The sequence below is a fragment of the Denticeps clupeoides genome, chromosome 12 (assembly GCF_900700375.1).
Source record: "Denticeps clupeoides chromosome 12, fDenClu1.1, whole genome shotgun sequence".
Classification (NCBI taxonomy): Eukaryota; Metazoa; Chordata; class Actinopteri; order Clupeiformes; family Denticipitidae; genus Denticeps; species Denticeps clupeoides.
In genome coordinates, this window is record NC_041718.1 from 12,499,506 (window position 1) to 12,621,401 (window position 121,896).

The 121,896-nt window shown below is 42.3% G+C and overlaps 7 protein-coding genes and 1 long non-coding RNA gene across 16 annotated transcripts; 2 read left to right on the forward strand and 6 right to left on the reverse strand.

Moving 5' to 3' along the window:
- Positions 1–6,982: 6,982 nt before the first annotated feature.
- Positions 6,983–25,541, reverse strand: phf2 (PHD finger protein 2). Of its 2 annotated transcripts, none has more exons than XM_028997475.1 (22): positions 25,270–25,541; positions 20,972–21,057; positions 20,737–20,851; positions 20,352–20,512; positions 19,844–19,985; positions 19,337–19,523; positions 18,896–19,058; positions 18,636–18,723; positions 17,962–18,068; positions 16,371–16,462; positions 16,135–16,224; positions 15,118–15,477; positions 14,910–15,023; positions 14,171–14,286; positions 13,903–14,081; positions 13,601–13,668; positions 12,334–12,500; positions 9,714–9,967; positions 8,715–8,810; positions 8,271–8,380; positions 7,379–7,658; positions 6,983–7,234 (listed from the first exon to the last, which is right to left on the reverse strand). In XM_028997475.1, the coding sequence occupies exons 1-22, from the start codon at positions 25,368–25,370 to the stop codon at positions 7,146–7,148; spliced, it is 3,165 nt and encodes a 1,054-aa protein (XP_028853308.1). In that variant the 5' UTR covers positions 25,371–25,541; the 3' UTR covers positions 6,983–7,145. The 2 variants fall into 2 exon arrangements, with proteins under 2 accessions (XP_028853308.1, XP_028853307.1); XM_028997474.1 differs by having other exon boundaries at positions 9,714–9,988; positions 25,270–25,540.
- Positions 25,542–26,961: 1,420 nt separating this feature from the next.
- LOC114800305 (constitutive coactivator of PPAR-gamma-like protein 1 homolog) lies at positions 26,962–44,761 on the reverse strand. Its single transcript, XM_028997476.1, has 17 exons — positions 43,959–44,761; positions 42,002–42,248; positions 41,743–41,825; positions 40,572–40,700; positions 40,106–40,196; positions 38,295–38,392; positions 37,950–38,200; positions 36,939–37,023; positions 36,435–36,644; positions 33,642–33,813; positions 33,073–33,322; positions 32,369–32,483; positions 31,407–31,616; positions 30,225–30,417; positions 29,770–29,908; positions 29,453–29,546; positions 26,962–28,920 (listed from the first exon to the last, which is right to left on the reverse strand). The coding sequence occupies exons 1-17, from the start codon at positions 44,676–44,678 to the stop codon at positions 28,627–28,629; spliced, it is 3,381 nt and encodes a 1,126-aa protein (XP_028853309.1). The 5' UTR covers positions 44,679–44,761; the 3' UTR covers positions 26,962–28,626.
- A 1,782-nt stretch (positions 44,762–46,543) lies between these two features.
- Positions 46,544–56,798, reverse strand: cass4 (Cas scaffold protein family member 4). The gene is made up of 7 exons (XM_028998911.1): positions 56,727–56,798; positions 50,923–51,318; positions 49,950–50,027; positions 49,767–49,850; positions 48,133–49,410; positions 47,960–48,043; positions 46,544–47,331 (listed from the first exon to the last, which is right to left on the reverse strand). The coding sequence occupies exons 1-7, from the start codon at positions 56,730–56,732 to the stop codon at positions 46,960–46,962; spliced, it is 2,298 nt and encodes a 765-aa protein (XP_028854744.1). The 5' UTR covers positions 56,733–56,798; the 3' UTR covers positions 46,544–46,959.
- Positions 56,799–58,639: 1,841 nt separating this feature from the next.
- Positions 58,640–70,119, reverse strand: cstf1 (cleavage stimulation factor, 3' pre-RNA, subunit 1). 6 transcript variants are annotated; one of them, XM_028998061.1, is made up of 7 exons: positions 66,286–70,119; positions 63,399–63,502; positions 61,809–62,005; positions 61,446–61,723; positions 61,072–61,269; positions 60,551–60,941; positions 58,640–59,261 (listed from the first exon to the last, which is right to left on the reverse strand). In XM_028998061.1, the coding sequence occupies exons 3-7, from the start codon at positions 61,975–61,977 to the stop codon at positions 59,002–59,004; spliced, it is 1,296 nt and encodes a 431-aa protein (XP_028853894.1). In that variant the 5' UTR covers positions 61,978–62,005; positions 63,399–63,502; positions 66,286–70,119; the 3' UTR covers positions 58,640–59,001. The 6 variants fall into 6 exon arrangements, with proteins under 6 accessions (XP_028853894.1, XP_028853891.1, XP_028853890.1 ...); XM_028998058.1 differs by lacking the exon at positions 63,399–63,502; XM_028998057.1 differs by lacking the exons at positions 63,399–63,502; positions 66,286–70,119 and adding an exon at positions 63,179–63,359.
- znf831 (zinc finger protein 831) lies at positions 64,351–75,886 on the forward strand. 2 transcript variants are annotated; one of them, XM_028998055.1, is made up of 5 exons: positions 64,351–65,089; positions 65,485–65,660; positions 66,736–71,521; positions 73,508–73,680; positions 74,660–75,886. In XM_028998055.1, the coding sequence occupies exons 3-5, from the start codon at positions 66,781–66,783 to the stop codon at positions 75,299–75,301; spliced, it is 5,556 nt and encodes a 1,851-aa protein (XP_028853888.1). In that variant the 5' UTR covers positions 64,351–65,089; positions 65,485–65,660; positions 66,736–66,780; the 3' UTR covers positions 75,302–75,886. The 2 variants fall into 2 exon arrangements, with proteins under 2 accessions (XP_028853888.1, XP_028853889.1); XM_028998056.1 differs by having other exon boundaries at positions 64,351–65,660.
- A 15,703-nt stretch (positions 75,887–91,589) lies between these two features.
- On the forward strand, positions 91,590–99,610 carry LOC114800936 (endothelin-3). The gene is made up of 4 exons (XM_028998864.1): positions 91,590–91,875; positions 92,879–93,131; positions 97,961–98,098; positions 98,578–99,610. Exons 1-4 carry the CDS (start codon positions 91,824–91,826, stop codon positions 98,591–98,593), a joined length of 459 nt encoding a protein of 152 aa, XP_028854697.1. The 5' UTR covers positions 91,590–91,823; the 3' UTR covers positions 98,594–99,610.
- A 944-nt stretch (positions 99,611–100,554) lies between these two features.
- On the reverse strand, positions 100,555–107,190 carry LOC114800937 (uncharacterized). 2 transcript variants are annotated; one of them, XR_003751451.1, is made up of 4 exons: positions 107,146–107,190; positions 106,665–106,791; positions 103,422–103,545; positions 100,555–101,999 (listed from the first exon to the last, which is right to left on the reverse strand). It is a non-coding gene; the product is annotated as an uncharacterized LOC114800937 (long non-coding RNA). The 2 variants fall into 2 exon arrangements; XR_003751452.1 differs by having other exon boundaries at positions 106,665–106,788; positions 107,146–107,189.
- Positions 107,191–119,190: 12,000 nt separating this feature from the next.
- pdrg1 (p53 and DNA-damage regulated 1) lies at positions 119,191–121,510 on the reverse strand. Its single transcript, XM_028998929.1, has 5 exons — positions 121,427–121,510; positions 121,246–121,321; positions 120,098–120,172; positions 119,926–120,006; positions 119,191–119,833 (listed from the first exon to the last, which is right to left on the reverse strand). Exons 1-5 carry the CDS (start codon positions 121,508–121,510, stop codon positions 119,751–119,753), a joined length of 399 nt encoding a protein of 132 aa, XP_028854762.1. The 3' UTR covers positions 119,191–119,750.
- Between the last annotated feature and the right edge of the window lie 386 nt (positions 121,511–121,896).

Sequence of the window (121,896 nt, forward strand, 5' to 3'; positions counted from 1 at the left end):
CCTGAAGAGAGGAGCAAAAGTCATTGCAGCCGCCCACTGATTGGCCATTTTCTAAATGAAGCCATGTTCTATATCAGGAGTTTTGACGACATAACTACCCTGCTAATATTCAGAGGAAGTGCCCGAGGTCAGGGAGATCTCAGCCGCTTGACCCAGGGGTCATGAGGAACTGAACCCAGGGGTGGCACATGGCAATGAATGAGCCCTAATGATTTAGATGGGATCTATTACACAGCCAGGAGAAAAGCAATCGCTCGGGTTAATCTGAGCGCCGAGAAAAAGCAGAGCGGCCGGCCCTCAAAAATAAACCGACGTGTTTCAGAGCGCCGTCTGACCAATCAGAATTGACGTCCGAGTTCAGATCAAATAATGCACGCTGCGCCGATGAATAACTAGAAACACATGACAACAATGGCGCACTGTGTTTAGCATCCTGCCACTGATTCCACTTCTTTTGTGGAGTTTGGCGGGGCAAACTGAACAGGTCTGTCTGTCCGCTTTTTTTTTGGTTTTGTTTTGTTTGTTTATTTTGCCAGCGCTGAAGTGACTTTAGCACCTCATTAAAGTGCCATCATCCCCGTTCGCTGTGTAGAAAGCTGACAATGAGGGCTGTCACAGAAGCCATCTTTCCTCAGGTGGATTAAGATGCTTCTTGCTTCAGCTTGGCTGAAAATGGACCCTTTGTCTAGTCATCTAAGACACTTCCTGATGCATGACCTGGCATTGAATTTCCACAAAAAAAAAGTCCCCGGTAAACACACAGCTCTGGCACGGCAACAGATCCTTTCACCTAAAAAAAAAAGTAGTTATTAGGACATAATAAGGACCATTACAACAATTATAAGACTCAAAACTGCAATATAAGCTTTTTTTATTAGGTTACTATATTATTTTTATATGTCATTATTATTACTATTATATAATTACTACTATATGTCAGAACACTTTAAATGGCACACATGCAAAATAGCACGAGACGTGTAAGAAAATGTATGAAGCATTGCAACTGTGGCTACATTGGCCATTCAAAGGCAGGAACCATGGGACCACAGATTTCTCAGCGAAGTGACACAAGCAGATCATCATTTAAGCTGCCGAGTAAAAAGGTGGTTGCATTTGGGGACACTCTGACATTATCCTGAAGGTAGCACTGAAGTACTTCCTTATGCGCGCTGGAGTTGCTTACATAGAAAATGGCTGGTTTCGCCTCCGTCCTAACGGGCCAGATGTTTGCATTTGTGAGTTCAGAGTCTAAATTTGTTGCATCTGTTGCTTGGATTCTCTGTTTACAGAGATCTAAAAAAGAAAAGAGATTATAGGTGTTTATTCATGTCACAGGAATTTTATGTGTGAAACATTTCACAGTAATTGATGACAATTGGGGTTATCTAGAGTTTAGTAAGGATCTATGGGATTATAGCATTTTGGATCCATATACACCAGCGCGTGTATTTTAGAGGAACGCTAGAATCGCATGAAATGTGTATACACTTCCAGGGTTGTCGGATGTTTAGGCTATCGCAGGATAAAATGCTGGCTGAAGCCTAAACGTATAACACAAGTCTCGCATAAGGAAAACATGCAGGCTGATTTTCAAATCCTTGCATTATGATAGCATTTGAGTTAAATAGTTTATATACTCGTCCTTTGATTAGATTCATCTAGCCAACAGAAATAAAAAAAAAAAAAGTTTGTATTTTCTATGTGTATATGTTAGTTAATATAGTGTTACTTGAATGGTATTAAATTAACGTACGGATTTCTGTTTTCTGTGTGAAATACAACAACGTACTTTAATTTTAAAATCTATGCCCAGTTCATCCTTTTTTCTTGAAAATGCTGTTTAAAATAATCCATAGTTAGCCATAATGTATTTATCCTGGATTTCTCCATTTTAAAACCACTGGCTGCGGAATCCGGTGCTCCCTGCACATGAAGGCAATTGTCCTGCATCAAGGTGCCCATACATGGGCTCCATCGCTGTCACTGGGCCGTTTCCTTAATGAACAAAAATGAAAAATTGTGACATTTTCAGGTGGTCAAAGGTTAAAGAAACACGCCACCATGAAATCAGTGTCCTTCTGTTCACTTAAAAAATTATGAATAACTAGTTTTCCACCAATACCAGCAGAAAGGCCAAAACTCCCCGAGAGAGTAGCGAATCCATGCATATGGAAACTAATAATCACTAGAAACAGTTCTGCACATGGTGGCATCTTAAGGACATTATCACAAGAGGACACGAACCCTGAAGAGCCAAATACCTTGCAGGCCACAGCGAAGCCATGATGCTACAGTAACGCCCCGCATCACTGCAGGGCCACACAAAATCAAAGCCCCCACCGCCATTCCTCAGTAATTAAGGCATCCCTCGCCCGGCACGTTTCGCTCTACCACAGGGGAGCGGTTAATAAGAGCGCAGGGTGGCTTTTTTTTTCTTCTTTCCTTTTGCCGCCATTGTAAGAATCAGGTGGACCCCTCACATCTGTGAGCACTACCCGCGCGCGGGACGACCATGAGTTCACTTTGCGCGTGACGCTGTGCAGGCTGCGCTTTCGGGCCTCTGACATTCAAATTACGGTCCCACTTGCCCTTTCGCAGGGACCAATAATTCCTCCAGGACTGGAAAAGAGGGAAGGGGGGGGGGATAATACAACTAGAATGTAACTGAACATGTGGGATAGGCTGGAAATCGGAATTCACTCCCTGTAATGCTCTTAAGGAACTAAAAAGTTTTTGCAGTCTGCCTCACATTACTTACTAATCGAACCAACCGGGTTTTCTTTTTCGGTCTCGTTTTTAAAACGCTTTAAATATGGGAGACTCACCGTTGGACTGCTCACCATGCAAGGTGAACAGATGATATGGCAGTTGTTGACGAAGTTGCCAGATTTTCATAAAAAAAATGTAAATAATATTTGTAAATGAACATGCTTTGTAATATTTATAGATATAAAAAAAATCCTTGATGCACCGCCACCCCCAAAAAAAACTTTGTTCATCCACCAGTCTGCTTAACCCCTTCATTAACGGTAGGGTCGACTTCCTTTCAGCAACAGAAACGTAAAAAGCATCCCGTCCCCTACAATCTGGTGGTCGTCCCAAATGTCTGACCCCCCTCCCGTATCCCCTCCCCCAGTTAGGACCTCCTCATTAGTCTACCGGTAGTGAAGTATATGCTGTCCGTGTGTGGTGCCTCAGAACAGGCCGAATACACACAGCGTGTCTTGAGGGGACATTTGAACGCCTCACTTGTGTTAACAATTAAGAAACAACAACTGCTCTCATTGATGCTAACCAGAATAGAAAGAGGGGTCAGGGGGTTTTGCGACCGGGGGGACGCAAGTCTCGGGCCAAATGCAGACCTGCCCTTGATAAGAACAGCTTCTCGGGGCCTCACCACCCATAGGCACCCAAGTCGCCTCTCAACACGACCTGCTTCTCCCCTCCCAAATCTGTTATACTCCATCTTTTCCGGAAAAAACTGACCTTTTTTTTTTTGACGTTAACTAACTGCTAAAACAATGTTTGCTAAACACTGCTACGCCGAGACAAACAAACTGGTGGCAGAAGCAGCCCGGGCCTGATGTACAGGCTTCTTGTGCAATCCCTCTCAGGAGTGCACTTACTTCCAAACATCATTAATACCCTCCGGAGTACTTAGCGGGGGGGACGGCCACGGGCAAACGCCACCCCGCCACTCTCAGGCTGCGGCCGAGCCGCGGCAGATGTCGATGACAAAACAGCATTTCCACGGTGCTCTGGAACCGGGCCGCGCGCTCAAACAATAACAAATACGCCGCTCGGAGCTCGTTTCATCCTGGCATATTTGAATTGGAGCGTCACGCTTTACAGAGTTATGCCGGGATCAAAGGGGACGCCATTGGAGGGAAAAATAAAGAAGAAAGAAGGCCCCGTGTTCACCGCATTTTTGCCCGTGCCATGCATGCAACTTATTTTTGGAATCTCTTTTTCTCGAGATTTTCACCTCGGTTCATACAAACTGAAAGCACGTGTACTTGGGAGGAAGCAGTTTCAAACGGATGCGGCATCTTTCAATGACGTCTTGTTAACCCTGAAAGCGCTAAATGTGGAATTCAAGTTTTTCTCATCTATCCAGCGGAGGAGGCCAGACTTTAGTGGGCCACTTATCTCCATCTAGTGGCGCACCACGTCCCGCAGCCAGAAAGGAAAGGCTGGTGATGTCAGCGCCTCCAGTGCATTTGAGCGGAGCGCAGCACTGCTCGGTCAGACAGAGAGACTCAGCATTGCTGGAAAACGTTGGTTTAACATTTGGACAAGCATCCGCGCAGGCAGGCACGACGGAGCCAGACCAGCGGTGGTCCGGCAAATTTGTCTTCACGTCCGAGGGTCTTTGAATCGTACCACGGAGAGCCCTGCTGCTACGTTAATAGTATATTAATGGTGTTGACCTTGGCTTGGTTTTAATTAATGAGTTGGCTTTGCTCAGTGTTGATTCACCGACGTTTGGCCTGAGACTTTTTTTTTTCTCTTTTAACAAAAGCAGAACCTTCTGGCCGGTCCTTGTGGACACTGTGGTCATAAATGGTAGGATTGTATCTGAGGACGGAGTTTCTCCAGGGCACAAGAAATTAACTGTACAGTAGCGAGAGCACATTTAAAAGTAATTATCACATTCCAGGGACCTCAAGAAGTCTGGCACAGAAATGATAATAAATAAGTCAAATTAAAATGAAACTGTATTTAACATATTCTACTTTTGTGTCAATTAAATAAGAGGTGTTTCACTGAAAACCTTGTTTGTGTGTATATATATATATATATATATTTATTCACACACACACACACACACACACACACACACACACACACACACACACACACACACACACACACAATATATATAAAAATACCACAAGTATCATTCACTGCCCTGGCACAGTGGATGCATTTAATATGTTGAACATATAAAAATAAACCACAACAAAGCAACACACATTTTGTACAAATAAAAACCTGAAATAGTTCCATTGACAAAGTTTGATCTGAATGTGTTTCAGTTCAGAGAAGTGAATACAAGATTTACATTGGTAACTAAAACACTGCAATTGATTAGCACAGTAAACCTTGTTAAAAATGTACATAATTTTATGTAAATATAAAAATGGCATAATGGTACAATTATTTAAAATAGCTCCATGATACAATAATAATAATAATAATAATAATAATGAAACATTTTATCATGATGACCCTTTGCTGTCAACAAAATGAACTTTAGGGAAATAAAATGGCTTTACTCACACAAAAATGGATTTCTATTGCCTGAAACGCAATGAAGCCAATAGGTTTATTAATGCTAGGGGGGGCTCACAGACTGATAAAATATTTAAAAGAAAACTCTTCAGAATTGTACAAGTATAAAAGGCTACAAACATTAATAAATTACATCACTGACACAGAAAACACTTCACAAGGTGCTAGTAAAATAATTTTCGAATCCCATCAGGGGTACTAGAACTGAAACAAGAGGCTGGCTATTGAAACCCTTTTTTTCCTCCTTATTCATACTGATTTCTTTTTTCCTCTTGTAACTGAATCACAACACATTTAGCTTGTGTATGTAAGGCCATATGATATTAAATGTTATGTTTCTTTTGTTCTCCAGGCAACACCTTAGTCTAAAAAAAAAGTAATTGAAAAAAATAATGGTTAAAAAAACAAAGCAAACTATTGTCTAAAACATAATTCAAAAGTAAGGACTATTTCTATATCTTTATATATACTTTTTGTTTATAATTAGCAAAAACTAGAAAAATGTATAATGAAGTATTAAGGAAAAGGATACAAAAAGTAGTCTTTTAAAAAGCTATATACAAGCTACATTCTACATACTGTACTGTGAAGCAATATAAATACATATTTCATTCTAGGGAAACTGGTGCTGCCTGTGAAACAAAGAGATTGAGAATGAGAAAGTATCCCCATGTAGTGATAGATTGAAGTGGATGAGGCTTATCATCTAAGATAAAAGGTCCCATGGAATTCATGTTTTAATTCATTATCTCCCCGTTCTAACATTCTACTTCCCTAGCAATTTTCTGCAGAGAAATGGATAAACCGTACAGTTGGTGAAATTAGTCCTATCATTTCAAAACAAGAAATGTAAAATGTGAGTAAATGTAAAAAAAAAAAAAAACACTCGTAATGTGTTTTCCTATTGTAAAATGACATGTGCATTATTGTATAAATATTGTAACAAAATGGACAAAAAAATCCAGTTCCACAAAACAAAAAAAAAAAAAAAAAAAAAAAAAAAAAAAAACTCAAATGATCAACAGAGGCAATAGTTTTAAACAAAAGTAACAGACAAATGAATTTTTCATAATCATTTAAAAAAAACATTTAACACAATTCACAATATTACTTCATTTTTGTGCTTCACTGGTGTTTTGTAAGTGCCTTTTGGCTTAAGACTACCTATGACATGTACAAAATATATTAGGACAATAAATATGATCACTGATAGTGCTTAGCAAACAGAGGTAAAAGAAATATATAATAAAAAAAGGATAGTAGTGCCTTCGTCTGGGCTTCTTAAAGGGCAAATTCGGAGTGCTAACGTGTCCAGGGCAGTAAGTGTGTAAAACACTTCAATACTCAATAAAACATCGCAATTTTCTCATCTGTGAGACTCGGTCTGAATCAGAAGGTACGATGATAAGCCACATCCAAAGAGCAGGAATGAGTTCCTATTATTACACCCCCCCAACCCCTAATTGTCCTGCATGCGACTGGGTACATGCAAGGGATACTTTCTACATCTTGGAATGACTGCTATGTATTTTATTACACTTTAGCAACCCCTGATAAAATGACAGCTGTAGGAAAATGAGACAAATTCTTCTTAAAAATATTAATAGCAGGTATTCTGTACACTTTTAATATCTGAAAGTTATAAAGTATAAGTAGAGGCAAAAACCTATTTGAACTATGTTCCTTTTTTTTTTTTTTTTTTTTTTTTTAGAATTCGAAACTGTGTGACTTTGCTTCTGTCCCCTTGCTGTTTCTGTTTTCCTCTGCTGACTTTGACCAATGGCAGGGGTTGAGTTTGGCCAGTCCATGGGTCCGTATAATCAGGAAACAGTATTACACTCCCATGGCTACAGAAGGAGCTTCCCGTTCCGGTGGATCTTTAAGATCTTACCCAGTCTCTGTTTGGCTGTCGCCATGCCTTTCTTTAACCGTTTGGCTGAAAGTAAAAGGAAATAAAATATTATAAAGAAATAAAAAAATAAAGTCTGTACATTATGAACATGCATAATTAACATAAATACAGTTTTACTAGCCATATAGGAATATAGACATGCAATTAGCCCAGTGCTAACACACTCACCTTTAGCGTCAGCTGAGATCCCGCGCTCCCCCTTTGCTGTCGAGCTGTTGTTTTGAGATGACGTGGAAGGTCGTCTCTGGGTGAGGAAGACCCCTGGTGCCATGGGTTGGGAGCCCCCTGCCGTCTTGCCAGTCCCAGTGCTGTACTCGTGGTCTGCCAAGCTGCCCTCCTGTGAATCCGGAGGTTCCGGAGAACTGCTGTCCTGAGATATTTTTGGGGGCTCCTCCACCATCACAGCCTTCTTTTTGGGGCTCTTCTTTTTCTTCTTCTGCTGTTCCTCCTTTAAAGAAAAAAAAGAAAACCCAACTTCTACATTCATATTGTATTTGGATGGCGCAGACTTCACTTATGGATTTTTCATTGATAGTTTACAGATGTGGATTGCACAGAGATCGAAAATAGGCTGATTTAGACTGTAAGGAGAGGAAACACTTCAACAAATGACTACTAATTTGTTGAAGTACTACCTTCAATTCATCACATAGGTCACAGGATTCAAGAGAATCATGCACATAGAGCTCTGGAAAAAATTAAGAGACTCCAGTAACACTTTCTTTTTATATTGCTCAACTGTCTATTTAACATACAACATGTTCTTTATATGGCCAGTCATCAGAAAGCAAGGCAAGCCACTATTAAAAAATATATGTTGCTTTTTGTTGGATTAATTCCCTAGTTCTCAAACCTTTCCTTGTTTGGTAAGATTGGGTTGATCTAATCAGCAGCTCGTCATGCTAAAGGCTTTGAAATTCAGTCAACAGCGTACATGGAACGGCTGCCATAGAAACAGAAAGTGGTCTCTTGTCTCCCCCCCGGTGCCGTATGTCTAAGCTGTATAATGCGGTGTGGGTATAAATTAAAACACAGAGGCATCAGTTCAAAACCAGCTAACCTGATGGGACAATTTGGCCGCAGCGGCTGCCAATCCTGTTTCTATGGATGCCACTCGCGCTCCCTCGCGGGCCGGCCTTTCGTGTCGGGGAACAGTGGGTCCGACGCGTGCTGCAGGAAGAGAGAGAGAGCGAGAACAGACATGGTTGTGTATGTGGTTTGTATTGTCAAGGCTGTACAGCTGTGATGGAATCAGCTGTAAAATATGCGCCACAACCGCACGTAATCTTTGCGACGTTCATCTCAAGACTTGAAGCCATTTGAGTATTTATGTTGGGATGTCATCACAACAGTGTGTGGGTACACATGTTACCTTTCAAACGGCTGTATGAATGAATGACACGGCATTTACTCACAGCGCCAGGGTGTAATTTCAGACCTTCCACATCACTTTTCAATAACCACAAAAAAAAAAAAAAAAAACAGGCCGCCTCTCTCGCTGTACCTGTCGGACTATACGGAGTGTCATCGGAGCTTTTCCTCTTTTTCGACCGAGATTTGAAGATGGGATTATCTTCTTCCGACTCCAGGGATGGGTAGACTGAAACAAACAAAAAGTGCCATCAAACGCACATCTGCGTTCTCATTCCCCAACATCCGCAAACTTTAGGTTCAGGGGAGGGGCGGGGAGGACCGAGCCAGAGGTAATTTCAGAAATTAAGACCAAAATGAGCAATAATATTCCAATTCAAACGGCTATTCATTAAATCATTTCTTACATAACTGCAAACATCGGCCCAGAGTTTCCACTGCATTTGAATACCAGGATTTGCTTTGAAAGGGGGAAAAAAAAGCACGCTGTGGTCGGGATAAAAGTGTGTCGGGCAGCTGTAGGACAGCTGTTCAAGGCTTTCAACCATGCGCTCACACATACACACAGACACACACCTAGGTACTTTGAAATGAGCGCACATTTATTATTCACTGGAACATCGGTGGTAAAAATGCCTTGTTTACAAATGGCCGTGGCATAAAACTGTCCATGTGCGCTCTCTCGCATAGAGAACGTGCGTGCCAGTTATGACTAATTAGCGTTATCAGAAGGCAACAGCTTAAAACTCCACTCTAATGGAATATTAGCAGGCCGCTAATAGTGCTGCTGTTCTTGGAAGAACTTCACAAGGAGTGCATTGCTGAACAAAGTAGCTCAATTGGAACAGCTATTGGGGAAAAGTCCCTCGCCCAAGAATCATCAAAAAGCCTGTCGCTCGCCCCTAATGAGCACTTGTTGGAATCTGAAAGGGTAATCAGCGTGTTGATACAGCACACAGCCACGCTGGGACCCATCTGTTTTCAAGGACACCTGGGAACGCATTTTGCAGCTCCGGCACGCACATCCTGCAACGTCTTGAGAAACAATCATCGCGACGGTCCGCGCCGGTCCTCACTGCGACAGTTGCCAATTTAAGATGAAACATGAACGTAAGGGAAAACAAAAACTTACCATAATCGGAATCCTTAAAGCATGCCTCTAGGTGGTCCTGGTCGTCATCGAACATGTCCGAGCTGTCGACGCTGGCGCTCTTCTGTGTCTTCTTCGGAAGCCGCTTGTTCGGCCGCTTGGCGTTGCCGCCGGCGCCGGAGCCTGATTTTTTGGTGCCTGCCGTGTTGTGGCTGTTGCTCCAGGACTGTTGCAGACAGGAGTCTGAAGACTGCAGGTTAGCCATGGACAACATGCCCTGAATGGCTTCCTGTGTGCTGGGGGATGCAGGTGGCTGACTGTAAGTCCATCAATAAGAAATAACACAACACACGCACATTACTCCAAGTGTCAGTGACAATGAGGCGAAGTCGAGTTAAGGGAGAGAACCAGAGTGATGAGGACCAAGCAAGAGCAGCTAAAGGATGCCGAGATGAGCTGAGGGAAATGGTGAACAATCACTAGAAGCATGATTAACTAGAACCCTCAACAAATAGCACTACCCCTCTACAGTCAGACCACCGACTCTAACTGATGCTAGCACCGAAAAGCTACACGGCAAATATCACAACATAAGCAATAGGGGGTTAGACACTTGCCTATAAACCAGAAGACCAAAAAAAGTCACAGGTTCAGACCCCACTTATTTCCATTGTGCCCAGGGTAGGGCTGCAACAACGAATCGATAAAAATTGATTACTAAAAGCGTTTAATGATCAATTCGTTGTGTCATTTGATTATTTAAAAAAAAAAAAAAAAAGAAAGATACAAGGCCACAATTTGCCTACATCTTAACACGTGGTTTTACGCTAAACGCACATTTTTATTACAAAAAACGCCGCTTTGAACGCTGTTTCTAATGCCTGTCACCTGGTCTCCGCACGTGCTCAACACAGCCACGCGTTACGTGTGCTTTTTTTGCACATGCTAAAACAGACCAGGCGTGACGCCAAGTTGCCGCTGACCAAAGCACCGTCCCCGGGCTCCTGTCATGGCTGCCCACTGCTCACCAAGGGTGACGGGTTAAAAGCAGAGGACACATTTCGTTGTGTCACTGTGTGCTGTGCTGTGTTTCACAGTGACAATCTCATCCCTGCCACATCAACACCATCTGAGTGGCTGTTTTCTGCAGCAAAAGAGCGAGCCCGAGCCAGGAGCATGTGGACATGCTCACATTTTTGCATTGCAATGCAAAGTGTCTTGAATAAAGGGTTGTAAATGAATACTTTTATTATTTATTTATTTTTTAATCCAATTCTTCAATTAATAATAATAATAAAAATCGACAGATTAATCGATTATAAAAACAATTGTTAGTTGCAGCCCTAGTCCAGGGGGACTGTCCCTGTGACTACTGACTGTAAGTCACTATGGATAAGATGCCATAAAATGTAAAATGACATAAAAAAGCCCTAATGACTGATATCAGCGATATAAATAAGTTCTAATTATAATAATGATCGTCAATGTGAGTAAGAGATGGCTACTTAAGGTAACATACCATGTGTGGCTACTTAAGGTAACATACCATGTGTATTACAACTATTGTGTACTGTATCTTAGTGTCTAACTTCAAGCGTTCACTACCCTCAAACCACCAGCAAGAATCAGTATCCAGCAAGCTACTGCAGGAATTAAACAAGAACACACTTACCTGCTAAATGTTAAATTATTAACCATTAGCCATTAGGAACCATTTCAGATATTTTGGCTTACTTTATGGAAACCGGTCTTTTTCCAATTCCTAAAATGAATAATTGGGCCTTGTTCAACATATGGGACCACCAAACTAACCTGATACAAAGAAGAAGTGTGTTAACATCTGTCTCTGGGCAGAAAGCTATGGACGTAGCATGTCCAGATTACCACCTATTAAGTCATTAACCAGTGAGCTGGAACAATGAGAAAACTGCCTGCCTAATGTGGTTATAATTTACCAGAGTCATTTCCTCCCCTGCAATCCTGCAGACATATGTCCGTTCTTAAAACGCAGAAACAAAACAATTCGAGAAATTAACATATTTTCAGGAACGTTTTCCTCCGAGTTTTCCTTCGCCTTTACTTTTTGTTGCTAATTTGCAGCTTTCAGCACAATGGAAGTAGACCATCAAAAACTGACCAAAACAGCAAACAGCAAAATGAAGAGAAATGACCTTGAGCTCAAGTCTGCCTTTTGACAAATTAATAGTGGGGTGGGGGGGGAATCAAACAAACATGTGCTATATATGTAAACTGCAGACAGGACCTGCGTAAACCATTACCTTTTCCAGTGGTTCCTCCTCAATATATGGGAACACAAATACCAGCACATGGTAATATTTATAGCGCCCACGTAAAAAATAATAATTAAGGGATGAGAATGTGATGTTTAGGTTTCAAAGTAAACCAGCTAGGCAAATGCATTTTCGATTTATACTATGGCCACAGCAAAAAAAAAAACTTTTAACAAACTGGTCTCTTATCGCCTAAACCCTATATTTTCGCTTCGTTTAAATGCAATCATTTGCATCCATTTCCATCCCTTGTGCTGCCTTACCCAAAACTACTACTTTCATCTCCAACGTGACAGACGTGGACTGCTGCTAGGCCTGAATGCTGGAGGTGTGATGAAGACAACAGAGATGCTGAGGCAAGGTCGGTCTACCTGTTGGCACTGTAGTCAATTCCGCCGACTTGCTTGCTGGCCTGGAGCAGGTCGAGAATCCCGGCTGCGCTGCCGCCCTTCTTCTTCACCTTCGAGATTTGCCCTTTGGCGTCCGGCTTGGCCTCTGTGTCTATGTGAAGAGATTCTTCATCTGACGAGTCAGCGTTCTGTGTGTACGGGGAGCGACAATAAAATACTAGAAACTCAAGTGTAGAGTTTCAGGTACCAAGTAGCAACACGGGGTTAAGTATATTGGTCATGTATACAGGTAAAGTAGTACACTATTACTACAGTGACATTAATAAGAACATTTACAAAACGTATTACATTTATAGAGTTATATTGTGTGTCCATACACACACACACAGCCACAATAATTTACATTTTAGAACAAAGCTATAAATATAAATAACAAGGAAGGTTATTCGTATGAACAAGACCCACTCTTGACTTCTCTCAACCGCAATCCAGTTAGATAATGGGTCCTGAAAAGCCCCCACCTTGTTCTTTCACTCATGTTAACAATCACCTCATGAAGCGACTTACAATGATGCCACTAGTGTACAAAGTACAAAAGTTTACTCTTTTGTTAATAAATAATTGAATAACTACATAAATATCTTCTTTATTAGATTCTTTGGAAAAAACTCTCACACAGTCTCTGCACTCTGAAACGTTTGACTGAAAGTGTATATCTTCAAAATGCTAATGGTAAACATGCATTATTTGATGTGGGGAACCTGGGATAATATTATAACTAACTCGGCTGTAATGTTCCATGGAAATGTGGCGGCGACTGCTGGAGGTCACGGCGTGGCCTTCAGCAACCACGCGGGTATCTTGCTGTGGCTGCTTTTCTCACTCGCAGGCAACTCGCACACCAGCCATTTCCCTAATCAGACTGCGGTGATGCCTGGATCACCGCGGCAGCCTTCTGCCTTTAATTCTGCCAGTGTGTTATTTTAAGCCCGGACATTAAGGGAGAATTACTGAAGAGTCCAGGCCATCGGAACCAGGCTGAGAGTGAAACGCTCTCATGTGAGCTCTATTGGTACATCGGACTGGCTTTTAAATGCAACCATGAGGATATCATTAGCTCAACAAATAGTCACTCTGATTTCGATTCCGGGGTTTCTCATGCACTAAGATGTAAATATCAGGCTCTGATTTCCATAATGGGTTGTGGATGTCAGTAGTCTAATGCACCAGAAGTGCCGGGCTTACGATTAACGAGTGCAACGATGAATTTAAAGGACATTAAACTTACCTTCATAACCGAAGGTTGAAGCTTTGGCTTTTTGGAAGGCTGAATGGGCTCTTTGATGTTTGATAAAACTGGCAAACAAGAAAAGGCAGTGAATACGTTCCATTCGCAAAAGGCGGAACTTTGAAGACAAACTTGGCCTTGATCTGTTTAAGGCAGATCAGTGCTCATTTCCTGAGATCAATGTCCATGTTACAATTCATGTTCTCTGATGGGTTAGCTGCAAAAAAACTGTGGAACTAAAAAATAAAAAATGCCGTACACACACACTGAGCAAAAGTGTTCTGAAAGGGGTGAAAACTCACAGGATAAGTCTCTCTTCACTGCATTCTTTTTTCTCCTGATGGGGAACTCGTCGATCTTGAGCTCTCCTTCATCTGAGACGTACTCATACTCATCCCTCACGGGTTTAGCTTTGTCCTCCTTCAGGTTTTGCAATGATCCGAAAACTGTTGAGTTCGTCTGAGCCTTGAGGGTCTTTGAACTATACGGAGATAACGCAGCGATAAGTATTCAATAAATCGTTATAAAACCGTGCAGTGGTTTGAACAAAAAATATGTTAACTTCCGTACCCCAGCAATTTCTTGTTTGACATCGAAAATGCAAATTTGTACTCCTTGTTTCCTAGGGATGACCTTTCGAATTTGTGCTCTTCCTCCATTTTCAGTAAAGAGTCGGGCTTGCTGTTCTGTAAAATTAAACAGGAAGCAAATTCAACTTTCATATTCATAATACACTCCTCTCAGGAGCAAGGGTATGAGTATGTTTCAAGTGGCTTTTTCGTTCACAAAAAAAAAAAAAAAATCCAATCAAGGTTCCCCTCCATCTGCAAATATTTGAGGAGAAGCTAAAGAGCACTGGGATCAAGAACCTTGGAGTGGCTGCAAACATTCCTGAGCCCCTTGGCATTGAATTTTCGGCTAAACGAAGGCCCTGCAATTCCGTAGACTGAAACTGAGCCCTCACACATGCAGCGGCAATGACATGCATTTTTTATCCTACGAAAAGAAGGCACATGTAAATGCTTATCATCATTTAATGGCACTAGGTAAACCACGGGTGGGGCGACTCTGATGAGCCTCAGGCAGTTACTTCTGCTGATTGCTTTGATCTCTGATGTGTTAATCAGGTCCGAACATTCCGGAATTCCTCGGTGCCACTTTCTGTAACTGCTCTTGGATTGATTTTGAGACAAGGCCAACATAGCTTTAATCTAGTTTTGCATTAAATGCTCATTACGTGCTTGTTGCCCTCTGTTCACACCACCCCCGCCGCGTCTTTAAAACATGACAGTCACTTGCCAACTGTTACCTTATACTTCCACTTCGCCTCCGTCTTGTTCTTGTTGTGTTCTCGCATTTCAAACTTTTCAACATTATTCTTGTTTGCTTCTTTGTCAATAACGCTCATTACGCCCTTCACAGGCTAAGGAAAAAAAAAACCCCATTCGGTCAATAACATGACATTCATCAATCATGTATATTTTTGACTGGAAGCCCAGCAGGTCAGGCCCACCCACCTTGACTTTCTTCGGCTGCTCCATCTTGGTCAAAACGTCCTTTGCATGGGACTCAAGTGCTGCCAGACTGGAAGGTTTTGGTGGGATGACGCTTTCTTTGGACTTCTTTGCTTTTTTCTTCCCTCCCTCTTTTATTTTCGGTACTTTAGGGGGCTTGGGTGCCTTAGGCATTTTGGGTGGCTTGGGCGGTTTTGGGGGCTTGGGTGGCTTGGTGGCTTTCTTCCTGGCTGGTTTGTCCCTGGGGGGTGTGGACTCTTGGTCAGGGGACGATGGGTCCTCAAGATCTGGAGGTGCAGAGGGGGCTTCCTCAGCTGGGACCTTAGTGCTGCTGGGTTCCATTTTTATGGCTTTAGTTGCATTCTGAGAGAAATCAGAAAAGACACTTCTGATTAATTAGGAATAGATCTGATACAACATTTTCATATGAAACAATGACCATAACAAGCAATGTATATCAAAAGCTATTGTCCCCCATTTTACCCATAATTATACTACACAATACATCAAACAAAAAGAATAATGAAAATGTGGTATGTGTGAGAATCACTTAAGTTTGTGGTCGACCTATTTTAGCTGATTAAAGGCAGTTTCATTACCCAATAATAATTGGCCAATATAATTTAATAGTTTGCACTATATTTTGCACTAAATCATTATCATTAATTGATGAGAAATTTAACAGCTCTAGACATTCTAGTTGTGTTTATATTTGTAGATTTGTGCAATTTCATCAAAATTACCAATTTGAATATCATTTGATATAATTATGATATTGTATGGTATCTCAAACAAGTTGACATTACATCAGTCAACTCTGCTCTCTAAATATCAGACCTGCTCAATGACGAATCCATATCGTTCCACGGCCGATCTCAATTCATCTGCCAAACAAAACTGCCTATGGAACAATTCTGACAGTGTAGATTATAAGGTATAACTCTCGTGTCACTTTTGATTCATCATTTTCACTCTTTTTTTTTTTTTTCGCGCTCAATCGAGGTAGCTGCTTCTTCTCACCTCACAGATTCGAATCTCTTTGGCAAGGTCTTTAATGAGCTGCGTCGGTTTCATGTTTTCTGGAAGCTCATCCTCGTGTTCCAGAAGGGCCTGTAATTACAGCAAGCGGCTGTCAGTCAAACGTAATGAAGAGAAAACCAACATACAGAGATAGGCGCCACTTTCCATACTCCAAAATCAGACATAATCGTTTTCTTCCCCCACACTGTTTCCTGGCCATGATCTGATGACGTTACCTGTTTTTTAGTCCATGACCTGAAGGCTCCGTTGATTATTTTGGCACCATGTACCAAATATGGAGCTGGCTGCTTATTTGCCTTGTGTAAACCTTAAAAAAAAAAAAAAGAAATAACCTTAATGCAATAAGAAAAAGGTGAGGCAGAGGAAGCATATATCCGCTTCTGATAAATAATGAAATCCTGTCAACATGTCATATGATTATACCACTAAATATGCTTTGGATTGAGGGCCCCAAAAAGTCTTCTAAAAGGTCAGAAAGCTTTATGTAAAAATAATTTATTACACTGGACTGGATACTCAGCCACTTTGGGAAATGCATCCCACGCTGCATTTAAATGAATAACATGAACGCAACATTAAAAATATGGGCAGGGCTGGCACTGCCTGCACCCAAGTGCTGGACAACACACACACACACACACACACACAACTTTGAAGGATGGTCCAGCCATCTGAGCGTCGGATCACGCAGACATTTGGCTGCAACAAATCCGGCAAAATTAAGCAACCACAAAAAATGGTGGAAATATAAACACATAGTCCAAGGCCAGATGAGGCGAGGTTTAAACACAAGCTTGTAATGGAGCAAGTGATTCTGAACGGGCCTGGGCTTTTGAAGCTAATCATCTGTGAACTCGGCAAGGCACCGATCTAATGACTGAAATAATACTGGAACAACCAGGCCCTCATCTGCGTGGCAGACCACTGTCAGGAACACGCACGGAGACGGGTGGGAGACAGGAGGTGGAGGGAGATGGCTAGGAATCCGACTGTCCCGTGACACACTAGATCTACCCATAAACCCCGGGGTCGAGATTTCATGAGCTGCGTTAACATGCAAGTAGGTGCTAAAGGGGCCTAAGGGCAACGACGATGTGATATTCACACACGCGCTGACACTGAGTAAAGAGGGTGGGTGAGCAAATTGACAAGATATCAGCAGACAGCAGCTGTCAACAACCAGCAAATCCACAAGTAGGTTTGAACTCTTGAAACTCTTATAGCTCCCGCAATTTTTTTACAGGGCATTAAATCAATACATTGATGTTAGGTTGCTAAATTAAATTTAACGTTAAGTGTCTTGCTCTGGGATACAATGGCAGTGAGTGTGATTTGAACGAGTGTCTTACCCACTAGGCTACTACCACCATGTCATACATGTAAACGGGATACTGATCCTTCACCGGAACTCAGAAACCTCTTCATGTTACTTTTACTGTTTTACTGTCTAGTGCTGCAGTGCAGCTTTATATTCATCTCTATTATGTCTATATGTCATATATTACAGATCTGTATATGCATTTATACATATAAAAAAAGTGTATATATACACCACACACAGCCTATGCTCATTATTATATTTCCTCTTTTTTGAAAGCTTTCTCATCATTGCTTTAATATACAGTACAGGGGTACATATTTGAAAACATTGTTATACTTCTTGAATCTTGAACCACTATGCATGACTATGCTACAAAAGATAGTAAAGTTTGATAATGTATAATTGCTTACTTTAATTCAGATGGGAGGCATTGATATATAGTTTCTGCAGAGTTCTGGCTCAAACGAACGCATGTAAATTCTTACCTTTGAATCGCTCCAGTAGGTGCCGGCCCACGTACCAGCATGCCGTTTCAAAGTTTGGAAAGGGAGTGAGGCTGGCGACCTTCAATCGTTTTTCTATTTCATATGCCCTGAAAAACACACAGCGGCATTCCAAAAAAAAAAAAAAAAGTGACTTAATGAAACCGCACGGAAAAGCAGGGCCGATTTTCGCAGATGTGAGAAGTAGTGTGCGTCCGAGGGGCTGAGGTTCCCAAACGATGTGAAATGCGATATTTACTTAAGCTGTAACTACTTTCTCCTTCGCACAGTCTGCGTGGGTTCGAGCTGGAATGGCGGGGCTTTGACCTCTGGGCAGCACTCGAGAATGTAAACGCTGCCTACTGCCAAGCATGAATGCGGTTGCGTCTATTACACCAAGCTGGCTTTAAGTTAAACATGGGCCCAGATAAACATGTGAGATTAGCCAAAAGTAAAAGAAAACGTGATGCACTAATAGTACTGTCAGAGTGTCAATGCAAAAAAAATCTATCCCAAAGAATAAGCCAAGTCGTAATGAGCCACTATTATTCAAAATCTGTAAAAACACATTTTCAGCTATTATTTCAAACTTTTATAATGAGAAGTCATTGTCAGGAGAGCGAAATATGAGTCCAGTAGAAACAATGATGGTGTGCTGCAAAACCCATTATGCTAACCTCATCTGCATCTCCACACTCAAATTGTGGACAAAGTGGCCAGAGAAGGCCAAGCAGTCCACAGGAGTCAGTATTGCATTAATCCATCCTGGAAGAAAACGACAAAAGAAAAGAAGAGGAGTCAGTAGAACATACCACCAACCAGAAGCTACCCATAAACGATGTCATTTTCAGGCACCCGGCCACCTACTGAAGATCCTGAGTGGACACCTCAAGCATAACTTAGCAAAGCACTTCTAGATTCTATACAGGAACCTCACCTGATGGAATGAATAGAGTTTGGCCCTGCTTCAGCGTGCATTTGTAACACTTGTCCACCTGGTCTGCGAAGAACATCTCGGTGTGATTGGACGAGGATCTCCATCGCTCATACAGGGAAAGGTTAGCAGAGGTGGGCTTTATCAGGAAGAAGATCTTCTCCCCCTGAAAAGACCATGGCGGCAACCATTTAAATGCAAACCGCTTTCACCTCAAAGCAGATGAATCAGTGCTAAGGCTGTTCTCTTTTTTTTTTTTTTTTTTTGTACCTCAAGAGGAGAGAAACATTAAACAGCCTGAGACTTCTCTCACAAGCTAGCAGCATTAGCAAGCAATGCACCAATCAATACAAAAAACATTAGATGCTATTCATTTTTGATGCAGTTTTCACTTCATCTCCCATAACATTCCAACTTCATTTCCTGTTCACCAAAATAAATTACCTTTAGAACATGGTACCAGACAGAAGCACCTCCGCATTCGATATGGAAGTCTGTGTAGCTGTCCTTCACACAGATCAAACAGTACTTGGTCACCTTTGGCTTCCCAAGTAAAGCGTCATCGGGCCAGTAATTCTCCACCCATGACAGCCTTCGGACGATCTGCGGGCTCTCCACAATGCTGTCCATCCTTTAAGTTTAATAACAACACACAGCAATTCAGTAGATATTCTAACTCTAATCTACCTGTATATTGCAAAATATCACAATGCACCATTAAGAAAGAAAGAAATTCACTCAATTCCAGGAATAAAAACGCTATTTTAACATGATGCAACATTATAACTGCCAGTTAATTGCCACAAAAGATCATATGATACTGTTAAATATGTAAGAAAATTTAGAATGTCAGTTCCATATTGCCAATTGCATATTTTTATTCTAATGATTTTAGTACAATCTGGCTGTTTAGCATTCAATATAATGTGGGCTGTAAAATATATCACATACCTAGTGTCAGAAAATTCTAAGTTGATGACACTGAGGACTTTCTTTCGGTTTGTGCTGTAGTAGTAGTCAACAAACTCCTTCAGCTTCATTTTGCTGTCAGTCTGTTTAGTGACATCCACAACATCGACAGCAACATCTGGACCTACATGAAAAACCGCATGAAAGTGTTATTTTGCATAAACCACGCAGATCAAATCCATGCAGATATTCTCTCTCAATATAATAAAATGGATAAAAGAGAAAAGTTTACTATGTAAAATATTACTAATAGTTTTAATCAGCCTCTGGCGCCCCCTTGAGTACAAGACTAAAACCTATTAAGACTGACAAATACATGTCAATGTGAGTAACATTAACTCTTCTATTGGAGTAGGATCTGTCAGAACATTCAGAACCTGGTATGTCTTTAAATGTATTTTTATTAACCTATATTCTTATAGCCTCTTTCTAATCATGTCATTTCAACTCAGTAAAGGAGTACAACTATAGGGAAAAATGTTTTTCATACCAACATAATTTTCTACATCACTGACGTAGAATGTAGGGGCTGGCATGGATATCCCCAGGCCATCTTTCTTCAGCACCAAAATAGGTTCAGAGAAACAGTTTTCCTCCAGATAGTCCATCGTCAGCTGACTTCCAGTCAGCTTGACCACTACATCTTCAGAGCTACAATAAAGAGACATTAACTCCATAAAAAATTTGCAATAAGTCTGGAAAAGTAATTATATTTTATCCAGCTTGATGCTAAGGTTAGTGTTCACAGTCTCTCCATAACTGGTCTTAGAGCGCCATCTTCTGACAGCCTTATGAAGTGCACATTTGTAAATGTAAGGACTGCACTGCTACACTACGATGTTCTTCTTTATATTTTCAAAGGAATTTTACTTCACCTGGGGAACGTCCTACTGCGCAGCTCTTTTATGAAGACCTGACTGCCATTTTGAACTGGTTTGACATCTGTGCTCTGCCCTGTGTCATGCTTGTTCCAGCTCTTTTTCTTTTTCACTGAAACGGAATGGGGAAAAAAAACAATAAAATGCATTTAAATCTCAAAACAAGAAAGATTCACGAACCATTTTAAGTAACGATAAGCCTGTTTTTACTCATGTAGCGAGAAGAACTTACATGTAGATTTTCCATGGGTCTTCTCGCAGTTTGGACAGTGATAAATGTCGATGTCTGGAGCGTCATCCTCATCGACCCCAACACAGCTGACCGACAAAGTACAGTAATATTACCATTCAAAATGATAAAATAAGATAGAAATCAAAGTGTTTTAAAGTGCCACTAACGTACAAACAGCAAACAGGTGCACATTCATATCACGTTTATCACTCCAGTCAGATAACCTGTTTTTAGTTCTAGTGTATGTATATATGAGTATTCCCTGAGCACCCCTAATATCCCCATCAAATTCGAAAATAATTATATCATATTCACTTCATATTGTTATAACATACTAACAACGTACTAATCCTACCTGGCCGCACGTGAAAACAAGTATTTACAACACAGGAGGAGAGTATGTGAGCGGCCAGCATGTTGAGTTTTAGCATCTGGTGTTATTTAGCGTTATTCTCCCAGCATTCCTGGTTCCATTTTGTGGTGGTAAATGGAAGTCATTTGTTATAAATCCAACAGTCGTGGCCAAAGAGAATGACACAAAGTTTTGAGAAAGACAAATACTGGTTTTCACGAAATTTGCTGCTTCCGTTTTTAATGATGGCAATTTGCATATACTCCAGAATGTTATGAAGAGTGAATTACAAAATCCCTCTTTGCCATGAAAATCTAACTTAATCCCCCCCATTTCCACTGCATTTCAGCCCTGCTGAGATAATTTCAGTGATCTTCCCGTTAACACAAGTGGGGGTGTTGAGGAGCACAAGGCTGGAGATCGTTCTGTCCGGTTGGTTGAGTTAGAATAGGAGACTGGATGCTTTAAAAGGAGGGTGATGCTTGAAATCATCGTTCTTCCTCTGTTCACCAGGAATGCACCGGAATGGCAGCAGGCAGGTGTGAGTAGACCCGCACACACAGTGAGGCAAAGACTTTTGGAGGATGGCTTTCCGGATGTTCGGGGGCATCTGGAAAAATGACTGTCCGGAGACGAAATGGTGAGCGCTACCATCAGTCCTGTCTCGTGGCAACAGTAAAGCCTCCTGAGACCATTCATGTGTGGGGCTGCTTCTCCTCCAAGGGAGTGGGATCACTCACAATTTTACCCAAGAACACAGCCATGAATAAAGAAACATCCTCCGACAGCAACTTCTCCCAACCATCCGAGAACAGTTCGGTGAAGAACAAGGCCTTCTCCAGCATGATGGAGCATCGTGCCACAAGGCCAAAGTGAGAACTAAGTGGTTTGGTGAACAAAACATTGAAATTTTGGGTCCATGGCCAGGAAACTTCCCGGACCGAACTTGTGGTCAATCCTCAAGAGGCGGGTGGACAAACAAAAACCCACAAAAAAAACACCGATTGTGAAGGAATGGGTCGCCATCAGTCAGGACTTGGTCCAGAACTTGATTGACAGCACGCCAGGGCGAGTTGCAGAGGTCTTGGGGAAAGAAAGGGCCGACACTGCAAATATTGACTCTTCGAAGTAAAAGCCTTTGAAACGTATAAAATGCTTGTAATTGCACTAGTAACGTGAAGTGATCGTCACATGTGATACGCTGCAGCACAGCACACGGTGCACAGAGTGAAATTTGTCCTCTGCATTTAACCCACCACTGCCCACGACTGACAGAAAGATCTAAATACACTGAAGCAGCAAACTTTGTGGAAAAAAACAGTATCTGTGGTTCTCAGAACTTTTGGCCACGGCTGTGGAGAGCCAACGCAGCTGCATTCTACGCAGGACGTCTTCGTCCACAAGGTCCAACGGCGGATTCCTTCCACGAGGTGGCCCCCGGATCTCCGTCCCAGAGCGCACATTGAGCTGGGAGGCTCCGGCGTGGGTGATGTTACAGCCGTACACTACGCCACAGGGTGTCCCAGACGGGGTCAAATGAGGCTTTGGGTGGGGCTCTCCCAGTGAACGAACGCGTTCTCCGTCCCACTTACGCACGCTGTCGTGCTCGTACTCGGGGGGACAAGGGGACATTTGCACACTTTCTGTGCCTTTAATCCCTCAGAGCGTAATCTGCAACTGGGTTCGTCTGGAAACGGTCAGCGGCCGCACCAGACGGCGTTCGCGTGACATCACGGGCCGCGTAGCGCAACCAGCCGCCTCGCGTGGTAAACCGAGACCCTGTCCTCGAGTTACACGGCTGTTTACACCAGGGACTCCTTTTTTCGCCGGCTGCATTCCGCGCAGCATCTCGACGGGCCCCGGGCCTCTCGCGCCGCTGAGCGATTCGGCTCCGCCTCTTTGCAGCCTCGCGTCCGGCCGTCGCAACCGAAACGCGGACCAGACCGAGATGGGAACCGTGGCGCTACTGCCGACGTCATGACGACGCAACCAGCAAACCTGATTAGCATGTCAACAGGAGGCAACTTCCGAACACGGAGGCCTTGCTAGAAATCCGGGTCAATATTCCTGGGCTGACTTTGTAAATGATGCGATTGATTGATTGATTGATTGATTGATTGATTGATAAGGCTGCAGTCTATGGAGCAATTAGGCAGGCTGTGGAAAAGGCACAGAAAACATTAATGGAATAAGTGGACGTGGAAAGGGAGGGAGGGAGGGGGGTACCCTATACTGATCAATCGATCAACACCCCGGAGTGGTGTGACTAAGCAAAGTCTATCCCAAAGCTCCGGGCTGATCCCGGTTACGGTTTTTCTTCCCCACCCCGGTGCAGGGGGACACAAATCCGAGCCGCAGCTACAGGAAGCACGCAGAGGCGGAATAGTGCTGACGCGGCGTGCCGGAGGACAAGGTTACTCCCCCCCGCCACCGCCCACGGCATCGTCGTCGTCACTCATTAACACCCGAGAGGGCCGAGACGCACCGACACCGGAGTACCGACAGCCGTTCTGGCAGTGCCCGTCGGGACAGGGAAGGTGATGCTTTCACTGCACAAAAGGTGACAGCGGTGACAGGGTCGTCACCCCCCCCCCACGTCTAAAGGCTAATGGTGCGTTTGCGATCGTCTTAAGCACATTTCCGGTCACTATGACAGGCTCACAGGCCACAGGAAATAAAAGGCCCAGGACGGTGAAAAACCTCCCCAATCCTGCCCCCCCCCCCCCCCGTGCTCTTGACCTGCCGCACAAATTACAAAGTTGATTCGAATTAAGGAATGGCCGGAGTGAAACGTTTCAGGGAGGCTTCGGGATTCCCTGTGGCTGCAGGGCAGGAGACCTTGTCTCTGTTCAGGCGACACGGCTGCGACCTTCCAGCATCTTGCATCCTGTTGGCGGCCCTGACGACGCGCTCCACGGCGACAACGACTTGCGATTCGGAGGAAGCTAAATTAAAGCCTAGCACAGATGTCGCTTATTCACAAGCCAAAGCGCCGAGTCGATTCTTGTCAGAGTTGCAACACGACAGCGTCGCAAGTTTTAAATTGTGTCTTAAGTTATGGGGCTAAACGTAATTTCTACGCGCAACGGGGACGACGAAGGGGTTCACGCTAAACGCGCGTAAATATCGCGGTCCGTCTCACGCGTTATAGCGCCTCGGCGTGCGCGATAAGTTCATTAAAAGTAAAGTGGACGTGAGACGGGCGCCGGGGTCGAGACAAAAAAGCAGCTCCCACCCACCCACCCATTATCCCGCTGCGCTAACTCGTCCACGCAGCTGTCATTGCGTTCCGTGTTTTTTTTTTATTTTTTTAGCGGAGTTAAACCCGACGTGTACGCGAACCACCGCCGCACCCACGGGAGTCTTTATCGCCGGTCTGTTATAACATTGTCGTCATTATTCACCACCCTGGGACCCGGCTTCGACCTGCAGCGGTCTGGTGCCGTGCAGCTATTCTTCAGCCCGGAGCGCCATTCGACGACCGGGGGGAGATATCGCGATATCTCGCTGCCATCAAGTAAAAATAAAAGATTAAAAAGCTAAAAACGGAAGAAAGGGACGACGAAGGGTCGCGCGTATGCACCGAGAAGCGGGCGAGGGACGCGGCCAGTCCGCGGCTAGCGCGATCCCGGCGCGGAGAGATCACGCCCCGCCGACGGTCCGCGGACCTTCATGATTCTCGCGGACGCGAGAATTACACGAAGCCGAGAAACCGAGCGCGGCGGCCGCCTAATGTCTTCCCCCCCCCACCCGCGTTCTTTCCTTCCCTCGTTAACAAAAAAGCGTCCCCGCCGAAGCCAGCTAAATATAACTCCGCCTTCTCCTCCGAGCGGCCTCGCTCCTCCGGCGGGCGAAGGCGCAGACACGCACACGGCGGAAAAAAACAAGCGCCAAAATGGCGCGCAGGCGGCCGGGGAAGGGCGAGGAGAGGCGGCCGCGCGTTTACCTGCCGTGGAACCAGTCCTTGCAGGCGTCGCACTCGATCATAAACTGGGTCACGTCGTAAGGTAACCTGCAGACGCAATACACTGGCGCGGTCGTCGCCATGTTAGATCGGTCCACGACAGCGCCGGAGAGACGGGGCAGCGGGAGCCCTCCTGCAGCCAAAATTGCAATATGAAGATCTCGCCGGCCCCCCCCGCCACCGCTCCAGAACCAGGCTTGCGGCTCCTCTGGACATAAATTCAAAATCCACGAGTCCGGTCCGGGTCCGATGGTGCATTTGAAAAAAGAAAAAAATGAAAAAAAAAAAAAAGGCGGAAAAAATGAGAGTGGTAACAGGAGGAGGGAAAAAGAAAAAGGAAAAAAAAAAAAAAAAAAAACCCTCACAATCGGGCCGCCGACGGAGCGCCGAGCGTATATAGTTTCCTGAAGTGCATTATTACGTGCGTGGCCCCCGGTGACCGTACAGTACCGAGACTTCCACGGGTCTCGGCAGGAACGCGTATCCTCTCATTGCGGCGATCCGAGCGTCATTAGCGCTGCAGCTGTTTCGCGGGGGATCCCGGGACCGCGGGAAGAGGAGAGAGGGAGAGAGGGAGGGAGGGAGGGAGGAAGAGAGACGACGACTACGACGACGCCGCCGGGGATCTCCGCAGCCGGGACCGGCGTTACAGCAGTTTTTCTGTCGGCGTGACATCACAACAACGCGGCCAACAGCGCCAATAAAAACAGATTATTATTATTATTATTATTATTTTTTTATCAGATCAAGTGATTATAGTGACGTTTATTTTAATGTAAATTACTATAATGGCCATTTAACAGACACGTGTCTAATGATATTACAGTTTTTAGTAATAGAGGTTGTCATAAAAAAAATGATCAGATCCAGCGATATAGTAATAACAAAACATTTATTTTAAGGTAAATTACTATAATGGCCATTTAACAGACACGTGTCTAATGATATTACAGTTTTTAGTAATAGAGGTTGTCATAAAATTATCAGATAAAGTGATAAAGTAACAGCAACATTTATTTTAAGGTAAATTGCAATAATCGCTATTTAACAGACGTGTCTGTAATAATATTAGTTTTTACATTTACATTACATTTACAGCATTTATCAGACGCCCTTATCCAGAGCAACTTACAATCAGTAGTTACAGGGACAGTCTCCCTGGAGCAACTTAGGGTTAAGTGTCTTGCTCAGGGACACAATGGTAGTAAGTGGGATTTGAACCCGGGTCTTCTGGTTCATAGGCGAGTGAGTTACCCACTAGGCTACTACCACCCCCCTTTTTAGTAATAAAGGTTATAATTACATTTTATTTTACAAAAACCATACATAATTCACATGGTGTTAAGGGGGCAAATTTTAACAGGGGGGGGGGAAATAATAAATAAAAGCCCTTATTTTAAGCCCTTGTGCTATCATTTCCACCCAGTCCTGTTAACGTGATAATGGCCTTGATGGCCTTCCAGTAGATGGCAGGCTCAGTCTCACAATTTATTACCTATGCGTTGAGTAATAACAATAAATATGCAGAGAAGACACGATTATTTAAAGCAACCTGAATAAAATAGACAAGGAACTGGCTTCAGCAGTAATTACTGCAACCAGCGGCACTTGAGCAATAAATGCAGAACTGGTAAACTTCATCTAGTCAAGATGAACAAACCATGGCCCAAACACTGGATTTATACTAAAAGAATAAAGACTTTTATTAAGCATTGTAAGTTGCATTCAGTTTCCTTCAAATACGCCACACCACAATCCATCAACAATCACTCAAACCCAACAGTAGTTCATTCTTTGACAATCCATGAGTTAGGTAAGAACTCCGATCAACTTACATCAAGGTAACCTATTTAGTCTTGCGGGCGGGGAACTGGGGAGTACACCATATTTCTGATCACTAATGTGCAATGAAAAGCATCAGGAGGATTAGATGGAAAAAGTTAAGTAATGATTCTTGTTTAGAAGTACAATAAGTTTCTTGAAAACACTAAAGTAAACATCAAAAATGGCTATAGGTTTTGCTTATGCTAAACTCTGAATGGGAAGGTCAAGCGCCTGGCCGAACTTGTTTTCCAGCTACGAAAAAAGGGGGGTAAATTTAAGATAAAAGCTTTTTTTCAACAGTTTTTCTTCTTTTTTTTTTTCCCAGAGAGATGTGAATCGCTAACATGAATGCAGAAAACAGCAACAGAGAACAATAATGTATACAGTTATGAGTACACCAGGGTTAACAATATTCAACGTGGCTAGATAATGTTTTTGTAAAAAATTTTTTGATTAAATGCAACAGAGGTCAATAAAATCACAAAAAATTTAAGGATAGAGCAAATCAGTTACTGACTAAACAGTTAACACCGTTATAGGACTATTACTGATCATTTGCCTTTTTTTCATTTTCCAAATGGGCACAGTACTTGTAAAGATGGAAGAAAAAGGACAACATGCATAATAACTACACACCTTTTAAAATTGTGAACCATGCATAAAGTTCAGCGGAAACAGTTGTACTAGGTTCTACATTTGAGTCAAGAAACCACATTGATCACTGATGCATGGCTATTTCAGACACAAAATGTATCGGCATTGCTTTTTCTTTTCTTTATTTCTTTAAACGTCTCGTCGAAAAAATATCTGCATCATTTGTGATTTAATAACCGCTTCTTGATGTGTTACTTATTATATAGCTAAATTATGACATAATGAGATCAGAACTTAAGCTGCTGTATTTAATTCTACAATTACTTAAATTTCAAAAAAACATTCTGCACATTTTAATAACATGTTTAACCCACAATGATGACCCCATGTGAGAAATGTGGTTCTTGGTTTCTCTCTTTTCACTTGTGAGATCAATTCTTGTATAAATTGTGACCCAAAAAAAAAAAAAAAAAAACTATCACAAATGGCAAATATATGGTGCCAAGTACTGGAAGAGTATCTCAACATGTAGGTCCTAAGGACATCCCAATGAGAGTATTATTTTCTGGTTTTAGTATCACAAGAGGAAAAAAACAACAACAAAAAAAAAAACTTAAATGTAACCAGTTTGAGACGTGTAGTTATCCGTGACAAGGGATTGAACCATCTTACTCCTTTATACTGGTAGTAGTTTTCTATAGAACTGGTATACTTGTCATTTGCTTTGTTTTTGAGAGAAATAAAGTCATCACTACTGTTTTTAACTCCCTGGCTTGAAAAAGAGGGATTTTGAATTTCCTTACAGCCTCATATTTGCTTTCGGAGAGGAAAAAATGCACACCAACTGTAGGCTTTCCATCTTTCCAGATTTTCCTAACCCTGAACAACCAAACATCCTTCACCCTCTCTACAAAAATAGGTTTACTCTTCTTTTTTTAAGACAGCGGCGCCCAGAGCTTCGTCTCTGTTGTGCTCGCTGTCTGCATTTAGTGCATTTAAATGAGGATTAGTATTGCACATTTTAGAGTCATTACTAAAGGCACTTTCAGGTTGGTTGGGAGCCCTGCTATCATCTTTGCTCCCATTCAGCTGCTCTGCCTCTTTACCCTCTACACCGTTCTCGGCTGTGGAGCTCTCTGAGGACAGAGACTTGGTCTCCTCCGCCTTGGGCTTATTCCTCTCCTCATTCACCGTAGACGTGTACACCGGCTTGATCTGTTAGGAACACAGACAAAAAAAAGCTGTTCAGAGAAAAGGTGCTGAAGAAAAGCACGAAATGATTATGACAAAACAGTTCTGAAGACCAAAGATGCATTTTGGAGAGATGCTGGGAATTAATAATTAATCACCACTTCTCTTTCATTTTATTGATGCTTCAAATCTTTATATCCTACCATCTCCACAACATGTACTTGTGTTGGTTTTAATCTTTAATATACCCTCAATGGACAATTTGTGTTGCTCATAAGAAGGATGCCATAGTCTACAGTTAATATATAAAGTATATAGTAAATAATCACCACTCACTGGTGAACATCATGCATATGCAACCATCTACGTGTGGGTGCGGCTATATATGTGGCAATTAACAGTCTCCTGTTTCTGCAGTTTCTGACAGCTGATAACAGTGTTATTTGGTAAGGATACCTAATAAATAGCAAATTCGTGTGTATGTTAGTGAGGTGTCCATATTAAAAATACATATTACTGTACACAGTACCGTACCATAGGGATTGTTCTTACACACCTGGTACACCTGACTCTTGAATCCTCTACCGTAGAATTTGGCTCCTCGACCAAATGTCCTTATAACAGGAGTTGAGATCACACCTCTTGGTCGACTGTGGAGCAGCATGGTTAATTCTCACAACCAAAAACACAATATATCAGATCTGATCAGGTCAGACACCTTTTGAAATCTTATTTGTTTCCACTTAATAAAAAGCTGCACATAATAATAATGCTTAGTGCTCATAATCATAATATGCATTAAGAAACAAGCATAGAAAAACAGAAAACTGTAAAAAGAAGTCGATGCAAAAGAGACAAACACTGCTGACCTACCCTCTAGACGGTCCACCCACTGACACCACCTGGATGGGAAAGGCGCCTCGCCCACGGCCACGCCGAGTGCCAGCCCACTGGCCAACCACGGTGCCAGCAATCTCAAGTTTGCCACCCTGCGAGGAAATGGTCTGAAGCCCTGGCAGGGAGGTAAAGGAATCTTACAGCCACATCCGAATACCCAAAAGAACCCCCCTCCATCAGAACAGCACAGCCTGTGATCATAACACTACTACTTCAGACCAATCTGACAGCAGTGCGAGAATTCGGTCATTTAACCTGGTTAAAATGTGACATTTGAATGATTGACATTTCAAAAGCTTTAAGATGCACATTTTTGGTTTATAAGATGAAGAAGTTCTTGATATTCTAGTTATTGTAATGTGATTATACTATGCAGATATGGGCTGATAAAACTCTGAGAAGTTTGATAACGTCAGTACTCCAGCTCTTACCAGGCATTCCTCTGCCCCTGGATTGTGGTGGGGGCATGGGAGGTGGGGGGTAGAAGGTACCGTTGGGGGGATAGAAGGGCATGCCATGCGGTGCCGGCGGAGGGAACGGGAGGTGGTGTGGCGGTGGCCGAGAGAAATTCAGTCCCTCTAAAATACTCTGCCGCATTTTCTCCACCTTGGCTACCAGTTCGTTCTATGGGGAGAAACAAAGAAGTGACAACACCCAATATGCACAAAGTAGTATCTTCGGCCTGAAAAACATAAAATACTTCATTAGCACAAAGAGAAAAAGAAAAAATGTTAAACTAGTCATAACATTGACAGGCAAAGTGAATAATTATGGTAGCACCTTGCAGTGGGTGGTGTTTATAAGGCAGCAACAAGTGGACATTTTGGCCTTGAAGTTGAAAAAAAAACAGTGACAAGGACCAAATTGTGATGACTGGGTGGGCTGGGTTACAGCATCTCCAGAGTCTCCTCAAAATGTGTTTCCACACTGACCCCAAGTTCACCAGCAAAAACCCCTCTAGAGGACATGCGAGCATCAGAACGGAAAAATAGAAGAAGTTGTCCCCTTCTGGGCACAAGATGGCAAAATAATGCTCCATGGGAAGAAGACAAGGCAGCGGAGGAGGCATATTGCTTTGGGCATTGTTCTGCTGGGAAACTGAGGGTCCTGTTTTTGTGTGGAAACTGTATTCCCTGATGGCAGTGTCCTCTTTCAACAGAATAAGGCACCACGCAACAGAATAAAAAATTGCTTTAAAATGGTTTGATGTGTTGACTCCAAATTCTCCACTCCAACTGATCAGATAAGATGATCCTTTATTTATTTGTTAGTTTATTTTCAACTGTGGGATGTTCTGGGAAAGATGGGTTGGGACAGCTTTTGGAGGCAAAATAGGGACCTAGATATTACTTAGGTGTTTGGTCATAAGGTTGTGGGTGATCAATGTCCTAAAACAAATATTTTACACTATCTGGCACCTAGAGTATTTGCATTCTATCATTATAGTATTACTTTAGGCTACCAGTGGTTCAGTTCTTATCAATGCTGGATCCTCTGCCGTTTGTATGCATTTACAAATCAATCATACCTGGCATTGGCATTTTGGACCTAGATCCTTCATTCAATCAGCTGTGTGCAGTAATACATCATACCATAAAGTTATGGTGCTTTACCTGACCATCACAGAGGTCAATGAGGGGGGCTTTCTCCCTGTTGGCCTTGATGAGTTTGCTTTGGAGAAGCTTGCCATCAAAGTACATCCAGGGGCAGCAGTGCTCCCAGGGGATTGGCTGGCCACATGAGTCGTTGGCGAACAGTGCCATGTCTACCCCACTCATAAACAGGGCGGCCAACTGAACACCTCGCGGATCCAGGTTGTCAATCTGAGGACAGAAACATTAACAATGTGCTCAATTACCTTCGTCGGTCATGATGCGCAAACACCGACAAGACCCTTGGTGCCACAGAAACAGGGAGGGACAAAAACTAGGAGCAGCCCAGCCGCCACATCAGTCAACCAGGCTCAAAGCACAAAGCAAGCGTGAGGAAGCCCAACTATTCAATCTGTCCGCAGCAGCGAGCCACTCTTTCCAGCGACGCACAAAGCCAGCGAGAGCGGCCTATAGACAGCCACATTGCACAGCATTCACACCCTGACAGAGACAGCACAGCAAGGACAAACAGCGTGGACACAAAAGAGAAGCGCAGCTCTACGTGGATGGCTTACACAACATCGACAGAATACACTCGGAGCTAATAATTAACCAACTCGGCGATGCAAGTTACAGTAAACCATCCACACACATAAAAACCATCCACTCAGCGCTCTCATACAAGTCATAAAAAAAGATAGATCATCTTTTTTTTTTCCTTCCAGTCTGCCATGAACACATGCTTAGCTTATAAGCTTTGTGTAATGATATGAGGCGTGTCTGGTAAAATCAGTGATCTGGTAGTTTTACAGTAATCCACCCCAGAGGTAATTTGATCCTGTTGTTAATGAGGGTTTTAAATGATATTTGAACCCAATCCTCCTCCTCCCCTTGCTCCTTTACGGATTTCTCAACAAGTGCGCAGCTGACATCACCAGACTTTCACTGGACACCCCTCATATAACAAATGACTACACAATCACCTTCAGCTCCTGCAGCTGGTCTGGTTCATATAGCTTAGGAGAAAGTGCTTGGGCTAGGAAAGCGTCAAGTTCATTACGACGCAAAATTCTTACTCCTGGCCATTGTAACATAAACCTGAGGCAAAACACAGAAGGGAACAATATTACAAAACCAGGAACGGATTCTGAAACCCACCTGACTCTTAGGCTTAATTACAAATAAAAATTCAGACCAAATTAAATTAAAACAAAAATAAATGTTAATAGGGTTAATACTTTTTATCCAAAACCACAATTTAAATGGGCTTTAAATAAAGACTTGAATTGACCAATAATATGTTAATATGATACAGGCAGAGGAAGTAGGAGTTAATTTATTCAACCAAATATAGGCAGTGGTTTTGAACTTTTCAACTGGTGACCCACAAAACAGGCTCCTGCTCTCTTACGAGAAAATATTCATAGATATATGCAAATCTATCTTACCTTCTGATGTACATATTCAATACAATAAATCAGACTGGCACTGGAAATTTTACGCTGACTGGACTAAAGTGTATTCTTGTACTATGCTTTTAAAATGTTGTTTGCACATAATAGCACTTTCACGTTTCTGTTATTAAGTCCACTTTCAAAAATAAATAAATAAATAAATTTTGCTAATTCATTCTCAGATATTTGAAAAACTGTGTCATGTGGTGTCCCACAACAGGGTTCGCTCTCACCGGAGCACACAGCAGAGCACCATGAGGGGTGTGGGAACATTGGCAGGATTCAGCATGGCTGGGGTGTCGGAACGCATGCAGGCCAGGAAGGCCCTCATCCTCCGGTTCTTGTCCTCCACGGCCTTGCCCAGCCACAGCTTCTTCAGGTTGGGGCAAGTCCACTCCCGGAAGGGCAGTGCCTCCACCAGCTCTGGTGTGTGGGGAGACTTGCCCTTATAGGCTGCCCACTCTTTTACGATCACTGGCTGATCTGTGGATTGATAAGTGGCCAAAACACCAAGTTGTAATGCCTGGCAGGTCAGGTTGCTGCTTGTTAATGAGGTTAAGCTATAAAAAGCTGAGGCACAGTGATTTTAAGGTGTAATAACACTTCTCAGAAGTGGTACACTTATTGCAATGTTATTTTCACTACTACAGTGTCACACGTCTGTTCACCCCCCCCATAAAAGTGGCATGGTTAAACAAACCATCTAAATCCTACTGCAAAGCCCATCTGCAGTCTTACGTCTTTTAAAAGGTACCAACAAAATGATAGTGTGGCGATACACTGGTGTTTGCATGTCACTCACACTCCGGGAGGCGGTTTCTCCTCATGGCAAGTCTCTCTGCCTTTTTCTTGGCCTCGGCCAGGCTGAACAGAACCCCGTAAACATACTGGCGGATGGGCCGGAACAGCTGCGCCGCGGAAGGCAAGTCTTTGTTAGCTTCGTCTTCGATGGTGACTGACAGCTTAATTTCGCCCTGCATAGAGAGACACCACCAACAAATACACAATTAGAAGGGCAGGGAGGGAAGCAGCACAGGGCACCTAAAAGATTCTTTTTTTTTTTTCCCAGTGTTCTTATGAAATATGAGCAGAGAAACCGGTTTGACTGCTCTGTAGTGTTCATAACAGAGACTCCAACATGGTAAATGTATACGGAGAAGAAGCAAAGATGCCGACAAAGCAGCTACAATCTTCTTCTAGCTTCACAGCCCGCAGTCATATTTTTAGCTGAATCATTTAGGATGTGCATCAGACTGAGCACCGGCTGGTGAAGGCAAGATTCATTTGCATAAAATTGTGATTTTGTCCCTGCTTTGTTTGTCCATTCACTTTGCTTGGAAATGTGCTGCAAAATTCTTACATAATATGACTGAGTAACTTTGATTGGTAAAGACAGCTGACAAGTTTTTGCACACAATGTAATGAGTCCTCTGCATTTAACCATCACCCTTGGTGAGCAGTGGGCAGCCATGATGGGGCTTTGCTCAGTGGCACCTTGGTGGCCCGGGATTCGAATCGGCAACCTTCTGATTATGGGGCTGCTTCCTTACTTGCTAGGCATTGCCAATGTCGTTAGCACTGCCCCAGTGCACTGTTGTACAAGACTACCCATTATCTTTAATAGCAAATCAAGAAATGACAATTAACCATAGTAACCGGCCACAGCCCTGCTGTAAACACAGGCAGAGGAAATGTATTTAGTACTGGATTTAAGGCGTGGTCATGAGGAAGCTAAGCTAACCAGTCAGGATTTCAGAAAACAACATGTCCTTTCGACTTCTGCCGTTAGGGGTCGCCACAGCAGACCACGATTTGGCAAAGGTTTTATGCTGGACGCCCTTCCAGATGCAACCCTTGGTTAAATCGAGTCCCATTCAGGCTAACTGGTGAACTGTGAAGACCAAAATCGACAAAAATGTGCAAATTCAAATTCCCAGCTTAATTTCAGGTCAAAGACCATCAGTGACCCAACTCAGCAGGATGTCTCACTGTGAAAGTGCTGTCGTACCTCTGCAAACCAACAACTACACTAGAAATCAATAACAATCACACTGGTTTAATGTAACTGCATATGGCACTGATCTGTGTAGCCATTTTGAAGGGATTTATACGGAGAAGACTAAAAGAAGTCCCAGTACGTTACAAAGTAAGCTGTGCTGCACAACTACTTACTGTACTGTGACCGTTGTCAGAGAGAGCATGTCAGTGTCAGTAGGAGTTTTATACAGCTACTCCGAATGACCCACCCATCCGGAGAGGTATTAGCCTAGTGGGTCACAGGCTCAAACTCAACGTACTACCATCGCAAGTTGCTCTGGATATAAGAGCATCTGCTAAAAAGCCTTGAATGAATGAACACCACCCACGCTTGCTCTCACTGGCTATTCACGCGGCTCATCGTTAACAGTGTACATGCATGCCAGAGAGCAGTTCATTTATTGCTTTCCATTTCACTCAGCAAAAAAAAAAAAAAAAAAACTGCTAACCACACCACAGTAACAATGAGGGCTTTGGAAGAAGAACGTGTACAGTGCATCTGAGAAACTTTGAGAGAGCTTGAATGCAGTAAAGAAGATGGTCTTGCACATTTACCAACAGTGTGTGACATTTTCAAAATGGTTAAAACAAGCCTTTAAAAAAAAAAGTCCCGTCTTACTTTTTTTTTTTGCTTTTATATGGGTCTTAGTGGTCCCATCATTCCAAAATTTCACCTTAGTGCAGAGTTATAGCCATTTTTAGCCAGGCACACAATGAGATTTCCTCAGTACTCGCCATTTCAGTGTGTCTGTAGCATTAAATGCAAATGAGGAGAAGAGACGTGACGAGGAGGAGAGCGGCCTGTAGATGTTGAGGCAATTCACGGAAATGACAAACACCATTCACAAACCACAATGTTTGGCGCTGACAGAAAATAGTGTTCCTCTGGCTGGAAAAAGCGTGAGAAACGGCAGGTAACTTTTCCCCTTATGATGACATAATAGCAGAAATTCCAGATCCAGCCGTCTGAGCTGCCACCCTCTGAACGGCGAAACAGAATGACCAAATCGCTTTACAGCCATCACCATTTCTAGCCATTGCAGGACCATAGTCAGATTAGGGGAACTCGTATTAATGTTAAATTAGGGCTGTGCGATATGGCATCAAATTCATATTGCGATATAAATATGCTTCTGAAAAGTTCAATTCAGAAACAGGACTTTTTTTTTTCTTATGTAAAAAGTTACAGATAGAACATTGGCAGCCTTAAAAAGGCAGTATCTTGTGGGCTTTTGATAGTAACAATCACATTCTGTAAAAGCAAAATACCTTCTAATTACTGAATTATTGCTGTCGCCAAAATGAGATTTATCTTTTGCTTGCTAATACCGCCCACCCCTACTACAGCTGACGATTATGTATGCAATTGTAAAGTCTGCCATCATTACAACCATGCAGCTGTCCCTAAAATAGAAGGATAAAAATAGGAGCTAGTGGTGTGACTACACTTTTTATTCAGCCAGAACAGGCTATGAAATAAACAAAACGCTTCCAAAAGCACGAGGTGCAAAACAGACTCTAAGGTCTTTGGATTTCTGTGCAAGGAAACTCTCCTAACCTTGGTCAAGACGTGGTAAATGTAAGGGTACATAAGGCCCTTCTTGTGCCGGTGCTCAGCCACCCGCAGCACCTCGGGGGCCACCAGAGGCAGGGGCGGCGTGGTAATGTCCATGTGGTTCCTGGTTGGCATCGAGAGGAGGGATGGAATCTGTGCGTTCATACCATGAGGACTGCCCACCTCCAGCACCGGACTCTCCGAGGGATCAGACTGGGTACACGGAATACAGGGGGGAAAAAAATTATTACACCATTAACCAAACCTGCAGCCCTGTCTACAATCTTGCAAGATGACAAACAGGCTCTTATCCCTGGAAGAAAATAAAACATAAAAATATATATTAAAAAAAAAATACTGAGCATATCAACTTCTAGCACTTATCAGCGTAGTGCCAGGCTCTTAACTATAACTGTTTATCTTAGGTGGTGGTGGGCAAGTGATGAAAGCATGCAGCGTATGTGTCCGCTTGCTTGAGAACATGTGCTAATTAAAACCACAACTTACTTTAATTTGGTTCCCCAGGTCTCCCTCTGGTATGTTGTCCATCTGATTACCTTGCTTTTCCCATCCCTTATGGTCACTTATATGACTGTGGAGACACATGAACCATTAGCGGTTTTATCGATAAACTAATGAGCTGCAGCCACACAGTTTACGTGGTTTCTTTGTTGTGCCGCGCATTATATTAAAATATGACAGACACTTGATGTCTCTCACTTCTGTTACTTTGACTATATGCAAGAGATGAGAGACTGTAGACGAGTCACAAGGCCTTACAACAAGCTAAGCAATTATTTCAGACTGCACAGCAATTTTTAAATCACATCTCCACAATGATTTCCAAGCAAGGCGATTTATGGGGTGGACTATGGGAGCTGTTTAGGCTCAAGAAATATCTTATTTAAAATTGCTGTTCAATTTCTCCACAAATTATGTGTGTGTATATTTATTTATTCACTTTTTTCTGTGCTTGGTGATGCTCAGACATTTACATTACAGGCCAACAGTTTGGACCCACCTTCTCATTCAACGTGTTTTCTTTATTTTCATGACTAGACTCTCACTGACGGCATCCAAACTATGAATGAACACATGTGGAGTTATATACTGGCCTCCACAGTCACTGGACCTGAACCCAATCGAGATGGTTTGGGGTGTGCTGGACCGCAGAGTGAAGGCAAAGGGGCCAACAAGTGCTAAACACCTCTGGGAACTCCTTCAAGACTGTTGGAAAAGCATTTCAGGTGACGACCTCTTGAAGCTCATCGAGAGAATACCAAGAGTGTGTAAAGCAGTAATCAGAGCAAAGGGCGGCTATTCTGAAGAAACTAAAATATAAAACATGTTTTCAGTTATTTCACCTTTTTTCTTTAAGTACATAACTCCACATGTGTTCATTCATAGTTTTGATGCCTTCAGTGAGAATCTACCAATGCAAATGGTCACGAAAATAAAGAAAACACATAGAATGAGGTGTGTCCAAAATTTTGGTCTGTACTGTAGGTCTGCACTCACTTGGCAGTGGTGCCCGTAGACTCTTCATTCTCCGAGGAGGAGGACGTTGAGGACGTGTTAAAGAACGCTGGGTCCGCATGGTTGGGACTGCTGCCGTGGGCAGGGTTGATGGGCGATGATCTCTCATAAAGTGGCGTGTGCTTTCCTTCGTGAGGAATGTTGCCGAAGCTGTTCTGATCTGGGAGCCCTTTCCCCACCGAGTCCAGCGCCACACCAGGCTCGGCCAGCTGAGGCGAGTAGACATGCTGGACCTGAGATAAGAAAGGAAATGAAGACAAAGGTTTGACACTGTCTGGCGCATGAAAACATGGGCTTCACAGGTCCAGGCCAATTCCAGGAACTCACCCCAGTTTTCTCTGGAAGGGGAGCCTGTGGAATGTTGAGCATTTGTGGAGGTGCGTACTGTGGCACAACTGCAGGCACTCCAAATTGATTTGGTCTGACTGTAATAAAACAGGGAAACAGAGTTAACAGCCATCGGGTTTCCTAAGAACGAGGTGACATTTCTTGATGACAACTGGCTATATTTGCCCATTTAGCTTATCCTAGACACTACTGATTATGTGTGCAGTGTAAACTAATCCTTGTTTCTCATTTGCAACACAGCAGGCTTAACCCGACTGTCTCTTGCTTCACACGTACAATGTGAAGCAAGAGACAGTAAAGTTTTACACCTTTTCAGAATCATAATGATGTTTCAATATTGAAAGATATTATTTTTCTATATAATATTCAGAATTCCAGCATCTGATTAGGAAAATGATGTAGTTTAACCAGATCAAACCACCACCCTCACACTAGTGGGAAAATATGTAGGTTGGGAAAGAAGTCATGTTGCCAAGACATCAAAAGCTTAAAATCACAGCAACATTAGAAACAAATACTAATAGGGCTGTGCGATATCGTATAAAATTAAAATTGCTATATACATTTAACCATAGACGGCAGACTATATTGCGGTTTAAAATTTGGTAAGTAAATTTAAATGGAACTGTTTTTGAAAGGGTAACGTGTCCAATGCAAAGGTACTGCAGCAGGAAGTTGTATAATAAAATTTTTACAGCTACATCAACCTATAGCATAAATGTATACCAGATAAAACAATATCTGGCAATTCTACTGAAAGTTTACTGTGAAAGTTTAAGTGAAATAGCCGCTATTTATATAATGCGAGTGATTACAGAAAATCCTAAAATGTTATGTATTCACTGGTAGAGTTTACATTAAAATAATACCAGAAAATATTTCAAGAACACTATACTTGTTCATATTTTTTTCTTTTTTAAACTTCAATTTAGGACTTTTTAAATGATCCACGAAAAACCCTGTCGTGCGCTCTGTGCTCTCGCCCAAAACTAATGGCTCGTGCTTCAAGTAGACGTGGTTTCACGCAGATGTTGAGAGGGGTGGATATTTATGCAGTAGGTTGGTACAATCAAAATCTCTCCCGTTGCCCAAATTTACAAAGCATACTGATATACTGCTTTCACCGCGCAGCCCTAGCTACTAGTACACAGGCTATTTATTTACAATGTTGTTGTAAATTTGCCTTTAATAACAAGAGATGCACTCATAGAAGTGACTGGGAACCAAAGTGAGAACTGACAGCACTACTGGGAAACCGCTGCACTACAACACCTTGAAGGAGGACCCCTCCAGTGAACCTGCAATGAAACTTTTCAAGCTTTGGCACAGGAAAGATCTTCCAAACTGGCAACAACTATGCAAGGGGCCTTTCTAAAGGAGCCTATTTGTATGCACAGGGCATTACGGCCATTCCAGGCTGCATACAAGGACTGGGCACATGGGAAAATTTCTCACATTGCTGTGAGCTGGTCAGCTCTACAGAGAGGAAAGAGAACCAAACTTGCCTCCAAGCCCTGGCCTTAAAATACAACACATAAAACTGGAAAATGAAAGGGAAAAAATAACATTACACAGAAAAAATGAGTTTCAACAAAAACACAAAAATGAATGAAAAGCCAGACACCCTGCAGTTTTAAGTAAATACAAAAAAAAAAACAAAAAAAAAGCATAAATAAACCTACTAAATTTTCTCAGACAAATAATGACAGTATATCACCTATACAGATGTGACCATGGAGGTAGAGAACTATGCACGCAGCGTATTACAGATTACAGAAAACATTTCTTACCTAAATAAGGACAGAAGTGAGGAGGCTTGCTGGCTGCAGAGTAGTACTCCACAGCCATCTTGAAACGGAGGACTTTGTCATCGGTTCTGGACTAGAACACAATGCAGCCATATAAAACAGTTTACATTTACATTTACAGCATTTATCAGGCGCCCTTATCCAGAGCGACTTACAATCAGTAGTTACAGGGACAGTCCCCCTGGAGCAACTTAGGGTTAAGTGTCTTGCTCAGGGACACAATGGTAGTAAGTGGGATTCGAACCCGGGTCTTCTGGTTCATAGGCGAGTGTGTTACCCACTAGACTACTACCACTACCACAAACAGTTAGCTGGGATGATTGAGGTCTGACCACTTCACATGCCGAGTTCATTTTAATGACAAGGCAACTTTTCAACAACGTTATCCACAAATTTCTAAATTCTGCAATGAAACAAAACAAGCGGGCGGTCAGCTGCAGCAGATAACCTGTGAATGCCTGAAGATGTCTTTAGAGATGGCTTCCAGGTCATTGACATCTTTGAGGTTGCGGACGTAGTCCGCCACAGCCCTTATTACAACGTCACATGGGGGGAGCACGAGCTGGTGAGCACGCACCTGTTGTGGAAAGAGCACCCAGTCACACGTCCAAGAGGTCCACTTACAAAAAAAAAAAAAAAACAGATGCAGATTTTCTTTATGGCTGAAACATCAGACCAATAGGGACCCAAAAAAAAAAGTCTATAAAGCAATATTTTGGGATCCAGTACTGATATGTACAGTATGAAAAATAAACAAGCCACAATTTACCAAGACATCAGTATATTTTCTATATTGTTCTCAACTGTCCTTTAATATAAAAATTGTGACAGAATTTACAGCATTGTTCTGTCATCCTTTGCAAAAAATAATCTAGTCTAATAGACCAATAAAAACCTTGACAGGGCGGTTGAAATGATGAAACTTTTGCTCACAGAGTTACATTATTTTCAAAGAGGCTGTGCAGCTACGGAGGCACTGAAACCCTGGAGCAACATGCTCACGTCTTGAGACATGATGAGAACAAAGTCAATTGTCAGGGTCACAGTCATGAATCCTCTTACTGCAATCTAACTTTCAAATAGTGCCAGATTCAATTCTGTTTCCAGAATCAGAACTATTTTCGCCTGTTTTTGAAAAAGCACATGCACAATAGTTAAGTTATTCTTGCATAGTGCCAGACTATGTTTTATTCTGGTTGTCTAGGAAACTAGAGGTTTTTGCTTCTTACAGTGAGATTTATGTGTCCCTTGAAATTCCAACAAGAATGTAAATGGGATTAAATACTCTTGAGACGAAACCAGAAATCTGTGCATGCACTTCACCTATCCACGAAAATGACCTGAAAAACTGCAGTGGGCGGCCATGACAGGTGCCCGGGGAGTAGTGTGTGGGGACGGTGCTTTGCTCAGTGGCACCTTGGTGGATTGGGATTCGAACCTGCAACCTTCTGATTACGAGGGCTGTTTCATTAACAGCTAGGCCACCCTGTCCCGGCTCGTTCAAAGATTACAAAGATTTTTTTTTAACCAGACTTTCGAGATACCAGAAAAACTGGCTTCAGAACTCACACACAATTGACTTGTTCCTTACTGACCACCAAAATCACTACAAACCGTACCTTCAAAGAAGCTAAAGGGTGCTCTGGACCAAGTAAACTCCAGTGGAAGGCAGCCAAGTCTTCATCAGGCAGTACGTGATTACCTTCAGGAGCAAAGAAAGGAAGATGGTTTGTACCTTAACGTTTAGAAAGGCACGTTTCATTGCAAACGTTTAAACATGTTTAATAAGAGCAATATAAACTGTCCCTGCAATACATCATCTGGCTCTACCTCTAGCCAAGCAAAAACATTCCAAACTTAATTCAAACTTGAGCTCACCTAAAAGTGAAGCAAAAATGACAAAACGATTTGGATTGAGGTCCAGCTGCTTGGCAACTTCGTGCATCAGATACTGGCTGGTGGTGAGGCTTTTGCCATTGCGGCTGAGCTTTAGGGCATGGGCACTGAAATAGTAGGGGATGCTGCAGAGGGCATAGTCAGAGTCGTAGGCGACCAAGCCATGGAACCCATTCTCTCTGTATAAGGCTATCACTTCCTGATGGTGGTCTTCAATGCTCTGCACAACCTGAAAGGTATTGCAAGCACAGGAAAAAGCAAGTTAACGCAAAGCATTGTGAAACTACAGTACAGGCCAAGAGTTGACACCTTCTCATTCGATGTGTTTTCATGACCATTTACATTGGTAGATTCTCTCTGAAGGCATCTAAACTATGAATGAACACATGTGGAGTTATGAACTTAACAAAAAAAGGTGAAATAACTGAAAACATGTTTTATATTCTAGTTTCTTCTAAATAGCCGCCCTTTACGCTGATTACTGCTCTGCACACTCATGGCATTCTCTCGAAGAGCTTCAAGAGGTCGTCACCTGAAATGGTTTTCCAACAGTCTTGAAGGAGTTCCCAGAGGTTTTTAGCACTTGTCCATCTGGATTGGGTTCAGGTCCGGTGACTGTGGAGGCCAGGTCTCCACTTTTTGTTAAGTACATAACTCCACATGAGTTCATTCATAGTTTTGATGCCTTCAGTGAGAATCTACCAACGTAAATGGTCATGAAAATAAAGAAAACACATTGAATGAGAAGGTGTGTCCAAACTTTTGGCTTGTACTGTACATCTGAACTCCTTCAACCAAGGATCAAACTATAGAACAATCAGAAGACCCCGTTTGCACATAAAATGAATGTTGAGTGACTTAAAAAAAAAAAAGATATTGGTCGTGAAGGTTACATCAGCAGTGTTCACCGCACGTAGCAATAACGCTGCAAAATGGTACATCGTGTGCCCAGACTTCGGTCACATAAGCCTTTGCCCACACCAGATCGCCCATTTCAGAAACAAGCCCTCAGAACATGGTCAGGGCCTGCTTGTTCAACTGTGGCTGTCGGCACAGGGGTGACGCGACAGTTCCCGCAGAGAGCCAATTGCAGTCCAGCGCTGGTCTCCACGCGACACACACCCAGCAGCCTATTGCAATGGGATAAAGGAGGGACTTCCAGTGCACGACTGTTTTTTGCATGCTATGTGGAATTGTATATTCCTCGCCCTAACGTCTATGCACTTTCTGGAAAGGAACTGCACACACGTGCATGTGACAGTGTAGGCAGTGCAGAATTTTGTCGTTTGTGCTGCAGTTGCTTGCTTGGACACATAATCTATGAGGGATTAAAAAGTGAGGTGGGGGTGTGTGTGTGCCATCATCATCATCATCATCATCCGCTGCTAGGACCTCGGTTTAATTTGCAGATGCAAAGCAAAGGGGCCGGACCAGAATTTTACACGGGCAACCAGAACATTTTTAACCGCATTTAACGACGATTTCCTGGCGATGCATTCAAACGAGAACCAACAACTACCTGTTGGCCGAACTTGGTAAAACGTCAATGCACTCCCCACCTCCCACCTGACCGTATACCCACGCCCGCGGCCGAGGATGCGGCCCGCAACAGGCGCTGGTGCGAATGTGCACATCGGGGCACGAATGGCAGCCCGATCGCAACGCAACGACGGAATTGGCGAGCCTGATAACACGACAACTGACCTTGGCGCTCGGTGCCGTTTCTGCAAAACACTAACGTGCGAATGAATGAATGACTGCGGGTGCAGTGAACGCATCTAGACCCTCACGGACCCTCACTCCACTTGGCCGGAGGTTGGCCGGTTGCCTGAGGAAGGCGGACGGGTCGACAGCGGCCGGCCGAGAGCGGCTAACCGGGTGTAGCCGCTCGGTGCTAAGCTAACCGCCCCACGCCGGGAGAGCCGGTGGCCGCACTTACCCCGATGCGGAACCTGAGGAGGGCCAGGCGGATGCAGTGGGCCATGCACACCGGGGGAAGGAACCAGACCTTTGGCGGCGGCGTGCCCTTGTTCTGGACGTGGCTGACGATCTGCTGCGCCGTCTGCCTCTCGTTCACCTGCCGCTTGACCCATTCGTGCAGGCGGCCCTTCTCCAGGGCGCCATTGAAGCAGACCAGGAGCTCGATGTTCCCGTTAAAGCAGGCCTTGGCGAGGGCGGCTAGGTACCGGAGCATGTGGTTCCACTGGCCCCCGCTCACCCAGTCGGTGTAGAAGCCGCCGTACAGCCGGTGGAGGCAGTTCTCGGCGTCCACCAGGAGCCGGAGCGGACCCTGAGGCGGTCTCTGTCTGCCGCCGCCAACCAGGCTTCCCCGGGCTAGCTTCTGGAGCTCCACCGGCACCACGGCGTTCGGACAATGCTTCTCAATGTATTCCTGAAAACCTTGCACGCCCATGATATCTTGAAAGGAATATTTTCCGGGTTCGTAAGAAAATGAAAAGCGTAAAGTACCTGGATGAATGTGTAGAGTTGAAAACAGCCTCCCCCAAACACAGAAAAAAAAGACATATACTGATGAGGTTGTTTTTTTTTTTTTTTTTTGAAATTGATAAATCCAGGATGAATCAAACCGGGTTGCTACAGATGCGTGTGTTGTTGTTGTTGTTGTTGCTTTTTTTTGGTGAGTTCTTTTTTGGTTCATGGCAGCGAGCCGCCATGTGCAGGTTCACGGAGCCATGTCTCCGGTCTGGACGTGTCTGGTGCGCGGAGGGAGAGGAGCCCGGTGACGCAGGGCACGTACCGCGCGCAGGGGAGGAGGAGCCAGGTGACGCAGGGCACGTACCGCGCGCAGGGGAGGAGGAGGAGGAGCCAGGTGACGCAGGGCACGTACCGCGCGCGGAGGAGGAGGAGGAGCCCGGTGACGCAGGGCACGTACCGCGCGCAGGGGAGGAGGAGGAGCCACGCTCCAACAGTGGGCGCAGTTGTATGACAATACATAGGAGGCACTGTTGCATTCGGAGCCGCGGCCTAATTAACGTTGCGTTGCCAACTATTAACGTGGCCGTTTTCCCCGGTGAGGTGCTGAGAATCCGCCTGTTTTGGTGCAGTGGAGGACGAGCAATGAAATTCAAGATTTATTGTCAGTACAACAGTATACACATGTTTCACACAGAACCCCCATCTATAAAAAATATATGTATGAGTATGTATATACACTAAACTAAACTATACTAACTAAAACTAAAGCTTAAAAACTGTAAATGTTTCTCAAGATATAGAAACGAAAGGAGTGAAACAGTTTCGACAGTCATGAAAATATGTAAATGACAAAAACTGTGTATTTTCTAATGGGGTGTAGGATATACAGATGCCGTAACTATGTCATTCGGAATTATATAATTGTAATGTAATGTAATCTATTGTGTTTTAGGGGCATTGGTGGCCTAGAGGTTAAGGAAGTGGCTCTGTGATCGGAAGGTTCAAATCCTGAGCCGCCAAGGTGCCACAGAGCAAAGCACCGTCCCCACACTTCTCCCCGTGCCATGGTTGCCAACTGCTTACCAAGGGTGATGGCTTAAAAGCAGAGGACATATTTCATTGTGTGTCACCGTGTGCTGTGCTGCAGTGTTTCACATTAACAATCACTTCACTTTAAAATCTTTCACTTCACTTACTGTAACTGGCAGACATGGCAAGAGCTTCTTCCCACAAGCAGTCAGAGCTCTCAATGCACTGGCATCACCAAAAAACTGATACACTTCAACAACAATACACTTCCAGCCTGATACACCTGATTTTTGTACATATCAACTCATTTTGCACATCGCTGCTCTTTTTGCACATGTTTGTCTTGTCTTGTGTGTCCTATTTGAAACATCCAACATATCCACTCACAAGCACTCCTACATGATGTTCTACAGTTATATCCTTTTTGACCTGTTCATTGTACAGAAAAGTTCTACTTATCACCTGTACAGTATTTAAGCTTTAATTTTAGTTAGTATAGTTTTGTGTGTGTGTGTGTGTATATATATATATATATATATATACCCTCCATAGTGCAATATATATATATATTGCACTATGGAGGGTCTGTGTGAAACATTTTTTCAATACACGGTATGCTTTTGTACTGACAATAAACCAATCTTGAATCTTGAATCTCACTATAATTATGGAAAAGTTTGCGTCATTGCCAGTAGAGGTCAGTAAAGCTCCGTTAAATCTGATTCAGTGCTGGACAAGAATCATTGCCATGCATTGTTGAACATTAGGCAATATTTTCATTAGAGACATTTCTCTTTTATTTCACATTTATAATAAGTTGCAAACAGTTAAATAAACACCACATCCAACTTCTGGTTTTAATGTAGTTTTTAATAAATTCACTGAGTTGTAAAAACTGAATGTGTGTGCATTACCAACACATAACTGCTTTTAATAGAACATGTTTGTGCATTACATTAAGATTGAAATAGTTACAAATTAATTTGAATTAACATGTGAGTATAAAAAGCTATAAACGTACAGAAAATACAAAACATTGCTAAATTGCAGCCAGCTGTATAAAAATAATGACATATATTTATCCTCATAATACATAAATTGCTTTAGGTTATAAAAGTGAAATTTGGCTCAAAGAACAAAAGTGCAATAAATTAATGGGATGTTCCACACACAACTTTACATTTACCAGCCAATTTTTGCTTTTTTAAGAGCATACACTTCACTCTTTAAGATTCTTAGGATACTCCAGTAAATTAAACTAGGTTGCTTGAGCAATATCGAAAGTCTAAAAATATTGATACTGAATTTAGCATAACATGAAAGAACATCATTGTTCACATCTTTAGACCACAGCAATGAAAAAGAAAAAAGAGGAAAGGAAGGAAGGAAAGGAAACGGATGTGGCTGATATTAAAAATGCCAGTCTATGGTACTCTTATGCTTAAATGCTGTGCAACACTGCACACAACCTCCCCTCAGCGGTCCAGGGATATCCGAAAGTGCTGTGCATGCTGGGCCAAGTCTTTGGCAAAAGTCTGAGCCTCCTCGAGTGCTAGCTTGTCAGGGAAGTGCAGCGCAGCCTTCTTGGTTGCCACCGCTAGATGTTTTAGCAGCGCACACAGGAGGTTGCTTTTCTGCAGCAGGTCACTGTTCTCCCCGCTGCCTTGGGCCTCACTGTACAGGGAGTTCACCAGCCTCTGGCCCACCATGATCACCAGTTTGCTGTGGGCTATGAACCTCTCTGGGGGCTGGCCATCCAGCAGGCTGTTCACAAAGACACTGATGGCCTTCTGCAGGGCGCCAAAATACAGGCGGCAGTGCTCCGTCAGGGGGGATTTGACAGAGTCCTAGGAGGTCACATGTAATGGCAGAAAGTAAAGATATGTAGTGAAGAAGACGAACAGGAAGAAAGAGAAGAAACTAAACAACCTATTTCAAATTATAAGGTACAACAGAGGCCACAACATTTTACTACGTGGTCTGAAGATAAGGGACACTTGGGTGGTTCGCTGAAGGCAATTAATTACATTTTATATTTAGTGGTATGTGTGCCGTACCGTGGGCAAATTTTCCTCTTTTCCCACTATGTGCATCTGTGGTGGTTATGCGACTCTCACTCTAGATTTGACTAGAGCTTTTGGAGTGGTTATGACTTTCCATAGCCGCTTAGTCCTACTGCTGCCAGAGCTGCCAGAGCCCATGCCAGCCCACCGCAGGGTGCACACAAACCATTCACTCACACACTAACACCGATGGACATCTCAGAGTCGCATATTCACCCAATGTACATGCCTTTGCACGGTGGGTGGAAACCAAAGAACCTGTCGGTAACTCATGACTACATGGGGGTTTTAGCTCACAAAACTGGAGGCTGCAGTAACTGCTGCGCCACCACCTGGCCAATCATTTTCACAACATATTCACACAACTAGCTAATTAAACGAATTGTTGACAAATTGTGGCATTTTTTTTTACCTGCTGCTTGTCCGTGTCTCCTTTCTTCCTTGATTTCACATTGCCCTGAACATTTTTTTGTTGCTCTTCAAATTCTTTCTTTGTCTAGAAAGAGGAATGCAGACAAAATTACTTTGTTTTTGTATTTGTGTTAGACAAGGAACACATTTTCTCAGGCTATTTATGTACCGTACCTGGAGCTGGACATAGTCATTGTCCTCCCCACCCACTTCTGCCGCCTGCTCAGGGCTGGCAGGGTCCTTTTTCAAGTCCAAGTGACTTGAGTCCTGGACCGCTGTCTCCCTTTGAGCAGATCGGAACAGAAGTTTCCCATTGGCAATTAGGATGGATACCAAACGTCTAATGTCTTCCGGAACGGTGCGAGCCACCATGACAAACCTCTCCAGCTGGTCTGGAGTCTGTGGGTGCCCAGGATCCTGTGTCAGGGCAGAGAGTGACCAACCACTTTCCCCTAGTGCTGCTACTGCCTGCTTCAGGACCAGCCCTGAGTTCTCCACATTGGAAAGCTGCTTCTGCAGCCTGGACTGAAGGTTGGTGTCCGTTAGTCGACAGGCATTGCCTCTCACATCCAAAGCAAAGTCCAGGAAGCGAGCCAGTGAGCCTGCTATACCCTCAGTGGCAACACGGATTGCTGGCAAATGCTGCCTCAGGTGGTCCATGTACCTCCACTGGCTGCTGACAAACACCATGAGTTGAGACACAGCCCTGCAAACCTCCTCCTGGAGCTCCATCAGCTGCTGACTGGCCTCCTCCTGGCTGAGGACCACCTCCCTGTGTGGCTCAGCCGAGTCAGAGCTCTGGGCCAGAGAATCACAGGAACTGTTGGAGGAGCTGGAGATTGTGGAAGATGTGCTGCTCCTCTGACTGTCCACCGTGGGGGAGCGGGAGGTCCTGCCTGTGATGTTGTCAGTGTCCTCCTGGTTCTCCTCTGTAGAAACCTGCCTTGGGCATATTTGGGAGAAATCCCCCATATTTGCCCAAGGCAGGTTTCTACGTGGGTGATCATATGTGGGTGCCCTGTCACCCCTGCAGTCCAGAAGCATATGGTCTCTGAGCGAGTTGTTGTGCGAGAGTCTGTGAGGATCTGCTGCCTCAGGAGCCTTGTGTCCAAGTGGTGTAGCATATATGCAGGACCTGGATGCTATTATCTCCTGGTCTCTAACATCTATGGCTGGCGTTTGCAAAAGCCTTCTTGGGCAGTCATAGACTGGCGATGAGGAGTCTGGGCTTTCTGAAGACTTTGTTCGAGGTGGGAGGGTCTCGTAGATGTGTTTGTCCAGACTTGTGTGGAAAGAGGCACGCTCATTAGGTGGTGCCACAGGGACATCGTAGATCCACTCAGACTTGGAAAGTTTGGGCAGGGTAAAGTAACCAGATCCTGCTCTTTGTGGAGGGTTGCCACTGGAAGGTACAGGGATGTCATAGCTGGGATCTTGGCATGTAGAATAGATCTGAGGATAAAAGGGTCAAATTTTGTACTTGTGAGTACAGTAACATTTGGCTATGTTAACCGCAAATATCTTTCACATATCCAATACAGTTATGAGAAGGAACTCTTGCATGTCTTCAACATGTTTGTCAAAAGATGTTTTTGTTCTACCCATCTACTGACTTACCTCAAGGGCTTCAATGGTGTAGAAAGGCACACATTTGATCTTAACGTGTTATAAATGGACATGTTAACCTGCAGCAACCTACTACAGCGCTTTTCCCCATACAGAAAAGCAACTACAGGAAATGAACTGACTTGAAATAAGAAATAATGAAAAATAAACAAGAATAAGAAAATTAAGTGTACTGTACTCACTTTGTTCTGTGATGATGTGGCCATGACATCAGAACTACCCAGCCACAGTGAGGTTTTCCCCATCCGGGGCCGATGCGGCTGTTTCTGCCATGACACCATTTCATAACTTCAGCTACAAAACTATATGTTTTGTAAAATGCTTTTATTTGTTCCATAAAATATGCAGAACATGAAGATACTTACAATAAATGCTGACTTGCTCCTCAGCAGGCTGGGAACGTCATACACATCTGAACATGAACTAGAGCCAGGAAGTTTATCCTGGATACAAAAACAAGCATGAGACTTAATTTCTGCACACAGATATTCACATCCATAAATGCTCATAAATGCACTGTGGAACTACTTCTAGGCAGGAATTTCTGAGATTATTGTTAATATTCACAGCTACTGTGTATTTCAATGCAGTGGGGGGTATTATTGTAGCTCATTGTTGCTCAGTTAATAATGTGAATAATAAAAAAAATATTCACGTTAGGAATAAAACTCACACTTCTGTAAACTAGTTAAATAGGCCTAAACTACAATAATTAACGGCACTTGGAGTACCAAATATTTTCTGAGTTGGTACTCCTGGTGCGAAGCTGAGACCCAAGTTCAGCGAGGCCAAGAATGTTTTTTAGCCAATTAACCCAGACCTCTAATTGGAAACATGCTAAACACTTGCTGCTGGATGGCTACTGTAGAGCTAAGCAGAATTCCCTGGAGTGAAGAGGAAATGGCCAGCATGTGGGTAGGTTGGCATTGCTTTCTTGCACACAGGCACTCACATAGAAGACACTTCTCACTCCTTTTTCTTTAGGGTCCTCTGCAGTGCTTACTGCTGTTAGCAGTTAACAGTGTCTGAAGTCTGTCTCTGGCCTTCTTTTACGGGCTTGTAAAAAACCAGCACGGCATGCCTGTCCCTGCAGAGAGAGGGCCCCCAGCCCCCATCTGTTAGTGCTTTAACAGCGGGGGCTTCCAAGCAACGCACTTTCTGCCTTCCTGCCCACATCACTGCAGAATTAATGCCACCAAATTTATATGTATCTCTATTATTGTACTACGATGTACACTGAGCTATATTTGTTCAGATATATGTTTGGTGGATTTAGATCACTAGAAAAAGTGCCACATGCCTGAACTCAACTGAAGTGAGAGCCAATGGGCTGCTTACCCTGGAGGGAGAGCTGCTCCTTTCTAATTTATCCTGTCTCGGCTGCAGAGCAGCAGGACTCTGGGAGACTGGAAGAGGGTTGGTAGGCACCTTGTATATCCGTGCCATGTGTTCATAGAGTTGATCTGAGGGCGGTCTGGACACATTGGGGACCTGGTAGACATTTTGTTGATCAGTGGACCTGTCAGCTTCTTTTGAACATACGGCTTTGGATGGGGAGAGGACACACAAGCGGTTGGCAGGAGCAACACCCTCACGCCCATGAAGTGAGCACTTCCACCAGCCAATGCTGCCAGCCACATTCTGATGCAGCACGGTGATGATATCACCCTTGCGGAAGGCAAGCTCGTCGGGACTCTCCGCCGTGTTGTCATAGAGAGCCTTGGCCAAGATTTTCTATAGAAAGAAAATGAGAAAAAACAACATTTAGCCAAAATGAGAACATAATGAACATAATGAATATGCAAAATAACAAGGGATTTTATTGTGTCAGTCCAGATCAGTTTCTGGACAGACGTAACAGCTTGACAAACCCTGTCTTTGTCGAGTGAATATAATAGGTCCAGGCGTAACTAAGCACTGCTTTGCTGCCTAGCTGAAAGGATGCCAGTGACCTTGTGGTCTAGAATCCCATGCATCCTGGTCAATGTTAGGGTCTTAACTCGTTTTAAACCAATGTCACATCTTGATTGATGTCTTAAACTTAAAAGAAAATTCTTAATAGCACCTCAGTATTTTTGTCAGTAGAACAAACACCTGTAAGTCAAATTTCACCTAAAGGCTAGTGCTGGTTTGACTACAGGCCATGGGCCAGACAGAGTGTGTGGCTCTAACCTCTTAAATGGGTGCAAGCTCAACCCGTAAGTGCATTTCTTCTTACATTCTTTATGATTTGGGTGAGAAGAGCCTACTTTATAAGGACTCCTGGTATAACAACATAATGGAATTGTTATTGCAATGCACTGCAGGTGCACAAATTAATAGTTTCTGCAATTAATTTTTCTGCAGTCTCTTGCATCTAAGCATCATAATCAGTATCACCATCAAATAAAATTCTTTTTTGGGCACTACATCATTTTATCTCTTCAGAACCCATTATGATGCACTGCCATGACCTAATATCACACTACCACACATTACTTATCTTGCAATGCAGAGTTGATCAAACTAGCATGACCACAGGACTAAACGAGATTATTACCTCGCCCCCTTCAGACACACAAGCGCACACTTTGACTATGATAAAGCACGTGTCTCTCTTTAAACCCCCATTCCATGTGTTCCGAAATTCCTTGATGGCAACAGCCACCCACACTCCTCACACACTCACTCTCCTGACCTCTTCGGAACATGCCTCAGCTCAGAGGCAGTGTGCTGATCCCTTTAAATAGTCCATGTGTTCACTGGGGGTCTATGCCAAAACATTTTACTAAACTTTAGTATTGAAGTTAAATGTAAAGACTGAGAGCAGATGTTTAATTTAATGTTAAAACTTGTAGAAAGTCTGTGCTCCTAACACAGATGATGAAATGAATAGTAAGCTCAGTGACACAGAATGAATCACTCTTAATTTTGGATCCACCCCAGCCTGTTTTTTTTTTTCAGATCTGCCAGAGTGGGAGGACTTGTAAAACACACAAGAAATGACCAGATATCTATGATTCTGAAGCCACAGGCCGCCGCTTGAAACGTTTCCTGCCTAGAGTCGCCTTCCCCAGCTGATAAGCTTGGCTTACTGGCGCTGCCTTAAAAGGCTCTGCCCTCTCCTTATGGGTGAATCCTCCATCACAAAGGGTCCATTCAAACCCCAAGGCTGACACACTTTGCACCTGTCACAGGCCAGGCTCTGTAAGTCCTTGGTAGCACAGGCTGTGCGGGGTCACCCCTGCCCTCCATTTACATCAATGCTCGTGGTCGTTTGACTGCCATATAAAAAAAAAATTGACTGAAAATGATCAGCTGCCATCCACATCTGTACCACACCGGTTAATACACCCCATGCTGCACAAATAAATGCATGAATCCATGTTGTCAGATTCCTATGGTTCAGACGGATTGATCCGAACTGTGATGGCTTCCCTGTTGTTTTGATCTGTGTTTATGTTGTGGGCCTGCAACTACCGCCAGACATTCTCGTACAGTAGAAAAAGGTCGGACTCAGCTGTGAAGCTTTGGGATTCCTGCAGCCCGCCTGCTCGTGCTGCTAAGAGCCGGACAGCTGGTTCCAGCCTTTAGCCGCAGCTGTCACCTTAACTCACCGCGCTGGGACTGAAAACCTCTTATGCTCATATTCAGCCACAGCACCAGCAACCTGGACTATAGTCTGCAAAAACATACGCATCTGCATGCCATATCAAAGGTCACGTTCTACCTCAAAATGCGTGTGACTCAAGTCTTTGCTTAAATGTTCCTGTTGCTCACCCTTTATGAGTGGTTTCATTTTTAGTCAGTGCCTAATGAACAAGCTGGTGGGCCCTGGGGCTAAAGATGGTTGCAGGCAACATCCTCATTAAAACACAGACACTGGAAATGCAGAAAAACTGCATACACCCATGAAAAAAATCTGATGTCTTTTCATCACCTTCCAACCAGCTCTGATTTAAGTGTAAAATGCATGGCTGTTGGACAGAGATAACTGGTGGACTGACCAAAGTTGTTTAAACGTCTCAGAGGGTTTGAAAATGTTTTTTTTTTTTTCATATCTCTTTTATGACCTCCCCCACTGCGTTATGTCTATAGATCATCAAAAATCAAATGATTATGTTATATTGGGTAGTAAAAGTTATAGATGGATGTAAATCGTTTGACACAATATGACACAAATGTCATGGATGTATATTAACCAGGACTTCATTCTGTCTGCAGCCCCCCCCCAGGAACCACTGAAGGCTTCAGAGAGGTAAAGGGGTAGTGTGGGAATGTTCTTTTCCCGGCACACTGTGACCTTTCGCTTGTTGAGTGCCAGGGTTTTGCCCCAGGGTCAGGTCAGCACCTCAACATAGATCTAGCAACAACGTCAACAGATGAATCTGGACTGCTACAATGGCGAGCAAAGCCAGTAATTACTCTTATTATTCTTAATTTGAATGCAGACAAACTATGTACGTATGTATGTGTGGTCTCTGTTTAAAATAGAACTACTGCTTATAAACAGGAAGGAAATATCATACTTTCATGGGGAAGACTTGCAGTAAATATTCAGGCGACAACCCTGTTCCTAGCTTCTCGGAGTACCACAACAGGAAGTTGGCCTGTAAAATTGATATGTAAGACTTTCCCACTGTCAAAGACGGACTGGTGTGTGCGTGGATACACCAGCTATTTCCTTCGGGATTAATAAAGTTTTCTGATTCTGATTCTGGTATTCAAATATCAGAAGAATTCAAATAATATGTGTACGATCAGTCAGATGGTTAAATATCATATTAAGACATGACTGTGCTTATTAATTGTGATTCAGTGTTATCTGATTCAGTGTTTATCTCCTGTAAAGAAAGGGATTCACGATTGCAAACAATGTCAAGAAAAGATTTAGGTTAGTCAACAAAACATTGGCCCCAGAATGGCTGTGACAGTGCCCCCCTCTCCTGCCCTGGTATTTCCTGTCTCAGCACTCAGCTCTGTGACAGACATTACATGCAACTCTTGAATTCTCTTGTGGAACTGCCTTGGGCCTGTTTAGTGTAACGAAGCAATTGCCATCAGCAACCGGCGTCATCAAGTTAATATTTTTATCCATTCTGGAAAAACCTTTAGTACAAGTTTGCACCATTAGGTCATTACCATACAAGTGCTTGTTTTTATTCGACACCAACTTCTTCACGCCTCACATCTTTTCCCTTTTGACCAAGTATCATTATGTCTTCAACACACCCAACTTACTTCTTCTTTTTTTCACCATTACAACACTACTTGTCATTTTGCAAAAGCATGTGTGGTGTTATAAGTCCTGTATTATAAAAACAGGCAATATATATACAGATTAATTTGTTGAAAAAAGTTCCTTTTTGTCATAGACTCTTGCCTATGAACCAGAAGACCACAAAGTCACAGGTTCAAACCCCACTTACTACCAATGTGTCCCTGAGCAAGACATTTAGTGTCTCCAGGGGGCTGTCCCTGTCACAACTGATTGTAAGTCACACTGGATAAGGACGTCTGCTGAAGGTAAATGTTGTGGCATCTTGGCATGGCCACAGCTAACCACTAGAAGATAATTGGATTTTAAAAAGTGACATTTGTTTGTCTGGTTTACCTCGTCTGCACTGAAAGGAAAGAAATGTTGGCAAAAACTAATTAAAAATAATCAAAGCAACAATGATGATTAAATTGCCATTCTGACAGATTACTAAAGAAAAACTCCTGGAAAGTCACGATTCACAGGAAAGGAACATTCAGGAAAGGAAAGTTCCCCTGAACTTGAACCACTTCTCCGTAGAGCAGTGACTTTAGAAATTTCTTTGTTTCCCAATCACTTGGCCAAAGGACCAACACAATATACAGACAAATATTAGAAGGGCTTTGTTCCAAATCACAATGATTAGAACCCTCCACACTCCTTGTTAGAGCAAACACACAATCTTAATTAAGGTAATATTACAGAGACACCTTTCTGGTGGAGGTTCCGACAGAAAAATACATTTCAAGGCTCTGTATGTATGACCAATGCTCAAAGTGTTAAACAATCTACTGTGACTTAGCCTGTTGAGTTAGAGTATGTATCCCTGGAAAGGGATGTAGTAATGTACAGGACTGTGCAGTACACCAGTATGCGATACATTTCTTAGACAAAAGGGTCATATTTGCAAGCCAGTAAATGTATCACAAATGATTCAAATCTGAATATATAAAAGAAGAACCGTACCATGTTTTTGTGTTAATGCTTTTTTTTTTACTGTGTTATTCATTGGGACTCATTGGATAGATAAACGAAGTAGATGTGATTAAGTAAGATGTGAGTTTTTTTCTCAGATACTGTAGACTTGAGTCAAATTGGAGTGGAGTTTGACTGGGTCTGAGAAACATTGAAGACAGACCACCGACTCAGAAACAGAACACAAATGCTGGCTGGCAGACTTATGCATACATGTATACCGATGGACTTGTTGACAAATGACTGCAGAGAAAACATGAACGGTAATTAATACTCATAAACCCATATAATTGAAGTTGAATGTAAACTAAGAAAATCATCATACTCGGTTTAAACTCTTGCCTGGTTAATAGGTGGTAGTAGCCTAGTGGGTAAGACACTTGCCTGTGAACCAGAAGACCCGGGTTCAAATCCCACCTACCACCATTGTGTCCCTGAGCACTTAACCTTAATTTGCTCCAGGGAGACTGTCCCTGTAAATACTGATTGTAAGTCGCTCTGGATAAATGCTGTAAATGTTTAGGGTTAAAAGGTCTGTGTACAATCAAATGATGAAAACACAATTTACTTATATAGTTGAGTAAAGCAAACTTAAACACCTTTATAACTGCATTTACTCTTTAAATGATGTAATTAAGATAGGCTCAACTGCATTATCAGCATTTCACACATAACAAACACCCAGATTACACCCTACATTGTCCGTGATGGAAAAAGGTCAAAGCACTAAGTCTTCTTTCAAGTGGAAAATTGTTTCAGTTAAAGGTTAAATTCACCAGCGCCTCTCCATGATATAATTACTAACACTGTCAAATTTAATTTAATAGAATTCAGAAGGTAAACCCGGCACCCCATGCGTATTTCCTTTCGTTCTGTGTAACAGGCTGTGAATATATTTGTAAAAAATATATTAATTTCTTTTATGAATTACCTCCATTTTTCTGTTTTGAGGCTCCCTGGTATCCGTTGCCCCTTCAGTACTCCATTCAGACACCGAGTTGCTTCTCTCATTGCCCGGACTGTCGCCGAAACCCTGGCTGCTTCTCAATGAGGGGCGGGGTGCGACAGCCGACCTTCCTGTTGACCAATCAGAGACGGCCAATATCGGAGGAGCCCGCCCACAACACCGGGCCCCGCCTCCTTGTGCCACATTGCCCTCGTAGTCAAGATTAAGGCTCTTCGCCCTGTATCAGAAACGCAATGCCCAGCTCTTTCTTTTTTTAATTCCACATCTTTAAACGTCGACGTTCCCCTTTCTTTTTATTCTTCGCCAGTTTCAATTCCGCCCCGCCGGGTTTGCCCCCCGCGAAAGCTGCGCATTATCACGGTTGTCACGACAACAGGAACCGGGTTGAAGTAGGGGACACGGAACCCCGTGGACGGGCTCAGCCGGGGTTACACACCCGAAAACGACTCCGCGAAAGCCACTGATCCCTTTTTGCATCCATTGCAAAAGGTCTAAATGCAATTAGGGTGTCATTGCGTTTAAAGCCCTTTTGGAATTATTTTTTAGAGCCTTGAAATGTATTAAACTGTTTTGAACAAACTCTTCAGCAATTATTCCCGCGAAATGATTTGCCGTGCTTGTTAAACACATTTTAGAACGTTCTAAAGACATTTCGCAGTGGTTTTGCAAAGCCTGTTGCAAGAATTTGTTTATTTCATGACATCATTGTTTAAAAAAATCCTCCTTCGTTCACAATTATTTCAGGGCAAGTTCTGTGAGAAAATACTTATTTTTGGAACGAGCTACATGCTGTTGCGCATGCGCGGCTGCAGTCCGCTTTCATTTCGTTTTTGGTTAAGATGGGGTTTTCCCGAAGAGCTTTATTTTTTTTTTTTAATGAAAAGATTTATATACTAAAAATGTATCTTCCAATTATATGTTTCACAAATACGTTGACTTTGTTGCACTCTAGTGGCTAGCTTAATAAGTAAAAAAAAAGTAATAATAAAAACATATTTCCCTTTTGAAAACTTGTCTTTAACACAAACAGGGTTTGAATCTTACTGTGCACTGCCACATACTAAGAACATTTATTTCCACAAGCAGGATATGCGGAGTTCCCCCTAAGGTGCTATTTCACCAGTTCCTTATTAACAGCCCACATCCAACTTAGTTGTAAAGCTTGACCACAGTTAAGATGCCATACTTCAAGCAGCTCATTAACCTCGACGTGACCGTTCCTTCAGGCCTGTCCTTCTTGACGACGATCCAAATGACTGACTTCAGTCACTAATTACCTCCCATATTCCAGTCACGAGTCAACCAGTGCTGAAGATCAAGAGGAATCCCGAGGGCTGATCCCAAAGAATGGCTGATGTTCTGAAACCAAAACAGCTGTATGACTTCTAGTTTTTTTTACCGCAAAGGATTTATGTCATGACTGGATCAATCGACAACCAGAAGATTTATTAAATTGCAAAATAAAACATCGAAAACTAGTCTCTTTAATGCATAAATCCAACATGAAATAATCTGCCTGTGGTCAGGGTCACAGACATGCACACAGAAACGATGCATGGGAAGAAGTGCGTACACACAGCAGCCCAACCACAAACCACATCTATTTTATAATGGAAGGGTGGTAGTAGCCTAGTGGGTAACACACTCGCCTATGAACCAGAAGACCCAGGTTCAAATCCCACTTACTTCCATTGTGTTCCTCAGCAAGACACTTAACCCTGAGTGTCTCCAGGGGGGGACTGTCCCTGTAACTACTGATTGTAAATCGCTGTAAATGTTATAACAGAAGCTGCAGAAATGATGGTGATCACAGCAGCATTAGACAGTGGACAATTCCCTCCCCTCGATTATAAATAAAGTCAGTATTCAGAACCTCATTCGTTTGAATTTTTTTTAATAAGAGCATTTCCATCAGACATCAAGGAAAACATAAAAAAGAAAGGGGAACATTTGTTATGCAAATTACATTGGTAATCTGTAAGTTAATGAGCAGTTTTCTGCTCGTCAGTCTAACACAGTTACAATCCCCCCATACAATCTCTGTAAAATGAAATAAAAATAAAAAAAAACATGAAAATGACAAGAAGTCAACCGACTGGCACTTTTTTGTGGGCACAAGCTACCAGTTCTGAACCAACCTCAAAAACTAACCACACCTGAGCCCTTAGCAGAAATCAGCCCACACAATTAGCAGGAACGTCAAAAAAACACCAAAACAATAAAGGCCACGTTCGTGCCCTCAGTCAGTGGTCGTGCGGCGGTACCAGAAGCGCGCGCGGAAGTCATCGCTGCACGTCATAAAGCCGGGGTTGGTGGGTGAGTGCACGATGCAGCGGACAATGTTGTTGTGTCCGAGCGAAAGCAGGTTCTTCCTCTCGGCCGTGCGCGAGTCCCAACAGCACAGGCTGATGGTGCGCTCGTCCGGCAGCAGCACGTAGTCCTCCGTGTGGTTGAACACGCCCTGGGTGCGGTGCATCTGACGACCACTTAGGCCGGCTCCTGTGGAAGTGGAACGTGTACGCAATTAACCTGCTTGGCGCTGAGACAACCCTGCGGGGAACATGAAATGTAATGCAGCGGCAGCAGTGGATTTTAACCCGTTGCCGTCTGGCATGTGCTTCAGGGTCGATTAAATGCAGAACATGCTCACTCAAAATCCCCCCCCAGAGTCATAACATTGAACCTCAACATGGACATCGCCCTCCCTCTTATGATCACTGTTTCACAATTACAACCAAGTGCAATGTTAGATTTGAACAGAAATATTTTACAGGTCCCATATCATGAAAATTTCACTTTGTGAGTTTGATCTTGCAGTGGCTAGAAATGGTGATATGTATAAAGAGCGGTTTGGTCAAATTGCTTCACCGTTCACAGAGCAGTTCAGATGGTCGTATCTGGAATTTTCCCCCTTGTGTATACGTCCCGTTTCTCATGCTTTTTCCGCCCAGAGAATTTCCCACCCAGCAAACATTGCCGCCAAACATTGTGGCTGGTGAATGGTGTTGATGACTTCATTTCTGCGAATGCCCCCTCAACTTCTACAGGCCGCTCTCCTACTGATTAGCATTCAAAGCTGATCACACACTTAAACAGTGCGTCCTGTGGAAATCTCATTGTGTTACTGGCTCAAAGTGGCAGTAATTCTGCACCACAGCTGAATTTTGGAAAGAGACTTCAGATACAGTGTTAGGAGACCACTAAGAACGACATAAAAGCAAAAAAAATTCTGGTCAGGGAACCTTAGTTTATGATTTCTAACGTGCATTTTGAATGCACTGCTAACAATTTCTCTATTCAAATCATTGCTACATATCATCTGATACACATTGGGATGCAATTGTTTGCAGGTACACTATACCTGCAAACCCCAGCAATGGGGTCCTGACCCCCTGAGGTAGACTATCAGTATAGGGTTCCTTAGCACTCCCAATATGGCCCCTTCAAAGTCTCTTTATCGAAAACATTCAGCCTGTCTCCACCTCACATGTCGATTGCAGCGAGTGGTCTGAAACACAGTAGTTGCCAGCTGGATGATACACACCCATGGTGGTGACGCCACCAGTATATCCAATGTCTACAGGAAATGCTTTGAGTCTGAGATAAGCGCAATATAAGTTGGAGCAATTAATAATTCCAAATTCAATATAAAAAATGTCTTCACGTTGCCTATTTCAGTCAGGGGGTTGCACATTTCAGCACATTTCTAGTGCTAATACAATAAATAACAATTGTGGCTGTGAATTGGACAGACATGGCCCACCTACCTATAGGAACTAAAGCCTTACCAGTATACTTGACCAGCGTCCGGCCAGTGGAGATTTCCCACAGCTTGGCAACAGAGTCCTTCCCACTTGACAGAATGTACTTAGAGTTCTTAGAAAAGATGGCAGAGCACACCTCAGCTCCATCGTGGGCTTTTTCAAAGGTCATGACACAGCGGTTGGAGACGCCATCCCAGAGCTTGATGCTGCCGTCTTTACTGCAGGTGACATAGCTGTTAGCAGTGGGATTGTAGCTGACCCCACAGATGGTGTCTGTATGCTGATCTAGAGGATTGCAGGACACAAAACACTGGAAAGTGTTGACATCGTAAAGTCGTAGTGTGGGATGCTGTGTTCCAACTAGGAGAAAGTCGCCAGAAGGATGGAAGGATATGGAGCGTAGCATTTCGGCTTCCTGTGAAGACAGAGCAGCTGATTATTTCATTTCCATTTTTACATGCTTATTTTGACAAGTTTGTATATATACGGACTCCGTAGGCCCAATTTTAATATCAGTGTAATAGCAACATAAAAAATTATTCTACCTGAATATGTTTGAAGGCTCTCTTAGCTGAGGGTTTAGAATAGTCAAATAATTTGAGCGTGTAGTCACGTGAACCAGAGGCCAGTATCTGTTCAGTAGGGTGAAAAGCCAGACAGGTGACCTCATCTACATGATCATAGAGTGTCCTGATGACTGGATGGTTCTCCATGTTCTGCTGTGCAGTCTCATTCATCATTACCTGGAAACGAACAGACAAAGGAAACTGATTAAACTCAAGGTAAGAAGGTAATAGGCAAAGCGGTTGAAGCAGGTATCTGAAATAAACTCAAAACCCAAAAAGTGAAGAACTAGTGCTGTCGTCCAAAATTTGGGATTAGAGATGTATATGCGATTTTTCAGTGTCCTTATGCTCACCTCAATTGGCATGGCACTTTTAGCAAGCATGCGCTCCGTGTCCAGGATTTTAATGGAAGCGTCTGCAGAGCCGGTGGCAATGAGCTGCCCATCCCGGCTGTACGTGGCCACTCGGCAAGGCCCTTTATGAGACGTCACATAGCAGGTCTCATACTCCGAGGCCTCTGGGGACATGGTCTGTACGTCGGCATCAAACTCCAGATCAATGCCCACACCTGGGGCCACGGTGTCAGACCGACCTATGGCGTACTGCACTGCGCTGTCATCATTTTCCATTCCTGTCAGAACAATAAGCCATTTAATGATTTCACCAACCACAGTTGGTACTTTCGCATAAATATACCATTGAAGAGGTGCACTAACCTATTTTTGCAAGTTGCATGAGCTGCTCTGAAGGGGAAACCACGGTCTGTGGCTTAACCTCATTAATAAGGCTGTTGGCGATGTTAGTGTAGCCATCATACAGCAGCTGGCTGATAATCAGCCTGTACAGATGCTGTCGGTCTCTCAGCGTGGGTTTGGGCCGATACATATTCCCTGGTGACGCTACAGTAAAGGTACTGCAGTAAAAAAAAAAAATTAGAACGTTTATCCCTTCATTATAAAACAACGCATGTTCTCGTGTGCACATGTGCAGACCTCTGCTGGTACTTTGACAGTACAATATACCATTTTCTCAATTCAAGAATTCAGATGCAAGATAATGACTACCAGTTTCCATCACGCAAACTTAAAATCACTCAAGTCCTAAAACGGTCTCATGCTAACAGTAACTCAAAACAAACTTAGCAAACAGGCTAACTGGCGGCAATGAATGGGTAGGAAAGGGGGCGTACATTAAGCGACTTTGATTACCACTAAGTTACCAAATCGAATACAGAACTTAGTCGGAAGTCTGCAATAAACCAAAAACAATCGTGCCCTATATCGCTAACACAGATTAATCAAGTTACCTCGCTCCGTAACAAAAGTGCAAGAACCTCACGCGCTGTACGTGCGCTGCGTCCTACGTCACCACGCCTCTTTCTGACTCCTGCGCAGACTCCGTGAGAGAGCTGTTGTTGCCAGTTCCGCTGCGTCCCTACGATTTTTTTTATTGATCTCTTTAGAAACATTTTATATATTAAGCACCTGTTATACCATTCCAATGGAACATACCAACCATACTAGGCCAGTAAGATGGTCATGTACAGAAACTGTATCGGGCTGGTTTTGTAGCAGATATGGCAACGTGACTGGGTTACAATGATATCCTTATCAGAAGCGCCACCAGAGGACGCAAACGCACTTACAGAACGTTCATTACTCATTATTTACATTTTAATCAATGGAAAGTTCAACTAGAAAGCACAGCGCATCCTTATTAACACATCTGGTTGTGGTATTAAAACTTGGACTGTCTCTCTGACCAAGATACAGTCTGTTTTATGCTAAAAAAAGGACACTAATTGGTCCAAAATTCATGGGTGTAAAATGTTTTTAGTAAGCACAAAGCCAACCCCAGAAACATGCCAAAAGCTGTGCTGTGCTAAACCATGCAACTGACAAGCACATGCAGGATATATTGTCAGATTGTTTTATAGTTAACACAGCGTGACTTAAAGGATGGCAGCATCAAGGCCATATACTGTGCAGAACATGAAGAAGTGAAGTGATAAATAAGTGAAGAGATGAAGAGGAACATGACTCACAGACACATATGTGAAGGTCATATATAGCAAGGTCATACTGACTGATATCTGTATTGGTCCATGGATATTGAATCCATTTTTCCCGTAGCTATGCTTTCTTCATGTGAAGAAATTCACATGCAAAAATACAGCATATTTAAATGAACAGTTTATTGCATTGTCAAATGCAATGTCTAATGTGTAACTGGATACATACGGGTATCAAAGTACTGTTGCTAAAAAGATTGGGTCAATAGTAAAAAAAAAAAAAAAAAAAACTTGCGTTTCTTGTGCACTCGCTCTGCAGCCAACATCACAACACCCACCCACACGAACGCTGCATGAGTTTCAGCTTCCTGCACGTGACTTCCCACACAAGTTCTACCCCTGCAAACATAAAAACAGTCAGCCTGAATACCCAAATGGGCTGAGAAACCGTTTGCTAGATTGCATTTTAATCACGTCAACATTGTAATAGTGATTGGCGCTGACTTTGTAGCTGCTGGTGTCCAGTGCTAAAAATGATTAGCAAACTCTCAGAAAAGACTGAGTGCATGTTGTTACCATGCCAACGCAAGCCTCGTTCTCCTCAGTGGACTGTTCTGTAGTTGCCTTGGAGACCAAGAGTCAGAAGAACATTCCAGTGAAATTTCATAGCTGAAGTTACTTTTAATGCAATATCTGGCTTTTATTTATTTATAGTGTTAAGCAGTACAAACATCCCGAAACCTCCTGCAAAGACAGAAACCAAAATATGGAAAGACTGAAAGGTTTGTCACAGTTAAGATGAACAGTGTCCAGTGTGGAGGCAACAGAGAAGATTATTTATCCAAAACCACCCCAATTCATTACCATATGAGTAAGTGGGGTTTTGAAAGAGATAAATGATAAAAATTTAAATAAAAAACTGAATTTCACTCTCTTCAAGACACCCTAATATTCAGGAATGGCAACATGGAAGACATGGTGAAGTCAACTGGGGATTGTAAGTAGACATGTAATCATCTCCAGAACCTTTGTGGGTGTAGAACATTTTGAATATGGATGTGATGAGAATGTGAAGGCTTGAGCTGGTGCAATATCAGAGGGTCTTTCCAGTCAGATGGCTCCGATGGGCACTTCATTAGTCTTCCTCAATGCCCCGGTGGCAGAGGCCACTCTGAGTCACAGGCCTGGCACAAAGCAAAAAGGGCTTCCAGGCCGAGGTCGCCCCTAAACAAACCATGCGTTTGTTCTCAACGAAGTGCTGAGTTTCTGTGCTAGCGAGGTGTTCAGAGGCCATTAGAGCATGATATGTAAAGTTGCAGTACCCTTGTCGCTGTTTTCCCTCTGCATTCGACTGCCTCAAGGCAAATGTAGTTTTTATTAACTTAACACTGGATGACCTTTTAGAATACTTTTTTGCATAAATGTTTTTTTTTAACAGACTGCATGCAATTTATATTCTGTTCATATCTACTTCAGCAATCGTTTTGCATTCTCCCCTATTTAAAATATTGACCGTACTGAATGTATCTGTTCTATTCGAAGTTGAGGATGCCAACACAAGCAACCTATCATTAGCCATACATTCATTAGCAACAAAAAGAATAATCTCAGCTGATCTGTAGTAGGTCAGGATGCACTTTTGCAATGTGTTTAGATAAAAAAAGCAAAACAAAAAAATCTGAAGGTGAGTGACTACAGACAGGGGTTACAAACTAACTAACTAACTAACTAACTAACTAAACAACTTGTGGATGAGGTCATCTGCACAGCAACTTCTTCATTTCTTCGAGTGAGAAAATCATGCTTCCCTTACCCCCTCGAACACTGCACACCCACGTGCTCTGTTGCACCCCTCTCTGATGCCTGTGTGGATGTGTGTACATGTGTGAGAGAGACAGTGTATGGACCAGGAAAGGAGTCAGGTACTTTTTCGCACCGAACAGGCACTGGGAGATCAGCCGCCGTGTGAGCAATTTTCTGTTAAAGGTTTGTGCACTTCCTTTTCAGAAGAGAAATGTTTATGACACTCTTGGTTCTGCTATTTCCCTCTCTCTCTCTCTCTCTCTCTCTCTCTCTCTCTCACTCACTCATGTTCTCCACTCCCCCGTTCTCCCTCACCCATCTGTTGTCTATCTTTGACCATCAGTCTTTTACACTTTTCTCTGTGATGAGCATCAAATGATATTTCTGTGCCTGTCTATGTTAGTCACTTCTGTGGTGTGAGCTTTTGTTAGGAAGTGCTGTTGCACGCCTCCCTGCTTGTCTCTTTAACTCGCTGCTTCTTTTACTATTTTACCTCACCCTCTCTCTCTCGCTCTCTCTCTCTCGCACTCTCTTTTGCATGTATGACGTGACATGGCTTTTATTTCCTCCATCACCAGTAACGGTAGCCTTGCAAAGACTGACAGAAAAGGGAAATAGAGACATGCAGAAGGCCCGTGTGGCAAGAGAAATTGTCATGTGGTCTTTCTGAATCTCTGTGCCCGGATTCACTGCTTCTGGGAATGGACAGGAGCACCTCAGAGATGGTGCAACCAACGGCAAGTTACGTACAGGGGTAAGTGAGACTGGCTTTTGTGAAGTGGAGTGTGTTGTCTTGTTCGCTACGTAATGAACGATTAGACGAGGTTTAAAACAAAAACTAAGTAAGTAAAAGGCAACAAACCCATTCTGAATTTTGAAAACTGAAAAGGAGTGCACAGACATTATGACCAGTGGTGTCTGTTGCATATGACAAATTGTGACAAAATTCTGATATTCAAATATGGCGCGTTCTGTAATGAAAATGACATTTAAAGTCAGGCATCTGAGATTTAAAATAAACTTGATACATTGATGGTACATAGATGGTCGCATTTTCATATTGTCATAATTTTCTTTACATGATAACAAAACTGAAAGTAGCTAAATCTTTTCTAAACGTTGGCTTCTACACAACTTACCTTTCTTAGAACGTCTGAACAGGAAGTGTCTGGATTCTGCTCAGGTCTAAACAACTCGTTTGCTTATGATTTGATGAAATTCTTCATTCAAGCACACAAAAACCTGAGCTGAAAATCTATGCAGTCATCTAGACATTCAGGGGCTTTGCATGCATGCTAAACTACAGAGCTCCAGCTGTAAACGCTAATACACAGACAGCCATTCTACTACAAGTGGTGTGTGATGTAGGTTACAAAGACCTGCTCATTCCATTAGATGTGGGAGAGAGGAAAAAAAAAATCGGTGAGGGTCCTCATGCACTCTTCTGCTCGTGGGTGAGTCATGCTCCGACTGCACTCTGCCATCTCTTGTCTTTATTGTCGGTGCCGTATGCAAATGCTCAGGCTTTTTTTTTTTTTTATGTAAGCACAGCTACACTATCAGATTCTACCATTTGTCTGCACGAATCATTTTATTTTTTCTATTTTCGGTTGGTTGCACTTGGACTTGATTTGCCGGAAGCCAACAGCACCCCTACAAGACAAAAATCTACAATAGTCATATATCTCTGGTGCTCTATTCGCAGCCGCTGGCAATCTCATTTCCCCAGAAAACAAGTTGCTTTCCTGTTGGAATCCTATTTAAACAGAGGGAGGGATCCTTTGATCCTAGCTAGCCAAGGCCTAATGAAAACTGTGTTTCTTTTGCAGGTAATTAGCAGCTAGGTCTCCCAGCATCACAAGAGCACTGTTACCATGGAGACTGGCAAGCAAGGCTGCGAGAGAATGCCTGAGCCAGAGCGCTTAGTCTCAGCGCCGAGAGCGGACGGGATGCGCGTTCCGGCCCCGCTGACAGCTGTCTACGTCCATGCTATGCCGTCTCAGCCCCTGACGCAGCTACCAGCCAGCGGCCAGGAAGCGGCTGCCATCGCCCTCCCCATCCCAACCCTCTGTGCCAGACAAAGCATGCCTCTCCTGACCTTCCACATTGCCGGTGGGGTGCCTCTGCAGATGCAAGGCCAGAAGCCCGGAGCTGCTAAGCCCAAGTCTGCGGGGAAGCACGTGTGTTCCGAGTGCGGCCGTGACTGCCTGAAACCCAGCGTGCTGGAGAAGCACAGGCGTTGCCACACCGGGGAAAGGCCTTACCCGTGCATCACCTGCGGCATCTCCTTCAAGACCCAGAGCAACCTCTACAAGCACAGGCGCACGCAGGCGCATGCCCGCCTCTCAAGCGAGTCGGACCGAGGCAGCCTCAGCAGCAATGACAGCCTGCAGAGCCCAAAGGACACCTGCTGCTCTAGCTCATCCCTGGAGGGGCAGAGCCAGGATTTCGGGAGCTTGGACTTACAGGACAATGTTCCTTTGCACAAAAGTGGAACTGCTGCGTCCTTGATCGGTCATGTCCAAGAGAAACTCGGCCTGGACACTGAGTGGGCTTCACAACAGGATGCTCTGGGGGAGCATGTTCAAGAACAAAAAGATGTAAGCCCTTCAGTGCAGAAAGAGCAGACTTCAGACAAAGCAGACAGTCACACCCCAAATGCTGATGGACATCTGAAAAAACTGAGTAGTGATCATATGGCTTCGAATCGTCACATTCCTCTCCATAGACAGGAGGCCAAGCTGTGGGACTCGATGTCGTCATCGAGAGGGAAGTCTCAAAGCCATGACAGCACAGACTCTGGATTTAGCGACAATGGAGAGCACCACTGGCTGCCCAGCCCTACCAGCGGCACGCATGAGCAGAGTATTGAGTCCTTGCCTGGGAGCAGGATGGAATTTTCGGAGCAGAGGGTGACCTCCAACACAGAGTCAGATTTGGTGGGTTCCAAAACCAAGGTATCTGTTCAGGAGCAGAGGAAACTGGAAGAACGGATTTCAAGCATCATCTCCAAAAATGATGCTCTGATGGCTGACAAACATCTTGAGAATGTCAGGCCAAGGAAAATGGTGCTGTCGAAACAAGGGAGCATCGACCTTCCCATGCCCTACACTTACAAGGACTCCTTTCATTTTGAAATGAAGTCTTCCAGCAGGCATACAATGAGCTGGCACAGCCCGGACAGAAAAGGAAGGCCAGCTTTCTACAGCTCAGTGCCCACACAGCACTCTGACAGTCAGGACCATGCACCGTTGACCAGGAGCAGCTCCATGCCCTTCAACCTCGGCGGCCTTCGCGGTGAAAGAGCCCCCCCCCATCACGCCGACAGCCTCATGCTGGGCCGCAGGAGCAGCGCGGGCCACCTGCACTCGCTGAAGTACGGGACCACCTCGGTGGACCAGCAGGCTCCCAGCCACCGCTCACTCGTCAGGCAGGGGGCAGTGGACTGTGTGCCCGGCTCGGATGGCTCGCCGGCGGAGAGAGGCAGCTCGACTGGCCTCAACTCCGACTACGACTCCAGCGACACAACCGGCAAGAAGTGTCGGCGGAGGAAAGCCCCCAAATTCGCATATGAGAAATGGTACATGTATGGTGACGGGGCCTTCAAGAAGCTCTACAGCGAGGAGAAAGACGAGCATTACACGCTGAAAAGCAGAAGATCCTTCAGCAGCTTGGAGCAGCCGGAGAGCCTGGAGAGCGAGGCCAGGCAGCGGCGAGAACCCGTGCTGCTGGTTTCCACGGTGGATGTGGTACCACCTCAGAGTAAACCGCTCCCGGCCTGCAGCTCATCCTGCCTGGCAGCGTGTCCGCCCCCCGCTAATATGGTCCAGACTGCCGAAAAGCCCGGCTCTGTGATTTCTCCTAACGGCATCCTGCAGAGCTCTGCTGTGAAATCTGCAATCGGACCCCTGCAGCACGTCAGCTGTGGAGTAATTCAGAGCTTCGATATTAGCTCTGAGACTGGGACCGCGAAGGAGCGCCCCGGGGACAAAAACCCAGACTTTGCTCCACAGCACAGACTCAGTCCACTCCCTTCTGAGAGGAAAAAGCAACGAACCGAGGAGGACACGACTGCTCTGGCGAAGAGTGCAGATATCGAGATGAAGGGACACGGCGTTCCGTGTTACGAAACAAGACTGACAGGTGGTGGGATGAGTAATGGCGTGAATCAATCCCTGGCATCGGTCAGCAGTGATATAATCCACAAGGCCGACTACGCTGCAGCGCAAAGAGAGAGCAACAGGCTCGCGAAGCCCTGCCAGGGCAGCCCGATGCACCACCACCACCCGACTCCGAGGCAGGCTCTAGAGAAGAGGCACAGCTCTCCTCTCTGCGCGGCGAGCGCTAGCAGCCCACCCGGTTGTCAGATATCGGCCTCCGTCCCGGCCAAAAGCAGCTTTCTCCCGAAGTACCAGCTGAAGCTTCCGCACGCCACCGCCGGAGGCTCAGAGCCATGCCTGCCGTCGACCTTCAAGCAGGCGGAAACGATACGGCGGCAGAGCAACTTCCCCTCCACGCAAATCTTCACAACCTGCGCACGTCCTGGCCAGAACGACTACATCACATCGTATACCACCTTAACACGCTGCCAGCCGGCCACGCCCAGCGCGACGCTGCTTTTGAGTCAGCGCTCTGCGGCCGACCATCTGCGAGTCACAACCCAGAATGCACCTCTTCCCCTGCTTAGTGCTTCATCAGAGAAGGGACCATTTGGGAAGCAGGCCTCGGCCATGGAGAAAACGCCACTGGCATTATCCTCCTCGGCCATCACGCCGTCTCCTGAGATGCGACCTGCTGCTGGTCTTGCAACAGCCGTAGGCAGTCAGATTTACACCCCCCCGGCAATTCATATCCCCGCACCACACATTTCAGCGCTGGCTAACAACCAATCGGCTACAAGTGCAACAAGTGCAACCTCGGGTGTAACCTTGTCCAGCTCGAGGACCGGCTCGCATCAGCAGAACAGCACAGCAACCAAAACCATGGCATCGCACGGCATCGTTACGTTTACATCAACTTCAGTGAGGAGCAAGCCAGGCACGTCCACGGCATCTTCTCAGCAGTCTTCCTTCTTCTCATGCAGGGCCTCCTCCCCGGGCAGCGTTGGCGCGGACGCCCCCTCAACCCGTCCGCGGCGGCAGCAGGAGGGCGACATTCTGCAGTTCAGCGGCTTCCCGGAGACGCCGGCTCAGAACACTTATTACGTGCGAACTGCAGACCTGCAAATCGTCATGCAGATTATTTCTGACGAGCAGCTGGCACTAATGGAGCCGCAGATCGAAGGGGCGGATTACCACGCGGAGGCACGCGCCCGCGGCGACGGTGCAATGAACAGAGGGCAAGCTCCCAGCTCACGGGGCACTTGCTCCGATGCCGGCGTGTCAATGGGATTCTCCAACCCATCTGCGGCAGCTGCCCAGGTCACAGAGTCATCTCATCCAAAAAATGACCAGGCTCCCCTCATGCTCTGCTCAGATTCTTCTGAGCACCGTACAAACGGACACGTATCTACACAGAGCGGGAGCACCTCAGCGTTGGAAATAAAACAAAAGTTGGATTTTAAACAGAGTGGAGACGCACACCATGTGCAAATGGTTGAAGACGGAGCAGATGGACCAGCAGATGGAGCTGCAGCACACAACGGCATTCAGCAGCCATCTGCACGTCCCACTACACCCTCTGTCTGTGAGTCAGTGCAGGGAATAGCGGGTGAAGTGCTTAAATCTGGTGTAACTTGCTTCAGAGATCTACCCCCAAGCATGTCTGATAAGGTGGAGCCCCAAATGGAGTCAGCAAAATGTCTACTGAGCAGGGCCAGGACTTCAGGTCCATGCCAGTCTGTACGCCTCCCTCCAGGCCCTATTGGTTCTAACAGTTCCATGGCCGAGCAGAAACTTGCCGGAGAGGTGAGGATTAGTGCTGACACGTCACTAACAACTTCTAATCAAAAGCAAACCCAGTCAACCACAGGCGAAGTGAAATTTGAACAAATCGTGTCCGTTTCCTCAGAAAAGTCATGCCCCAATCAAAGCTTCAAACACACGCCAGAAACATCACAGCAGAAAGCAGGATACACTGGACCAGCCCAAGTCTCAATCAGTAGCATGTTCAGAGAATGCAGATCACATCTCAATCCATCAGCTTCAAAAGGTCTCCTCTCACAGACCTCCTCTGTAGTCTCAACATCCAGCCATAAGGAGCTTGTTCCATCAGAGCTAGCAGGCCAACAAAAACTCGGTCACGTTGCATGTGTCTCACCAGCCAACGAACAAGAAGTCACCCCAGGAAATGTACTAGTTCCCATCTCCAGCCAAAACAAACCTCTGCATGAAAGAAGTACATGTAACACTGACCAGCAGACTCATAAATGCAAAATTCCAGCACGTGGAGCTTCAACATCTGGTGCATTTCATCAGCCCCAGCAGGTTGACGGCACCCGAGGATTTGTGGCATCTACCAGCCATGGACGATCAGAAGAGCAGACATGCTGCGCTTCACAGCGCAGGATCATCGCATGCAACGCGGCCATTGAAGCAATACAGGAGTGTATGCAGGAACACTCCCAGAATCTTGGAGAGCCCAACAAGGTCAAGGTCAACAAAGCATTCATTACAGGTACTTTTTTGTATCCTCTACTGAAAGAAGTCCACGACTAATCTCTTTTTCTTAAAAAAAAAAATCCAGGCAGTGAGTGTGTGTGTGTGTGTGTGTGTGCATATATGTGTTGTCTTCTTTCAGCTTTTGCCTTTAGGGGTCACCACAGCAAAGACAAAAGTTTTACGCAAATGCGCTTCCTGACACAATCCTCCCCATTTACCCAGGCTTGGGACCAGTGGCTGGGTTGAGACACACACACACACACACACACACACACACACACACACTCACTTATATATATATATATATATATATATACAATTTTCATGCATGTATATAAATATATATATATATATTTAAATTTCATGCATGTGAAAGCAGTCTCCACAAGAGGGCGGCAAGTAACTGTTTTTTTTTTTTTTTCATCTCTAACTGTTTTCAATTCAAGGCATTTCAACTACCACGCTTTTTTCTGACACTTGGTCTTGGTTTTCTCAAATCATGTGCCTCTTGTTAGTAGTTTGCAGATTAGGACAGGTGCCTCGGTTTAAAATGCATGTGAACATGTATGCCAGATTTATTTATAACTGTTTTTAAACATTATTATTATTCTCTACAAACCTCTGTGACAACTTTCCAGCTGGTGAATATGAAAACACATTATTCCAGCGTTTTTTTTTTTAATGTCAGCTTGGTGATATCCTGGCCTCCAATGTGGTTGCAGCTTTGGATGTTTTTTATCACTTGAGGTCACACAATCACATAAGGAGGTCATAGGAGAGCATTTGATCCTAGCAAGACAGAGTGGCATCAGTAGTGCCCTGTGACACTCTTAGGAGATTTTATTTCAGTGGGTCACAGGTCAGATGAATTAGTCACACTAACAAATATGGGGAAGGTCAAATGTCAGTCGGCGGGTTCTTAACTCAAACGCTACTCGTTTCCTGATCTAACACTGTTTTGATAGTAATTAAAGTAATTAAAGAGAAGAGACATCAGGAAATCAGAGCCTGTGAGGAATTCCCAGCAAGGGTTAGGTAGACCACAGGTCGCTGACTGTTCAGGTCGCCGACTATTCAGGCATTCATATAGCTTAGTTCTGAACAGATTGTTAATGAAAGACTTAATTCACACCAACGTCTCTCTCCACCGGTCTTAACAAGCTGGACTGTGGCAGCTTGATTGATCAAATGTTTTCAGGGACTGGACAGAGGGTTCTTTGGAGGCCACAGGAAGATGGCCCCCCTGGGAGAGCTCAGGGAGCAAACCCTAAGGTTAGCAGGATTTTACGCCTGTCTCTGTTCCAGACGGCTGACATGCGGTCTGAAATATAAACGCAGCCTCCTTCTTAGAGCAGCCCTGCACAGAGGCGCGTGCAAGAGTTCAGCCAAAGCAAACACACCAAGCGTATACCTCCAATTGTTTTTCATCAGGACAATTATTTCTGTATCTCAACAGCCCCGTAATATATATCTTGCACCATATGCTGCCGTGTGCACATTGAAAGACTCTCCAAATGATTATTTTTTTATCGTTTGGCTGACACTTGGTTTTCAATGAGCCATACATTCTGAAAGACCAAATACCTGAAATTCACTCATCAGTTATCGACTGTCACATGATTATAAGAATGTTTTTTGTAACTCTAACTGCATTGGAGAGCAATGTGTTTATGCAGTTGAATGTGTTTCCACCTGCATCCATAGGCTATTTATTAACTCGGTGCTTAATCCAGACTGGCTGCGTGATTCATTCACTCTGAAATCCATGGGAGAGGAAGTACTACAAACATTAATAACGTCACAACCCCATTCCCTGGCTCTAGTCAGGTGAAGTGATTTCCATTCATAGTTCTACATCTAGTGGAATTTGGTTTGGAATTTAATCCCCCAAGGAGCCTTTGGGGGCAAGCTGGGACGCGGTTTGGGTGGCAGGACAGAGAACCGTATGAACCCCAGCTCTGAAAAGCAACTGGTATTCATCATTTTGTTGTTCTTCCCTAAGGGCCTGGGGAGGGTGGCTCCCACCAAAGCCCCCTGCTCCAGAAGGAGAATGGGACAGAAAAGCCTGGGCAGATCCCCAAGGAACCAGAGAGCATGGGGTCGGGGGAGAGAAACAACAAACAACCAGAAAGGAGGGACCCCAGACAGGAACCCAGCAGAGACAACAAAAGAACGGTGAGTTTAAGAACAGATGAGATAATAGGGCGAGTGGAACCTGAGACAGGTGTCATTCAGAACCCATCTGTTAAATAAATAGAGTGGGTCAGCGCCCCCCGGTTTATACATGATGCACATATCAACCTGCACTTATTAGACTGGTAGTCTGAACTTTTTTAGTACCAACCTGATTTCAACATTGCTTTTGTTCATTAAAAGTCTTTCATAGTAAAAGTTTTGAAATTTGAAATGCTGCAACCATTATTTTAGCTTTCCCATAAGACCTGTGTACTGGTTGTAAGGCTATCTATATTGATTTGTACTCAAAACATTGCATATATATAACTGTATAGTTGCATTTATAATGTATATAATAGTATTCTTTCATTTACTAAATAATGGAAATCATTAAGGTCTGCCTTATTGGAACAGAACGATCAAAACACAGTTCCAGTAACATTGTTTTACCATTATTTTACTTATACTGAAATATAACAATAACCTTAAACATTGTAATATTATTTAAATGCTTAAAGTAATAATACAGACTACTTACTAAAGCAACAGAGCCAGTCCCATTGTCTCTTAGTTAAATTTTACATGAGTCATGAAGGGTCGTGTTTAAATATTTAATTAATATATTATTAATAGTTTTTTTTAATAATATATTTTAAATTAATATTCTGTCTACTTTGAAAATAAATATGACTAAAAATATACCATTAAAGGTATAATTTAGAATTGTCTGTTAAAGACCATCCCCACAGTATAACAAAGAGCAGCTCATTCACACACTGCACACTGCATTTTACATTATTTTAAAATTCCTTGCTTCCATAAAGTTTTATAAACTTTTACTGCAGTTTTCTAAAATGTAGAATGTGGGATATATAATAATCAATGGGTAGCTATAGCTGATACATCAGCAATAATCTGGAAAAATGAGTGGCATTCAATTTCTAAGTGTTAACATAATTGTGCATGTCTCTTTTGACAGGGGCATGTGAGCTGTTCTGATGTTATCTGGACCCATGAGCAGCAGCCCCCTTCACTTCTTATCATGGAGGCCTCTACCATTCCCCTTACCAGACAGCCTGACACGAGTGGGTCCAACAACACGCAGCTCCCTACCTGTAATGAAATCAATGTCCCAAACCCTTCACAGCTGCCAGCAGCTAGCAGCCCTCACCACCATTTACCTCATTTCAATCAGAACCAGATACTAGAACCAGCGGAACATGCGAAATGTTGCAAAAAGTCTTCAGAAGGTTTTTCCGTGGAGTCTGGAGATATTCTTCACTCATCACATGGTCACATGTCATTCTCAGACACTACGTCTCATGGAGTCCAAGGAGACACACACCCAGCCAGCTGCACTGGAGAAGGCAGTGTGGCCCGTTCCGCTAACATGAGGAGATCTTTATCTGAAGGACCCATTTCCAGACACGATCGGGTTTCTCTGGAGGTGAAAACGAGTGCCTCTGTAGACCTGCCAAGCTCACAGGCAACCACATCATTAGCAAGCCCAACACAGGCTTGCGTAAAGGCCCACACCAGCCCCACGGGCCAGAGCTGCATAGACGATACTGAGAACTCTTACAGCAGTGATGAGGAGGGAAGGCTAGTTATTGAGATTTAAAAACAGAACGTTAACACACACACGGGTGAAAATGCCTCAGTGCTTAAAGAGGAGTGCCACCTCACTGTCAGCCCTAATCTTCTGCCTCTCACGCATAGGCTAATAAACACCCACGTTCCCAGCTGTACACTGATTCACGTTCCTGCCGGCACCTCCAGGACTTTCTGCCACGGCCAGGATCCCGGCACCTGCTGAAGGCCGTCTCGACCCTCTCGTGTTTACGGTGATTCACTCTTACTAAGCCGTGCAATTGCTGCGCACAGGAAGTCGCCGCACGAGATGGTGTGCTCCCAGTAACTCAGGTGCAGAAAGGGTGGGGCGAGAGGTAATTTTGGTCTGACAACCACGTTGCCTTCAGGCAATATTACTTGGGAACTTTACTTCCCAGGCTGAATCTGGCTGTTTGCTACTACTTGCTTTTCAATGCCCTACTGGCTGTAAAGAACAAATAAAAGGGTGAACATTTTGCTGAATTTTGTTTAATGGTTTTGACTTTGCTTACAAGACCTGTCATGACTGTTGACATTTATGAAATATATTTGACTAAATTAAAGACGTTTGTCAGCTGTTCTCAATTAGAACCTACAGTGTGTGGTTTTTTTCAGCTGTTAAAACACAGAAGTAACCAGATCAGTGCCTAACCTGAAAAAGGTCGCTCATAATAACATTCATGTTCTTCCAGAATGTGAGTGTACTCGCAGCAGGCATTTCTACATCTTGGTTCAATTTATCTGAAAAATTAAACCAACATCTGCAACCAAGGGGACAAAGCCGTAGCTCTCACAGCACAGGACAGTCAAGCCTCTCAGCAGAAATGTAATGCAGAATGCATTACCTAAAACTCACCTCACATGTGTAAAACTATGTGAATAGTACTAAAGCACATCATGCATTTCGTAATTATTTGCAGAATTCTTAATGAACTTACAGTGTTACAACTGTGCAATAACGCATAATCAGCTTTCATGTCCTGCATGCATGGTTTGAGTTATGGAGGCCCTTTGCTCCCTGAAAATGACACAAGCCTTTGAAAACCTAGGAAATAATATCTACTTAAGTTACAAATTATTACAGTATAAAATAAATGTAAATATATCCATGTTGCATGTTTATTTGCTCATTAAATACAAACATCTGTCTTCACTAATTAACACAGGTCTATGAAATTAATTAAGAGAAATTATGTTTTTATTCATTTTGTATGGCCTATCTAGTGATCATGAGAGTGTTAAAATGGAAATAGTTTAGCCTGCTTCTGCCATTATGAAATATTAATGATGTTATTAGCAGCCTGTATTAGTATTATAAAGCTGTGATATTTCTGGGCTGCTTTAGGAGCCTATTTCATTTTATTGTATTTGCCTACTGTGACTTCTATAGATCAACGTATATTGCATATTATGTTGAGTCTATTTTTATAATTTGTTTTATAATATGTCTTATAAAATAGCACTGACATTCGAGCCATAGTAAAATTTACATTTTGAAATAGTTCTCAACATCAATTTCCCAATTTCAGAGTTGGCGGCCATGCTGGTAACAGACATTCTTCACAGAGAACAGGGAAAAGTAAGGCGATGAAAAACATTTCTCCAAAGCTGGTCTCAGACCACATCCTCATGATTAGAATATAAAAAAACGTTTCAGTGTTGTTTTAGTGCATTCCCCATGCATGGAGAATTACACATTAATATTCATCACCTGAATTCATCCAGTGATTATTTTTCTTTATTTCAGAAGTATTTTGTTTGAAGGTGAAAGGGACTTGATTTGACAGCCAACTGAATCAGAAAAAAATGATTCAGAAAAATGATTCAGAAAAATGATTACATGGACTGTAATTTAAAGCTTTTCTTGGACTCAAGTCAGCTTATTTGCAGGAAGTGGTGATTGCCTCAACACTATTGGTTAAAAGGTGATTATGTCACGTCTCGTGGCTCAGGGGGAAGAAGGTGTAGAAGCAATGCATTGTCATGAACAAAAGGGATTTATTAAGGGACCAAAACAACAGGCACAAGGGCAGAAAAGAACAGAAGAGGAAACAAACCCAAGGGTGTGTGGCTTTTTCCAGAACCTGCAAACACTAAACATATGGTAAGCATCAGTGCAGCAGCCATATTCTGTGGTTGCTCTATCTATTTGAACAGGTCCTAATTGCCCCTGATTGAAGTAGTCTTAGATGGGAGCAATTTGGACCTATTCTTTAGGCACAGATCACCTCATGACTGAACATCATATACTCAGTTATTGTAATTTCTGTCCATACAAAGTTGATGCACCCCCCACTGGAAGAGCTGGAGGCTCCTGTGAGGATGCAGGAATGTCATCTTCCTCCCATACCAGCGCCTCGATGCCTCACCCAGTTTCTGAACTATCTGATGTTCTCACAGTGAGCCCTAAACAGGAGCTGGAGTGTCTTGGATGGAGTGTCCAGGACCGCCTCTGTTCCAGAAGGAGGAAGAGGCATGGCTGGAGTGTCCTGGGATGCCTCTATTCTGGAAGCAGGAAAGGACGCTGCCTGAGTGCCCAGGCCATCCTTTGACTTTCCTTGGAGTGTCTTGGTGACATTGGGCCCCCCATTCACACGTGTGCTGGTCCTAATTGCGCTCAGTTTCTGCTTGTTAGGTAGGGGTGATTGGGACCCTTTAAATGTTAATCTGTCCCAAACTGTTATCTGTTGCTCTGTTATATTGGTTATTGAATATATTAATATGCTTATCAAACACCTCTGCAAATTCCAAGTATCATTTGGGTGCATTTCTAGTGCAAGGTTTGTAGCAGAACTGCACTGAATAGCTCACTATACATTTACACTCCCATGAAGCCACCTATGTGTAGCAATAACATACAGCATCCAGACGTGCTCAAGAGATTCATTTTTTAAACACTTAGACCCCCCTGGCAAAACATGCTCATTCCTATCTTGTCCTACCTGAGCAATGATTGGAATGAAAACATGCAGTTACATGTGTGTGATCTGAGTGACTCTAAACAATGAATAGGTGGCAGAGAATTTATGGCTGAAAACACCATGAAAATTACAGGGGACATATTAACCTATAACCTCTTCATATCAAATGCATGCATTGCAATAGAAAATTACATTTCCTTGTTTGATTAATCTTAATATCATATGTTGATGGTTGGGATCCAAACTAAGTATGCAATCCAGGGGTGTGGTATGATGCTGTTAGTTAAATGGTGGATAAATATTCAATTCTCCAAGGGCAACCAGAGTGTGATGCTCAGGTGCATTTGAGAGGTCTGATTGGAAATTGTGTTGGCTTGGATAAATACCCATAATGCTAAATGGTGTACATGTAAACTGCTGCTAATATGCTGTTATATGTTAAATGTAATAATATGATAAATGTAATATTTAAATGTGAAACAGACAGAAGTTAAAGGCAATGCTAATGTACTGCTTCCTTTAGCATAAAGATAAATGCATGTGAATTGAATTAAAAAGGCCTGTTTCCTTAACATAGTTAAAAAAAAAACAAAGAAAACAGCATTGTCTATTTTTTAAACTAAATCCTAACAGTCCTGAAAATTTCTGCCACCACCATGCTTCACTGTAAGGATGGTATTGGCATGCTGATAAGCTGAGCATGGTTTCCTCCAAAAGTGACACCTGGCATTCAGGTGCCTTTTGATAAACTGGAGGTGGGCTGCCATATATCTTGTACTAAGGAGTGGCTTTCCTCTTGCCACTCTACCATACAGGCCTGATTGGGGGATGGCTGTCCTTCTAGAAGGTTCTCCTCAGTCCAAAGAGGACCCCTGTAGCTCTGACAGAATGACCATTGACCATTCTTGGTCACCTCACTTTTTTTTATTAAAAAATTCGCCAAACCTATTAAACGTTTTTCATGCTGTCATTATAGGGTGGTGTGTTTAGAATTCTGACCCTAATTGAATCATTAACGGCATTTACGCCCTTATCCAGAGTGACTTACAATCAGTAATCGATTTGGGAATAAGGCTGTTTCAGAATGTAATGCACTGTAAATACTTTCCAGATGTACTGTAGAGAAAATGAAGATGGAACATTAAATAATATAAAAATGAAAAAATACGTGTTATTTAGTATAACTTGTTATACTATTATATACTAAAAATATAATTATAACAGTTGTAAAAAATAAACTGTATACAATTCCAATAGTCAATAAATTAACTGTATCTACATTGCTGTGTATCATGCCCTTTCTGCAGTACATGCGTATTTTCTGAGCTGAGGTAAGGGTTCATGTATTTTTTCATGAATTAAAATGTATTCATTCAGTGGCCATCAATTTTGGTTCTGTAACTAAGTAGAGGGAGAAAACGTCATATAGTTAAAAAAATATAACTAAAAAATGTATGAATAATCAACAACAACATTTATTTGTTATATAGCCCATAATCACATACAGTATGTCTCAATAGACTTTGACAGGCCCTAGAGTTGACACAGAAGGAAAAACTTCACACAAAAAATGAGTGATACAGAGAGGGACCCCCTTCCAGGATAGAGTGAGCCTGCAATTGGTGTCAGTGCAGGGTTGGTCATGATTTGTCCAAGAGAAGAAAAAAGTCCAAAAAGTGTTTCTTTACAATAATCAGTCCCTCCGGGAAATCGCGATGTTGCAATCTCAACAATAAGTGCAAATTCACCCGATCATTGCAAATTATTTGCACATCTGCGTTTTTTGACGTATCACAGTACTTCCTACATTTTGTGCCACACAAATGTAATCAGTTTTACTTCCATGTTACCGAACATGCAGACAAGTGCGACTAGAAAAGCTGCTCATTTATCCTCAAAAATGATCTCTATAACGGGTGGTCATAAGAGTGTACTGACGCTGCTGTGTCGGTGTGGAAAGGGACACAACAGGAATGCTCTTCAACTCAGCCTTTACTGGCAGATTTCATGGTGCAGAACATGAACGGTCTAGCTCCAACATCTGAATTGAAATTTCAGTCAGGACCAACGACTCACCACAAAAAAACACACTCTATACTAGACGGCACACCAATTGGCTGACACCAACACACTTCCATTTCTATGTGAAGTGAAAGTGAAGTGATTGTCATTGTGAAACACTGCAGCACAGCACACGGTGACACAACGAAATGTGTCCTCTGCTTTTAACCATCACCCTTGGTGAGCAGTGTGCAGCCATGACAGTGTGTGGGGATGGTGCTTTGCTCAGTGGCACCTTGGTGGATCGGGATTTGAACTGGCAACCTTCTGATTACGGGGCCGCTTCCTTAACCGCTAGGCCACCACTGTCCCAAGTTTAGGTAGTTTTGATTTTTGTGTGATTTTACTTGAGATTCTCCACATGAAAATGATATGCATGATATGTATGAATTGGTACTTTTTTAGTGGGTGTCAATATTGTGCACACTGTGCTGCCTCCAAGGTCAGGGGCCTTAGCTTTGATTAAGTTTTAATTAATTCTCAAAGTAATTTTTCACATGTTTTTCATATAACTTAATGCCAAATAAATACAACAAATATCTTTTTCATCTGTTCACAGTGTTGCCCAATCCCAAAAGCATAATTTTAGGAGATTAAATGCCTGGTACAATTAGGTTTGGCCAGTGATTTGAGCCGAATGTTGTGGGTGCCAGAACAGGGAATTCAGACTCCATGTGTTCCTTTTTAAAATATCAGTAAGTATAAATATTAGCTTATACAGTTATTCTGGGCAGCCGCTCAAATGCAACACCAGTCAAGTGTTTGAACTACTAGAACCCTTTCTCTGACATTACCTCAACATTGAAAGTGCTTGGAGAACAGATGTATTTTCTTTTGTTATTTGATGCAAAACATTTGTAGTTATTCTCGGTAATCTGTGCAGTGCATACTGGACATTATTAATAAATGAACACAAGAGATGATACCACAAATCATATATAACAAAAAAATACAAAAAAACACTCTATTTAAAAGAATTCTATGACAGATCATTATTGCTAAAAACATGTGTAAAGACGGTATTATTAAATTGTGGTGTTTTGATTAATGTAAAACGTTTCTCATCACTTGTGTGTTGAGAGCCTGACCCTAAATCTACTGCTTAGAATGACTCTGCCTCTGATACCACTGTTTAACCTGACCTTGTCCCAAACCCTACCGCTTAGCATTACCCTGGTCCTGAAGGTTACACCTGCTTCTACATGGGACAGCCTAGATTTTTAACATGTTCAGAAATGTAAAAATGGTTAAGTTCATGTTTATTTATTAAAAGAGTTATAATGGAGTATGCTCTTTGCATAATTAGTTTCGATTCAATCAACCAAGTGTATGTCACGTTTTTTTCCTTAAAGATACTCAATATGTGTTCTGTCATTCATATACTTCATATACATACTTCTGTAAATAAACAATATTGGACATTTTAAGTGCACTACTCTACTCAGGCTGCTGTCACTATGTCCCTTCCTGTAGATCCCTAACATCTACAGATATCTGAAATACCTAACAGCAAGCAGGACAAAACTGTAGAGGTACTTCAGCCACTAGAAATGAGAACAATGTGGCTTCCTTGGTCGTGGTCTGCAATGTTGTCTGCTGTTGTCGCTACTGCATTACAGAGCATTAGAATCTTGTCCTGCTTACTTTGATGTGTCCATTAGTATGCAATTTGAGTCATTATTATACTACTGTTTTGGCAAAACTAAATATGAAATAAATGTAGACTTTATAGCTATTTAATTTTAGCTGTCACACAAGATCAAAAAGAGGACTTTAAAAATGTACCAATCAGACATTATCCTGGCAGAAGCCATACATTTTTTTATATTTTATCTGAGGCACCTGTCTATTGGACAGAACTGTAAGAATTTGTTTTTGAGTTATGGGAGGTGTTTTGCCAGGATGATGTCTGATTAGAACACTTTTAAAGTCCTCTTTTTAAGTTTGTATCTTTTTTTTTTTGATAATTTCTCTTAGTTGGGCTCTATATCCTTTAAGTTCAAAATATCACCACTTGTTTCTACACAGCATTTCTGTGAGGGCAACTGAATGTCACGGTGGTTAAAGCGCGAGTGCACATGTTTTCTATTTAGCTATCGCCTGTGGTAATCGACAAACAGAGACAAAGAATTATCTCTCTCAGCATCCACGACTGCTGTTGAGGTGATATTGCTTCTGTGGAAGTAGAAGAAGAAGAAAAAAACAGCCAAACCAAGATTCCTGCCTGCGCCAAAGTGGAAGACCTCCAGGAGGGAGAGGGCTGCATTCCTGGGAGAAATCAGGAAAAACACAATCCACCAAAGTATGGAATCTGAACCGCACTGACCTTTGTCATCGTCAGGCCATCCAAGCCTGTCAGATCTGGGATTACACTTTGTAGGGAGTTGGGGTGCTGTGTTGTGAATAAGCACAGCCCCGGTCACTTTTGCCATGAATCATGACACAATGTGTGGCCTTAAATCACTAATTAATCACCGCGGCCTCTGTGATGTCATATGGGTTCTTGTAAGGGTTTCACCTTGTGGAGAAAATGTAGAGAAAAGTGCCATAGATTATGCAGCTCTGGATGTGGGAGCAAGGTATTTTCTTTCCTATTTCTTCTTCCAGTTGCACGCAAGAACCCTCTGAAAAGTGAACACAATAAAAGAGACTTTTATGGGTTGAAATTGTTCAATAAATTTGAAAATTTTGAATATTCTAGCTCAGTCTATATGGGCTTGACTTGAGCCTTTGTGGGGCTGTTGGGGCTGTTGCTGGGCTTTCTGAGCCCCAGGGAAGCAGGCAATGGCTTTGTGAGGCCATGCACTGACCAGGTGGGAATTGTCTCGTCACCATTGTCGCAAGTCTGATGGGACATCAGCCAGAAGCTACATTCCATGCTGTCATCTGACAGATAGTGACACGTCCCTCCTCCAGACATGTCTATCTGGACTGGATCAGAGATATCTGTTATTTGAGTGAGAGCTCCGGGCGAGTGCAGGGGAGGCAGGTAGCATCATTCACCTGTCAGCGATAGCTGCAGTTTCACCTTTTAGCTTGAAAATAAATAGCTGGGAAGGTGATACATCAGAGAGGGCCTTGGTGGCTGATATGTGCTTCACTTGCACCTTCCTGCAATACACATGTTTGTTTCAAGATCCGAACATCTGAACATGTGCAAAAACACATTTACGGTTTGCTTTTTTCAGTGCATCCATACACTGTAAAAAGGGAACATTGGCTAAACTGTAAAAAAATTGAAGTAATCTATCACACCTAATATGCATTAGCATTGCTGTAATGTAAAGAAACGGCTTACAGCAGGTTTGATTGGTTTATTTACATTTGACACTTGGTCCGAGCTGTGGTGTCTGTCTGAATAGTCTGCCCGAGGGGGTAGTGCAAGCTAAAACCCTGGTTTTCCTCTAATATACAGGATTTTGGCAATTATTTTGAAATATTATTAGTTCAATCTCTTCCACACAAGCTTGATATCTGACATTCTTGTTTTCTTGAACCCTTTTGTTCAATAATTTTGCTGCCTCAGCAATTACAAATCTCTGTACATTCCTAGCAAACATTGGGCAAATGAACAGGCGTAGACTATGTTGGCAACCCCATGCAGGTCAGTAAGACCATGAGTGAAGGGTTGACCGGCTGTGGTGTCAAGGGCACAGTACTGGAGTCAAGGGCACAGAACATTCCGTTTTTGCTGTGGGCGGACAAGGGGATGCTGCCTTTGTTAATGACAGCAGCCCAGGGCTGAAAAAGACAAAAAAAAAATAGGTAAAGAATAGAGCTGCAGCTGTCACTTCACAACCCACTCGCCTGAACCACACAGACAGAAATCATAACTTTGAACAGCTTACTCACCTCATACCTGCGAGGCAGAAACCTCAACACCTCAACGACAAAACCTCCAGCATCTTATTCACCCCAGAGCTCTGAGTGACTAATGGCTCTTCAAGGGTAGATTGTAATGATGTTGTATTATGATAGACTAAGTAGGCGCAGCTTGTCAAGTTTTGAGGTTATTTGGCTTGACAGGTGTGAAAGCATGTGACCAAGTTTGGGTATTCTGCTGACTGTGGGCATGTATATCCTGTCTCGTTTTGAGCGTGGGTTTTGCACGATGCTGGGAAAGCCATTTCCAGCAATTCCCAGCAGTTGCTATACACAGTGTAGCGCACTGGCGACGTCAGAATACGGAATCGGAATTCCAGTATATTAATGTATGTTTGCACTGCGTGTTTGGTTTGGATGCATGTTTTCAAGGTGCCTATAACAGAGATCGTTTTTAAGGGAATAATCAGTGCTGTCAGATTGGGTGGTTTTGGATTAGATTTTTTTGAAAATCATCTCGTCAAGAACAGCTATTAAGAAACCAAGTCCTCATGTAGTATGTATACACTTCTAAGTATATGTTTTTTTCTGTACAACATGACATGGCCCTAAGATATGACATTAGTGAACGTGCCCCAAACCGCAATCCCTATTATGGCACTTTGAAAACAGAGCTTTCAGAAACAAAAGTGTAGTAATTTAATAAGACCTCATTAAAGTGTTTGCTTCTCAGGTACAGAACCAGAGGCTGTCAACAAGAGTGTAATACAAATTGTAATAGAGGAGGCTGAGAAAGGCAAGGGAAGGTAGAAAAAAAACAGATTTAACTCTAAGTAGCACTTTATTAGAGCTACTGGCGTCAGTGGGGCAGCCTATTTTTTACAGGGCTTCATTCACCCGTGCCAGCACAGTAAACGCGCACGTCATCTGAAAATGGTTTAAACTCTTACTGTAGCGCTACGCTTGGTGGCAAGATAACATAATCTCATTTCAGAGACGGGCTCCCCAGCAGGGCTTGTTCAGTGTGTTCCGACTTGGCTTGTTCAGTGTGTTCAGACACTTCAAAGTTCCCAGATCAGGTTTCACCATTCTGGCAGATGTGAGAACAAGTGATGCACTGAGAAAAATCCTGCCGTTAATGAACTTTTTTTCATTTGAACTATTTGGGTGGAACGTCTCTTCCACAGATCAGAGACATATAATCCCGAAATGGCAGATTATGCTGCGGTTGCAGCAGAAAGAAGACTTTTGTGCACCTCTGTTTCCCCCTTTCATGTGATCCATCTGCTGGTTCAGTGAGCTCATAAGGGAAAACCTGCTCAAGAACTCAGCCTGCATTAGACCTAAATCCACCAGTAAATCAATAGAGCACAAAAATGCAAAAATGTCAATTACATCTGAGTAATATTTTCTGCACATTGCTGTTTCACACCAGAAGATTGCTGTCTTCTCATCTAATCTACACCACTTCACCTCATTTGTTCACGTTTGGCCTTTATCTCAATACTCAATACACAATACACATTATGCTTTATTCAAGGAAAGAAAGACAATGTAGAACAGATGAAAAACACATTTTGTGCTGCATGGCTCATTCCTTAACAAAAGGACTGACACCATAAACAAATTAATAATAATAATAATCATTATTTATAAAGGGAAACAAATGCCTTCTCATTTGTCAGCATTTTCACATAGATTCACAATTTTATAAACTTATAAAAATTGTATTTTACCTCTGGATGAATGCCAAAGAAACGCAAATGAACATAAAGTTTGTGCCACATGCTTGCGGGCACGTGCAAGTTGTGTGTGTGTATATACGTATCTAGGTATAAATGGACATTCTCCTATAGGGAAGCTGTTCAATGCTGTGTAGCTGATTTTAGGTTTAATATCTTGTTTTACAAGACCCCATGCATAAATATCTTGTTTTATTGTCTGGTTGAGCAGACATGGCCACAGAATAGCCAACTTCTAATTTTGAGGTTTTTTCCTTTCTTTCGTTTATTGCAAGAAGCTTTGGCACTGGCGGGTCTACAAGGGTGATCTTTTTTTAACAACTACAAATAATAGTTCTGCACACTTAAGCATACTGAGTGCTCTTGTTTCAGAGCTTAATAGAGACCAGGCAACACTGGACGTCTCTGGGGCTGCTTTTTATTTGCCTTCCCAGCCATAATTTTTTTTAGCAGTCAAACAAATGTCTCAGAGCTCAGTGACACTTTACACATTATGGCCAAATTTAATATTATTTCCTTTTTGTCATAACTTTCTTCCAAAATTTGTCAACTTTCATTCAATTGGGGTCAAATCAGGCTGTTTGTCCAGCCTAGTAAAAATGGAAAAAAGGATGGATTTTGAAAACAACATAAATCATTTGAAGTTATTTTTGTCAAAGGCCCTGAAAGCATAAATGTAAATCAAGGAAACAACAACAAAAAATAATAACACAATAACATAATTGAGATTATGAAGTAAGCCAAAAAAACATTTTAGGTTTTCAAAACAGTTGAGATGACAACATTTCACATTCTTGTCTTATTTTATTCACTTCTAGTTAGACAAGGGCATGGTTTTCCAATAGTACTGAAAGTGTTCATATGTTGGTTGTAGGGGCAGTGGTGGCCTAGAGGGGCAGTGGTGGCCTAGCGGTTAAGGAAGCGGCCCTGTAATCAGAAGGTTGCCGGTTCGATTCCTGATCCGCCAAGGTGCCACTGAGCAAAGCACCGTCCCCCCACACTGCTCCCCCGGTGCCTGTCATGACTGCCCAATGCTCACCAAGGGTGATGGTGTGTATCACAAGTGACAATCACTTCACTTTGTTAGCTGCTTTATATTCCCTCATGTCGAAAATCATCTTAAAAAACTGCTAACAGTTTGCAATGCATTCATGAATTTTTGAAGAACAAATAAAACATTTTCATTGGTTGTTCAAAATAGTCTCTATAACCTCCAATAGAGTAGTGTCTCAATTGTTGACTGGTTGCATGTAAACCAGGGCTGGGGCAATGTATCGCTGTCATTTATTGTCTTACTTCCCTGGCGAGCAGGGAAGAAAAGGAAGCAAAATTAAGTTATTCCATAATTTTTACTTTTGACTCGATGTTGGACTTTGTTGGGTCCCACCATAGAAGACAGAGGAAGAGGACAAGGTTGGGGTCGGCGTCCCATATAAAGAGCCTGACTGCCATCTTGGACGCTGCCTGCTCATTGTTGGCTCTTGCTCTCATTTCTGCTAATTTTTTTACAATCTTTGAACGACAACGAATTATGACTGGCTGACCTTTGACCAGTCCTTTGGATCCTCCCAGTTTGATCCTACATGAAAGTTGCGAACTCTGGATATGCACTTGACATTTCTAATGTGTGACATTACCTAATACCTGTAATACCTCTGACATTATTTTGCACTTACTTGAATTTTTGAGTTTAAGAGCAATAAACATGTTTTGCAATGTTAAGAAAACACAAGATAAACAGAAACAAACATGAAGGCATGTGGCATAAAGGCCAGGAACATAAACACTAAGGAGCAGCATCAAAGTCCACATAAATGTGGCAGCACCTTCTTCACCCGCTGGGAGAAGGAGTCTCAAAATAACTGTATATATTAAAAATGACTTCCATTAAATAAGTCTAATTTTTATAAACGTGATGAATTTTTTTCTCTAAAAATATACTGTGCTGAAGACATTTCGCCAGCATCTACAGAACCCCTACATAACGATTCACATTGAGTCCACTGTGTTCCATCTCTATTTGTTCTAAAGCGGGCTGCAACATAGAAACTGAGTCTGGCTTCACAACCATTCTGTAGAAAAAAAATCATGTTCACTTACAGTGCATCCAGAAAGCATTTGTTATTGTACAAGCATATTCGAAAATCGATTATTTTTTTGCTGTACGCAACAGCCTTTAATGACAATATGAAGAAAAGTTTACTTGAGGTTTCTGAAATGTATTAAAAATATAAAAATATTGTGGTCTGCCGACAGTCTGGGGAATGAAGCATAGAAAACAGAACATCGAGCAAATGGGATTTATTAATAACAAAAACAAAGGAAAACGGCACGAGGGCCAAAAAAAAGGAAGCCACTCCTTTGATATCTTGGCTGTGTGCTTAGGGTTGTTGTCCTGCCCAGTCTTAGTTCAAGAGCATTCTGGTGGTTTTTAAGCTAGTATTTTAGCTTTAGCTTTAGCTTTAGTTTTAGTTAGTATAGTTTAGTTTAGTGTCTATATACATATATTTTTTTTCTTTTATGATTGCACTAATGTTTCACTGTGTGAAACATTATTTCAATACATTGTATACTGTTGTATACTGTTGTGTATGCTGTTGTACTGACAATAAACCAAGCCTGAATTTTGAAGCTCTGGAGCAGGTTTTCATGCAGGATGTCTCTATACATTGCTGCAGTCATCGTTCCCTCTATCCTGATTAGTCTCCCAGTTCCTGCAGCTGAAAACATGCCCACAGCATGATGCTGCCACCACCATGCTTCACTGTAGGGATGGTATTGGTCACCTCCCTGACTAAGGCCCTTCTGCCCTGATCGCTCAGTTTAGGTGGCTGGCCTGCTATAGGAAGAGTCCTATTGGTTTTGAACTTCTTCCACTTACGAATGATGGAGGCCTTCAAAGCAGGACATTTTTTTATGTGACCTTCCCCAGATTTGATACTTTCTCAGAGGCCTACAGACAATTCCTTTAACTTCATGCTCAGTTTGTGTTCTGGCATGAACTGTCTACTGTGGGACCTTATATAGAAGGTGCGTTCCTTTCCTAATCATGTCCAATCAACTGTTTTTTAACACAGGTGGACTCCAATTCAGCTGCAGAAACATCTAAAGGACAAACAGGAGACACCTGAGCTCAACTTTGAGCTTCATGGCAAAGGCTTTGAATACTATACATGTACTTGTGCTTTTTTCATTTTTATTTTTTAACAAATTGGCCAAAACCATGGGTAAAGATTGTTATTGTGAGATGTTGTGCATTGAATTCTGAGGGGGAAAAAATTTGCTCAATTTTGGCTGTAACATAACAAAATGTGGAAAAAGTGAGTGTGAATACTTTCCAGATGCACTGTTTTATAAAGACCTGACAACAAGTGGACCGGCATTTTATTAAAAACAAATGTGGTAAAGGAACAAAAGGGACACCTATAGTACACAGCACACAGCTCTGATAGGACTGACGGTACATTTGATACAGGCGACATATAGGGTGGCAGTGGCACAGTGGGTAAGCCACTCACATATGAATTAGATGTAACAGGTTCAAACCCCAATTACTACTGTTGTGTCTCTCAGCAAGACAGTGAACCCTGAGTGTCTCCAGGTGGACTGTCCCTGTAACTACTGATTGTAAAAGGTGTCTGATAAAAATGGCATAAATGTAAACATATATGAAAGAAAGACCTAAGAAGACCAGTTGTTGTTGTAATGTTACAAAACTGAAATATTAGTGGGTGATGAAAGAAAAATGAGGACAAAAGTACACCCTGCAGCATTTTGGACATTGTGAGCTGTGTGCTGAGAGGTTAGACTCTGAATTCCAGAGGGATATCATGGTTAACCATACTAAATAAAAGCAATCTCCCCCCTTCCTGCACTGGAATGGCAATGCTGCCATTCATCACATTTACGTTTGGCAGGCTCTGCGCTCAGCAGACAAATGGAAGTGACTGGCCTGCGAGTCAAAACCTTGTGTCAGGCAGCCAAGCCTGAAATTGGTTCATAATATGGGATGCGCCATGGATAGACACACTCGTTGCAGACTTCCTCGTGACCCCTGGGATCCTTCAGTGCCCATAAATATTTTTGATGTTTGTGCACAAAGTCGGGCCGCATTCCTGCATGACTTTACCCACAGATCTTATCAATGCGCCTTTTTTCACTGACACATGTCCATGTGGGGCCCAGGTGGGTGTCTGTTTGGTGAGCATGCCGAAGCTACTAGCCGGCTTTCGCTGCAGTTTTATTGTGAAGAATATCTGATGAAATTGCAACGGGTGTGCTTTTAAACTCACTTGTCTATTTGTCCTGTCTAATCTTGATAGAGAAATAAATTATGCCAAGCATATTTTTTTTGTTGTTGCTGGTATTCACGTTTTGCTGGTATTCACAAGGAAATAATTAACTTCCATATGACTTCATAAAAAAAAAGCTCTTAAAATAAAAGCTTTTAATATGTTTTTCTTGCACTGTCCAAGTAACCGGGTTATGGTTTCTGAAAATAGAAGTGGCTGTATAATTTTAAGTGAGTTTTTGAGCACCACAAACAAAGTGCCATTTACCAAACTCACACTGAAACTATCTGGTTACATATACAAATGTATTTTACAATTTGGTCTCGGTATTTTTTTCATGATTTATTGGGATACTTTTAAATGGGCAAAAACCTCTTATGCCATTCAAGCACGAGCCACAGCAAAGAGCAGCAGGATTTGAGTCAAAAATCACTGAGATTTTTGGTTGGATAGAGTTGGTTTACAAAAATATATAAATATATTTACCTTTGACTAATTGATTTATTGGTTTATTAATGTGAGAGGTATTTAACTCATAGCGCTGTCTCAAGCAAGACTGTTCTGAATCAAGCTCGCAGGGATTTCTGGATGACCCCTTATCTTAACCGGGTCAATCCCGCTAATCCACAGGTAAAGAAAACCATCAAAGCAGCCATTTTTATGCTGTGTGGGTTACCATACATTACTGTGGTGTGACAGACTGTGAGAAAATGGAATATCATATACTGTAAGTGTCTGTGTGTGAGTGGGAAAGACAGAAACGGAGAGAGACATGAGCACACGAAAATCTTCTGTCCCATAGCATACCATCATGAACAATTCATCTGGTGAGGTGACTAAAAAATTTCTGTGGTTGACACTACATTCTCTCAGACTGACAAACTCACAACCCCCCCCCCCCCCCCCCCCCCCCCTCCCCCAGGACAGATTCCTCTTTCCATTATTGTCTTGCATGATCATTAGGCTGTAATGTCCTTCTCAGCGTTTTTTTTTTTTTTTTTTTTACATTTACATTTACATTTATGGCATTTGGCAGACGCCCTTATCCAGAGCGACTTACAACGTGCTTTCAAGTTACCATCGATGAAGAGATCAATTCCGGTTCACTAGGACCCCAACTATGAATACATCTATTTAATTCACTCTGTTGTAGATTCTGTACACAAAGTTCGACAACAAGAATATTACAATTTAATCTAAATATTCTTTAAAGAGGAAGGTCTTGAGCTGTCGTTTTTGTCCATTGCATAGGGGCTTGCGTGTTCCTCTCAGCTCATCATTCAACTCGAAATAAGCACTGAAAGTGGAGCGTCAGTTCTGTGATTAAACCAGGAATAATTCAAACGGACCTTGGATGTCGAAGATGAGCGTCTCCCTGGACGCATCACCAGTTCTCCATCAGTCCAGCGGGTGGTGCTTTTTTTGGGGGGGGTATAATAAGGTCTGGAGAGTGAGGCAGTGCCAGAGCTGGGACGTCCCAAGCGCGCAGGCACGTCTCCACCGAGCTTCTGTCCCCACCTTCCGACAGAGGATGTCTGAATTTAAACAGGACGCCGCACAGAATCCGTCGCCATGGATGCTCGCGATTTGACTCCTTCTCAACTTTGACACTGCAGTTCGTTTGGGGTTGATATTCAACCCCCATTTTTTTGGACCGTTTCCGTACTTACGCACTTTTCGGACAACTTCGTGGGATGGATTTGGGCGTTTTGCTTCTTGTTGGAGTAGCGGCGGCGTTTGCGGACGGTGAGTTGCGGCTTCTGACGGGCTTTTTAGAAGGGGGTCCCCCTTTTTATAAGGGGGTCCCGTTTCAGTCGGCAGCGTCCTGCAGGAGCTCCACCTGAGCACGCAGCATCACTGCGATTTAACGCGCTTCAACTGCCACTTTCATTCGTTTTCGTTTCATTTTTTTTTATTATGGTCTGTAGTTTGAAAGAGCTTTTAAAACCGTCGTCATTTATGCGACAACTAGAAGCTGCAAACAATGAAAAACGACAATAACAATACACAACAACAATAACAAAAGCCAATAACAATAATAATCGTATCCGTTATTATAATATTTTTATTGTTGTGGTTGTGGTAATAATCATCTTTATCGTAGCGGTTTAGTAAATGGAAGTAATTTATTTTATCATTCCTTTTTATCATTGTTTTTATTTTTATTATTATTAGATCATTAGATCTTTATCATTAGGTCATTCCCTTGATACAGTGGTATATTGCATGTATTATTATTATTATTTTTATATTAGAATTTTTATTAAGGTCTAAAGCCATTTGAAGTAACAGACAGGACGGATTTTGAACACCATGCAGCGCCCTCCTGTGGCTTTATTTTCCTGTTCCTATAGAAAGGAATGCAGATCACGTTGGAATTGGACATTTTATTATAAATGAGTGCTCATGGGTGCTGGGTGTTCTCCCTGTTTAATTGGATGCAGATAATAAATCGTGTGCTTTTCAACACTTGCTGTCCCCTGAAGGGAGGATCCGTCTTGTGTTGTTTAGGGAAGCTGCTCCTACCACGTGCCCTGTAAGAAGGGAACACTGGCTAATCTAAATAAACCAGGTTGCTGCAAGTTTGATCGGTTTAATTACAGTTTGCCAATGCCAAAATGTTAGGTGTTAGGTGACAGATCGATTGTTTTAAGGTTAGCCGGTGTCCACTTTGTTTCGGTGTGATGCCCCCTTGATGTCAGTGGTGCTGCATATGACTTTCAGTGTCTTGTGTTGTAAATGCTCGCAGGCTTTTCTGCTGTAAGGAAGGATGTGAGTCGGGGGGAGAAGGCCGAAGCTCTGCAGATGTCCACAGCCTCCAGGAGCTCGGAGGTGACGCCGGGAACCTTATCCATGTCCGGCAAAGTCGAAGGCTCGGCGTGCCTCTTTTGTGAGCTGTCGAAGCCGCGGAGGCGAGCCAAGCGGTGTACGTGTTACACGTACAAAGACAAGGAATGTGTGTACTATTGCCACCTGGATATCATCTGGATCAACACGCCAGAGTAAGTGCCTGGGAGTGTCAGTCGGATAGTTTTACACTGTGATTGGGAGCGAGAGACCAGAGGTGTCCGAACTCAAAAATTTATTGCCGCATGATAGAGATTCATCATACATCTCTGTGGAGTTTGCTACGACACCATTTTTCATAATGTCTGGGAGTTAATAGGATGTAAGAAGCATTTCTATACATCAGTGTAGATCCCTCCTGAATGTTTGCAGCCGTAGGCAGAGTGGTTCTCGAAATTTACCTGGTATGAAAATCTAGGGGAACCCCAATAACTAAACCAACAAATAAACACCGAAAACATATCTATTATAAAAATGTAATATTATATAGGATTGGAACCAAAACAATGCATTATAATGGGTTTAAGCATTACTGCCCTTCCTGAATTTTAAAACATGATTGCAAAGCAGGAAGTCCTTCTTACTCGTAGCAATAAGACTGTACAACTGAAGGTGATCTTCTCAGGATCAGTATTAATGTCTGTTTTTCTGTGGGACTGTGCAATTATACCCTCCTGTATACTACTGAATGTTGGTTTTTCATCCATCACAACACGCTGCTACCTCTCGCTTTGCCTCAACACCTTTTAATGTCACTTTACACGTCATAGTTAATTATAATTATTTTTTTCCTGCAATATTACTATTGTTCTGTTCTTATTTTCTCTTGTTGCTTTGTGCATGCTTTTAAGACAAAATTATTTCAATCTAGATAAATAAAATTTATTCCTTACTCAGTCCCCTTCAGTCAAAGATGAAAAAAACTGATCCTAGATCACTAATCCTAATAAATCACGTCCCCAGGACACCTCATGCATGTTTTCCCCCGAGCATCTTTAGAGACAGACTGTTTGAATTGGATTTCTTAGTCTGCTAGGAAGTCAAGGGCCAACCATAATGTATGGTTATCCAATTAAATAAAAAAGTTGTATACTTATCCAATTAAATAAAAACCCTGTGCCCAATGTGACAGGATGTGGAATAGTTGTTTATAGATAGATACCAGAACCTTTGCAAATACAATCACTAAATGAAACAGAAAATAAATCAAATGTATGCACTGTTTTTCAAGTCTGATACAGATATTTAGCCAAACAGCAGTTCCCACAAAAAAATGTGTTTCGTTCTGTATCGTTGGACAGGTTTGGAACAGTCAGGATGTACATTTAAGGTACTTTTTTTTTTAGCCTTAAGACATGCATATTTGGACATACTGTTTGGCACTTTGTGCCCTGAGGTCCAATAAATAACCCTGGAAATGGACTGCTGTTTGAGTGTATGGTCCAGCCCTGCCTTGTATTCAATTCAGGTCCAGATCCAGATCTGTTAGGTCGACTCGTGCTGTTATTGGCCCAGAAGTGCATCTGGACTTTTATGGAGCTGGGCCTGATGCTACATTCGACATGGAACACATCAGCCATTGCGCTATCTGACATTTATGTTCAGTTTCTCTATTTGAACTCGTCTGGTCTGTGCACATTTTGCACCTTTTTCTGCTTAAATTATAAAATATGTCAGTTTCACACAGAGGGTCGTTTCCAAGGCCATGTTTCCCAATGGAACACAGATGCACACATATTCGGTGTATTCCGTAAGGCCAGGGCACAACATAACATGTGCGAAAGGCATGGCAAGCCCGTGGAAATTACACGCTTGAGAGTAACACGCCAATTTCACAGTCTGTTGTGAGACACAATGTTTTCAAAAAGCCTGAAAATCTCCCATATGCTAGCATTACTGGAACGATTTATGACAGGCTACAAGAAGGACATTTCTCTTCAAAATAACACAGAGGGAAAACTGGATAATAAAAACAAACAGTATTTGGTAGATAATGATTCCTTGTATTTAGGGATCAGTTACTGTGAAGGAATCACTAGACTACTGCTGATGTTTAAGACACAAGATTTGAAAACTTTAAAAGAAGGCCCATTATCCCAGAAAATAATTTTTTTAAAAAAATGTATCCATAATTAACGCTTAAATTGTCAATTTTTTGTAAATGCATTCTTCTTGTTTTGTAATAATAAAGGGCTGCTCACCAAAACACATCAATTTACACATTAACCTTCATAAAAAGGTCTCTGTGAAAACATTCACTTAAGCCAGAAATGATTGGAGTTGTTTCTGGCCCTGGATCAGCGTTCGCAATCCAGACGCTTGCTGGCCAGACCAGCTTATTAACTACGGAGCTGAGGCAGGTAGTCGGACCGACTTCATCTCCAGCTTGAAATCTCCTCTCCTGATAAAAATCACCAGTGACATGCAGGAGTTGACCAGCATTTTACAGAATCACGTTCATAAACATATGAAAGTTGGAGCACATGCACATGTCCAAAGTCAAAATTATTATTTACTGTTAACCATACCTAGATAAGATCAATAGACCAACCAATGCACATACATAACCAGACCGAACAACATTAAAAAAATGTTGTGGAGACATGCAGCTGAACTTATTCTTTCTGGCACCGAGGCTACATACCCTGTTGCTGTTTGGGTGATTTTTGGACATTTTCCTCGAGGACGTCCGCAGCACTAGTAATACTGGCTAAACGGAATGGGCAGAGATCAAAGAGATGCTTTCCTGACAGGCCACTTGCATAAGTAACTCTTTGCAGATGAAGAGCAGGGAAGAGGAACGCTTGACCCAAGCTTCTACGTTTACTCTGTTTCACAGCTTCTGCAGTCGAGGTTATTTGGAAGTCACGACTCTGTCAGTAGGTTTCTGCAGGGCATTTTGACGCTTTAGGTTGACTCTCATCCTCAGGGAAACAACAATTAGTGGTTTTATAGGCAATCTATTGCTTTTAAATCAGCTGGTTGCATAATAGGCGTTTTTCTTTTGAAACCATATGCCAGCTCTGGAATCCTGCTGTAAAAAGGCTTCAGGCAGACCAGCTGCTCCACACGCTCCATGAGCGTCCCTTGCCTGTTACTGTCTTTCTTCGATCTCGGGAAGACTTGACAGGTGTAGGCTGTTTTCCTTTTTCATTTCATTCATTAATTTACAGCATTTATCAGACGCCCTTATCCAGAGCGACTTACAACCAGTAGTTACAGGGACAGTCTTCCTGGAGCAACATAGGGTTAAGTGTCTTGCTCAGGGACACAATGGTAGTAAGGGGGATTCGAACCCAGGTCTTCTGGTTCATAGGCGAGTGTGTTACCCACTAGGCTACTACCACCCTTTTTATATATGTAAAAGCACATAATCTCACTGGTACAATGTTGAATAGAATGTGAATTGTGAGAAGTGAAGGAAGTGGGATTCCTTGTTTAAACCCAGACGCTGATGCTCATTTTTTCATCGGGGGGTTTTCTTCATTTTTTTGGTCACCTCAACCACAAGTGCAGAGAGATCTTGACAAGACTACAAACACTCATTTCACACAGAAAAGTAGTCATGACTCCACAGCGGCAGATTTCGGTCTTAATTTCTTATCAGATCACGGTTTCTTAGTGGTTTTAGCATCAGTATCATCCTGTTTTGATTTTAGTTCTCTTATTTTTTCATAAACAGCACTGTAAATGCAATTTTTACAAAAGCTAATTACAGTAAAAAAATTTTTTATCAGATTAAAAAAAGTAATATTTTTTAACCTAATGTAAGTTTGTCCAGTGTACTTTACTGCAGGAATATAAAAATTACCCTAGACTGAAGTTGCTTTTCCAGTTTTGGTAAAAGCGCAAGGAAGAAATACTGTAAGAAAAACTTTGAAATGTGAATTTAATCTGTGTCTGTGTTCCACTTCTCCTCATAATGGATACTTTCACAGACTATTGTTACACATTTTGTATTTTATTTAAGCCTGATTTAATTGAGTTATAACTGTACTGCATGGATGCTATATATTGCGTTAGGGTGCAGGTCTCCAGAAGTCAGTCATTTAATCATATTTTGACAAATTGCATTTTTTAGTTTAATGGCGCATGAGCATGTTTTTCACTTCACAACCGAAGAAGATTTGTGTTGTTGTTACTGTATTACCTCTTGAAATTGTCAAACTGTCTCCATGTGGTTTGGGTCTGAGGCAAAGATTTAAGGGGGGAATAGAAAGGGTGGATAGAAAAGGAAGCAAAAAAAACAGATGAGGACACTTATCATGCGCACACCTGAATTCTGCTGCATTGTTTGAATTGGCTATGTGGTGCTAGAGTTTTCTGTAGTGTCACCTACTATTCTTTATATCCATGGCCATTGCACAGACAGGGTAAGGAAGGACGCCAGCCGTGACTTTACTCGTGGGAATCTGCATTAGATCTCCAGCAGGTACCTGCGAATGCAATTTCAACATTGGTCATAATAGAAACCATCCAGAACTTCCTTGGTTAAACTGTTGGGGGGGAAGGGACCCTCTTTCTCAGTACAGAAAGAACAAAATGGCAGTTTCTTGTTCTTCTTGTGTGTGGGACACTGAGAAGTTGCTTGCCGTCACTCCTCACTTTATGTGTCCCCGTGGTGCACTGATTAACCGCCCTGAGCTTACATTTCCTAGGATTGTTCCTTTATTTATTAATTTTTTTGCTTGAGGCATTTAAATGCATCTTGCACATGTTGGTAATTGCATGTGAATTCTGCTTTAGAATTGCACGGCATGTGCATCCAGCACATATTTAACCACTAATATTTCCTCTGGCATTTTTCAGATTTATGCAATTTCCCCTCAAGTTGTTTTACATGGTTCCAACCCACTGAATATTACATTGAATGTCACTGCACTCTGATCAGTTCATGTCTCACTTTCTCATATTAAATCAAGCCACAGCCTTATTTATGGCGATCTTTCATCAGCGTTTCTTTCCAACGTCTCTGCATTGTTAGGCGGACTGTTCCGTATGGCATGTCCAGCTACAGAGGTTCCCAGCGGGTGCGGCGTGCCGCCACAGGCTCCTCTGGTTCACGGCGCTGCGTGTGTGCACTGCAGCATGACCCGGACTGCAGCATATTCTGCAAGGAGCGGTAAGAGTCTGTTTAATGAATACAAAACTTGCAAAACTCATTACTGGATCTAGTGTCGAACATAACAGGTTTTCTTCTGCACATTTTAACTCATGTAGCAACATTACTTCATCTAGTAAACAGTCATACCCAGTGGAGGTATTTTTCCTGGGTTTGACACCCCATAAAATGAGGATTTCTTTTGGGTTAATGTTCATTTGGAAAATTCTGCACTACAGAATAGACTCAACTGCCAATTTGCCAATCTGGACAATTAGTCGGTGTGCAAATCTGGGTATTTGGATAAAATCAATCTATCATCATATCTAACCATGTCAAAAAGCTTCAGATTGCCAAAAATTATGATCCAACATTGTGTTATTCATTTTTTTTAATTGTTTTTTTATTTGAAACCACTTCATGAGCAGCAAAAAAAATGACTGATAATTGTTTGGGTTCGTTCATTTGAATTTGAGGTAATTACTTTCCTCTATTGCCAGGGAATCATCTCCATGACATTGGGAAGATCAGAAGCGAAGCAAAATGCCACAAACAACCACAGGAATGTCTTCACACCAATTAATATGTCTTTTCTGACATACAATAAACTGACTCCCATACAGAGTCAGATTAACCTTGCCAACATGGCTTATAGAGTCTTGATTTTTCAAGAGGCACATGCAAGAAGAACAAGGCGTGGCAGTCATGTGAAAACCTCCTGAGGAGTAAAAATGTGTGGGATTAGGTTCAAGGACACGTACACCCACAAACTGATTCATGAATGGAGCATGAAGGGAAGATTTTATTTCATTATACTTAAAGACATTAAGATGCTTCTTGAACTGGAATAAATCCATTGGCCAAGAAATCTTCTAGACAATTCTAATGAGAGCAGGACTGATGATCGGCCAAATACAAGATGGATCGAAGAACGTCAACATGTCTCTCATGTACTTCTCATTCACTTAAACGTAAGACCTACCCAACTGTTATTATAATACAAATTATTATTTTATATTGATGTAAAAATGTGCATAGCATGATTATATTAATCTTATTGCAGACACATTATAGCTATAGATTAATGTGGTTGGTTCAGATGTTTTAATGTTTTACTAAACAATTGGGATTTAATTTTGTGACAGATTACTAAACAAATCCATTATTTTGTGAATTATTTGACGTTTCTGAGCAGTAAGTTAAAAATCTCTGAGACAAAAGGAAGAATTTTATTCCTTGCCTTACTAATCTATGTTTTGGGGGTTCATTTCAGAATGTACACTAATCTTTGATTATTACAATGTTTCTGTATAGTGTCTATAGCAAAAGCTGTCTGAACTACTATATGCATGTGAAGGTATCTGAATGAATTATACACAGTTTCAGCAATTCACGGTCCATGTCCATGCATAAAAACAGACACTGCCCATCGTTGCATATGCATGCAGACAGAGATCTAATGTGAATCATAACGTTAAATAGCATAAATAGTGTGGTTTATCATGCACAAACTGATAAAACATGTTCCAAATATACAGAGTTGGATCAATTTGTTAATTCATCTAGATAAATTGCATTATTTCAATGTATTTCCCCCACCACGTTATCTCAAAATGTTGGTCTGTATTCTAAAAATCTGTCACCAGTTGAAAGGAATGTCAGCATATGTCAGGAATAATTGAAAGGAATGTCAGCAATACAGCAATGTCTTCACTTTTGTTCCCAGGCAAGAGGCACAGTATTTGGTTGGTGTGTAAGCACATAAACCACTGTCTTGGAATGTATTTTGTCTGTATACCCAGACTCAGAGGGTTCAGGGATAACATGTTCTTAGATCAGCTAACCAAAAAAAATGTTTAAAAATCACCTGCCACTGACCCCTACCCCAACTCTGGGGCTAATAAATAAGCACCAGACTGGTTATTACATATTTGGATTCCTAAACCCATGACCCCTGGGTAGACAATTAGAAAATCTTTGCAGGACTTTGATTCTATATCCAGGTAATCTGCTCTGAGATTCTTAACAGCAAAGCAGGTATGTACATGTGATCCTGATCCAAGATTAATCAAATAAAAGAACTGGTTTAGCTCTAATAATAATATGATGTTTTGCATGCCCTGAAAATACATGAAAAAATAAACATATTCATGGGTTTAGAGAACTATTTAATGAAAGCATTATTATTTAAAAGCATTGTTATTTTCATGGTAGAACCCTGACCTCCTCTATTATACCTTTATTACATCTTTATTTCAACTGTCAGTACCAATGAATCATAAGAAAGTCTCCAGCAGATGTAGAAATTTTGTTCAGAACACGTGTTTTACTATGCAAAAAGTGGAAACATGTCTTTCACTGCTCAATATAAATGAAGTTATTTTCACCTGCTTGTCTGTGCACCTGTGACTCGCAGCGCAGAACCTGCAGGATGCAATGTGTAGAACTGAACTGGTTATCTATGAGTTAGTGTCCTGATATAAATGTGAGGTGTTACAATAAATCCAAATCCAAAAATGATGTGCTTGAGGAAAATACAAAGGAGGGATGTCTGAAACAATTACCATTTACTAATATTTAAATAAAACATCCTGATATATTTGCACTGGCGGAGTTGTATTTTCACATCAAATCTTTACATTTGTTTTACAAAGAGCAAGAACCTATCCTGCAAAATTAGAACATTTCAACCTAGAAGTTTCCATTAGTCCTAATAAAGAATATTTTTTCTCTGCTGTTATTTGCTCAGTTTATTTGTTTCATACATTTAAGTAAAACTACCATATCGTATAACATTTAATAAATCACATCATATTGAATAAAAGGGAAATGAGGGCCAGAACTGATCCTGATATGTACTGAGCATTTACTGAATTGCTCTGCATTGTCACATGGAATGTTCTACAAATAAAATTTAATTATTATTATGTGAATTCAATAATAATTCCTATAATTCTAATCTTTCAATCATAGTCCAAGATTCATTGTGTGTGTTAAAATAGGTGCACATGCTGTTGAGTGTCCAGGAATAGGAAATGTGTTGATAAAGTCTACCAGAGATGGCCTGAGATCGAATTTCATCTCTAGTCCTGGCTTGTAAGTGATCATGTGTAAATGACAACATCTGTCTTTAACTACCTCAGCAACAATGACAACAAACAAAATAATTGTTAGGTCAAGGCAGCCTCTTATTTGGAACATCCTGACCCCTCACTTTTGAAATGAGGCTTCTTTCAGAAATGCTTTCCACCAGCCATCTAACCTCAAAGGAGATTCATGTTGCCTGCATAAATCTGTGCATGCATTCAGTGGAGCTTTACTTAAGTGCTCATGGCCAAGATTCAGATATGCATTAACATTAATTTTTCTGTGGGAGCATCCAGTTTGCAGTCCTTGCTTCAACACTGTCGAGAGGCTCACCAGCCAGATTCTCAGTTCAGGTTCCTCACAGTGGGACTGTTTATAAATGTCATGGTGTATGACTGCACAACAGTCCTTTGCTCGTGCTGTGAAGAATGAGGAGGATGTTAAAAGCAATATAATTCCACCTGTAGCCAATTGTTCAGTCACACATAGAGGCTTTTATTCAACCCCAGAAATATAAATGTTTTTCAACAAGCTGCCATTAATTCTTGTCTGGTTTGGACTACAGCAAAGCCCTGAGGTTTACATTTTATGCTCTATTTGACATATGTGGGAGGTAACATAAAAGTGACTTGTCATGTTTAACCTGCTATGTGCACAAGCTGTGTTGCCAGATACAGACATTTCAGCCCAGTATGCCACAGCGGTCACTTGTTCACTTTCTATCACCATTTTTTCCTAATCAGAGAACATTGTCAGGCTTTGGACAATCAAGACAATGCAGACCCCTATGGTGAGGTCCCCTTCCATGTCCCGCCTCGATGTGCATCGCCAATCTCTGAAAATAAGGAAACAATTAGTGCTGGGGATTGGAAATAAGCCTTGCATGTCATATTGTCATAAGTAATATATATGGTCGTGGTGTCTTCTCTTCATCCTTTCAACAATGCTTGCCTTAATCCCGGGAAATCTGGTCTAGTTTGAAGCATAAGTGAAAGAATGTGTTACTTAAAAAAAAAATCTTGAGGTCTACTTGACCGTAGGTCTACACCAAAAGCTTCTTCTGTTACTGTCACAATCTATGTTCTCCTCTGGATGTCCTGCTGGTGCCAACTGCTGTCAATTATCTCACTTACTTTGACACAGACTCTTTGCCGCCACTGTGAAATGGAAAATTGTCCATGTCCAAAACCATTAAATTGACATGTCACCACCTAGGCTGCCCGAAATCTTATATATCTGTCACTTGCACAATGCGAGAGACAACAGATTATTATTTTCCTGCTGTTCAGTTGTAACACATCCCTGGCGCCATCTTGGTGAAAGTGATTTGTTTTCTATCTTGCTCCCACCTTGACCTTCTGAAACACTGACATTCCATTGCAATGCACTGAGGGAAACATTTGTTAAAATCCTATCAGAGTTGTCCACAAGTGTATCTGAACCATCATTCCACTTTTACTTCCACATGTGTATGTGTTTGTGAAAACAGTTAAGCATAGACTCACAGTGAACTAAACTGACTTAAATACTCTTATTCCAAACATGACAGTTCACTTGGATTGGAAGGCTTCAGTTGTTGATTGACATTGATTGTCTTCTCCCACTTAAAGGTTTGGAAGGACCATCTGCACTTTGGCATTTGTGCAATTCCAAGATAATGCGGCATAAAGATTTTGGGCCAAAAGATGCAATTTGCACATTTTTTGTTGAATGTGCTTCTCCCCTGTGGCTTTAGGCATTCAGCTGTTTTTTGAATCTGCGTGGTTCATGATGATTTTGGAGTGAAGCAACTGAAACCACAAAAATAGAGTCAACCATCCTGAATGCAGAATAACATGCCAAGGAACGTGGAACGAAAGGCACATGAACACTGCTAGTTACAATTGATTGTCTCACAACCAGATGAGGTCGTTTGCTCTTATATTGCTCATTTGATTGAGAACATTCTCTTTATGTGGCCAGTTGTCAAAGCATTAATGCATCACTTGAAGTGCATTCAAGAGGAAAATGCATTTCACTCTTCTCTTGGAAACACACTTTGATGGCAGTTCAGAAATAAAAAAAAGCTGCATGGGTGTTTGCCTTCACACGCTGTGCTGTATTTCATTTGTTGAAAACCTATTTGCCCGGATTTTTCAAATGGAATGTTGGCACTGAAGCAAAAAAGAAAAAAAGAGGCGGATGCTCCCCAGGCAATGGCAATTGCGTTAGGATCTCAACAGGTAGGTAACAGTCCAATCCAACAATATTCACTTACAAAACTTTTCCAGACTTGTGGTTGTAGCCCAATGATTATGATGAACAGCACACCATCATCACAGCTGACTGTGTGCTTCAGACTGAAGAAGGTGATGGATGAAGTTGTTGATTGTGCTGAAAAGCTGTAAAAACAGTTCGTACTCAGTGTTTGGTATGTTTCAAATCAGCGTCACATCCCAGTGCCACAAATGTGTTCCCCAGAATCATCACATTGCATTAGGTTCTCAGTGCAAATGGCTAAAACGTTTCCATTTCTATAAGTTACGTCATTATATTAACATGGAATAACCAGAGGTACATAGAGTAGGCATTTTACTCAAGTATGAGTAGCATTACTCCAAAACAATAACAGTACAAGTTAAAAGTAGTCACCTAGAAAATTACTTGTGTAAGAGTATAAAAGTATGTAGTGATCAGACTACTCAAGTACTGAGTAACTGTTGGCTTATAATATCTCATTTGTTTTTTTAGAAGAGATGTATTCAGACAGAAAAAAATCTGCTAATTCTGATATTTTCTAATAATAGTAAAAATAATAATAACTTATTAAAGTATGATTTATAGTAATTAACGGATTAAAATTAAGTTCCAGCTATCTTATTTAAGATAATTATATGTGTTAGCATTGATATATTAAATAAAACAGCAAAATAGTGGTCTATAGCGGCCACGTCTGATTGGTGAAACTGTGTCATGTGAATGTCATTGGACAATCACATGGTGTCATTGTAGCGACATCTGAATTGTGAAACAGTCATGTGTTAGATCTACTTGTGGTATCTCTCTGTCAAAAATATAGCATCTAATGTATGGAATAAATAGTTTTAAAAACTAACAAGTTTAGAGTTGCCCAATGTAACAAAGTAGGAGTAAAGATTGTAATTCACAAGTGTAGTCAAGTAAAAGTAAAAAGTATGGCACGGACAGCCTACCCTCTAATAAATTTAACAGAGAAGATCTAACTCTTCACTACCCACTGCTGAGCATGAGAAGGTTCAATTGGCTTTCTATTATTTGCAGGAACTTCAGCCTTTTGAAGTCAAAGTGGACATATTTTCACAGTCAAGTTTTCTTCATTTGTCACTGCTAAAATATTATATGCCCTGATATTTATGTTCCGTGATTTGTTCCAGACTCTTTTGAAGAGACAATGAGGCACAGGCCTGCACAGGCCTTTTAACACAACGGGTCTAGGGTGCTGTGGATAGATGGAGAGACGGAGCAGACGAATAGGAAATTCCTCTCAGGTCGGGTCATGCTTGGTTGGCACAGGTGCCGCGATGGTATGATCACATCTGACAGGGCTCATGGCCCCGGGTATCTAGGGAAGGCAGCCCATTTAATCTAAATCACCTAATACATTTCATTCTGATCAAAACAGATCTTTCGGAGCTGGATGTTCCAGTGCAGGCTGCATAAACATTTTAAAATGCAACAAGACACTAAACCTGCTGTAAGATTAACGGTGTTCTAATCCATATTGTTACCTTCTGGTGCAAATCATACATCACTGATCTGGAGGGCACACAGAGACATCTTCCTTCCTGTTGTAGGTAAAGGAGAGAAAGCTGCACTTCACAGTCCATGTGATCCACCGACGTGAGAGGTGCCAGGTCACGGAAGGCCAGAGAGTTAGACTGGAATGCACCTGGCATCATGGTTCTAAATTCTTTCCAATCTAACTTAAATCTAACTAATTATGGAATTAGTTCAAACAATTCCACGAAGCCAATGTTATGTCCAGAGCAAACCAATTTCCTGTCCAAGATATCTCAGGTGAAAAAAAAATGTCATTTGCGTATTAAATTTGAGGCATTTCTTAATTTTGAATGTTTCTTTTCAATTTGTTCAGCAGGCTTTTGCAGATTATTTTTCAGATTCAGATTGCAGTTCTGGATATGACTTCTTTTCATTATTAGTTTTCACAGGGCAAGAGTGAAGCACAAAATAGCTGAATTTGTTCAAAACCAGGGCAATGCAAAAGAGGCCAGTAGCAGCCTAGTGGGAAACACACTCACTTACATACCAGAACACCACAGAGTCACAGGTTCAAACCCTGCTATTGTGTCTCTGAGCAGGACATTTAACCCCGAGTTGCTCCCGGGGGACTGTCCCTGTAACTACTGATGACATATTTTTGTAATGTTGAGAACATACAGAAAAAATATGCAACAATGCAATAAATACAGCGTTGTGCCTTCTAAGCGACAGCATTCAGGCAGCTGTGAGACATGCCATGTCATGGAATGATTTGTAAAGTGTCATTTTCATTGGATATTGTAACTTCCAGAGTCTTCTCAACCAATCATAATGGCAGAGCTTATTGTAATAACATAATATGTAATTAGATTCAACATTCATATCAACAGAGGCCAAGTGAAAACAGCCAGTGTTCCATTGCAAACTGCAATAGACCCTCTGAATGAAACTTCATACCCCAGCAAATTGATTCCAGGTCCTTGAAGCGCATTCACGCAACCATGCAAAATTGGTAATGAAGCAGCAACCCACTGCCTACTTTTCAAATCCAGGGATCTTTTTTTGTCAAAAAATCTCAGCTTTCACGTATTTTATATTGGCTGCACTACGTAAGATGTACTTTATATATATCCCTATAATTCCAAACACAAATTCAAATTTGGGACCTCACCTGAGGCCCTGGTGCCTTGTCCTCATTGGCCTGTTCTGTAACCTACTGCTGTGTTTCATTTACGGAGAATTGTTCAACAGTGCTGACATTTTCATAAAGTTTTAACTCAAGATTCGATGTGAGACCTTGTTATGTGGTTGCAGTTACAAAATGTAAGGTTACATGTATAAACACTATTACCTGGAGAAGAGGAAGGCCATACAAAACCAGAAACAACAGGATTACCCTATTTCTTTAGATTAGATCATTAGATTTTCAAACTATTATCTACACTCTGGTGGTGATGATATGTAAAAGATATTCCAGCACAAGACATGTGCTGGAATATTGGATATTGTGTTATGTGGGTTGTGCACTGCAGGCATTAGAGGAAAGGGAGTAAGTCACCTGACAGCCCTGGTGATTTATCCTTGTTAGCACACTGCTCAGTTTTCTCCTCCTCTGTGTCTGGCAGTAAGTGAGATATCCTTCAGATAAGGAGGAGATCAAGGAGCCTCTGGGAGGACGCGATAGAACGATCTAATCGTCATGCATAAAAACATTGCAAGCAGGGGACAATTCTCTCCTCCTAGAAATGTGTTAGTCTCTCACCGTTCATTCACTAACCTGCAGCCTTAAAAGATTCTTCCTTGAGAACCCTGCCGCTGACAGGGCATCTGAAATTGATCCATACTGCCTGGCACACAGGTCAGCCGGTATAAGACTTATCCACAACCTGCTGGCCAAAATAAACAGGATTGTTGAGCCAGGATTAACTCACACCAGCAAATCTTTAAACAAGGTGCTTAAAGGGAGACACGATACCCCGTGCTGAGGATCTTCAAGGGAAACAAACTCCCATATCATATTAGGAATGTTTTCATCTTCAGAACCCGAGCCCTCGATTTTTCTAAATGTCAGCATCAGAACAAAGTTCTGTCATTTTACTTCTGGGGAGGGTCAAGGGTTTGACCATTTATGATTTTCCAGCTTATGACCACATCATTCTTATAAGCAACGGCTGTGCATAAAAAAGAAAATGTACCTTTTTTTCTCCAATGCTTTTTTTTTATGTTAATTCAAAATGAAATACCTTATAATTAGATTTGAGCTGGAACTGGTGAAGCTGGCAAAGTTTTCATCCAAGTCTGGTACCAGATAGGATGTCAGTGTGTGTTCCATGTTCCCCTGTAATTTGTAAGGTGGCCACATGCCAGCCACTGTTTCCAGATTTTTTGAGTGCTGCTGAACACTCCATATATTGTCTGCTGAGTGTGTCTTATGAGCAATGTAAACTCATCACACCTCTCTGTGTAAAGTATGTGACTCGCAGTCTGAACATGTTTAATTAAAAACCTCGACTTGACCTCCATGATGCAACAGCGCGACTGGAGGGGAAACGGCTCGGCGTGCCAGATTCAACTGTGCACAACAACAGACAACGTTAATGTCACTTAATCAATCTGGTGGTGCTGGACTGAGGACAGGTTCCCCTACTGAGGCTTGGGTCCTCTCCACATTTAGTGTTATTTTTTTATGAAGCTTTTTTTGTGCAAATGTCACATTCTGCTTTTTTAAAGAATGCATTACGACATAACAAATTAAATTGAACTGGACTGAATAAACCACCAAACAGAATGTACTGTATGATAATAAGGGCTCCATATTCTTTGCTTCCTTAAAAATTAAACTGGACATAACAGTTACATTCAAGCTTATGAGGAATTTTATCTTGAAAATGTAATCTTTTATTTGTAATTTTTAATTTAGTTTTTATTATTAGCAAATTTAAATTATTTATTTCCACTGATATTGCATATTGACAGTATGTGCCTGGTCCCTGCTATTAAAATATGCTTCTTACAGCTGCTGCATTTAAATCAAAGTTAGGCCTTTTTCTATTAACATTTGCCTGCGTGCTGTAGTTTTTGGTGATCTGTGACCAAGTCTCCTCCATGTCCTGGACCCTAATGAGTTTTTTGAAGAGTGGCAGCTGTTACACTGATGCCCTTCTCATAAGCTTCTTAATTTACATTTACATTTATAGCATTTAGCTGAAGCTCTTATCCTGCCCTTACAATGAGTTGTTACAGGCACAGTCCCCATGGAGACACTCAGGGTTAAGGGTCTTGGTCAGGGACACAGTGGTAGTAAGTGGGATTTGAACCTGGGTCTTCTGGTTCAGAGGTGAGTGATTGACCCACTAGGCTACTACCACCCATATTTACGTGACTCTTGGTGTACTCTGGCCTTACAACAAAAGGTGCACAATTCATCTGTGCTTTGGACGCAAGGATCAACATCAGATTCCTGAACAATTTTGTAAATTATGTAGCGTTTGGCCGTAGGATCAAAGATTACCATCCGTTAGCAGTTCAGGCCTTTTTGATGTTATATGGCTGTGGTTTGTTATGGTTCTCACTGCTATTTCGTCATAAATATTAGCAACCTATGGGACAGGAATGCATGTGGTTCCCCAAGAAATACTCCTTGTCTGGAGTGCTCTGTTATTTGCTTTTCCGTGCTTTCTTGGTGAGGCCCAAAGTGCCATTTTCAAACCATCTCACTATAATTGTCCGCAGTGTTTTCTTTTTTTTTTTTAGAGACTATTATATATGTACCCATTTCAAGGAAAACGAAAGAAACACTTAATGTTCTAGACAGTTTATGCACTCCAGGCAACCCCACTAACTGCCCACACGCAACACAATTTCAGTTCAAACCAATGTCACAGTGCAACCTCACAAGAACTATGGGAGCTCTTATCAAGCCTCCCGTGCAGAATATGCTGTGTTATCAGCAGTCCCAAATTGACCAATGATAACAACTGCATGTGCAATGCAAGTAAGTCATTTTATATTAGTTTTTACAAATGGGAGGTCATGTTATAAAAGCCCAGCATTAGTCACAAATGAATAATTGGTTATTTGAAACTGTTATTTCTGTGACTTGTGAACACATACATACAGTGCACATACAGTGCACAAGTCACAGGGTGGATATGAAGAGCTGAACCTAAACTTAGTTAAACCTAGTTAAGTATTCAACAATGCACAACGCCTATTGTCACACACTTTCTTAAAGAAGGACTGCATAAGTCCATAGTTTTTAACATATTATTTGTTCTGTCATTGTCTCATAATAAACTCACTTTTTAAATGAATTTATCTAATGCTCACTGCTATATTTTTCTAAGTCAATTTCATTGCACTTGTGCAATGCCAGTAAAAGTATATTCTATTCTATACCATTAGTAACCACCAGTATTTATGTTTATTAAGACTAAAGAAAAATTATTAATCAAAAGAAAGAAAAAAACGTTGCCTGGCGATTGTCTCCATATTACTGCAAATGACATTTAAACACACCTAAAACGAGCAAGTGTGTGAGTGACTATACAATCTCAAGAGACTTCGAAGCTGAGTGCTCTATGCTCCTACAGAAACCTACAGAAAACACAGAACATTACTCTTAACGAACACTACTCATGAACCTGCCGTTGTTGTCTTGGCATGAGTTTCAGGCGTCTTCTGGTTTGGCAGTGGCGTAGGAAGAGGTGAACCGAGAAGCCCCACGCTCGCATAGACACCAGCACCAGGGACGATTCAGAGCCACTGCGGAGAGAGTCAACAGGGAACATATTGCATTCTGTGGTGTTCTGTAATAATATGCAGGGGAAAAAAGGAAATCCTCAAGATTATTCTGTGTTCCCAAAAGTCTTCCTTAGAAACCACCTGAGACAATTCTAAACATTAAACTGATCGGTTGTTTTCTCTTACCGTGGCATACGTTGGACACAATTCTCATTGCCAATAAAAAAATAAAAAAAAAACGTCCGGGGTTGTTCAACAACTAGGGCAATAAACAAAACTTTAATTCGTGGTGAATTGAATTCGCCAACTGCATTCAGCTACTGAACTGGGCTTGACCTCACAGCTGACAATTTGCCACTTTATATGAGGCGATGAACACTGACGATAAAAGACCAGTCCAGTTTTTCGTTTAATCGGGGGTAATCATAAGCAATTATTGCTACAGACTGGATTATTTAGCAGTTCACTCACTATGCCTAACAGCTTTGTGCTGCTATTCAGGGTCACGGCAGCAGGAGCCAATCCTGGGATGCTGGGTTCAGGGTGGGCACTGATGTTACCACAGGGCGTCCACGCCCCATGAGGAAACCCATGCCAACACAGGAAGAACATGCACACATGCAACTGCCGCACCGCCATGTGGCCCACTAGGCTCATCAGTGTAACCAAATTCGGGTTGTCCTAAACAAGTCCTTTTTTCATGAACATACAATTATATAGAAGTGGATGTAACTAATAAATGCAGCTGTTACAACCGAACTAGACGATGAAGAAGGACGCATTCGCACAAAATGACCAGGGCAGCTTTGTACAATTAAACGTAGGTGAAAACGATTGGGAAACGTTACACAGGACTGACGTGAAACTCCGGTCCGAATCCCCGGACCAGAGTAACCCATTCCGGACCGGGTCATGACAGCAGCGAGGGTGTGGGAGTGCAACTTCATGTGTGGCCCCCGAAACTTCAACAGAGATTTATCATCATTAGTAGGGAGAGCTTGGGAGACATCACAAAAGCTAAATTGACTCTGTAAGCTGATAACAGAAAACCTCACGTAACCGGGATCGCTGGGCCATGATACAGCACTGTGACGAGATGACTGCAGCAAATATACACATGATAGCTCCATTCCATTCCGCGTGCACAATCTCACCATTTGCCTCACTGCAACCAGGAGTCCATAAATTCACAGCAGGTCAAGACACGGTGCACAAAAATCCCAGAGGCAGCGGCTTATTGATGCTTCTCCTTATACTGTTGCTGTATTTATTACACTTTACTTAGAAATCTCACAATGTGATTCTTTCCACACGGGAAGGTGAACTATGGGGCTTCTACTATGATTTACTACTGATTAAAATTTACAACATGCTGCGATTAATTCAGCTAGCATTCACGGTCCAACAAGGTCACCAGCAGTCTCCACTCCCATTCATACATTGCCACTGAATGTAGAAGGACATGAAATGACTTGGAAGGACATGATCTTATAGCGTCATCATATTAACATTAAGTAGCAATGAAAAAAGTGAATAAAGATGTTTTAACCTCAGTCACTCTAAAATTTATTTCAATTTGTATGAACGTGTATTTGTTAATACGCTGAATATATATAAAAATTCGGAACTCAGATGAACCCTGATTCATAGAGAACATTTTGAAAATATGCAGAATAGCATTTTATTTCTTATAATCAGGTGATAATATCAGGTGATAATTATTGTTGTAACATTGAACTAAGCAATAAAATTATTTAACTATATAGAAATTATGACATTATGAAATTATGAATATGATATAAATATCAAATGAATAATTTTTGAGTGGTTAAGCAAAAAATATTTACAATATTTAAAATAAAATATATAAAATTATTATTATATGTGTTTTTCAAATATGAAATCAACACACCACACAAATTTATCTTTACATTTGGTCATTTTTGGCATTGTGCTGTAAGGTTGATTCTCACCCAGTGTTGTCTTATATCAATGCAACAAGGAACTTGCCCTCAACTCAAATGTCTATTCCTTGACAGAACTCAAAAGAGCACAGGCTAACTGGCAAAAAAAATTTAACAAAAGAAAAACTTACAGAACTGACAAAGCATAAGTCTGTTCCCATATAATTTAAATTACAGTTTTATTTAAATACTGTAGAAGCAGTCAAGAATAGATAAGTTAATTATCCAAAAAGTATGTCCTTGTTTTGTTGAAGCCCTCAGAATAGAAGGAGCCAAAATAAAAGACCTCTTCACTTCCCACAAAGAACCTAAACGGTCCTCAGATTGAGCTGAAATAGGCCATGGCGCACAAACCTCATATAAACAGCGCAGTGAAACAGCCTGAGTCTAATAGGAAAACTTCCTTCCAAAGCACTCATATATCACAGTGAGGGTAAATGGGGAGGGGTATACTTCATGATGCTCCTTGGGACCTCAGACCGCTGTGAGCCTCCTCACCGCTGGCCGACACTTTCATTGCTGTCATTTCCCCAGGTTGCGGTTATTGATTAATTTCTGTTAATGTATTCTGATCACCTGTCTCCTGGAAAAATCATTGACAATGTTTTTTCATAAATGACAAAAAAGGCTTTCAATAAACTTTTATTTATCTTCCATTTGTCCTTAACAGGGATCTCCCATTACACACATTATCCTAATGATTACCGTAGAGAGTGGAAAACTCTCTATGGTAAAACTTGTGTAAATAAAACAAGTATGTAAGTAAGCATGAGGCTAACGCCACATTCATCATTAACATCTTTCTTTTTAATTAGCTGAAATAAGTGTAAATGCAAATCTCTGCACAGAATTAGTTGGAACAAGCTTTGACCGTGATTCAGCTGCATAAAATATTTAATACAATGACAAACAAGCCATAGTATTTCAGTCCACATAAACAAATGTGAGAGTTCCTTTAAGCCATATTCCCTCAGAAAAGGGGGTATCTAAGACATTAAAATGACCAGGCTGGACTGTATCAGTGGTTTTTACGACATCACCCGACGTCTCTTCTGAGAAGCAAAAACGCCTCTCACAACTGTTGTTTGAACCCATGTGGATCAGCGGAGGGGGAATCAGCCCAACTGGCATTCATTGCCCTTTAAAAAGATAACAAATCCAGCACCTCATTCACCCCTTCAAAATGTCAAATTTCAAGTTGATCTACTTCAATTTCATCATACCATAAGGATTCAAAAGGATTCTGAATATACTTTGTTTGTTTAATTACAGCAATTTTTCAATGATGCAGTCTTGGTTCTGACAAAATAAATGAATTATTCGGTACAAAAATGTTTCCAAATTACTAAACTCACACCTGGGCAGTTTGGAGCAATTTGGGGTAAACATGCACCCACACTAAATGTATGGCAAACAAATTCCACACACTTTCAGGGAAAATGGCTTTGTTTCAGGACGGTCAATCCACCGGGGAAAAGTGATTGCAGATGTCTCCTCCGTCTTTTTTTCCCATCCCCTGATGAAAGAGAGGAGCGAGAGGAGGCTTTTGACAGGAACCCCGTCGGCTCCTGGCCTCACAGAGGCCAAGGCACAAGTCACATAAAAGCGATGCCAGTACTGCAGCCGAGGGAACCGACAGGGAAGAACTCAGCTCCAGGATACAGGGAGCAACGACACAGCCATTACCAAACTGAGCTTCTTTTTTTTTCAGACAAGCCTGTCATGCCTTCATCTGCCAAGTTTTTTTTTTTTTGGTCAACGTTGCTTCTAAATGTGGGCAAACCACTGCAAAATAAGCAGTTTTGACACAGTAGGCTGTTTTGAGCTCTTCTGTGAAAGAAATTGAACAGTGCAATTGTTGAACATTTGATACTGGTAATTTTAGCGTATTACATGAACTCATAATTCATGTAAATTTTGTTCCTGAAACCTAAACACTCATTACTCCTGTCATTGCAAGACAATGGCCTATGGCAGATTTTCAGACCAGCACTGACCAGCATTAGAGACTCTGGGTGTGGTTTAACATCTTAATAACTACTTAATAAGAAACTATAAAAAATGTATGAATTGCATATTGCAGATGCGTTAAGTGATTACGTGTTGTTTATTTCTTCTAATCTACCATTATTGTTTAAAGGCATTGACTTTCTCTTTTTCTACTGGGTTGTGCACTTACGCAACTAGAAGTACATGATGGTGAACCGTGCTGATTCTGACCAGCTAGCAAAAGTTTCAGCCAAAAATTATAACTGTGAATAATCATAAATGCGAATTATTGTGCAAATAGAATTTTGGATGTGTTACCCTATCAATGCAAAAGAAATGTTACACTCTGACATCTTTTGGCTGAGCTCTGGCTGGGTTTTTATTGTCCTTGGAAACCTGAAGCTCTGTACATCCTCACTTTTGTGCTTTAGCACTGGCTGACATTGCAATTGTCCACCCCACTCATATTACGGCCACGTTGGGAAAAAGCAACCCAAACAATTTTGAACTGGCGCAAACTTCTCCTTCGGTTCATTGCTAATTGAAGTCCAACCGCAGTGTGAAAATTGTGGCTCCAGAATGACATGGGTGGGAAACATAGAGAAAACAAGAGCAATGTAGAGAAAACACAGTCCAATGCATTCGCAGGCCTAGAGTCACAAATAAACTAAAGTCCCAGGAATGTCTTAAAGCAGCATTATGGGAAGTAGTATTTTAGAGGGTAACATGCGTTTCTGAGTCAAATGACCTGAAATTTGCAGATTTAAACCCCTCTTACTACCATTGTGTCTGTGAGCAAGAGTCCGAGTTGCTCTATTGCGACAGTCCCTATAACAACTTATTGTAGCTTGGGATATGCAGCAAAGGCCATAAATTTAAGTATGTTTATTATTGTTCGGCACATAATTTTATGATACCTACTGCATTTAGAAACATGATGAGATCTAGACTTGCTACAGTAAATTACAAAAGTCTGCAGATTGGATTTTTAAAAATTTAATTCTCATTTTTTATAATGCCATATGCAATTAAAATAGAGCACAATCTGCAATAAATGGCTTAGGCAAATCAATATTTGATGAATGTTTGCCTTTTTCGGTATATTTAGATAAATGAACAGATTATATTGGCCTATATCAGTGCTTTGCACAGTTTTTTTCTTATAATACTGCATGTCCACTTCCATTAATTTCCCAGAATTTGTAGATTTTATGAGGCAATCCGAAAAAAAATAACACAGCCACTGGCGACACATGTGGCCTCACGTTTTTTGTGCTGGTCCCAAGCCCTTGTTGCATCAGGAAAAACATCTGGTGTAAAACTTTGGTCAAATGTGCAGACTGATTCACTGTGGTGACCCCTTATGGCTGCAGCCATTGAGGCGGGAGTAACTACTTAGGCCCCCAGTGGCAGCTGAGGTGATGGGTTAATGACAGTTACCACACAGTGGTGTGAGGTTGACCATGTCACTGCTCAGTCAAACAGGTCAATTCGAGACCAAGTGGCTTCAGAAGCCAGAATGACCCTTGCGTCCTCTCATCCACTAGGATCACCAAGCCTAAACATTTTTTACCCCTCACTGATTTATCACTTTATTTGTTAAGTGGCTGACAAATGATATCTAATGCAGACTCAACCAACCTGGGGCATCAAAGAAGGTTATGAAAGGGGTGTGCCATTACACACCGCAAACATAACACCACTGCTGCGGCAGGGGCAGTGGTGGCCTAGCGGTTAAGGAAGCGGCCCCGTAATCAGAAGGTTGCTGGTTCAAATCCCGAGCCGCTGAGCAAAGCACCGTCCACACACAATGCTCCCCGGGCACCTTTCATAGCTGTCCACTGCTCACTCAGGGTGATGGGTTAAATTCAGAGGACAATTACATTTATAGCATTTATCAGACCTTATCCAGAGCGACAGTCCCCCACAGGGACAGTCCCCCTGGAGCAAGTTAGGGTTATGTGTCTTGCTCAGGGACACAATGGTGAGTGTGTCCCCAGGACAAATTTCACTGTGTGAACCGTGTGCTGTGCTGCTGTGTATCACAAGTGACAATCACTTCACTTTCAAATCCTGTCTCAGATGGTGTTACTCAGTAGCAGAAAAATTAAGAGTCAACCTCCCATCACGGAAGTGTGAGTTTAAACTCCCAGCTGAGAAATGGGCTGCTTGTGAGAGGTGGGTTGGGGTGGGTGGAAAAGAAAACAGCACGAAAGGTCACGTTATTGGAAAGGGGATATTGATTTAACACCAAGTCCTCCTCCTTTAACCCCAGTGAGCAATAATGTAGTCTCTTGCATTTGTTCGAAGAGCCTCATAATAACCGGGACAAGCACCTCCAATATCAGCAGCTTAAGACGGAGCGCTACACCTCCTGCCAACGGTGGGATATTTGAAGGCTTGGATCGCTTCTAGCACAGAAAAATAATAGCTTGCAGCAAGGTATGCCTAAGAGTTCTTTATGAGTTACATTACGGGACTGCATCTGCATGGGAAGGAATTTATGATGAACTTTTTATCATGAAAGAGGGCTCAGTGGCCGAAATCCATGAAGCCAACTGTTTATTTGTTTATATTCATTAATATTAATTTATACTTGTCACTGCTTGCATGCTGGTTGTTTTATTGTCTTCACTCACAACCAGGGTTTGAATTACATAATGGCTTTTGGGGGAGCCTATAACAGGGTTAATACGATAAACATTTTGCAATAATTGCAATTTTGCTCATTAGGCAAATCAGTATATGGTCAATATTGGAATGTTTAGAACAATAAACAACATTCACTATTTTGGCCTATATCAGTGCTTTGCACTTTTTTTCACAGTATTGCATGTCCTGTCCCATTCATTCATATAATATGGGGCAATACAAAATCCATGTTATCTTGATATTACTCTTTTACACAGTCACAATCTCGCCAGGCTTCCTAACGACAGTACTCTGATAATCTTAAACGTTAATATTATTTACTGATCGCATGCTGGGTGTTTACTGGGTTTTACTGCGTTCCAGGGTTTGAATTACATAGTGTCTTTCAGGGGAGCCTATAACAGGGTTAATGCAAAAAACATTCTTGAGGTTCTACTGCAACCAGTAGAGTGACCGGGGCTCATGCTTTGCGTTGTATGGCACTGCCTTTTTGACCCTTTGCCCTGTATCCGGCATACTGTGATAATGTCCTGCTTTTTCTTCATTTAATTTTCAGTACTAAAAATCCCCCGGCAGAATTTATGTGGCATTTTTTATGTCAAACGAAAAATGGCCTTCACAAATTCAGTGCAGCTTAAAGTTTCTAAATGAGGTGCTGACATTCTGACCCGGGAGCCCAACTTCCAAATAAAAGTCAGATGCCAATATCATGACAACAAACAAAGAACATTCATTAAGTACACTGCAGGGCATATTGGGAAGATGCCAGTTGGCCTTAGTGTATTATTTGTGCTTTGTGGCATAAAAAAAGATGAGAAAAACTGAGTGGCCTCATGCACTTTGGTGTCCTGTACAACATTATCCCGCATGGTTGTAACACTCATCCCACATTTGGCCTGAATGCATCTGGACACTCTAGAAGGCGGTGTTCTGGATATGCAGAAACCACACCCATGCAATGATGAGCCGTGCGGATGATTACGCCTGTTGACTGCAGTTACCTCAGGATTAGATGCACAGTTAGTGCAGACAGATGTTTGAAAAATGTAAAGTAAATGGGCCGTGGACATATTTTGAAGGCATAGATATTTTTGCACTTTATGCACAATTTTACAGCTCCCCCGTAGCATCTTTCGATGGAGCTTGTCGCCTTTTCAGGGGTTGCTGTCGTGCACCCAACACACAGAGACTACAGTGGCTGGCCAGAAAAAGCCATCAACAGGGTGCAACACCACAAGCCCTTAAAACCATATGATGCAGACACAATCCATTCAACAACAACTCGCAGTACCACAGCGAATTTTTAATCATCTGAGGGTTATACGTATTGTGGCAGGGTGGTGCAATGGTTTGCATTCTTGTTACAAGTGTTTACATGCAGAATGGACTAGGAAGGTAGTTTTACAAGGACTTTAAAATAATAAAGAACAACAAAACATAGGCAGCAAAAGAACAACTCCCAGACCATGATAAAGGTTTTGAAAATGAATGGATGAAGGGTCACTTCTCATATTCTCAGAGCATCAAGCACATCTCATCTTGAGCCTCCTCTCATTCAAGATTCAAGATTCAAGCTTAGTTTATTGTCAGTACAACAGTATACAGTGTATCGAAATACAGTTTCACACAGGTCCACCCATAGTGCAATCGTAACAGAAAGAAAAATATATATGTATTTATACGTACAGTACATGTTTTCTTTATTTTCATGACCATTTATATTGGTAGAATCTCACTGAAGGCATCAAAACTATGAATGAACACATGTGATTTCACAATGCTGAAATTGCCATATTCCTGTAGCATATTCTGGCTGGCTGTCAGGTCTCAGCGTAATGCAGGTCTCGGTGGAAAGTGTTTCACCCGCAGGGTCATTCCCTGTAATGCTCACTTCATCATATCTAATGCATCGTTCAATGTAAAACCACCAACACACAGCAGCTGGGCGTGTCAGATTTTTTAGCATGTAAAAGAAACAGAATGAAATTTAAGGCTCTGGGGGGACTTTATGGAGAGAAGGAGATAGTTATCTTGAACATTTCTCAACAGATATGTGACGATATACATTCTCAATTCTCAGTTCTTTGGAAGAACTCCACCACTGTGGTGGAATTCTGGGCCTCCTTTTTTATTGTTTTCAGAACATATGTTGAATTGAGTGTTGTCTCATGGATGTCCGAGTCTGTGTGGTTACTGCTCTGTCTGAAGGCACTCGGGCCTGTATGTGAGCGGGGAAATACACACTCGCGTGCAAAATAATGCATGTCTTTAAGCTATAAAACTGACAAACTGACTTGACTAAGTGCAGCATAACACAGCATGGATTCTTTTAAGTAAACGGAAGGAACAAATTTCTCTAGATAGCAGACATATGTGAAGGGGATTCAGCATGTGGTTAGGGGGCTGCAGACACCCAGTAATAAAAAAAAAAAACAGCGATAACAACATTATTGGGGTAGATCTTGCAGCAGGTTTTTAAGTGTCTGACAATGCTAAAGACTGAATAGGAACATGGTGAATCTCCAGTGGCCACATAGATGCCACCCAGGTGGCATTTTCATATTCAAACAGTGACACATTCACAGACGAGCTAAAAGGAGGTATGATTATACTGAAATAAACCTGTCAGGATGCCACTGCACATCAAGGTATTATAAACAGAGTCTGAATCAGGAGCTATAAAAACGCATCCTGGACTAGATGTTCTCGTACATTTTAATGGAACAAGTATTAAAGCATTTATGAAAAGGAACTGAGCTCAAATGTTGCAAGACCCTGATGGAATGTGCCCTGTTTTGTTGCATAACCAAGTGTCAAACCCGCAGGTCTCTCTTCCCACAGTTATGAAGTTTGAATGATTACTCAAGCAGAACCCAGGTAACCACACCCTGTGCCTGGACTAGAGCTGCACAACCGAGTATCTGATAACAATAGATTACATAATGTTTACACAAACTTAGATTTTATTCGGAAAAAATACTGTAAATAAAACTCTTACATTCAGTTCTTTACAAGCATTGAAAACGTTTTCAATAAATTACATTTTACAATGATAGAACTAATTTAACATGTAAAACCCCTGCTACTGAATGTGTTACAACTTACATTTTAACACATAGTGTTAAATGAAAGACAAATGAGCACAAAATGAGCAAAGAAGCCGGGTTGTTATTGCATTAAGAAACACTGACACCTAGAGGCAGGAAACGCAGATGCCTGAACCACGTGTAGCACATACTGTTCCACGCCATACAGGAAGCGATGGAAGCTTCATGTGTGGTGTTTTCAGCTTTTATTAAATACAGCTCATGACATTTCATGAGTAGTACTTAGTAGTCACATGCCATGCCTGTGGAAAAATAAATGCAGGTGCATAAATACACACAGATATCTGAAAGTGTGCATATCTCAGCTGATATGTGCCTGTGCACGATCCCCCCATTCCACGCATCCTAACCCAGTTTCTGACAACACGGACAATAGAGTCATGTTGTAAGGCCTCATCTCCTCAGGATGCTGTTGATGGACTTCATCTCCTCACTTGTCAGAGGTGACAAGTTGTACCCTTTCAGTTCAGGTTTCCCTACAGATGGGAAGAAAATGAGAGATGAAGTGCACTTTGCTGCATGTGGATTGGACGATGCGTCATATGAAGCAGAAGAGTTCTGTCCGTACCTTCTAGGTCATACAAATGATTCACTTTGGCCTTCAGACGCTTGCGAAGATCATCAACCTCCTTATCAAGCTGTTCCTGATCTTAAAACATTTAATAAACAAAATAAACCAAAACAGGATTACTTGTAAGGACCAACATTTAAATGTGAACAGAATGAAGGCCTTTATTTACCTTTTTCGATCATCCGTTTTGTGTCTTCCTTTGGAAATTTAATAAACATGTTTCCGAAACAAACCATGACTTTATCTGCAAATCAAATGGAAAACATTTATTTTCATCAGACACATATCAAAAAAAGATGAGGATGATGACTTCATCAAAAATTTATATATTGGGAAAAGATAGGGAGGTGTGACGAATGACTAATTACATTTACAGCATTTACCAGACATCCTAACCCAGACTGATTTCCAATCAGTAGTTACAGGGACAGTCCCCCGTGGAGACACTCAGATTTAAGTGTCTTGCTCTGGGACACAAGGGAAGAAAGTGGGGTTTGACCCTGGGATATTTTGTGGTCCTCTGGTTCACAGGGGACCCACTAGGCTACTAAACTGAAATATACAGGACAGATATTACATACAGTACAGGTCAAAAGTTTGGACAAACCTTCACATACAATGTGTTTTCTTTATTTTCATGACCATTTATGTTGGTAGATTCTCACTGAAGGCATCAAAACTATGAATGAACACATGTGGAGTTATGTACTTAACAAAAAGTGGAGACCTGGCCTCCACAGTCACCGGACCTGAACCCAATCGGTTAAGGAAGCGGCCTCGTAATCAGAAGGTTGCCGGTTCGAATTCCGACCCGCCAAGGTACCACTGAGGTGCCACTGAGCAAAGCACCGTCCCCACACACTGCTCCCCCACTGCTCACTCAGGGTGATGGGTTAAATGCAGAGGACAAATTTCACTGTGTGCACCGTGTGCTGTGCTGCTTTGTATCACATGTGACAATCACTTCACTTTCTTCTTTTCTTCTTTCTTCAATCGAGATGGTTTGAGGTGAGCTGGACCAACAAGTGCTAAACACCTCTGGGAACTCCTTCAAGACTGTTGGAAAAGCATTTCAGGTGACGACCTCTTGAAGCTCATCCAGAGAATGCAAAGAGTGTGCAAAGCAGTAATCAGAGCAAAGGGCGGCTATTTTGAAGAAACTAGAACATAAAACATGTTTTGATGCCTTCAGTGAGAATCTACCAACGTAAATGGTCATGAAAATAAAGAAAATACACTGAATGAGAAGGAGTGTCCAAACTGTTGGCCTGTACTGTACATGTATGCAGGATGCATTTTACATTAAGAGGCTCTCACCCTTCCGAAAGCTGCCGCCGCGCAGCGAGTTCAGAGCCTCCCTGTTCCTGTTCCGCTTCTTATCGAGATCCACGATCTGCAACCAGCGGGAAGCTCGTCAGCACCGCGTGTGCGCGGCGAGCGTCGCTGCCGCTGCAGCCGCTCCGTCTTTTACATTTACATTTACAGCATTATCTTTTACCTGTTGTCTGTCAGCCAGGACGTCCTCCGCCGCTTCTTCCACCTCTGCCAAGTGCTGCAAGACGCGCTGGGAGTCGACGTCCATGTTTGCAGGTGCAGCAAAGAGCAAAAGTCCCCGTCTGAGCGGGAAACAGCTGCTGCCCGTTTTCAGTTCCGGCCCTGTTGCCAGGTCCGCGGTTTTCACGCGGAACACTCGGCAGAACAAACTACATTTCGACCCGGCTCCCGAATGCTGCACCGTACAAATCATAAAGGTACTAGGGACGAAATGCAAGAATGGTTTTTGGATTTTTAGGGCAAAACGGAGTTCCGTTGTTTTTCCGCATTTTATCTTTGCTTACAGAAAAAAAGGTCTTTGCTCTTTGTACCTCAAACGTTTCTGGGATTTTATTAGTCATAAGGTTAATAAGAGCGTGAGTATGATTAAATCCAGCACATAATCCTTTGAATGTGGTTTTTGTTTTGGTCGTG

Bases quoted from the DNA above. Each gene is read 5' to 3' on its own strand.
- pdrg1 (XM_028998929.1), bottom strand. From the start codon at position 121,510: ATGGACGTCGACTCCCAGCGCGTCTTGCAGCACTTGGCAGAGGTGGAA. The intron at 121,322-121,426 runs GTAAAAGATAAT...CGCTGGTTGCAG, and splicing joins TCCTGGCTGACAGACAACAG to ATCGTGGATCTCGATAAGAA. The intron at 120,173-121,245 runs GTGAGAGCCTCT...TTTGATTTGCAG, and splicing joins CGGCGGCAGCTTTCGGAAGG to ATAAAGTCATGGTTTGTTTC.
- LOC114800305 (XM_028997476.1), bottom strand. From the start codon at position 44,678: ATGAACCAAAAAAGAACTCACCAAAAAAAAGCAACAACAACAACAACA. The intron at 40,701-41,742 runs GTACGGTTTGTA...TTTCCACAACAG, and splicing joins ACCCTTTAGCTTCTTTGAAG to GTGCGTGCTCACCAGCTCGT. The intron at 37,024-37,949 runs GTGAGTGCAGAC...GTGTCTCCACAG, and splicing joins TCTACGGGCACCACTGCCAA to TCATATAAGTGACCATAAGG.
- cstf1 (XM_028998057.1), bottom strand. From the start codon at position 63,213: ATGGATTCAATATCCATGGACCAATACAGATATCA. The intron at 62,006-63,178 runs GTCAGTATGACC...TTTTTACTGCAG, and splicing joins ATGGACCAATACAGATATCA to TACCTTTACTGTAGCGTCAC. The intron at 59,262-60,550 runs GTAAGGCTTTAG...CCACTTCCACAG, and splicing joins GACGCTGGTCAAGTATACTG to GAGCCGGCCTAAGTGGTCGT.
- phf2 (XM_028997474.1), bottom strand. From the start codon at position 25,370: ATGGCGACGACCGCGCCAGTGTATTGCGTCTGCAGGTTACCTTACGAC. The intron at 20,852-20,971 runs GTAAGTTCTTCT...ATTCCGTTTCAG, and splicing joins GACCCATGGAAAATCTACAT to TGAAAAAGAAAAAGAGCTGG. The intron at 7,235-7,378 runs GTGAGTGTGTTA...TTTTACTTTCAG, and splicing joins GATCTCAGCTGACGCTAAAG to CCAAACGGTTAAAGAAAGGC.
- cass4 (XM_028998911.1), bottom strand. The intron at 50,028-50,922 runs GTAAGCAGCCCA...TTTTGTATCCAG, and splicing joins GGAGCAGCTCTCCCTCCAGG to GATAAACTTCCTGGCTCTAG. The intron at 49,411-49,766 runs GTGAGTACAGTA...TTTTATCCTCAG, and splicing joins CCACATCATCACAGAACAAA to ATCTATTCTACATGCCAAGA.
- znf831 (XM_028998056.1), top strand. From the start codon at position 66,781: ATGGAGACTGGCAAGCAAGGCTGCGAGAGAATGCCTGAGCCAGAGCGC. The intron at 71,522-73,507 runs GTACTTTTTTGT...TTCTTCCCTAAG, and splicing joins CAACAAAGCATTCATTACAG to GGCCTGGGGAGGGTGGCTCC. The intron at 73,681-74,659 runs GTGAGTTTAAGA...CTCTTTTGACAG, and splicing joins GCAGAGACAACAAAAGAACG to GGGCATGTGAGCTGTTCTGA.
- LOC114800936 (XM_028998864.1), top strand. From the start codon at position 91,824: ATGGATTTGGGCGTTTTGCTTCTTGTTGGAGTAGCGGCGGCGTTTGCG. The intron at 91,876-92,878 runs GTGAGTTGCGGC...AAATGCTCGCAG, and splicing joins AGCGGCGGCGTTTGCGGACG to GCTTTTCTGCTGTAAGGAAG. The intron at 93,132-97,960 runs GTAAGTGCCTGG...CTGCATTGTTAG, and splicing joins ATCTGGATCAACACGCCAGA to GCGGACTGTTCCGTATGGCA.